This window comes from Lynx rufus, unplaced genomic scaffold, assembly GCF_022079265.1.
Source record: "Lynx rufus isolate CCGP_SWC_20201006 ecotype Redwood Valley unplaced genomic scaffold, mLynRuf1.p SCAF_21, whole genome shotgun sequence".
In the NCBI taxonomy this organism is placed as follows: Eukaryota; Metazoa; Chordata; class Mammalia; order Carnivora; family Felidae; genus Lynx; species Lynx rufus.
In genome coordinates this window covers 26,559,321-26,697,337 of record NW_025814836.1, presented here as the reverse complement: position 1 = coordinate 26,697,337, position 138,017 = coordinate 26,559,321, and the positions used below count along the sequence as shown (strand labels likewise).

The following is a 138,017-nucleotide window of genomic DNA, read 5'->3' as shown; positions in this document are numbered from 1 at the left end:
GGGTGGAGAGAAGGTTCCAGGAGGGGCCCCGACGTTCACAGGCAAGAAGGGCATGACCCTCCTCCTGTTCCCCAAGAAGGACAGGAACCGCCTCTCGTCCCCTTGCTTCTCATGTACCACCTTGGCACGGATGTACCGGCAGGAGAAGCGGGTCTGATTTCCAGAACCGGACCCCATTTCCCTCTCAGGCACGTCTGTCCCCCTGCACCTGGCCTGGCCTTACTCTGCTCCTTGAGCTCAGGAGGTCTGCCCTTCCCCGCCCCTCCCCTTCCCCATCCTCCGCTTGCTCCCTCACAGGCCCTGGGGGATCACCAGAGCCCTCTTTCTGGAAGGTTCTGGCCAGTGTTGGTCAGGGAGGCTGGTGGCTGGCCAATCGGAGCAGCTGACCATATTGGTGGGAATTAAACGCAAGCCTTAGTATCGGACAGACCTTGGTTCAACTCACAGCTCCCTCCCTCAGGAGCTACATGACCTCGAGACAGCTCGGCAATCTTCCCAAGACTGTCCTCATCTGTAAAACGGGGACAGCCGTTCCTTCCCGGAGGAGATTAAATCCTGGGCTGCCTACCAACACGGTACCTGGCGTAGAGTACAGCTAATCGATAGCTCTCCCTGAGCCCTGATTCCCTTTTTTTTTTTTCCTTAATGTTCATTTATTTTGGAGAGAAAGAGAGATAGACCATGAGCGAAGAGGGGTAGAGAGAGAGAGAGGGAGACACAGAATCGGAAGCAGCTCCAGGCTCCGAGCCGTCAGCCCAGAGCCCGACGCGGGGCTCGGACCCACGAACCGCGAGATCACGACCTGAGCTGAGGTCGGACGCTCAGCCGACTGAGCCCCCCAGGCGGCCCCCGACTCCTCCTGATTTGCATTTCTCACAGAAGATGTCATGCCAGGGTCTCAACAGCCAACTTAGCAGCACCCGCTTGGAACAGAAGCGAGCTGGGCTCCATCCGTACCTGCTTTCAAGATGCATTTGTGTTTCCCTTTTAACAAAACCATGGTGGATTCAAAGGTGATGAATTCCATGGGCCTCTCACGCCCTGTCCTTGTACTTGGCCTCCCTCCGGCTACCAGGACCTTTAGTCTGGTCTCCTGCGTTCGCTGATTCATCAGTCAGCAAACATTTACCGAGCAGCAAGGCTCTCTCCGCGCTCTCGAGGCGCTGACGGCCGGCGAGGGTGGCAGATAGCGGCCAGGGGTAGGGGTGAAGGGAAGCCTGTGGTGCTGGGGGGGGGGGGCAGGTGAGCCCGGGGTGAGGCCTGAGAGAGGCCGGGGGTGTGGAGACAGGAACCCGTGGACCCACGAGAACTGCAGGGCGAGGGCGGGAAGAACCGTCAGGGATGCGGGACTGGGAGGGGCCAGGAGGAGCCCCCAGGTCCCGTGTGGGCGATGGGGCGGACGCCACGAGCTGGGAGTGAGCGCCGAGAAGCCTCGCTGGCGACGGGTGGCAAGTTAGACCGCGCGAAACGACCTTGGAGACGTTGGCCGGGCATTAGGTGGAGGTGTCCCGTGAGTGAGAGCAGCGAGCCTACCGTGTGCCCGCCACGCGTGAAACGTCCTTACCGAGTGTCACGACGGCCCTGTGAGCGTAGGGGCCGCAGCGTCCCCACTGTGCAGGCGAATCTGTCAGAAGTCAGAAGGGTTAGGTCACTGAGTGGTCCCAGGCCAGGCAGCTAGCGAGCAGAGCCAGTCCGACCCGAGGGCCCGCGTCCCACCTGTTTGCGTGTGGGCCCGTTCAGATGCCATTTACCGGGCGTCTCCGATGTGGCTGGCGCTTCGGATTTACGGGTCGAGAGCGTCCGCCCTCGCGTGGGTCCTGTTCCACCGCACACACTCTCCAGGCTCGAGGCAGCTGGGTGGGTGGGACGCCGGCTCTGGGTGCGAGTACAGGCGGGCGGGGCCGGGGGTTGATAAGACCCCTCGGAAACCCTCCCCTTGGGTGCGCTCTCAGCCAGCGGTGCGGCCTGGGGGCAGGAGCGAGGCGGCCACTCACTAAGGAGTTAACTGGGGTCATGGTGGTGCGGCACCTGGGAAGGTAGGAGACCTCTCCCTAGTTTTTCAGATGGGGAAACTGAGGCAGCGAGGGGCCATTGCCCAAGGCTTCGCGGTGAACTGGGGACAGAGCAGGCGAGAACACAGCCGGTGTTTGTCTGGCTTCTCCTCGGTCCCGGGTCGCTGACTCTCCACGGGGCGTGCCCTTGGGGAGACCCACCTTGCGGGAAGGCAGGACGCCCAGGCTCCCCGCCCCCAACCACTCATGCGGGTCCCCGTGGCCCGGAGTGGCCTCCCTGGCGCTCACGGCCAGCCCCGGAGCAGCTGGTCGGTAGGCGTGGGCTTCCTGCCGGGTGCCCCCACCGCTGTCTGCCCCTTCCTGCAGCTGCCTGCGCCCCTTCCCTGACGGCTCCGTGTATCCCGGAGAAGAGAGCCGGCCAAGCGCCGGCCAGAAGCAGGGGCTGTCAAAATAAGCCGAACGCCAGGACGGAGGGGCAGGAGGGGGCGGGAACAGCCGTGGACCCTCCTGCACAGCCGGCCAGGTGACCGCTCTGCCCTCCCCGTCCTCTCTGGCCTTTCTGGGTGGCCGCTGCCTCTGCGGTGGGGGCGTGATCCCGACAGCCACCCCCCCCCCCCCCCCCCGCCCCGGATGACTCAGGGCTGAGGCACGTCTGCTCATTTCACTCCGGGCCCCGTGAGCCGGTCGGACCCGACCAGCTGCTCCCTGCGTGGGGCTGTCCCTCACTTCCTGTGCCCCCACCCCCTTCGGGGCCCACCACCCCCGGGACGCGTGCCTGGGGACAGCGGGCAGCTTGGATGACGGAGATGGTCCGGGAGCACAGAGAGGCTGGGCGAGGAGCTCGAGCCAAGAGGGGCCGGGCAGGTCTGGGCGGGAGTAGAGGTGGCCCCGGACCCAGCTGTCCCCGGGGGGCGGGCCACACGCCCAATACTTGTCCGTCTTTAAGCACCAGAAGAACCTCCAAGTCCGCTGGTCTAGAGCGCCCCTAAATACGATTTGTGGAATGCCTTTGAAGTAATAGACGGATAAACTTAAGCAACTTTTGGTAGTGGTCAGTGATTTGATAATCACGTACGGGAGGAGGAAGCTAACGTTTGAAGAGGTAACGTTAGGTAGATATTGTGCTACGTGGCAGTGTAGAAAAACCCAGACAGTGATTCGTAAGAAGGAAAATGGGGACTCTTACCATCACCCCCCTTTGTTCTGGTTTTCTGCGTCCTCCTCTTCCCTCGTCCCCTGGTCACTGTCCAGGAAAGACAGGTGTTTGCGTGTGACATTCCCACGAACGGGCCGTGGTTCGTGGGTCCAGGACTCATTCCAGCCGTCAGCCGTGCCACGGTGACCCTGGCCGTGGCCTGGGACGGGGCAGGCGGCCCATGACGGAGCTGGAAAGTCCTGCCTGAGGCAGATCAAGTCACCAGGTGGCTGGATTAGACCCGGGAAATTGGGACGGGGCAGGCTGGGATCCCGGACCCTCACGCAGAGGCAGCCGACAGCTGGGGAGCCCAGCACGCGTTCCAGGGCGCGCCCCCTCCTGCCTCCCCCATGCAGCTCTGGGGGAGCTCGCCAACGCACCCTGTCCCGCCCAGTCAGGTTGCACCTCCGCGTGACTCCGTCCTCCGTGGGCGTGCCCCCCGCCCCGCCCACTCCGCCCCGAAATTTGTCCTGGAGGGGCGAGGGACAGGTGCTTCCTTGCCCGCCCACATCAGACTGTATCCCCGTACAAACCGTGTGCTTCAGTCCCAGAGAGTTTCTGGAGTTTCCGGCTGGACACCTTCCCCTACGCTCGTACACGCACGCACACAGTGGGCGTGGGCCCCACACTCACGCGCTCACCCAGTCACTCCGCCAGCCAGGAGCTCTCTGCCCTCATGTCCTGGACACGTCACTCGCGTCTTGCAGCAATCTGGATACCCTGAAGCTTTCCCTGCCCATCCCGTCCGGCCTGCCTTTACTTCCCCTGTCACACTCTCGGTGGCATCCCACGTTCTCACGTAACATAACTCGTCATGTCGCTTGTAATCACGCACTTGGGTTATGACCCGAGTTGGTACCCGTTGACGCCCCAGTAGATGGTCAACTTCAAGAGGGTGCGGACCACCGCTGATTTGTTGACTATCGATATTCCCAGCGCCTGGCTTCGTGCTGGACTGTTGAATGAATGAATGGGTAAGCGCGTGCTAGACGTTGGAGGGAGACGAGAACCTCTGAATATTGAGCCAGCTACTTCGTGGGTGTGAGGCCGTGTGCATACCTTCCGACCGTCCCCCCCTCTGTGCCGGTAAACAGAACCATGGTCCTTCCCCGGGCTGTGCTGTTGGCAGAGCCCGGCTCGGGACCATTACTCGTGAGATAATGATAACTGATGACGATAATGGGAATGATGGTTTATGGAGGGCCCACAGGTGCCACATGACTCATAGGCTCTCTCTGATTCAGGGTGTTTTACCTTTTACATCGGCTGAGTAACTTGCCCGACGGCCCATGGGGAGCAAGTGACAGGGCTCAGGGTTTTGGTTTTTTTTCTCCTAACAGCTTGAGATTTAATTTGCATACCGTGAAACCTATTCTTTAACGTGCTCGTCAGCGTATTGACAGAATGCAACCATCATCGCCCCTACTCTGTATTCTCAGATCATGTCGTCCACCCCAGTCGGCAGGCACCCTCTCCCTCCCCCCGGGCCCCGACAGCCACCAATCTGCTTTGTGTCTGCATGGACTTGTTGCGTGGCCTGTGCATTCCATACGACGTCGTGTCGTACAAAAAGCCGCCTTTGGCGTCTGGCTTCTTTCCCGGAGCGTCACGTCTTCCAGCTTCGTCCACGATGTAGCGGGGGCCAAAGCTTTCTTCTTTCTTCATGGCTGAATAATACTCCGTGGTATGGGTCTGCCATTTTGTTTATGCATCCTTCTGTGGATGCACCTCCGGGTTGTTTCTCTTCTGGGCGGTCCTGGATAGTGTTTCTGTGAACGCCCGTGTAGGTTTCCGTTTGCGGAGGTATGTTTTCACTTCCCTTGGGCACGCGCATACTTGGGGGTGGCATTGCTTGCTCGTACGGTAACTCTGTGATGAACCAGCCCAGGAGCCACCATATGGTTTTCCAAAGCCACTGCACCATTTCGCATTCCCAACAGCAGTGCGTGAGGGAGCGCCACGCTTCAGGTTAGCTGCGCCTTGACTGTGGGGTAGGCGACTCTGTGTAGACCCCGCCCTACCCGGGACGCTGTTGTAGGTCACAGGCCTCTGGAGCTGCTGTTCGCGTGCTTGGCCGTCTGGGCCGATGGAACCGATGTGCAAACGGGATGTGTCCAAACTCCTCTTCTTGGAGCGGCAGTGTGCATGGATTCTGAGACCAGCGGTGTTGGCACATGCACCGTGGCGACAACCAACAGGCAAGGTGACATTTAGTGAGCACGTACTATGCTCCAGGCAATGAGCTTCCTGACGCTGGCCTGGCTGGACTTGAGCAGACCGCCGAGTGGGGTCACTGCTGGGTAACAAGCAGCAGCCTGGAGACCAGCTCAGTTCTTTTCGAGAGGGAGAGAGGGACAGAGAGAGCGTGCGCGCGTGCCAGTGGGGGAGGGGCAGAGAGAGAGGGAGAAAGAGAATCCCAAGCCGGCCCCACACCTTCAGCGTGGAGCCCAACACGGGGCTTGAGCTCACGAACCATGAGATCATGACCCGAGCCACAACCAAGAGTCGGACGCTCAACCGACTGAGCCCCCCAGGCGCCCCTCGGCCACAAGTATCAAAGTCTGGTGAGCCCTGCGGTTCTGGGCGCGGACTTGGGGGGCTGCAGGCAGCTCCCCTTTGCTGGCTGTAGATCAGGAGCCCCAAGGGCATTTTGACAAAGGTGCAAAATCCCGGGTCCCATCCCAGACGTACGGAATCAAGATCTCCAGGGAAGGGCTTGAGAGTTCGTGTATTTCAACGCCCTGGGCGTCCCTAGGTGGCTTTGCGGAGCTGTTGGCTAGTGAACTTCAGGCTCCGTGGAAGAGAGGCTATGGATAAAGCCAGTGTGAGCCAGCGGGAGGCTGGCAGGGGTGTCCCGCGGTCACCATGGGGTGCCGATTAGGTCCTTCAGGCCGTGCGCCCCGGGAGCGGGACCCTCGGCGTCAGATAGGTCTTCCCACTCCTGGGCAGCAAGATGCCCTTGACTGGCAGCTGCCATCTGTGGCCGTGGGACGATCCCGGTCACCAGAGGCGGCGGCCAGCAATGCCGCCAAGAAGACAGGTCCTCCCTCCAGGCGCTCGGAGACCCATTCCGAGGCCCCCTCTTCCAGCCTGGCGAAGCCGTGGCCTTGATCGGAGCTGTGCGGTGCGGGGGCGGACGACGGCCCGCCTGGTTCCGGATGCCGACCAGCCTGCCCACCTCGCCTACGGGGGCCGGGGACAGCAGGTGTGGACAGTGCGCTGGGGACGTGCACGCGCTTCCAGGGACTCCCCCGTGGTTTTCGGCGAGGCCGTGATGCCGCGATGCATGGCTGTCGAGCCTGTGCGCCGCCCCCCCCCGCACCGATACCTCCTATAGGACAGGGGGGACCTTAGCCTGGAGGCCACAGGGCTCTGCACATAAACATGGCCGTTCAAACAAGGAAGGGGACGGCCCAGGCAAAACAGAAAGTGAATTATTTACTGGAAAGTCAGAAAAAGAAGGAGAGGAGAGAGGAGAGAGGAGAGAGAAGGGAAGGGAAGGGAAGGGAAGGGAAGGGACAGGACCCCGAGAGAGAGGAGACGTGCAGGACGCTGCATGGTCTGGGCGGGCCGAGGGAGACCCTCTCACTCTGGCCCCCGCCAGCCCACGGTCCGGGAAAGGGCCGAGGAGGGATTTGGGTCCCGGACGGCGCCCGCGGCGGCTCCTGCCTCCCACTCTGACGCCTGGGGTTGGCCCCACACAGCCCGCTCCCCACCTTGTAGTGCATCCGCAGGCCTGTTGTCTCAGGAACAGCCGGTGGCGAAGGCACAGCCTCGTCCCGCCGAGACCTGAGCCCGCGGGGCCGTTGGCTTTGGCCCGCACACGGGCCGCGCCTGGCATTTCTGGGGAGACAGACGGAGTTCGGGGCGCAGCGCCCTGTTCGTGGAGAACCTCTGGCAAGTACCAGCAGGACGGGAAGCGTCCCCGGAGGGAGAACCTCCGAGAGCCCGAGCGGCCTGGAGCCCATGGGAGCAGAGGCCGCGCTGGCCCCCGCTGGAGGCAGGGAAAGGCGGGGTACCTGGCCCAGCAGGTGGGGGCCCGGCCGGCAGCCCCACACGTGTCGGGCGGGGGCTCCGCGGGCTCCGGCAGCTACGCTGGCCCGGAGGGGGCAGGTGCTCACGGCCGGGAAGGGGAGCCTCGGCGGAAGGAAGCTGTGCCCAGAAGCCTTCGAAGGCGGGGCCGGCCCTACGCCGCCGGGGGGGGGGGCAGCCCCCCGAGAAGGGCCCACGTGGACTTGGCAGGGTCACCCCAGCTGTATCAGTTCTGTGCCCCCAGGGCTCTGGCCTCGGCCTCCGCCCGGCCGCTGGGGCCCCTGATGGGTCCGCACCCTCCCCCACGGCCTCGGGGCCTCTTTGAAGCGTGTCGGCGACCCACATCTCTCTCCCCATCTTCCAACCCACCCACGCGACTGCCTCCTGCACACGTACCCGTGGCTGCCACGGCGTCTCAGATGCAGCCGGGAAGTCAGCCAGCTGGGAAATCTGCTCACCATTCCCTTCGCCGGGGCCCCTCCAACCCCGGCCACAGACCCCTGAGTCATCCCGGCCGCCTCCTCCCTACTCACCCCGTCATACGCCCAGCTCTGCCAGGACCTAGGAGACCGTGGGCCAGTCCTGGCTTGAGACATGGGCCGCATGAATGGGGTGGAGGGGAGGATTCCAAAGGACGCAGAGAGTTTCTCTTGATCTGAAAGTCATGTTGGGGTGAGCGGAGTGGGCAACGGGGAGAGGGAGAGAGCAAGAAAACTTATCAGGAAGCAAGGGGGTCGATTAGGGTAACTGGGGGAAGTTCTCAGAAGTAAGGCAGAATGGAAATGTGGAGAAGTAAGCAAAATACATGAATAGGTGCGAGAGGCTTCTGGGCGGGGCGCCGAGTGAGGGAAGACACGGAGGCGGAAACCTCCGGCGATCGCCTGGGAGACCGTGTGTGGCCCACGACTCTGCAGGTTGACCAGCACAACGTGTGGTGAGTTATGGACGGACCACAGTGTCCCGAGCTGTCAAAAGTGGACGGGCCACCGTTGGGGGGAAGGGGCAGCCTGGATGTTTCTGAGCAAGACTGAATGCAGTGGCTATGTGTTCGAGGAAATTCCTTTGGCAAGGTGGGCCGGAGAGAGAGGGTGAGCTCTGTAAGGTCGTCCAGTCAGGGGGTGGGAGAGGGTAAGCCGTGTGAGGGCCGGGGGGCCCGCCAGGCGGGGCTGAAAGTGCAGGGGAAGCTTTGGTGGGAGTTGGCCAAAAGACTGGTTCAAGGAGACAGTGGGTGGGTGACAACTTCCTTATTGGTGTCCCCTTTTCACTCCTCCCAGAAGACGGGTCCTGAGGGTGGAGTGAGGAGGGGCCACCATGTCGTAAGGGACTTTGTGGACCATGTCTGTGCAGGGTGCAGGGGCGGGGAGCCACAGCACGGGACCCCAGCCAGCACCAGCCCGGTTTTCGTCCAGGTGTCTCTGCATGTCAGGGTTCTGGGGTTGTGAGTGACAGAAACCCAACCCCAAGTAACTTCAGCCAAAAGGAGAAGGTGGGGGGCTCTGCAAACCCTCGGTTCACTGGATTTGAAAGACCAGATTGTAAAATGAGTAGTGGGGGGTCTGACCTCAGGGCAACTGGACGCCAGACTCAAAGGTAGTCAAGACTCTCCTTCCCTGACTCTGTTTCCCCTGTCCCTCTCTCTGCATTGGATCTTGTGGACCGACGGGGGACAGGGAAGCTGACAGGACCGCTGCCCTGTTGGAACAGCACCTACTGTCCTCAAACCCCATCTCCGGCCCCAAGTCGGGAAGCCCGGGGGAGGGACTCACTTGTGTGGCTGGGGCAGGCGTTCCGTGGTCGCACCGAGGGGTGCTGACCCACGCGGGAGGCCCCGTCGTGACCGCGTGTGAGTGGGAAGGCCGGGTCTCAGAAGAGAGGAGGTGGGCAGACCATTGGGAGGCCCTCCACAGCAGGGCCAGACAGGGAGAGGGCAGGGTCAAGGAGACAGCGGGGTGGGCTTGTGACCAGCGGACTGATGAATCTCTCTTTGGCTGAGGTTCCTTTTAGAGCTAAGGTAGGTCATTTGTCCGTTGATCTGTTGGCACCTTGATTCTGTTATTCAGGGAACCAGGGAAATGAGAAGGAAAGCAGTGACTAATTCCTCTCGGGAATCTCATACAGGCTCCAGGAAGAGGTAACTTGTAAGTCGTCCTGGATGGGTGGTAGGGTTTCTCAAGGCGGTGATGCTGGAAAAGAACCTTCTAGGCAGAAAGATCAGTGCAAGGAAAAGGAGGTGTATGGGGCTTGGGGTGGGGGGCGGTCTTCTGGTGGCCCGGGGTGGCCTGAACACAGCAGGTAGGGTCAGGATGGAGATTGGCAAGAGGTGAGGTTGGGTAGGCAGGTGGGGGCCACTTGGCAAAGGACCTCACAAGACGTCAAGGGTCTTGGAAGGGCACGAAGCACAAGAGATGAGAGCCAACCTATTTCAGCAGCGGTGTACGGGACGAGTCAGAAGGAGAGAGAGACTGGGGACAGAAGACTGGTCAGGAGGCCACCGTGAATGTCCAGCAAGGCAGTATAGTGGTTGTGCTGGAGCCCACAGCCAGGAGAGGACGAGGAGGTGGACGTTTCTGGTAGAACTTCCATGTGGGTGGACGGGTTCATGAGCAAGAGAGGGAGGGGACCGAGTGTGCTGGGCAAGAGGGGACACTTGTCTGACAGTTCACTGTGATCCAGCCGAGGGACTGTTAGTTTCTGAGAATAGCAAAGCAGCTAGAAAAAAAAAAAAAATGCAGTGGCTTCAGAGTCTGACAGTTTGGACCCTAGAAGAGACGCCTCACTTCCTAAGTATGTGAATCGAGACAACTCACTTAACCTCTGGGATAAGGTGAGGGACGAACCGGGTAGTAAGTGAATAACCCAGTGCCTGGCACATAGAAGGCACTCAATGTGTGTCATTTGAATCAGAACCTGTTGGGAATCAATGGCTACTTTCGATGCTTTGGTTTTGTTTGGTTTTGTTTTGTTTTGTTTTGTTTTTGGAAATTGGAGAGGTCTCAACAGTAACTAAGAGTAGCAATGGTGTTAGTTTGGCCCTGAGGACAGCAGTCTGTTTTCATGGCTTGGGAACCGTCCTGACCCAGTTTGCAAACGTTTCCTCTGGCATATAATCTTCCTTTATACAGAAACATGTTGAAAAAAAAAACAAAACAAGCCCTTTTGTCCCCATTCAAAGAAGGGTTTACCCCTCTGCTGTCATGACCCAACCCACTCAGGGATGTTCTCTCGCCCCTCCCTTTCACCCCGCCATGCCAGGACCCTGGAGAAGAGCCAGGCAAGGTGGCGCTTGTCTTAATTTCAACACCGAAGGGGAAGACCGAGTGCGTGCGGTGCTCAGTGTCTGGAAGCTGTTTATTTGATCTTGGGCATGTCTTTGTTCCAACACGAATCGAATTGCAAACACACGAGAGCAGCTGCTAACGGGTGCCTAAATAGTCGGGTGGCAAAATGCCCCCGACGATCCACCCTCGTGGTGCCATGTTTATGAGCCCTTCATGAGCCCGCCCCGCCCACTCCTGTCCAGCCCTGGCATATGGGGTGAGTCGGGGGCATCACATCCTCTGTCCTTACAGAGTCGTGGCCGTGATAGATGGGATCGTGGCCACATGAGAGAGCCACTGAGGATAGGGTAGAAAGCCACACAGGAAATGCATTGTCTCTGAAAGTTCCAGTGCCCATTTAGGACCTTCAGAGAGAAAGGCTTGGTTACTCCTTTATGGGCTGAAAAACCAAGACTCCTTTGGTCGCAAATAACAGAATCCAAGTTGACTTAAACTTAGCGAGATTTAAAAAAAGTGGATAAAAAGAGCATGGGGTTGGATTTGTTATAAGGACCCAGGGAGTGTCTCCTAGAATCAAAGACAGGTATGAAGCCCGGCCGTAAGAAAGGGCTGGAACCAGCAGAGAAAGAACCAGCTTAGCTTTGGCCAGTTGTACCCACCGGTCCAGTCAGTTGGCCTGGGAGTCCCAAGTCCTACTGAACAACGATGGCCCAAGAAGACCCGTCCTGAGAAAGGGCAGGTCACAGACGGTCTGGAGCACAGACTCAAGCCTTGGCTCATAGCAGACCTTTGGGAAACCTCAGAAGAGGGGCGTCTCTGAAGCCCTGAGAAAGTAATTGACCACGTCAAGTGGTGTGGATCTCATAGCAAGAGGTAGGACTATTGGGGCACCTGGGTGGCTCAGTCGGTTGAGCGTCCGACTCTTGATTTCGGCTCAGGTCATGATCCCAGTGTCATGGGATGGAGCCCTGAGTTGGGCTCAGTGGTGGGTGCAGAGCCTGCTTGGGATTCTCTCTCTCTCTCTCTCTCTCTCTCTCTCTCTCTCTCTTTCTCCCTCTGTTCTTCTTCAACTTGTTCTCTCTCTGTCTCAAAAAATAAAATATGTAGGACTGTTTAGGAAGAGATTGCCACATGGAACATGGATTATAAACCCCAGGATAACTGTAAGGTCAAGCACGGAAATCTGGCCTCTGTGCCCCCCACCCCACTTGCCCAGACTCCAGGATGACGAACGACGTACACCTCAGAGGGCCTGGGTAGATTGAATGACATGAACCTGCCATTTTTTTTGTAGATGAAAATGGCTCAATATTGACAGTTTCATATTTTCAACCCAATACATGATACATGTATGTTGAGTTGAACTGGGACCCAGCTTTGGATTTTCAATATGAGACCCTGGCCAAGCCATGGACTCAGTGGTCCTCAAGGCCCATCCTTGCTCCAAGGTGCTGGAAATACAACACTAGGAGCAAACTCACCGTCGGGGGCCGGAAGAGGCTGGAGTCAGGTAGTGCTGGAATCTGGTCTCAGCCAGGCGCCGTCACGGCCCCTGCAGACCCTCGGGATGCCCGCGGGACCTGCCCCGAGCTGACAGTCCCACCTCCTCCCTTACCCATGGCCGCTCTCTCCCATTTTATGGGGAAAAGCAAGGACTAACTTTTTCCAGCTGAAGCTTCTGGAAGATATCAGGCAACACGGCCAAGTTCGGCTGAATGTGGGCCAGCGTCCCGGGCTGCAGCTCAGCTCGGCAAAGGAGGCCAGAGCCCGAGGCGGGGGCTCTGTGTGCGGCGGGCAACTCCCCTGGCCGTGACCCACACAAGGGCCGCAGCCCCCGGGCACCGGCTGAGGATCCCGGGGACACTTCAGGCACCTGCAGGGTCTCCTCTGGGATCCCCCTTCCGGTACCTTCTGTAGATGGGGGCCCAAGGCTCCTGACTTCTCAGGGCAACAACACTTCGGGGCCATTCCTTGAGCATGCGCTGTCGCCAGCACCTAGGAGTTAGTTGCTGTTCTGCTGATGGTAGGAGGTCACTTTTATAGAGCGCCTACTGCATACTGCTGCTTTCCTAAGCACTTTGTGTACATCATCTTTTAAAATGATCTCATCAGGCAGAAGAAAGGAACAGCCTTATGTGCTGGAGAGAAGTCTTTGCCTGGAACGTTGAAGGGGGTCAGCCTACGAAGTTGAGTGGAAAGAGGAAAGAATTGGAAGAGGGAAAATAAATCCACGAGATAATATCATAAATATGATGAAGCCACTCCTATTATATTTTATTTTTAAAAAAATGTTTACTTATTTGTTTTGAGAGAGAGAGAGCAAGCAGGGCAGAGAGAGAGAGAGATTTTTGTTATTATTCTTTTTCACATTTATTTTTAAGAGACAGGGCAGGAGCGGGGGAGGGGCAGAGAGAGAGGGAGACACAGAATCAGGAACAGGCTCCAGGCTCTGAGCTGTCAGCGCAGAGCCCGACGCGGGGCTCGAACCCACGAACAGATCATGGTCAGCTCGTGACCTGAACCGAAATCAAGAGTCGGACGTGTCCTCAGTTGAGTCACCCAGGGGCCCCGTAGCCGCTCATATTTTAATAACCTATGGAAATGTCCCAGAATCGCAGGGTCGTTTAGTGGCACATGTGAGGTTCAAGTTCACCTCTTCTAAAGTCAAAGCCTGCCCTCACGATGTATGGGAACACTTAGGACACCTACTGACGGGGCCCGCTGCTCGGCCAGTCACTTTGCACATCTGATTACGTCACGGCAGCCGCTTGAGGAAGGCCCCGCCATCACCAGCGTCCTGCAGCCGGGGAAGCTGGAGAACGGAAAGCTACCCGGATTCTCCCCGTGTCACACGAGGGCTAAGTGGCAGGGCTGGCCTTCGACCCCAGGGAACCTGCACCCTGAGCGCAGTTGGGTTCGAGGACAGCGGCGCCCACGGCTTTGTCTGGCTGTGTTCTGATAGCAAAGTTGGGCCTCTTCTGTCCCCTGAACTCTGTCCTGTGTGGCTCCCCAGAGCACAACACGGAAGCAAGTGTGTAGGACGGCACGTTCGTGCGATTGGGGGTACCGCCCCGCCGTTGTAAGAAGTGCACTGTTGATGTGCACAATCACGTGCATGAACCTCAAAAACATGCTGACGGAGGGGCGCCTGGGGGGGCTCAGTCCGTTAAACGTCCACTCCGGCTCAGGTCATGATCTCGCGGTTCGTGGGTCCGAGCCCCGCGTCGGGCTCTGTGCTGACAGCTCGCAGCCTGGAGCCCGCTTCGGATTCTGTGTCTCCCTCTCTCCCTGCCCCTCCCCTGCAACCGCGCTGTCTCTCTCTGTCTCTCAAAAATAAGTAAACGTAAAAAAAAAAACCCCGAAGTGCTGAGTGAGAGAAGCCTCGCGCAAAAGACTGCATTCCGGGCAGTTCCATTTCTACAGAGTTCCAGAACAGGTGACCTGGTGCTGAGAGAACCTGGTTGTGTCTCACAAGAGGGGGGTTGGTGGGGAGGGGCGTGAGGGGACCCTTTTGGATGATGATAACGTCCTGTGCCGGATCGCTCAGGTAGAGACCTTTCTCAAAACTCAGAAAGTGCACGGTTAGGGTTTGTGCGTTTCACGACACGTAGGTTTTACCCACAAAGAGTCTTAAAAATTTAAATGAATGTTGAACTCTAGTTAATACTGAAGTATTTGGGGGGGGCGTATATTGCTGCTTGCAATTTACTTTGAAATGCATCCAAAAAACAAGGCTGCTTTCTGGATGGATGGGTGGGTGGGTGGACGGATGGATGCACCCATCAATGAGAGAGCAAATGTAGTAAAATGTCACCGGTAGCCTCTAGGTCATGAGTACGTTGGTCACCGTGAAACTGTTTCACCTTGGTCTAGTGTGTGAAAATTTTCCTGGGGGTGTTGGGGGAGGGCGGTGGAGAAACAACTGTGTGGAGCCCTGGGGTCCCCTAGTGCTGAAGCAGGGTCCCCAGAAGCTCAGGACCTCCTCCAAGCAGGAGCTGTCATCTTAGCCACCTGTGTCCCAGACCCCGTGGGGGACCTAGTTCTGAGTAAGCACTAAAGTACCGTTGCCCTGGGTCTCCCCTCCCAGTGAGAAAGCAGAGGCCAGACGAGCGTGGCCCAGGGTCTCCCAGGACCCCGGGTTTCTAGGTGCTCCTCCCCGGTGGGTTTACCAGAGCCCGTTTGCTTCCAAAGACCGCAGACTTGTGTTTAGAGCCCAAGGCTGCGAATCACACCTGCCTGCGGGACCGCAGGTACCTGATGGCAGGCCCCGTGGGGCCGTCAGCCCGGCCTCGGCTGGGACCCCACCTCGAGTCGCTTCCTGGAGGTGTGTTTGAAGCAGTAGGGAGCCACGGTGGTTTCTGCAAATAAATAACCCAGGAGAAGACCAGCCCCTCCGCTCGAAGGAGGGCTCTGGCCCAAACCTGAACCAGAATCAGGCGTTCTCTTCTGACCCCGACCCGGCCGGGCAGAGGGAGGAGCGGGGAAAGTCTGGCCGCTGTGCACACACTCCCGTCTCTGCCCTTCCGGGGTTTGTGTGAGCCTGAGAACGGGGCCGGGAGGAAGGCGGTCCGTCTGAACGGCTGCCAGCCCCAGCCCGCCGCCTTCCAGCCCCGCTCCCAGACACGGCAGGTGCCACGAGCCCGCCTCTCGCGTCCGACCCTCGCCCGGCCCAGGCTCTCCCGTAAGCGCTCTGGGCCCCGGCTCCTGGCGGAGCTTTTCGTGGCCTGCGCGTCAGTGGTGGGTGTGGTGGCCCTCCTGGGTCACGGCAGTGGCTCTGCTGGACGAAGGAGGTAGGAGATGCGCGGAAGCCAGCAGGTGTGGCTCGGGAGCAGCGGGGAAAGAGCGCGTCCGAAGGGGTCTTAGGGCACAGGAACGTCTGTGCGCGCGAGAGTCACCGCCTTGGCCCGTCAGCGGCTGCGGCTAGGGCTCCAAACGGCTTACGAGCAACTAACCTTCCTCTTGCCTTCCCCCTGGGATTTGCTTCAGTCGGGATTGGTTCCACGGTAAATGTCCGCAGCACAACCCGCATTGGCTCAAACGTAACAGGACGTTGATGGGCCCACGGAATTGCAAGTTCGGCGTTAGCACTGGCTTCAGGCAGAGCTGGATCTGGGTGTTCAGAGATGGCGGTTCTCCATCTCCAGGCTCCGCCCTCCTCCGTGTACGCCTGGTGCTCAGACAGGCGCTCTCGGTACAAGGCAAAGGTGGTCCCGGCAGCTCCACGCTGACCACCCTCAGTGGGTGACAAGCGGCAGTTCCGTGGGCCCTTTCTTTGTCTCGGGTCGTGTGACCATCCCGAAGCAATCCCGGCAGCAGGCGGGAGGGTGTATTTGTGGGCCAGCCTGGGTCACGTGTCTACATGGGGAGCCAAGGTGGGCGGGTCAGCCCCGCTTGAAGCACACGGCTGGAGGGCACAGGAGAGAGGGCTGCTGGAGGAAGGGACGGGTGCCGCAGGTCTGCGTGGGCTCCAGAACCCACGGCCTGGTTTTGTCCCTTCTGGAATTCTCCTTGTCCTGCCCCGTCCAGTTCTCCCTGTGTCTCACTGCGTTCAAGTGCAGCACGTCCCGCCCTGTGGGTTGTTAAGACTCATTCTTCCATCGGGCAAAACTCAGATTCATCACCTCCTGTTCTAAATTTTTTTAATGTTTTACTATTTATTTTTGAGACAGAGCGAGTGGGGGGGGGAGGGGCACAGAGAGAGGGAGGCACAGAATCCGAAGCAGATTCCAGGCTCTGAGCTGTCAGCACGGAGCCCAACGCGGGGCTCGGACCCACGAACCGCGAGATCGTGACCTGGGCCGAAGTCGGACATTTAACCGACTGAGCCACCTGGGTGCCCCCATCACCTCCTGTTCTAAATTCGTGTCTGGACCTTGCACCTCCTACAAAGGGCTGGTCCCGGGCACGGGAGCATTTTTCTGCCCCCGCAGGTCCTTGTTTCTGGTCTGGAGGAAGGCCCTGGTTTGTACTGTGTGGTGACCAGATCGTCAGTCCAGGCACGGGTCTCGACCGGCGCCTCTGGACGGGCACTGCCTGCCTCAGTCACCCAAGGTGTCAGGGTGTGTGTGCAAGCCAGGTGATGGGGTCCTGCCCCAGACCCACAGCTCCTTCCTTCCTTCTTTCCTCCTTTCCATTCCCTCCTTCCTTCCTTCCTCCCTTCCTTCCTTCCTTCCTTCCTTCCTTCCTTCCTTCCTCCTTTCCATCCTTCCTTCCTTCCTTCCTCCTTTCCATCCCTTCCTTCCTTCTTTCCTTCCTTCCTTCCTTCCTCCTTTCCATCCTTTCCTTCCTTCCTCCCTCCCTCCCTCCCTCCCTTCCTCCTTTTCCTTCCTTCCTTCCTTCCTTCCTTCCTTCCTTCCTTCCTTCCTTCCTTCCTTCCTTCCTTCCTTCCTTCCTTCCTTCCTTCCTTCCTTCCCGTCTGGAAGTAGGTGCTTTGGAGCTAAGCTCCACGGCGCGAAAATGCCTAGAACGCACGGCCCAGAACCGCACGGAACACCGCTCTGTCGGCAGTTTACGTTTTCCGGGGCTCCGCGGTTTCGAGAACACCTTCCCTTCCCCGGCGTGCACTCAGCCGCAAGCCAGCCTCTGCAGACCCTGCCACGTCACCCCCCTTCCCCCTGGGCGCTGGCGTCACGGTGACAGTCGTCCGTGGGGCGCACGTGGTCTGCGTAGGGCGCCTGGCGTGTGGCCCCCGGAGGCTGCGCTGTCAGCGTCGAAGGCCTCGTGCGGAGCGTGAACGGTACGAGACGCGCTGGCTGTTCGTTTAACCCGGGCCCCTCCGCTGCTGGACTTTGAGCTCGAGCTGAACCCGCGACGAGCCCTTTTCCCGAGTTGTCATGCGGTAGGCACTCCCGAAACGCGTGTGGGATTCATTCGACTCTGGCGGTGGAGGCCTCGGCTGCTGCTGGAGGCCCCACCCCGCCCAGCCGGGCCCACCCCGGCGGCAGCGTCTTTATGCAGCACACGTGGGCTCCTTCTGTCCCCCGCTCCTCCCGTCCGCCAGGGCCAAAGTGGCAGGGCCAAGTCCCAACTCCCGCCCCGGGGGTGCTTCAGGATCCGGACCCCGCACCCCTCCCCTCTGCTGCCCCTGACCTCCCGCACCTTCGGTCTCTTTGGCACTGATTTCGTGCTCCTGGAAATAAAGCGGCTTGTGGGAATGAGCCTTCCTGCCCCCTTTCAGGCGGGAGCCCCCCTCGGCGTGGAGGACGGGCCGGCAGGGGCTGTCACGATGCCCTTGGGGGCGGGGGGAGGGGTTCAGCAGGTGCCACTCTGGCGGGACGTGATGAGAAGGTAGGGGCCGTTTTGCAAAGATCTTTCTGGAGCCTCAGAAATAAGTAGGCACACATGATATGACCCGAAGCCAGGAGAAATGCCCAGCCAGCTGCTGATGCTAGAACTTTCGGTTAAAAAACACAATTGATGAAGTGTTTATTGCCCTAGCCGCTCAGCCAGCCGGCGAAGGACACACAGCCAGCCGGGAAGGTGTGCAGCCTGGTGGTCTGACTTGGAAAGCTCCGGGTTCTGACTCAGAGCCCTGGGAGAAGCTTCCCTCTGAGGTCACTGTGCTTTGCGATCAGGCTGTACTGGGCATCGTCTGACCTTTCAGCCGCCCGCCTGGAGGGGCGAGGGGCTCGGACGTCTGGGGGGGGCACGCCGGGGACGAGAGCCTCCCCGCCGCCCCCTGCTCAGGCTCGCCCGGCCCCGAGGGGGGTGGGTAGAGCCACGTGATGAGCTTTGCAGACCAGACAGACGCTCCGATGGGGGGCGGGGAGCAAGGAGGTGCTGGGAGAGGAGCCCCACAGTGGGAGAAGCCATCACCCGGCTGGGCGTGTGTGACAGAGCGCGGGCCCTCCGTCTCAGTTAGCCGGGCGGTTCTCTGTGCTGGGGACCCCCATGTGCCAGCCACCGAGGCACAGTGACAGGCTCTTCTCCCGGGGGAAGGCCCAGCCTGCGAGGGCAGACTTGGAGCTCAGCAGGGCTGACCCGGGGTTGTAGCCGTGACGTCCCAGGGCACTGGCTGCATGGACAGTGACAGGGCTGGCTCGTGGACGCGTGCAGGTGCCCTCGAGGAGTCCCAGACAGACCCGGAGGGAGAGAGGAGCCGTGCAAGGGGCCAGACTTCCCACGTGAGTAAGTGAGCTTGGAGGTGCTGGGCACCTGGTGCCTGGGGACTGGAGGTAGGGACCCGGGGACACTTGGGTCACCTTTTATTGCTTTAATGTTTTGTTTATTTTTTGAAAGAGAGAGAAACAGACAGAGCATGAGCGGGGGAGGGGCAGAGGGAGAGGGAGACACAGAATCCAAAACAGGCTCCAGGCTCCGAGCTGTCGGCACAGAGCCCGACGCGGGGCTCGAACCCATGAACCGTGAGATCATGATGGAAGCCAAAGTCGGACGCTCAACCGACTGAGCCACCCAGGCGCCTCTGGAGGTCCCCTTTTAGAACGTGCAATCCCTCCGTCCCCGCAAGTGCCGGGCTTAGCAGGAGAGGACGGGCCAGGACCCTCACCGCAGCCAGCGCTGCTCTGACCGTAGCAGAGGCACGCCCGCCTTGGACTCTGAGTCTGGGGAGAAGGCACCTGCAGCAGGGACATGACGTCCCCTCTTCCTTCAAGACCCCGGGGGGAGAGAAGCATCCTCAAGAGGGAAGATCATCTCTTTTCCTCCACTGAGGGTATGACTTAAGAGACTTCAAAAGAGAGTTATAATTTTGAAAGTGGTAGCTTGTGTAAACGTCTCCAGTTGCTGCTTTCGGGCTCCCACGCGGTGTTCTCGAGAGCACTGGACAGAGTCCAACGATGCCGCGCGGTCAGATAGCCAAGTCATTTGCTCCTTCGGCAGCCACGCGGCACACACAGGCACCCACCGCCCAGGGGTCGCCGGGCGGCCGCTGTGTGCCCAGCTGCGCTCTGTGGGAAAAGAAAAACGGGCTTACCCTCAAGGAGCCCGCAGCCTGAGTTTCCAGTGGGGACCATTCAGTCAGTCCCAAGCAAGGGGTGAGAGAAGTTTAAAGAAAGGCTGGGTCAGGGGCGCCTGGGTGGCTCCGTCGGTTGGGTGTCCGACTTCGACTCAGGTCATGATCTCGCGGTCCGTGAGTTCGAGCCCCGTGTCGGGCTCTGTGCTGACAGCTCAGAGCCTGGAGCCTGTTTCGGATTCTGTGTCTCCCTCTCTCTGACCCTCCCCTGTTCATGCTCTGTCTCTCTCTCTCAAAAATAAACGTTAAAAAAAAAATTAAAGAAAGGCTGTGTCAGTAAGCTGTGGGTGCTGAGGAAGAAGCATCTGATAAGGACTTGAGGTCGGGGGTGGGGGGGTGGGAGACGGCCTTGGAGTCAAGGTGGCAGAATGTGTGCTAGCCCGCGGGGGCCCGGGAGGGAGTTAGCGGGAAGCCGCCTGGGGAGGGAGACGGGACCCGCTCCCCGAGCACGGGCCTCCTGACATCCCCCCTCCCCGGCCCCGCGTGGAAGCTGCTAGAAGCGCTAACTGAATCCCGGGTGGTGTGGTTAAGCCCTGTCTCGGCTCATCCTTTCGTCTGGCTCCTGTCCTCTCCCGGGCGCTGCGCTCGGCCCCAGTGTGAGGGCCGCCGGGCCTCCCGGAGCAAAGCAGGAGCCGAGCTGTTGCCAGAGCACCTCCTCCGCCTGCCCTGGGGCCCCTGGGGCCGACGGGACCCCCCCACCCACCGCCTGCACCTCCCGCTGAGAGGGCCTACTGGTCCGGGGCCCCGTCCAGGCACAACCTCTGCCCGGGGCCCAGCATGGGGCCCCCCTGTGTCACGTGTGTTCCCTCCCCCACCATAACCACCGCTGAGTGGGGCGGGGGGGACTTCCCTGTGCGGTCCCCCACATCAAGCTTTTGAGAAAGTGTCTCTGGTGTAGTGGTGCCTCTTAACGGATGACCCAGTGTGGCCCATTAACCAGAAGAGGCCCCTAAGGGCCCCACTTGGTACGTGAGGCAGCCCCACGCAGCCGGCGGGAGCCGGGCCCCGAGGGTGGGGACAGACTCCCAGTGGCGGACCATCGTGGCTCAGTCACCGTGGGGTGCATCACTCCACCCCCTCTGGTGGCTTCCCCGACCTCACAGCCGTGGGGCTGAGGCTTAGACCCTTAAGTGAACGGCCAAGTCCGGCTCTTAAGCAGCCGACCTGAGACCCGAATTTGGATCCGTCTGGTGACACAGGCCGAACGGTTAGCGCTCAGCCAACACACTGTCAAACACTCGCGAGGTTCACGGGGGGTCAGATGTGAGCGCACATGAGCCCCGCTGGGAGCGCTCACACACAGATGGCTGGGCCACCCGGAGCTTCTGATTCGGGGCGGGCGGCGGGTGGGGGTGGGGATGGGGGGGTCGAGGCTGCCGCGATCCCCAGATGGGGGGGCCGACGCTCCTGGTCGGGGAACCCGACGCACTCGGTCTGCGAATCCTGGGGCTCTGAACCGGGGCTGACCCACGGGGTTCGGCGGTGACGGGAAGGTTCCGCTCTGCACTTCCACTGGCAGCCAGGGGCTTCCGGGCACTTCACGTGTGCCTGGGAGGGCGGATGATGTGCAGGTTTCGTTTTGCCTGTTTTTTTAAATTACTTTTCTTACTAAAAAAAATTTTTTTAAGTTTATTTTGAGAGACAGTGTGAGCCGGGGTGGGGGTGTGTGGCACAGAGAGAGGGGGAGAGAGAGAGAGAGAGAGAGAGAGAGAGAGAGAGAGAATCCCAAGCAGGCTCTGCACGGTCAGCACAGAGCCCGACGCGGGGCTCGAACTCACGAACCGCGAGATCGTGACCTGAGCCGAAACCGAGAGTCGGATGCCTAACCGACTGGGCCACCCAGGCGGCCCTACCTGATTGTAAATGCAAGTTTGCATAGCCACATGTGCCTAGCGGCCGGGAGTCGGGCAGAGGAGCTGGAAACGAAGAGGAGAGGTAGATCTATCCTTGTAGCTAATGGTTCACTCCAGGGGTTAAGCTGCCGCAAGCCGTTAGGAGCCACTTCTTCGTTAGGAAACATCGTCGTGTCTGCGTCCGGTTTGCTGCGAGGGCCGTGCTCCTTGTTCCGATTTTGGTGCCTGTGGCACATGTGATGGGACCGGGGATCACGGGCGCTGCTTTGGCGGCGTGATGAGGGACTTGGGTTCGGTGGCACGGCAGGACCCCGAGCGCTCGGGGCTGGGGGAGCCTTGGTGCGAATCTCTCTGATCCGTGGAACCCCCTCCCCACCCATCTCTCCTGCTTGGCTCCCCAGAGGGGATTTCCCGCATCAAAGGAGGTGTTTTGTCTGGGGAAGATCATTTAAGAGTCTGGGCGTGTCAAGGGCGTTGGAAAAGGCACGTGTCTACTCCCCAAACTGTGACATAAAGTGATGCCGGGTTGGAACAGGGGCAGGACCGGATGGGCCCCCCTCCCCTCTGTCTCCCTCCCCCCCCCCCCCCCCGGCCAAGGAAGGGACAGGCAGGCGTCCCTTGAGTTACAGTCCTGCAGAAATTCTCCTCTCAGATGCTGGTTCAGATTTCCATTCGCTTCTCCTGAGCAACGCGGGCAACCGTCTCTGGCTCGACGGGCCTCGGTTTGCCCATCTGTGAATGAGGACATCCTGGCGGCTCAGGGCGCGGCCCAGCTCGCGGTCCAGGCTCCCCCGGGAGCCGCTCGGAAGCGCAGACTCACGCCCCACCCCAGACCTGCCGGGTCAGAACCCGTGTTTTAACAAGTCCCCCGTGACTCACGCGCGCACGCACGCACGGGCCGGCCGGAGCGGGTCTCGTGCCGTGTCTGCTCCTACGTGGTGCGAGCCCGACGCGACGTGGCCGGTCGGAAGGACGCGGGAGCCCGGTTTCCGGAGAGGAGGCCGGGCTTTGTGAGGTGGCGGGTCTCCTTGGAACGTTTTCGGTCTTTGCGGCGGTGAGAACCGTCTGGGCGGGTGTGCTTCCTGGGGGAGGGGCTGGTCCTCGAAGCAGCCCCGGGAGACGCTGGTGTGCAGGAGCGAGGGGTCTTGTGAGCGCCTGTCTCTGAGGAGGCCAGGCGGGGCTCCCTGTCCCCGGGGTCCTTCGCACAGCATTCGAGAGAGGGCCCAGGCTGCCGGGGCGGGGGCAGGGGCGGGGGCTCCTCCCGTGTTCACCTGTGGTCCGGAAGGTGCGTGGGCTGCCCTGTCCCCTGCCCCTTCCTTCTCCCTTGGGGGCGGGCGGTGTTGGGCGCTGTGATTTCCGGATCACTGACCCGTAGCGAGAGGCGGAGAGGTGGCTTGAATCCGACCTTTGCTGCTCGTGGGAGGCCCGGCTGGGGGACAGGGGTGCGGTCCTGCGTTACAGGGCATGTCCTTGGGGCCAGACCTGCCAGGTTCAGACCTGACTGTGTCACCGCCTGCTGCCTCCGTAGCCCTCAGAGGACCCCCCACCCCGCCCTGCTCCGACGAGTCGGGGTCTGCCTTTGAGTCAGCTCCCCGGGGGGGTTCGTGTGTGTACGGAGTTTGAGAAGCGCTGACTTTCCCTCCGGCTTCTACGTTCTCGCAGTTTGAGACGAGACCGCAAACCGTTTGATCTTTGGGAGCTAGAAACGCCCTTTCTGGAGGAGGGAGCAGGCTTCGGGCTTTGCTACCTGCTGGCTGCGTGCCTCGGGCAAGTTGCGTGCTCTGTACCTCAGTTTCCCCATCCGTGTCGAGGGCTGACCGTGCCCCCCAGCTACAGAAGAGCAGATCGGTCGACGTGTGGCCGGGGCCTAAAGCGGTGCCCGGAGCCTCGCAAAAGCTACGCTGGCGTTTGCCGGGACTCTTGGTGTCATCGCTGCGGACGGGAGGCCGAAGGCCTGGGAAGATGAGCTCGCTCGGGGACACGGCGTCGTTTGCTGGGGCCACAGACGGGGCAGCTTCGCTGTTCAGAGTTCCGGGGGCTGTAGGTCAGCACGGTTGCTGTCCTCCGAGGCCGCTCTCTTTAGTGTGTCGACAGCCGTCTTCCTCCCGTGTCCGCACCTGCTCTCCCCTCCTTCCGTGTCTGTGATCCTAACACCCTCTTCTTACACGGACACCAGTCATGCCGACTCAGGACCCCCCCGGGGACCTCATTTTACCTTAATCCCCTCTTGAAAGGCTCCCTCTCCAAATGCGGTCGCATTCCGAGGTCCGGAGGGGTGAGACGTCACCACAGGACTCTCGGGGGGGGGGGGGGGCACAGCTCAGCCCAGCTGAGACTCGTGAACACTGTGGGGGCGTAAAAGAGGAAGTCAAAGCACCCACGAGAATCCAGGGGGTGGGGCTGGTTCCAGAGAACCCCCGCCCCGCCTCAGCAGGGACAAGAGTGGCCTGTCTACACGCGTGTCACTGTAAGGGAAGTGTCCAGACCCACGGGGCCCACGTCACCTATTTGCCCTGAGCTCTGCGAGGCGAGGCCAAGAGGGAGCGCCGTGTTCTTCTGGACCCCGGGGCCGTCTCCTTACCTCCCTTTGTGCGGAAGACCCCGGCGCTCACGGTGGTAAGCCGCCGTCTTTAGAGTTAGCCTGTCCCGCTGACCCTCGCGGAAATAACTCCTGCTCGTGGGTAGCAGGAGCCTGTTCGACAATCGGGAAGAGCAAGGCACAGAGAGGTTGAGTGGCTTGTCTGGGGCCACACAGCCGGTGGCAGGTTCTCAGACCCTTCCCCCTGGTTCTAGCACCTGTGCAGCCGTGTGTCCTGATGCCCGGGGCTCGCACAACTGGGGCGGGGGGGCTGGCCACGGGTCAGGCAGGCGCAGGGCTAGGAGCTCGGGCCTGGCAGCGTCTCGATCCCACGGTGACCTTGGCATTTGGGATGCGTCATTTCAGGTTTTACAGACATAAATTCAAAATTTAAAAAAAAAGGGAGCCCCAGGCGGTCAGATGCTTCCCCCGAGGTCAGCTGCGTGGCCGGGACCGAGGACTCCGGACCACGCTGTCCTGCTGGTTGCTGGGCCGAGCCTTGTCCGGGTTCGTGTGGGTTTGACAGGGGGAGACGGCCGAGCCCGGCAGGTCCCATCTCACCCCTGCCGCAGAGCTTCAAGTGACCCTCTCCCGCTGCTCCGGGCCCGCATCCGGTACTCTTGGAGAATTCCGGCTTGCGCGGCCCCACGGGGCGGTGGGTCTCTCGGCCCGTGGGGCCAGGCTGTTCTGGGGGGGGCTGAGCAACTGTCCGGGGGCTTCTCTGGACACTCGAACAACACTCTGCGCCCTGTCTCTGCAGGTGACGAGCGCTGGGCCCCGGGGCCGCTGGGCCCAGGCCTCCTGGAAGAGGAGCCAAGATACAGGCCGCTGGTGCACGAGGCGGCGAGGCCAGGCGGACGGAGGCCACGTCTCTCGTTCCCAGTTAGGTGCCGCTCCTTCTCGACCCCGAGAGGCCGGGGCGGCGGCAGGATGGCAGAAACGCTCCCGTTCTGGAAAACGGAGTAGGATATCGCCGGCTCGGGGCCATCGGGCAGCGGTCGGCCAGCTCTGGCCAGCGGCCCCCTGTGGAAACCCCCAGCGCCATCGGCCAACGCGCTCTCCCCGGGTCTTTGGCAGCTCGGAGCCGGGTCGAGACCGAGTCTGGCCAGCCGGAGAGGCCGAATCTCAGCTCTCGTCGCCAGAAAACTTCTAGTGACCCACGGAGAAAGCTGTCCCCCTTGGTGATTTCCCCAGTGAGATCAGAGAAAGTCTGGGGCTTTGCTTCAACAGAATGCTTCTCGGGGTCTCTGTTCGCGGCCACTGCGGAGAGAGGAAGTGCAGAGGCCCCTCGGACCCCAGCAATGTGGGGTTCCCCTCTCCGGGCACGACGTCTGTGCCTCCGGTGGTCAGACAGAGACACGGCACAGGTCTCCTTAATGTTGGGGAAAAGAGGTTTTGAGCGCGATTCCCCCCCTCCTCCACCGCCAAGTGGAATTGTTTTCACGCCCTTCCAGGAAGCGACTCTGTTTTGTTTCTTTGGTCTTTGAAATGAACTATGATGCGATCAGAAGACGTCAGAGCTACAGCTGGACGCAAACTTCCACTCTGCCCACGGGAAATCCGAGGCCACCGAAGGAGACGCTTTCCTGAGGGGCCCCTGGCAGCTGGGCCAGAAGGGGTGCCCGCACCCAGACTGCCTCCCATACCCGTCACCACCAGCCTTGGTGCCTGTCCCCTCCCTTCACCCGGCCGATGGCCCCAAAGTCCAGGCCCCTTCAGAGGAGCCCACGACGACCTGGGCCTTCTCAACAACAGACGGCACGCTTCCTCTGGGTTTTCTAAACCGATGAAGAGTTGGGACGGGGCTGTGGCCGTCCCCGGAGGGCCATGCAGCCCTCCCATCCCCGGGGCCCCCTCCTTTCTAGCGCAGACACTCCTCCTCTGGGACCATGGGAAAGGCGCCATTCCCAGATGCCGAGATGCGTCCCTCCAGCAGCCGGCTGAGGCACTAGAATGAGCCCGTTGTTCTCGAAGACCAGGCCTGGGCCGGGCCGGGAGGAAACCGCGGGCATTGAATCTCAGAGTATCGGTTTCTCCTCCCCCCACCTCAGCTCCCCGCACGCCTGCGAGGGACGGCCAGGCGGAGGGCAGGGGGCTCCGCCTCGGACCCCCCTGCCTGCCCGACTCCCCGAGCCCCCCCAAAGCGCTTTACCTGGAGCCCACAGGCCAGGGTCGGTCAGACTTTTCCCTGAGCGAGTTCAAGGGGGGGAGCCTGTGTTGGGTGAGCGGGATTCGGGCCCCTCCGTCAGTGAGTGCCTGGGCACAGCCTCCGTCTCGCTCAGGACAGGACCTGGGGCCCCGGGCGGGGAAGCCGGCGCTGGTCGCCCCCCAGGCCCAGTGTGAGCCCTCGGTGTGGGCCGCGTGGGGCCTGAGGACAAGCAAGCATCCTCTAACAGGTGCATTCTGGTCTGCAGGGGGAGTCTGGCATCTTCTTTTTAAAGTTCCTATCTTGAGGCTTTTCTAGACAGAGTCCCATATTCACCGTCCGTATGAGTAAAAAGGGAAAAAATGAAGCAGCTTTAATGAAACGGAAGTTTAACAACATAGAAATTTAATTCTCTCTCCCATAAAAATAAACCCATGGTCTAGGGCTGTCGAGGCCTCCACAGGGGCAGGGCCTAGATGTTCCTCTAGATTTGCTTTGCCACCCTCCGCATGGCTGGCACTATGTAGCCAGAAGGCCCAGCCATCATATCCACCTTCCAGTTAGCAGGAAGGAAGGAGGGAGGAGGGAGGAAGGTCCTCTTATCTTCCCTCAAGGGCATTTCCTGGAATTCGCACACCGCACTGGGGCTGTGTTGGCCAGAACTCCATTCCAAGGCCACGACTAAATGTAAGAGAGTCTGGAAGAGGTCGCCTTTAGACTAGCTGGCCATACACCCAGGTCAGAGTCAGGGGTTCGTTTACCAGGTAAGGAGGGAACCGCCAGGGGACAATTGTCTCTGTCTGCCTCACCTTCCTTCGGGCAGGTACCATACAGAGGGTTTATGACACACGGGCATCGTGGTCAGGGTTTCAGTATCACCAAGACTTGCTTTAGAAGCACGGACTGATAAAAAAAGGAGTGAAGCTTCATTCTGGAGGAGAGGGAGCTCGAGCTCCGAGGATGAAATTCCATCCATCACCGAGTCTCTGAGCTGCAGGACACGGGCGGGACGGTGACAGGGCTCGCGTGCCCTGGTCTGCCCGGCCCCGAGTCGGGGCGGCTGAGGCCTGTGCGCTGGCTGGGGCGCTGTGCTGTGTGTGCAGGTGGCCCCGTGTGTGTGTGTGTGTGTGTGTGTGTGTGTGTGTGTGTGTGCGCGCGCGCGCGTGCACCTGCCGCCTCTCTGACTCCGGCCCGCCCAGCTCCCGGGTCTCACTCGCTCGCTTCGGTTTCAGGGAGCGCGCGGCCAGGATGGGAGCCGCCAGCGGGCAGGACGGCACCTTCCAGGCGATGCTGACACTCAGCTGGCTCACCCTGGCCGCGTCCGCAGGTGAGTGGCCACAAAGCCGTGGGACTGCCGCGCGCCTCGGTGGGAGGCAGCCGCGGGGCGGGGGCGCGGGATGGCTGGGCTCCGGCCGGTCCCTGCTGACCCACCCCTTCCCAGGCGAGTCTCACCCCGGGCCCCGGTTTTGTCGTCCACACAATCAAGGGGCTGAATCGGCCCCAGGGGCTCCAAACCCAGCATCTGCGGGAGCCAGGGACGAGACGCGGAGCAGTGTGGGGGGCCGCGTGGGCACCGTGGCCGCCTGGGCCGTTCACACTCCTCGAGAGGGACCCCCGCATCTCAGATCTGGCCAATCTGCTGTCACGCGTGAAGGTGGGAGCTCGCGGGTTGCTCAGAGAAGCCAGAAGCATAGATATTTCCGTAAAATTCTTCGTGTCAAGCGTCGACGACTAATTCAAACTTGGCAAAGCACCTCGGGGGCCGGAGGAAGACCACACCTCTGGGAGCCAGCTCGCCACCCCTCACCCGAGCTCCTCGTCCCCTTCTCCCTTTGCCATCCCAGGCTCGGGGAAGCTTCGGGCACCTTGCGCCGCTCTACGCAGGGTCACTGCTCTGATCTCGATGTCACCTTGCCGTTTGGATGATTTTCTAAGAACCACCAAAGCTCCAGGCCGGTTTGCAGGGCCGGCAGGAAGCAGCCACCGCGTGAGCCGGACTCGGGGTCGAAGGAGGCAGAAGATGGGAGACAAGGTCGAGCCCGGGGCTGGCGGTCATAGCGCCAACCGTCAGCCGCTCTGGTTTTTAAAATGCTGCTGTCGCTAATAGCCGGGTGCTTTCCTACGAGAAGAATAAAGGAACTTAGGTTATGTTTTGTTTTCCTCAACCCGCGGAGGGAAGGAGGGCCTCTGTATCCATCACGAGCGACATTCCTTCCACGCGGCCCCTCGCGCAGCCTTTCAGACGTTTTCGCTCTCGACGAAACAGTTGTCAGCATTGCTGGAATATCGTTCCTTCCTTCTTCCGTCGTGTTCGCCCCTCGTAAACACCGAGGGGCAGCAGCTCCAGGCCAGGAAGGGGGTTCCGGTTCGCTCGTAGGAGGGCCCGCCTCGGGGCCCTGGGGCGGCCCTACGGGGTGCTGTCCTCCTGCACCCTGGGTGTCTCCTCTCCTCCTCACTCTGGGTGTGGGTCTAAACCCCCGGAAAGGCGGCCGTGCCTCTGGTTGCCCCGGTCCACGCGTCTCCTTCTCCCTGACGTCTTGCCATTCGTGCCCCGAGCGGGTGGGCCTTGCGTTCACATCCCTCCACCCTCCACCCTCCTTCCTGCTCCCGCGGCCCCTCCCGGGGAGGGTGCTTGCTGTGGAGACAGTCCAGCCAAGGCGCCGACCGTTTCCAGCCACTGGTGAGCTCACACAGACGAAAACCCACCGAGACGGCCGTCCCCAGGTGCAAGCATGCAGCTGTAAGGAAAGAGCCCGTCTGGTGACTGCCGAGCTTCCGCTGTGGGGCCGGAGCCGCGGGTGCCCTGGGACCTGCACTCCCCTGAAGGCCCGTGGGCTCAGGCTGACCGCTTCCGGATCCAGACGTGACGCCTGGTGCCACGCGTGTGCCTGCGGAGTAAAGGGGCCGTCGGGCTCGTCCTGGGAGGTGCGGGTGGCGAGGCCCTGAGGCTGTGACCCGTGCGGTCGAAGGGACTCCTCCTCGGCAAGCTCTTGGTGCCAGGCCTCCACCGCGTGGCTCGCCACGGGCCACACGTGTCCTCCGCGCGCTGCGGGGATGCCTCCTTGGAAACGGATACTCCGGGTCCGGAACTGGGTGGAGGGCAGCCCGGGGCCTCTGGCCTCTGCTGGAAGCCAGCCAGGCACGTGACCCAGGCAAAGACAAGCCCAGGCGTGAGCACTGACCCACGGGGGCTCTCGTCTGGGCCCCCGGGGCCCTCGGCTGCTAAATCTGAGGCAGAGCAGTGCCTGCTAGAGGCTCTGGAGACTCCAGCGATGAGCAGGCGTCCTAGTGTTCACTTTGTCGCCGCTGCTGGAGCCCCTGGGGGTTTCCAGCAGCTGGGAGAGGTGCTTTCCAAACAGCGCGGAAATCTGTGCTCGGTGGAGGAGATCCGGAGCCCGGATTCGCGCTGACGACGGAGCGGATGGCGGGCGGAAGGGGGGGTGCTGGCGGGCCGGGGCCGGGCGGGTGGGGACACGGCTCGGCCAGCCCGCATCGGGCTGCCTGGCAGAGGACAGAGGGCCGCTTACTGCCTTCAGATGCACAAAGAGGAGGAGGTGATGTGGGTTCGGGGGTCCGTATCCGGCACCCCCCTCCCAGCTCTCCGGGGACGCGTAAATGCGGGGCAGACACTCTCATCCCAGAGATAACGGGACGGAAGTAAAGCGACACTTTGAACCGACGTGCTGGGGATCCTACTGAATCCCTCCTGGGGTCACGGCCCCCCGTCGTGGACTTCGTTCCCTGCACGCGCTTTGCTCAAGAGACACAACCGTCCTCCTCGGAGCCTGAGCCGGGAGCTCGCGTCCGTCCCTTCCGACCTCCTCCTGGCACCTGCACCCCGCCCTCCTGCCTCTCCAGCCCCCACACCCCCCAACCCTCGTACGTAGCAACCTCTGGGCACGGAGGAGAGGAAGGCATCGGGGCTTTTTCTCGGACGCAAGCCCTTCTCGTTTGGTCTTCCTACCAGTTTCCTTCTGGATTTTTCCCCACTGCGGGGAGATTCTTCCAGATGGCCAGGGGGCTGCTCCCGGTGCTCCCGCTGGGGTGGGGGACACGCGCCTCCCCAGCGCCCCCCACGGGGCCCTCGTTCAGCTAAACATGCCGACCCCGAGGCCGCCACAGGCCGCGCTCGGCGTCAGGTCGCTGAGGAGGGTGCAGGGTGGAAACAGGCCGCCGTCGGCGCGGGCGCGAGGCGTGTGTTTCTCTTGCCCGGGGACGTCCTGGCTGCGTGCCACGTGGCTTTCCAGAAGCCACCCTGTGTGGTTCCCCAGGTGGCAGCTGGGGCCAGGTGTGGGAGCTGCCCTGGCTGGGGGCCTCGGGCCCGCAGAGCCGCTCTCTCTCTCTCTCTCTCTCAACTCTGACAATAACATCTGTTCCACAGAACATACTAGCATGTAAACAACGTGTTGTTAAATATTGGCACTTTTTTTCCAAATTACTCTCTTTTAAAGAGGACCGTGGTGATCCGTCACGACAACTGCATAGACGTGACTTGCTGGGTCCCCGCAGGAGACGTGCCCAGGGGGGACCCTGCAGGGAGACGACTCCGCCAGGGAGAGAGAACAAATTACGCACAGTTCTGACCCATTTAGATGCCACTCACTGATAAGGGGTCGCTTTTGTCCGAAGCAACGTTGCTTGGTGACCCGGTTTACGATATAACACCATCCCCTCTTGGGTTTCCGGGGGAGCAGAGCTAGAAAATTAACTAAAGTCAGAGTCTCGCGCGGAAAGGGAGGGGGCTTCCTTAACTCTCAGAGCGCCGCTTTCCAGAGGGAGGACTCTCTTGGATTGCAAGAACTCTGGGCAGATCGTTACCTAGCTTCGGGTCCGGGAATGTCTTAGAGAATCATCTGCCACGCCCTCCGTTTTGTAAACGGAGAGACTGACCCCGGAGAAAGGAAGTGACCTGTGGACAGATGGGATGGACTGTAGTAAAGACGTGGGGCCGGACCCCAGGGCTCCTGCGCCTACGTGGCTCGGGCCACGAGAGCCGTGAAGGTGGGGGAGGCCCCCGCGTGGCAGAGCCTTTGCTTGGTGAGGGGGGTGGGTGGAAGCAGTGACGCCCCTCTGTCCTTAGCAGTGGCGGCCGAGTGCCCCGACCAGAGCCCTGAGCTGCAGCCCTGGAGCCCTGGCCACGACCCGGGCCACCGCGTGCACATCGGCCGGGGCAGGACACTGCTGCTCACGTCTTCTGCCACGGTGAACTCCATCCACGTCTCAGAGGGAGGTAAGCCGGCCTCCCCCCGACCTCCCTCCCGGCCGCGGCCTCGGAGCCCAGCAGGCGGCCGGGGGTCCGGACGGGCAGAATGACGGTCACGGGCCCTGGGTTCGGGTCAGAGCGTCTGGTGGGTCGTGACGCCATCCGCTCTGGGCGCTTACGAGCAGCCCGTCAGCGGTCCAAGTCTTGGCGGAGGAAGTGTAGAGGGAGGCTCTCGCTGGCGCTCGGAGCGTGCTGGCCGGTCACGCCGCCAGACGCTCGCCCGCTGAGCACGGCGCGCACGGCGGCGGGTGCAAGCCGGCAGGCGGTGTCCCCGCATCGCAGGGTGAGAGGAGAGAGGAGAAGCCGGTAGTGAGCGCGGGAAGGGTAGGAGTCCCGGGACAGACCCGCCTTCTTGCCTGTCTGGCCGAGGCGGGGGCTTCGCGGGTCCGCCCGCGGCTCCCCCTACGGCCTCCCCGCTAACACGCGTCTTCGTCAACCCCACCCCTGCCCGCCTCCTCAGGAAAGCTGGTCATCAAGGACCAAGACGAGGCGATCGTCCTGCGTACCCGGCACATCCTGGTTGACAACGGAGGGGAGCTGCACGCGGGGAGCGCCCTCTGCCCTTACCAGGGCAACTTCAGCATCGTTCTGTACGGCAGGTGGGCGGTCAGCTTCCGCGGGTCGAATGTTCCTCTTGGATCTGACGGGAAGGAGGCCTTCCAAAGGCGGGAGGGAGGCGGGATGGCGGGACGGGGACCATGGTCGCAGCCCGCCGGGCGGAACCACGAGCAACACAGACGTGGGCCTCTGGGCCGAGCTGGAGGCGGTGCTGTGTTTCTTGTGGGTCCACGCCGAGGGGACGCACGTCCCTGCCAGACTTCCGGCTGCCTTTCCATCACGTCGAGGCTCAGGGAGCCTCTGGGGGTGTTTATTCAACGGGTTAGGATGGACACGATAAAGCAAATTTCCACACGGTGCCGGCCTCTGGCCAACTGAGAGTTCTCAGAAGTGGTGGCCAGAAATACACAGAGGTCCGTGTGCACCGTGCAGGGCCTCTGACGTGGACCGGAGTGTAGCACAGTCAGGCCCGGAACGAAGCAGCAACGTACAAACTCACGATAAGGGCTTTGGCGTGGCCTTTCGGCCGCATTTCCATCGGGCTTAGGAAGATCTGGTCGGCGACGCCCTTGCTGCCGGCCTCCCAAGTCCCCGCGTGTGACCGGTTCTCCGGCGGTCAGGGAGGGAGCGGCGAGGTCCCCTCTGGGTTCCGCGTCCCGTGGGGCGTCGGCTGACTTTGGGCAGCTGTTTTCTCTCGCAGGGCCGACGAAGGCATTCAGCCGGACCCCTACTTTGGCCTCAAGTACATCGGGGTCGGCAGAGGAGGCGTCCTTGAGCTACACGGACAGAAGAAGCTCTCCTGGACGTTTCTGAACAAGACCCTTCACCCAGGCGGCATGCAGGAGGGGGGCTACTTTTTCGAAAGGAGCTGGGGTCACCGTGGAGTCATCGTGCACATCATCGACCCCAAATCGGCGACTGTCATCCACTCCGACCGGTAAGGTCTGCCTTCACGTGAACACACAGCCCTTCGTTCCACAGACGTTCACCGAGCTGGGCCGTAGCCACATGCTGGTCCAGGCGCTGAGATACGGCAGGGAGCCAGCCAGCCAGAAGCCCTCACCTCCAGGAGTTTCGTCCCTCCCTCCCCGGGCATCTGCCTACAGAAGAGAATTAGCGGGAACGGGCAGACGCACACGCACGTACACACGACATCGTTCCAGATCGCGATCGTTGGTGATTAGGGAGAAAAGACACAGCAAAGAGGCAGAAAGTGACCGGGGAAGCCCACGTGGCGTCAGCTAGGGAAGGCCAGCCTCAAGGAGCAACATTTGAGCGGAGAACTGCAGGGTGAACATGAGTCGGGGAGAGAGTGTTCGAGACGGCGGCAAGTGCAAAGGGCCAGTGGTGAGGGGGTCGTGATGGAAACCCGGAAGGGCCAGCAGAGAGGCAGGGGGTGCAGAGCAATGGCACTGGGACACAGTAATGTCCGGGTTTGGGGCAGGGGCAGGTGCGGGACCTCGCGGGGCACCGTAAGGAGTCGGGTTTTATTCTAAGTGGGACGTGAAGCCCCTGGAGGGTCTTAAGAAGGGTCTGATCTGATGAAAAGAACGTTCTGGCTGCCGAGTAGAGAATGGATGGGTGGTGGAGACAGAAGGAAAGACAGCAGAGGTGGCCGGGAGGCTTCTGCCTGGCCTGAGAGGGGCAGAAGCTACGGCAGTGCAAATGGAAGCACTCGAGAGATGCCTAAGAGGCGGGGAGGGCAAGTCTTCGCTCCCTCCGCCCCACCCCTTCCCCGCTCGGGTGTGAGCAGAGTCTGCAGAGGCTGTCCCGGGGCACTCGGAGGGGAGGACCCCCCAGGAAGGACTCGGCTGGGGCAGGCGGGCAGACCCCGAGCCGTCCTGCTGCTGGATGTGGGGGGCGCGGGCTCCGCAAGAACCAGGGCGCGAGGAGCAGGGAGCTGGGAGCAGGGGTCACGGGGACACAGGCAGCAGGGGGCCGCGGGGACACAGGGAGCAGGGGTCACGGGGACACAGGGAGGAGGGGGCCGCGGGGACACAGGGCACGTTGGGCAGGAATATGCGGGACGACCCCCCTTGCCCTGCGGTGAACACCAGTGACGTTCATTGGGCTTTGTGCGAAACGGGTTAAGCGCGGTGACCGGCCATCTGTATCGTCAACCCCCCGAGTAGGTTCTGTGATCATCCACGTCGTACAGAGGGAAACACTGAGGCCCCGTGGGCTCCGTGTGCTGCGTCACAAGGCCAGCGAGTGTCGGAGCCGGGATTCAAACCCGGGTCTGCCCAGACCCTTGACCCTGGGCGACTTCCGTGGGTGCCCCGGGGCTGGGCGGTCCGTGGGAAGCCACCCTGGCAGCTGGGGTTCAGGTTCCCAAGACGGAACGGCTGCTCGGCCGAACCTCCTTTGGTTAAAGTATGCGTGTGTGGCTTCGAGAACCCGGCGGCCGGAGGTGTGTGAGTGAAGAGGGTCGCCAACACGACACACGCCCGCACACAGGAGCTACTAGCTGCCCTCTGAGAAGGTTCCGGGAGGGAGAAGAATGTAGGTCCGCCCTTGACAGGCAGTAAGCGCGTGATCAGGCAGGGGGAGGTGAGGAAGGGCGTGTGAAGACGTGCGGTGTGGTTGTGGCACTGAGGTTGGCCCGGCTCAAAGCCGGGGGGGGGGGGGCACAGAATGAGCGGCCCGGGCCCGGACCCGCCAGCTGCGTAGACACTTGCTGTCCAGTCTGAGGGCTCAGGAGCACCTAGCCAGCCGGCCCCACCCCCGTGACCACCACCATTTTTCTTTCCCCAAATCTTGGTCTTCATGCCAGCTCATTTTTCTAGATCCGTTAAAAAAAAAACACCTTTTTTTATGTTTTTATTTATTTTTGAGAGAGAGCGAGCATGGGCCGGGGAGGGGCAGAGAGAGAGGGAGACCCAGAATCGGAAGCAGGCTCCAGGCTCCGAGCTGTCAGCGCAGAGCCCGACGCGGGGCTCGATCCCACGAACCGCGAGATCATGACCTGAGCTGAAGTCGGACGCTCAACCGACTGAGCCCCCCAGGCGCTCCTAGATCCGCTTTAGAGCAGTTTCGCTTGTTAATTCCCAAGACGCATTCTTTGGGCATTTTTGTTGTCATTGCACCAAATCTTTAGAGTTCCATGGGGGTGGTTATGAAATTGTGTCTTTTCCCTGTAAATGCGCACCCCCGGTGGTACAGATGTTTGTTTGAAGTCACGCTTCCTGGGTATCTTCTGTGCGGGACCGGGTGACCTTTGTCGAGGTCGGGAAGATTGGCGTGTGCTGGCACAGAGGCGACTTTCTTGAAAGCTCACAGCCCGCGTGTTGGGCTGGCGTGTTGGTGGTTGTAACACAACCATGAGCTCGGACGTCTCTCTGCAGGGGCTGCTGTCAGGACTATTAACCCCCCACCTCCGACCTTCTTAGGTTTGACACCTACAGATCCAAGAAGGAGAGTGAACGCCTGGTCCAGTACTTGAACGCGGTGCCCGCGGGCAGGATCCTTTCGGTGGCAGTGAACGACGAGGGGTCCCGGAACCTGGATGATGTGGCCAGGAAGGCCATGACGAAGCTGGGCAGCAAACACTTCCTACACCTTGGATTCAGGTACCGCGGTCAGGGCCGTCGCCTCCGCCAGGACACCAGGGCAGCCCCGCAGCTTGCCCTAGCCTCTGTCCCTTCCCCACGGCACGCCGCCCCCCGGTGCCGGCCTGGGGAGTGGCGGGCAATCGCCCGTCTGCACCGGGCAAGTCTGGGCGCCCAGGTTTTCTTGCAAAACTCCTTCCCTTCTTAAAACGCAGCGGTCTTTCCTTGCACGGGCTCGTCCATTTCATTCAGCCACTTACAAAATACGAGCTGGACGTCCGCACAGCTCGCTGCGCCTTCCCTTTCTTTGGCCAAGGGGTCATCGCGTGCCTCGGGGACTGGCAGACATCCGTGTCCCTGCCCGGCCCCCCCCCCCCCGGCCCCTGTGTCTGCCCCCTCCGGGGACTGGCAGACATAAAGTGTCCCTGCCCGGCCGCGCGCCCGGGGAGGAGGGCCCCTGGGTTGTGCTCCAACGTGGTCTGCTTTGTCTCGGTTTATAAGCTTCATGCCTGACGTTGGGGCACACGCATTGGCCCCGAGAGGAAGCCGTTTGCCCCACAGTAGCCACACCTTTTTATCACGTTGGATCCGACCTCAGCGCGGTGGGACGTTGGGGTTGAGGTTATCCATCCTGTGGCTGCTGGAAGATAGGGGGGGGGGCCCTCCCTTCAGCTCTGTAGATCCGGGAGCAGGATCGGGGACAGCAGAGCACTTCCCCCCACCCCCACCCCCACCCCCATCCCCGTTTTATGGGCTGGACAGAGATTCCCGGGCAAGGTAGGGGTGGGGGCTCGGGGGATGCTTCGGGCTCCGGCGTGATTCCCTGACAGCCCAGGGGCTGTTTCTTCTAGAAGGGCCTGGACAGGAGCTCAAGTAGTCCGAGATGACGAGCACACCTTGGTTTCTCGAGGCTCCTTTGTTAGCAGAAGCCGAGGGGGTTCCCATCCCCTTGTTAATAAGCCAGAAGGCCAGTTTCTTGATTTATCACGTGAGAGCTGTCCACCAGGGGACTGGGCTCTTAGGGCCTCGGCAGAAGAAGGTAACAGCTGAGGGCCCACCGTCGGGCCTCTGATTTGGCCTGAATTTGCACCTCCTGGTAGGTGTGGCTGCAGGAAGTGACTCGTTCTTTCTCTGCACGGTTCCTGCATCCGTACAGTGGGATACATTGGGAGCCGTCTCAAAGGACCGTTGGGAGGGATTAGATGTGACAACAGGAGCGAAATATTTGCCATCGCCTCTGGCACAGAATAAGGATTCGAATAACGTGTCTCCTGATGAACAAAGCCACCGGAAGGGGGGATGCTTGGTCACGTTCTGTCACGGCCGATCCCCCGGGCCTGGGACACAGGCAGGCGGGGTTCCGTTCTCCCCCCTCGTTTGCACAGACGCACTGTGAGGGGCAAACTCAAAACCTCTAAAAGCAGTAGAACTGGGACCCGGGGCTGCAGTTCTCGGGCAGATGCCGGCCCGAGGCTCTGGGCCTGACGACGTGTGCTGAGCTCTCGCGGGAAGGCAGGCGTGGAAAGGGAAGTGGCAGGGACGCGTGAGCAAGGGGCTGGGCCGAGCTGCAGGTGAGGGTGAGGACAAGCGGGTTCCCCACGAGAGACTGCAGGTGCAGAGGCCGGGGGCGGGGGGAGCGCACAGGCGGCAGAAGGGGGTGAGGGCGGGAGGGGACAGAGGGGAGGCTGAGGAGGTGGGCAGGGGACGAGCTTTCGCGCTGTGCCAAGGAGTGCGGATTTCACCTGAAGGGCAACGGGGAGCCGTTGAAGGGTCCCGAGCAAGAGAGTGACCCAGTCAGATCCCCGGCGTGAATGAAGGCTCCCTGTCCGAAAGGAAAGCTCAAAACAAAAAGAACGAAAGCTCTCGAGTGCCGTAATCTATCGGCATCTCAGGCTGTAGCAGGCATCGGGGCGGGAGGGAGACAGAAATGGGTAAGAAAACCTTCCTGCCTTACAGCACGCTTCGGGGGAGGAAATCTCTTCCTCCTCCGTCCCCCATGGGGAGCGAGACGCGTCTCCTCCTTCCCCGAAGCCAGTGCGGCTCCCGGGGCAGCCGGGGCACAGGCTCTCCGGGGTCTCCCTCGTGCTGACCTCCTGGGCAGCCTGGAGAGAACCTTTCTCCCTTGGAACCCGTGTCCTTGTTTTCCTGAAGGAACCGGAGTGCTTGCCTCAGGACCTAACTGAGCCTGGCGGGTGGCATGTGGGTCCGCGGGCTTGTTTGTGATTCATACCTGGGCTCCTGCCAGAGCGGGGTTGACGACGCTCGGGGCGAGCCGACAGCGGGCAAGCCAGGTGGTGAGGAAGCCCGGCGCTGGCAGAGAAAGGCCCCTGTTCTCCGGAGCCGGGAAGCCCCGCCAGGGGGCCGATCGCCCCCGAACGGCGGGGAGGGCTGCCCGCTGGTGGCAGTCTGTCTGGGCTGTGCGTCCGCCACAGGTTGAGACGTGCGAAGAACTTGACTTCTGCTTGTTGGTTTTTGCAGACACCCTTGGAGTTTCCTAACTGTGAAAGGAAATCCCTCTTCTTCCGTCGAAGACCACATTGAATATCACGGTAATAAATAGTTGGCAAGAGGCTGCGTCCCCGCCGGCGTCCCTCTGAACACGGGGCCCTTTCCGAACCCCCCTCTTCCCTCCGAGCATCGCGGAGCCCCCTTCAACACCCTTCGTCCCGACCGTGTCACGCCAAAGCGGCAAAAGCCGATCACGGAGATAATATTTAAAGTATTTGCAAAGAGGTGGTCGCTGACTTAATTCGAAACGAGTGACCTAGGGCAGGCGGGAGCTGGGACAACCCAGCAGAGGTAGTCTTTGGAGCTAAAAAGGGTCTATGGATGGGCCTTTACCACCCAGGGGGGCCTCCTCTGCCCGGAGAAGTCTGCGGAAGGCACTGTTCTAATCTTAGACGGGAATTCACGTGAGAAATTACGCGCCTCCGAGATATAGATTTGCCGGAACACCGGAATCAAGCTTTTATTTGTTTTAATGCTTATTTACTTGTGAGCGAGAGCTCACGCGCAAAACGGGCTCAGTGCTGGCAGCAGAGAGCCTAACGCGGGGCTCAAGCTCACGAACCGCGAGGTCATCCCCCGGAGATGAAAACCCTGGGCCGACTGAGCCACCCAGGCGCCCCTCCAAAAGTCGACTCTTAAAACAGAATCACGAGAAGGGACAGTAGACGTAATCCACCGTCTGCTTCCCAAGTAGAAACATTGGCCTGAAACTTTTTTTTTTAAAGAAATAGCTCAGGATCCGTGGGCGTAGGGGGCTTTCTCTGCCTCGGAATCACAGCGCTCAGAATCCGGGGGGGGTCTGGTCTCTCCCGCAGGGCACCGCGGCTCTGCTGCTGCCCGGGTGTTCAAAGTGTTCCAGACGGAGCACGGCGAGCATTTCAACGTTTCTTCATCCAGCGAGTGGGTTCAAGGTGAGGACTTTGGGGCCCCCAGGACAAAACCCAACAGTGGCCGGGACTTCCTGTCTTGGCAAAGCAAGCGTGCTTCTCTTGCGGCCGCAAGGCCACCGGATGGCCGTAAATTAAATTTGCAACGGACGGAAAGCTGTCACTAATGAATCGGTCCGGTGCGGCCGCTAGCCCAGAGGGACGCCCTCCCTCTTGAATTCTCTCTGTGCCAAGCAGCAGCACTGGACGGGAGACAGCCGGGGCGGGACAGGGGTGCAGAGAGCACCCCTCGGTGCCCCAGGTAGTGGGCTGATGGCAGATCCCGTCTTCGTCCTCGGGGCGCCTGGGGCCACGCCGAGCGGGACGTGTCCTCGCCGGCCCTTCCTGCCCGACCCTGCCCTTTGCTTTCTGTCTAGACGTGGAATGGACGGGGTGGTTCGACCACGACAAAGTGCCGCAGACTAAAGGCGGGGAGAAAATTTCAGACCTCCGGGAGGCTCACCCAGGAAAAATCTGCAACCGCCCCATCGATATACAGGTACCGAGCTCAAAATGATGGGACGGTTTTGAAGAGGAGCCCAGCTGACAGACTTTCTTGCCATTTGAGTCGGGGGGTGGGGGGGGGATCCTCAGGGCTGTCCCAGGACACTGGTAAGCCAGAGAGTCCTGTTCCCGTTAGAGAGGCTCCTGTCTGCTTCGGGCCGGCTGGCCGGGGAGCTCCCACGCGAGCACCCCGGATTCTCTCCTGGATTCTAGTCTCCCCTTCCCTGGCCTCCTCCTAAGCCTGCGCCCGTAGCCGTGGCTGAGAGCACCCGGCGTGGGGCTGGGGCCTCTCCTTCAGTCTTCCCGCAGAGTTGACCTCCTTTGGGCCCTGGGGTGCCCCGGATCCGGTGGGATTTGGGGTGCAGGCTGAACCCAGCCCGGGTGGAGAGCACACCCACCGCCCTGTGCCCCACTGAGCTGAATACAAACCCGCGATGGGAGAACGGACAGCGTTTGCTCCGCAGTTTCACTTGGAGTTCCTCCACCCCGAGGGGACCCTGAGCTGCTCCTTCCCCACGGCAGGTGCCCGTCAAGTGACGTAGGGCCCCCGTTTCCTCCCAGGCAACAATGCAGATGATCACTGTTCCCCCGCGCGATCGTTCTGTCGATTTAATGCAACAATATGTGAAGTGCCCGTAAATTTTATTATTTCACAGTTATTTTATTTCGTTATCGTGATAATACTGTTAATTATTTTACAATCGCTAATTATCGGCCTTAGCTTTTTGCAAGGAGCAGGCAAGTCTGCGACTCCTGCTTCTGTGGGGGAGCTGGACGCCCCCCCACCCCGCCCCCCAAGATCATGGGCGTGAGTATGTCACTGGCAGGAAAGGGCGGAGTTAAATGACGCCTGAGCTCACTGCTACGTGGCTCTTTGAAGCCAAGGACGACAGATACCTGCTGTGTTCAAACTAGTGTTTCCTGAAAAGCCCCCCCCCCCGCCCCCGCCACCCTATTATTAAGTAGGCCGACTATACTTCGCCTCCCCTGTTTCCCCAGCCCTGGTCCCTTTGGTCTCTGTGCCAAAGAGGACAACAGCTGTGGCCTTGCTCTAAATTGCCTGCCCCTGATGACGGCCACAGTCCTGATGCAGACACACCCGGGCTCCGGGACGAGCCCCAGCTGGCAGGGATCACGACCTCCTCTGAGCCCGCTCCCTGAACCCTCCACCTGGCCTTGAAGCCGCCCGCCCGTCCGTGCCCATCCCCGAGACCCCACTGTGTGCCAAGCCCTGGGCCGGGAGGCGGGCAGAGCCCTGCTCCTTGCCGTCCCCGGGGTCCGGCGGGAAGAGACGGACGCAGAGCAAGGCACGCAGGGCGGCTCGCCCGAGGGCAGCAGCGGGAGGTGGGGGGAAGCACGGGCTCGGTGTGGGTTCGAATTTCGGCTCCGCTGCTCGCTGGCCTGGCTCGCCCCGGGGAGGTCACACAGCCTCTCTGGGTGTCCGCCTTGGTGCCCGTAAAGCCAGAGCCCTCCTGGCTTGCCCGGGAGGAGGAAGGAGGTCGTGCGCGCCAGATTTTCCCGGGCCCCCCCCTTCCATGATGTGGAACCACGTGGGGCGCCAGGAGTTTGGACAGAGCCCGTCCTCCGGAGCGCACAGCTGCAGGGCTGGCATGCGGGTCGTGAGGGGCTCCGGAAAAAGTGCCGTGTCACCGTGGAGAGGCCGTAACGGCTCAGCCAGCGGCCAGCGGGGCCGTCAGTGGTTTGGACCCCGAGGACCCGAGGACCCCGGGCGGGGCGCCCGTCCATCCTGCGAGTTTGCGCCGTTCTCCCTGTCGCAAGACCGTTTTCTTGCCACCGAAGTGACACTCGGTCCCTGGAAGAAAAGTCTCGGGCCGCAGCAAACAGCATCTGCAGCAGGGGCACTCTGAGGCTTGGGGCAATACGTCTATAGCGTGAATCATCACCCTCCTTCCGTACGAAAAGAAAGATGATTTTGCCCTGTAATTTCCGTGCCGTTTCCAGGCCACTACGCCGGACGGCGCTAACCTCACCGCCGAGGTTGTCCACAAAAAAGGCCAGGATTACAGGTTTGCGTGCTACGACCGGGGCCGCCCCTGCCACGGCTACCGCGTGCGGTTCCTCTGCGGGAAGCCTGGTAAGCAGCTTGCCGGGGACGGGGGTGTGGCTGGGGCGGCCGCCTCTGCGCGTGGCGGTGACACGGGGCCACGGCCGAGCTCGCCGTGGGGAGCGCGTCTGTGACCCGGGAGCCGGGGGACGGTCCTGGGAGCTGGCGGCAGCCGGCAGAGCCCCGCCCTGCCCGAATGCGTTTCAGGAAGGGGAAGGGCCTGGTCCAAGAAAGCCAGGGCGCGGGGGACAGAGCCGACCTCCCTGCGCCCCGCCCCCGCCCCTGCAGTGGCGCGAGCCCGCGGCCTCTGGGTGCTGTTATTTTAAACCCAGATCCCGAGGTGCCTGTTAGGAGGGCCTGGAAATGGTCGGCCGGTCCGTGGAGGCCCTTGGCCCCGTCCAGAAGGCAGTCATTAGGGACGAGAGTTCTCCCGGGGGGTGGGGCGGAGGGCTTACGGCTACTGTAAATACTAGTTGAGGGGAACTATATTTGTGGTGCAGCTTGAGCAGAGTGGGTGTGGTGAGGGACCGCATTTAACTCTAGCAAAGGAGCCGGTGGAAAATTCCCCTGGCAGGGCTAATGAACGGCTCTTTTCTGGTAAGGTTTTGTTGACTTCAGAAACCTGTACCGAGCCTGGGATGGGCTGAGCCTGGCGATTTGGGTTTGGATAGGCAAACCTAGCATTTATTTAGGGAGGGCAAGGGGGGAGGCGGGCGGTCAAAAGTTCGCCAAGGACCGAGGGCCGTTTCTCAGTCCCTCCCGTTTGGGGTTCCAGTGAGACCCAGACTCACCGTCACCATCGACACCAACGTGAACAGCACCATCCTGAACCTGGAGGACGATGTGCGGTCGTGGAAGCCCGGAGACACGCTGGTCGTCGCCAGCACCGATTACTCCATGTACCAGGCAGAAGAGTTCCAGGTGCTCCCCTGCAGAGCCTGTGCCTCCAACCAGGTCAAGGTGGCAGGTAAGACCCTCACTAGCCCCTCCCCGGGCCGAGCGGACCTATTAGGCTTAAAGTTGTCGGGAAGCAGGGAAACTCTGTATCGGTTAGCCACCGCCACGATAATGCTGCGTAACGAAACAGACCCGAACCTCTGTGGCAAGCGCTTGTCTCTTACTCCCGCGTCTGCGGCTTGTCGAGGGTTCAGCTTCCCTGGACCGAGCGTGGCTCCAGGGGGCCAGCGGGGTTCAGGTCGGCTCTCACCTGACTGAGAGTCACCCGCGACTCTCACTCTTCCTAGGACATTGTCTTCCCGCTGGGGAGGGAACAGAAACACAAGGGGACTCAGGGCCTGGGCTCAGGACTGGCATGTTCTCACAGCCACATTCCAGCGGACAAAGCAAGTAACATAGTCAAGCTCAACACGGAAGGGCGGGTCGGCCTGCGTCTCCCGCCAAGGATGAGGGAAGGGGGTGAATATTTGTTAGGCCATGATGCGACCTACCGCAGTTTTAAATCCTTTCCGTCTATAGCTCCTGGGTCTTCCTTATTCTTCTCCTAAACGTAGATTTAGTGGTGCTGCAATTTATATCACGTGAGGTTCCTGGAGTCTGAGACTGTTGGGGTTAAAGGTATAGTCCAGGTCAATCGTTATTAGCGGAGAGAGTTCCGTATCCATCCACGAGGGTGCTTTGGTCACAAGCAACGGAATCCAACTTGACTGTCGCAAGCAAAAAAGGAATTTTCCGGGAGGCCGTTGAGCTTAGACAAGCGAGGGAGGAGCTGGAGAGCCCAGGTGCACAAGGACGAGGGGCAGGGGCCGCTTCGGGGGTCTGGGTAGCGGGAGCGAGCGGGAAGCGTCCTCGGGGCATCGCTGTCCGAAAGCGCCGCGCACGGTCCCTGGACACGGTGCTCAGGTCCCCTTCCGGGGAGAGAGCAGACGGGCTGGGGGCTTGTGTGCCGCCCCCCACGCCCCCGGTGGTGCACCCTCACCGGCGCCCCTCTGGGACTACTGAATGGAGAGCGGCTCCCTCCCTGAAGGAAAGGCCCCCCTGAGCGTTAGGCCCTGGTCTTTGCCGGGCGACTCCTGTGTCCCCAGGGCCAGTACACGTGCACGGGTCCCCTGGGACGTCAGGTGTCCTCCTGGACTGTCGGTGAGAGTGGCACTGAGATGGTTTGAGCTGATGTCAACTGCTCAGTGTGCGGTGACGTGTGGCTCCGGGGTGGCACTTGTGGTTCTGAGAGGGTGAAAAGCCCGTGACGCCCGTGCCTGCACGGAGGTCGACGGAGGAGCGCCCGGCAGAGACCAGCCCACGTCTGCACCCCTGTGTCGCGCACCCCGAGGCTCGGGGGCAGAGGTCCCGATGGGGGAGCTGTGAGCGCCGAGAGGCCCAGAGAGCCGAGGGCCACGCGGTGTCAGGGCACGCGGGCCTCGCCCGACGGTGCGGCTCGGGCACGGGTGCCGGAGAGCGGCCCCGCTGGGCAGCGTTTGGCCAACAGGCCCGGCTGCTTCCTGAGGCTTCTTAGGGCTGGACAGAGAGTGGGATGGGGCTGCCCTGGGCCCCGAGCACCCAGGGAGGACAGGAGAAGAGGCTGGAGCCCCTGGGGACCCTCCTCACTCCGTCGGCGTAGCACGGCCTTGCCTGTATTTCCACCAGGCCCCCACCCCTCCCCCCTTCCCAGCCCCCACCCCCTTAAAGTTATTAGGCTCCCGGTGAACCCTGCACTTGGCTCAGGAGCATTGGGCGCTTACCTGAGGACAGCGCCCCCTGGTGGGCAGCGTCAGAAAAGCCCCAGGTAGTTGGGGCCAGGGGGCGTGTCCGTCCGTCCGTCTGTCTTGCGGAGCCCGTTCTCTGCCTCCCCGTCCCCCACTGGCATGAAGCAAAGGCCCACCCGCCCCGTCTTTTCCGAAACCGTGCCCCCAACAGTGACGTCTCAGGGTCCCCCCAGGGCTGGTTGCAGGGAGGGACACAGCCTTCCTGGGCCCTCTGTCCTCGCTGCCCCCAGATCCCGGGAAACAGGCTTCCGTGCACACGAAGGGCTTTCTGACAGGAAACAGATGGGCATAACGGAGTCACGAGACCGTGACTCATCCGCAAACGCTGTTTCAGTCCTGCCGTCCGCCGCGTGGATGCCCACACCTCCTGACACGGCGGCTGGAAACCTGAGACCTTCTCCGCCTCCGTTCCCATAGCCCGGCTTTTCCTGGCACCCCCTCCCCACCCCGCGCGCGCACCTCTAAAGGGTACCGCTGTCGGCCGGTGTCGCCCCCTCTCGCGTCCCGTGATGGCCGAGCACGCGACGAGAGCCATCTTGTTCACTCCTCGCGGTGACCCCACGAGGTGGCGGCCACCGTCCCTCCAGGACAGAGGAGGACACTCAGGTTCAGGGAACTCAAACGGCCGGCCTCCTGCTTTCCGTCGCAGGCACCAGCCACACGAAGCTCTTCACATCTCGTGAAAATTAAAGTGGAAAATCGTACCGCCCCGTCACCCCAGCCGGATCCCGCCTGTCCGGTAGCCGCGGGCGGCCGGTGGCTGGCGTACTGGATGCGCACAACGGACCATGTCCGTCACCTCGGGGGGCTCCAGCGGGGCGAGCTGGTGTCTGTGCGGGCGGCCGGAGCCGGGACTCGAACCCCGAGCTCTCTGGCTCCAAAGGCTCCCTGTTCTACTCCGTCCCCCTCCTCGGAGGCCCCCGTCCCCGGGGCCTCCACCCGATGACTGGCCCGTAGGAGGGACCTGGGGTCTCCGTGGCTTAGATTCCTCCAGCCCGAGCCCCTCCCCCAGACGCACCCGGCCCTGCTGGGTCTGAGCCTCAAGGGCACCCGCCCGTCTCTCCCACCGGAAGGGCCTCGATGCCTTTCCTCTCTGGACCCCCGAGTGTCCAGGTGGGAGCCCGGCCTGCAGAGAGAGCTCGGGCTGTGGAGCTGGGGCACCTGCAGAGCCCCCCGCCGCTTTCCCCAGCCCCCCCCCCTCACCTGTGCCCGTGGCCCTCCTGGGTTGTTTGGCACAATCTGGCCCAGCCATATCTGCTTTCTCTGGTTGGCCCTCACACATCAGCGGTGGGAGGAGCAAAGGAGGGGTGAGGCCGGGTGGGAGGGTCTGCAGACAGGACAGGGGGGTGGGGGTGGGAAAGCAGGGCCTGGGAGTGGCCTGTGAACACGGCAGCAGGACAGATAAACTGGCTGTGCGGTTCTGTAAAGGCCCTGATGGGCTCCGTAAAGGTCCTGACGGGTCCTGTAAAGGTCCTGACGGGTCCTGCAGAGGTCTTGTAAAGGTCCTGATGATGGGCTCTGTAAAGGTCCTGACAGGTTCCACAAAGGTCCTGATGGGTCCTGTAAAGGTCCTGACAGGTCCTGCAAAGGTCCTGATGGATCCTGTAAAGGTCCTGATGGGTCCTGTAAAGGTCCTGATGGGTTCTGTAAAGGTCTTGTAAAGGTCCTGATGGGCTCTGTAAAGGTCCTGACGGGTTCCACAAAGGTCCTGACGGGTCCTGTAAAGGTCCTGACAGGTCCTGTAAAGGTCCTGATGGATTCTGTAAAGGTCCTGATGGGTCCTGTAAAGGTCCTGACAGGTCCTGCAAAGGGCCCATGGTGCAGAAGGGGCAGCCGAAGTGAAGCGTTCCTGCCCTGTGCCCCCCTGGCCCCCGCTGCAGGTGTTGGAAAGACACAGTCCCTCCGCATCCCTCGAGGCTGTTCCCTCACCCTGCGTTCCCCTCCCCCCCCCCCCCGTGGAACAAAGACAAATGCCCCAGCTGGAGGTGAGGCAGCGGCGGGAGCCCCAGACTCCAGTGTTCCCTGAGGATGACGCGGGCCACAGCCACACGTGCCACTTGGGCCACACCAGCCCCTGCCACTTGCCAGGCACTGTGCTGAGCTCATTCCGTGGACTAACTCACTTAACAAGCACGGTTACCTTTGAGACGCGTGCGGTTCGTATCTTCTGGAAGGAGGGCCCGAGGTCCCGGGAGCGCAAGTGCTGTGCTCGGGGACTCACAGCTATCACCTGAGTCCCCATCTGACACGGGCAGCCTGGCTGCATCACCACCAGCCGTGTCGGAGAGGAGGGCAGATCCCTGGGGAGGCCCTCTGAGCCCCCACCAGAGCGGACGCCCCTGGTCGGCACACACGGGTTCCGCTGGTCCCCGCCCGGAGTTGAGGGGGACACCGGGCCCCCAAATGCACACGCTGTGAGGGGTGGCTGGGCGTCCGGGGACGTGTGTCCGCGGGGGGAGGCCTGGTGTCCCGGCCCGGCCGGCATGGCGGGAACCCCGGGGAGCGAAGTCGCGTGTGGGGGATGGTGGGAGGGCTGGGCAGAGAAGGAGCCGTCGGGGCGGGATCGGGACACGCGGAATCCCCGCGACCGGCTGGCAGGACCCGGCCTGCACGCTCCCTTCGACCTCTCCCGTCACGCGTTCCGCCCCGGGAAGCGAGTGCCACACCGTGCCTCCCGGGACCCGGCCCGTCGGGCGGGCACTCGTGTGCGCAGGTTCCTGGGCGCCTCTGGGCCGCCTCCGGTGCCCCGGCCGGCCAGCCTTCCTTCCGTCCTCCGGGGACAGGCCGAGGTGTGGCCTCGCTTGGTGGGGGGGGCCCGTGAAGCTTCCGCGGGGGCCGCTGGCGAAGCTGCCCACGGGGGTGGCCGCTGGTAAAGGAAAGAAGGTCCGCGTCCCGGGTGCTCAGAGGCACGAGCCAGACAGACCAGGGGCCTTGTCATCAATTCTTGTAGCGGCCGCCGGCCTTCGGGCGTTTAAAGCTGGCGGGCACGTGAGGCCCCTTCCTTGCTGGCCGGGAGCAGCTTCCTGCCCAGCGCCCCCGGCGGGTCACCCAGAACCCCGCGCAAAGCTCTTTGCGCGGGAGACTCTTCCCCGCCACCTGCCCGGAAGGCCCCGCCCCTGCATGCTTGTGAAGGTCGCGGGGCCGACCGGCAGGGGACCGGACCAGCCAGGGACGAAGGAGAGGCTTCCAGTCAGCACAGAGCCCGAAACGGGGCTCGACCCCACGAACTGTGAGGTCACGACCCGAGCCGAAGTCGGATCCGTCATAGCCCCAGCCTTTGCGCGCGGGGGTCAGCCGTGTCGTGGGCTGATACGTGTGCCCGTCGCTCGAGCCGGGGCCGCGGGGACGGCGTGTGCCCTGCGGTGCGGGCCGGGAGTCCCCACGAGAGGTTGTGCCCTGTAACCGTGTCCCCGAATGGAGGAGACACCTGCCGGCCGGGTCAGCCGTCCCAGTGACGAGCCACGTTTAGAGGCAGGCCAAGATGTCTTTATTCCACGGAAGAATGTGGGACTGGGTGGGGGCAGATTTGGGTCCGGAAGACAGTTCCAAGGTTCCGGGGTCCTGTCGCCCGGCACCTTCCTGGGGTGCACCTGCCCCACCCCCGGGGGAGCAGGAGGAGGAGGAGGAGGCTGGAGGGGAGTAAGTGAGTCGGATTGGACCAGTGGAGTGGTGCTGGGAGCTGGCACCCTCGCCCAGGGACTCACGGCGGCATGAGGGGACCGACCTTAGCTACAGGGGCATCCGAGTGGTGCAGAAAGGTCTTTTGATAGTATTTTTAAGGATAGGAGGCCTGGATGAGCTTGGAGACAGAACCTAAGGCACCCACACGAGGCAAGAGAAGAAGTTACTGGAATCCAGGCCCCTGAGACTGTGGGAGGGGTGGGGCTGGGGTCGGCATACAGGGGAGAGAGTACGTGTCCTTCCTTCCTTCCTTCCTTCCTTCCTTCCTTCCTTCCTTCCGGGCCGGCTAGGACACACCCACATTCCGGGCTGGGGGTGGAGCCAGAGCGGGGGTTGGTGGGGGGGCTGGTATGACAGCCGCCCTCAGGGGGGCTGGGACACGTGGGTCTCCCCGGGAGCACATGGGGAGCTACAACCGACAGACCCCAGGAGGGACCGATGCCGGGAGACGAATGCCATCCCTGCATGGCCTTCGTTCTTCCATAAAATGGGCCCGGGTTGGGGGACCACGGGGACCTCCGAGCACACGGGGCGCGGCGATACACGAGTGGCAGCCGTGGGGCCCGGAGACCGGCCTCTGATCCCCCGCCCCCCTCTCCGCCCTAGGGAAGCCCCTGTACCTGCACATCGGGGAGGAGATCGACGGTGTGGATATGCGGGCGGAGGTCGGGCTCCTGAGCCGGAACATCGTGGTGATGGGGGAGATGGAGGACGGGTGTTACCCCTACAGCAACCACATCTGCAGCTTCTTTGACTTCGATACCTTTGGGGGCCACATCAAGGTAAGGGTCCTCGCGGCCGGGAGGATTCGCACGATGCCAGCCTGGCCGGGACCCTGGCCGGGCCGGGGAGCAGAAGGCAGGACCGGGGGGGAGAGACCAGAAGCAGGTGCACCTATGCCCCCGTCGGGTTCTGGGGAGGAAGGGGGCAGGGGTTGCGGGAACGTCCTCAGCCGAGAACTGTTTCCAGCTCCCTGCCACGTGGCCCAAACCAGACCTCGGAGGCATTGCCAACAGAGCCCTCCAGGGTGGCCCTACCAGAGCCGCGTTGCGGGTGACGCCTGCCTTGGGGACAATGGTTGGCGAGTCCTGAAGGTCACCTTACTCTAGTGGCAGAGGGCTGAGCCCCACTGTTGACAGGAGGCGTTTCTGGAGCGTGCTTTCGCGGCCGTGCACGGTGTAGCCAGCCCGTGGGGCACCCCGAGCCCTGCACACGCTCCCGGAGTCATGGGCTGGTGGGGACTTGGGCTCAGCGTCCCCTTCCTCTCATCTGGAGACCGTGGGCCAGGCCACAGGCTCCTTCTGCCCCATGGCCCGCTCTACCCCGGATTCCCATCCTCCTGGGGGGGGAGGACTCATGCCAGCCTCCCCTCCCCCCCGGTTATCTCAGGGATCCCCCTTCCTCGCGACCCTCAGGGACCTAGGAGTGGGGGCGGGGATGGAAGCGCTCTCGCCCAGTCCGTCCACGGGTCCCCGCCCCGGGGAAGTTCACTGCCTGGTAACATCCCTGTGTTCGTCGCGGAGCCTCGACCCCCCGGGGGATGAGAAGGGCCATTTGCAGATCGGATCTTTGATTTGCTTCGTGGCCGAGGCAGGGGTTGGCCCGGCCCTTTGCGTGTCCGGGACGTGGCAGCAGCGAGGAGCCGGGGGCGCCTCCCAGACCGTTCCGACCCTCGGCTCCCCTCTTCCAGTTCGCGCTGGGCTTTAAGGCGGCCCACCTGGAGGGCGTAGAGCTGAAGCACATGGGGCAGCAGCTGGTGGGGCAGTACCCCATTCACTTCCACCTGGCGGGCGACGTGGACGGACGGGGAGGCTACGACCCGCCCACCTACGTCCGGGAGCTCTCCATCCACCACACGTTCTCGCGCTGCGTCACCGTGCACGGCTCCAACGGCCTGCTGGTAAGTACCTCCTTCCCGGGGAAGAGGAAGGTCCGTCCCCTCCCCGCTCTCGAGTCCCCTTCCTCCGGGCCGTCGGCGCTGGAGGGACGTCCGGATCTGGTCGTTTCTCCTGGGGCCCCTGGGGATTGAACCGTCCTTGGCTCAGAGTTGAGCCTGGTGCCAGTTGAGAGCAGGTCTCCAGCCAAAAAGGAAAGAGGGAACAGGGCTGTGCCTTTGCCAAAGGGCGCCGGGCTGCAGCGGGGGCGAGTTGGCAGTGGTCGCGGGGAATCCCGGCCCCTCGGTGCTGCGTCAGAGCGGCGGGCCATCCGAGGACCTTTCCGCGGCACGAAGGGTCTGCCAGGGCCGGCAAGGGGGTCATGCCAAGACTCCACGCTGTCACCTCTGCCCCCCACGCTCGTGGCGGCTGCGACAGGCCTTTCCCCTGTGGCACTGGGTGTCCTTCAGCGCGAGCTCCGCCGGGAGGCACGGCTTCGTGAGCACAGTGTGCATCAGGCTTGTCCCGATTCGCACAGCCGATTTTTACTCTAAGTTGTTCTTCTTTAAATGAACTACACTTGGGGGGCGCCCGGGGCGGGGGGGGGCTCGGCTCAGTCAGAATCGGACTCTTCATTTTGTTCAAGTCACGTTCTAACGGTTTGTGGAATCAAGCCCCCAGTCAGGCTCTGTGCTGAGGGTGGAGCCTGCTTGGGATTCTCTCTCCCTCTGCCTCTCTCTCTGTGCTTCTCAAAAAAACAGAAAGAAAGAGAGAGAGAGAGAGAGAGAGAGAAGAAAGAAAGAAAGAAAGAAAGAAAGAAAGAAAGAAAGAAAGAAAAAAGGAAGGAAGGGAGGAAGAGAAGGAAAGGAAGGAAGGAAGAAAGAGAAGGAAGGAAGGAAGGAAGGAAGGAAGGAAGGAAGGAAGGAAGGAAGGAAGGAAAAAAAAGAAAAAAGAAAAGAAAAAGGAAGGGAGGAAGAGAAGGAAGAGAAGGAAGGAAAGGAAGGAAGGAAGAAAGAGAAGGAAGAAAAGAAAGGAAGGAAGGAAGGGAAAAAAAGAAAAAAGAAAAGAAAAAGGAAGGGAGGAAGAGAAGGAAGAGAAGGAAGGAAAGGAAGGAAGGAAGGAAGGAAGGAAGGAAGAGGAAAAAGGAAGGAAGGAAAGGAAGGAAGGAAGAAAGAGAAGGAAGAAAAGAAAGGAAGGAAGGAAGGGAAAAAAAGAAAAAAGAAAAGAAAAAGGAAGGGAGGAAGAGAAGGAAGAGAAGGAAGGAAAGGAAGGAAGGAAGGAAGAAAGGAAAAAGGAAGGAAGGGAGGAAGAGAAGGAAGGAAAGGAAGGAAGGAAGAAAGAGAAGGAAGAAAAGGAAGGAAGGAAGGAAGGAAGGAAGGAAGGAAGGAAGGAAGGAAAAAGAAAAGAAAAAGGAAGGGAGGAAGAGAAGGAAGGAAAGGAAGGAAGAAAGAGAAGGAAGAAAAGAAAGGAAGGAAGGAAGGAAAAAGAAAAGAAAAAGGAAGGGAGGAAGAGAAGGAAGGAAAGGAAGGAAGAAAGAGAAGGAAGAAAAGAAAGAAAAAGAAAGAAAGAAAGAAAAAGAATGAAAGAAAGAATGAATGAATGAAAGAAAGAAAGAGAAAGAAAGAAATAATGAAAGAATGAAAGAAAGAAGAAAGAATGAAAGAAAAAGAAAGAAAGAAAGAAAGAAAGAAAGAAAGAAAGAAAAAAGGGAAAAAGGAAGGAAGGGAGGAAGAGAAGGAAAGGAAGGAAGGAAGAAAGAGAAGGAAGAAAAGGAAGGAAGGAAGGAAGGAAGGAAGGAAGGAAGGAAGGAAAAAAAAGAAAAAAAAAGGAAGGGAGGAAGAGAAGGAAGGAAAGGAAGGAAGGAAGGAAGGAAGAAAGAGAAAGAAAGAGGAAAAAGGAAGGAAGGGAGGAAGAGAAGGAAGGAAAGGAAGGAAGGAAGAAAGAGAAGGAAGAAAAGAAAGAAAGAAAGAAAAAAAGAAAGAAAGAAAGAAAGAAAGAAAGAAAGAAAGAAAGAAAGAGAAAGAAAGAAAGAAAAGATAAAGAACTCAACTTATATCCTCTAGAAATTCTAAGACCTGGACGTTACAAGCTGGCCTTCTGCAAGCTGAATCCAGATTGTGTTTTGTTTGGCTTAAATAGTGTTTAAAGAAACATTGGGATTAGTTTCCATCATTTAAAAATTAAGAGGTTTCACATAGAAATCTGGATTCTTGGCTTCTCTTGAAAAGTGGTCTTGGGGGGCGCCTGCGTGGCTGGGTCGGTTAAGCGTCCGACGTCGGCTCGGGTCGTGGTCTCGCGGTCCGTGGGTTCGAGCCCCGCGTCGGGCTCTGTGCTGATGGCTCAGAGCCTGGAGCCTGCTTCGGATTCTGTGTCTCCCTCCCTCTCTCTCTCTCTCTCTCTGCCCCTCCCCTGCATGCTTTTGTTTCTCTCTCCAAAAATAAAACGTTCAAAAATTTTTAGTTTCAAAAAGCAGTTGCATTTGAAAAGAGAAAAAAAAAAGTGGTCTGGGTAGGCAGGTGGGACCCACACTCCAGCACGGCACAAGGGCCTGGGGCGGGGCCACAGCGAAGCCGGGCCTGCATCCGAGGGCTCCCCTGTGTCCCCCACTCCCTAGCACATTACAGCAAACGCCCCAGGCCGGTGCCACTCGACCCGTGGCCCGTTGGCCCCCAAAGCCCCCCGAGTTTGCAGCCCTGCTCGAAGCCCGACGTGATGGACCTCCGCACCGGGCAGGGGAGGGGTGAGGCCGTCAGCGTGCTGCTGGTGAAGCCGCTGCCAGGCTGCTCGGTGCGCTCCTATGTTCTAGCGGTGCCTGCTGCCTCAAGTGCTCGGGTTTGAAAACCCGCTGAGAAACGGGGCGACGGCATGGGCCACGGGGCCTGGTCTGGAAGCCGCGGGTTCTAGGGCTTGGTCCCCAGGGTATGAGCCGTGGCACCCCGTTCCCTCCTCAGCCGGGTGGGGAAGTCGCAGCAAACACAGGCACGGGTGCCACAGGGGACCCCCCGGCCGGGGCTCCCGTGGAAGCTGACCGGGGGCCGGGGCTGATCCTCCCCGGCGGGAGGGGAGGGGTTGTGCTGAACGTGAACTTTTTTCCGGCTCAAGACAGTAGGATTCACAAGGGGAAACCGTCAGGGAGGCAGCACGAGGCACCCGACAAGCTCGGGCTCTGGGTTTTCATCGGCTCCTGCCTCTTGCGAGTCGTGCGGCCTGGGCCGGTCACCGTACCTCTCCGTGCCTCTGTTTCCTGCTCTGGAGAACGGGGAGGCGGGCAGGACCCGTCCCACGCGGTGGTTGCAAGGAGGGAGCCAAGGGCGCGGGGCGCGGGGCACACACTCGGCCCCGGAGCGGCGTCTGGTCCGTGCCGTCCGCCCGCGCGGTTTGCCGACCGGACCCCACGCGGGCAGTCGGAGACGGTCCCTCGCGGGCGGTGACTGAGCTCAGAAGCTGTGGGAACCGGGACGGCGCAGAATTAGTTAAGAAGGGTAACAGGCCCGAGTGTGAGGCCCTTTGCTTGATTGGAGCGTTTGTTCTGAAGTTTCGTCCTTAAACTCAGCGTAAATTCACCCCTGCTTCCCGTTCCTGGAGACAAAGGTCCTAAGATTCCCAGAGGCCCTGTAACTACTGATCTGGGCTGAGTGGGAGCTGTTCTCAAGCTCGGGGCAGTCACACGCACACGTGTAGCGTGGACATTTCACACGCACACGCGGAGTGTGGACATTTCACATGCACACGCACACGCCATGTAGCGTGGACGTGCGGCTGTGCAGGGCCTGACAAACACCTCTCGTGGTTTCTCAGTTAGAAGATAAGAACGAAGGGGGCACCTGGTGGCTCAGTTAAGCGTCGGACTCCCGGTTTTGGCTCAGGTCGCGATCTCACGGCTCATGAGTTCAGGCTCTGTGCTGACAGCGCGGAGCCTGCTTGGGACTCTCTCTCTCTCTCTCCCTCTCTCCCTCCCTCCCTCTCTGCCCCTCCCCTGCTCGCTATCTCTCTCTCTCTCTCAAAAAATACATACATAAACACAAACAATTTTTTTAAAAAGACAAGAATGAGAGGACGTGGCCGTCTTGGTCACGGTAGGCTTCCGAGAGCCCGGAGCCCGGGTCTCGGCCGAAACAGGCAGTGGTGGGGGACGCAGGGCCAGCAGCGGTGAGGGGGGCGGAGGCCTCGGCAGGCAGCCGCGGGGCGAGCGGCCGAGCAGGGATGCAGGCGGGGAGCTGCCCCCGCGGCAGAGAAGGCTTTCTGGAGCCAGAGCCGCGGACAGCCCCCCGGAGGCAGGAGACCCTGCGGTCCTGCCCCGCGGCCGTCCTTCCGTCTGCCCCCCGGGGACGCCGGCCACCAGACTGGGAGGCAGCACCCGTCAGCTCCCCGGGTGCCATCCGGAGCCACGGACCCGTGTGGCCCTTCCACGGTGAAACCGAATCGCCGTGGCTCAAACCCGGACGAAGCGCAGGCCTCTGACTCCCTGAGCCCTTCCCGTTCCTCCCCCCGAGGGGGGCTGGGGTTTGGGAGCCGCACCGCGTGGTCGTCGGAAGGGGGCCGGACCCTCTCCGTCGGCATTTTACGTTCGCTCGCTTTGTCTCGGCGTGAGCGGTTTACCGTGTGGGCGAGGCCGATGCTCAGGGGAAGGCTGTCCTGCAAGGTGTCCGCACGCGGGGTACCTGGGGGCCTGCGGGGGCTCCCACCGCGTCCTCGTGTGTGTTTCTGAGCTCCGGGGCAGGACACGGGGGACCCCCCACCTTTGCTTCGTGGAAACAATGAATGTCTTCCAGTAGTTTTGAGGAAGGTAGAAAAGACGTCCATATGGATTCTGTTCGCCCCCCCCCCGCCCCCGACTCCCCTGTTTTTGGGGCGAAGAGTGGGGGTGGGGAAGAAAACGTGTCCTTCCCCACTTCGCCACCTCGTCCCCTGCTCGCAATGTGTCGTCGTTGGTGTAAACACCTCCAGGAGCAGCCGGGACACCCCCGGCTTGGGTCTGCTGGCCGTGCCCCGTGCCGCCCCCCCAAGCCCTCCAGCCTTAGGGACACGCCATCCCGTGTCCTTCTGCCGATGGCCGGGGCACCCCTGGACGCCCCTGGCACGAGCCCCCCGCCCTGTGTCCCCACCTCAGCTCTGGGACTCATGGGCGAGCGTGCGTGTCTCCTGGTTTCCCCTCTCCCCGGTTTCTCGAGTTCATAGTCTCGGTGGCTTCTTGAACTTGGCTGCGCCTGAGCCCACGTGAGGAACCCCTGCTTGCTTCCCCCACGAGTTTCCTGGCCGGGGCTTCTGCTGGCGGGTCGGGGACGAGGGAGGGCCACCCCACCCACCGGTCAGCGCAGGAAGCAACCGGAAACGGGCCACGGCCGCTGTCCTTGCCTCCCGCTCCGGGCCTCGGTCCTTTCCTGGCGAGGCGGACGGAGGGCGACGGGGCTCTGCCTCCTTCCCGGCTTCGTGTTCCGACGTGTTCCGAGCTGGGCACAGCAAATCTGTGGCGGAAACTTGTGCCTTCTACTCCCCACCCAGCACCTGCTTCCCCCGTCCCGTGCTGTCGCCTGGACCCCCCACGCCACCCTCACCGCCCTCCCCCTGCCACCCCGATAAGGAGAAAGAAATGCGACACGGGATGAGGGGGGTTTTTTCTGCTTGGGGGGCTGACAGCTGATGAGCACACAGGTTATAGGATCAAGCAGATGGAGAATCGGGTCTCAGTTCTGTCCCTGAAGGGAAAGTGGCTTTGGGCAACTCTCTGCCTCAGTGTCATTGGGTGAGAGGGAATGATGTTGTCATAAGAATTAAGGGAGATACTGTCTGTAAGATATCGGACACCCAAAAAATAGTCCTTGTTCCTCCTTTCGATGGGGACTTTTCTCTCCGTGGCGCACCTCAAGGGGCTTGGAGGGACTTCTCCCTGGGGCACTGGTCAGAATTAGAATGTCCCCGGTCCACCATTCACTTCCTTCAGAGAAGGGCCACGCAAGATGTGATCAGACGGTGGGGCAGGCGGGGGCTTACGATTTTGGAAGAGCCTCGGGTGGGAGGCAGGAGGCCTGGGTCCAAGCGGGGCTCCAGCCCGAGGTTCATGAGCCCCTGGGAGGCGCCCCACCCCCACCCCTTCCCTGGGCATCCTTGCCCTCCTTGCCAAGTTGAGGCCCGGAACTTGCTCCGAGATGCCTCCCAGCTCCTTGCCTCTTCCTCCCGTCCTTGTCTTTCCAGGCTATTTATAACACGCTTTCAGAGCTCACTGGGAGGAGAGGAAGCAGTCCCACTGGATGACTTTGGTGTTTACAAAATGCTCATTGAGGGACCGAATAGGATTCAAGATCACGCCCTTGCCAGTGGCCAGAGTTTAGGGACGGACTCTTGAGGGAACAGAGCTCGCCTGGAACAGGGCGGTTCCTCCCCTTTGGGGTGAATGGACACAATTAGAAAACTGGGGTTCCAGCCCTGACCTTGAGCACGTGGGTCTTGTGACCTTGGGCAAATCACTTGACTTCCCAGAGCCTCACTTTCCCTACCTCTAAAAACACAACAAAGCAAAGAACCGAAAACAATGATCATAGAAATCGTGCGAGGTTTCAGCAAGATTAAAAGGACACAAAGGGTCCCCGTTCCGGATGCTTCCAGAGCGTGGTTGCCTAAAAATGGGAATAGGCAGCTTTGTCAATGACTTGGGAGGGAGTTGGGGTATTTAGCCTCGATTTGTGCATCCCAGTCAGGCCAGTTTTGTCACACACACACACACACACACACACACACACACACACACACCAGTGCAATATTGGCAATGAGCCTGGAGACATTTAAAAAAAATTTTGTTAATGTTTATTTTTGAGAGAGAGAGAGAAAAACAGAGTGTGAGTAGGGGAGGGGCAGAGAGCGAGGGAGGGAGACACAGAATCCAAAGCAGGCTCCAGGCTCCCAGCTGTCAGCACAGAGCCCGATGCGGGGCTCGAACCCACAGACTGAGAGATCGTGACCCGAGCCGAAGTCGGAGGCTCAACCGACCGGGCCGCCCAGGCGCCCCTGTTGTCACCCTGAGGAGGTGCTGTCGGCATCGGGGGCGGAGGCCAGGGTTGCCGCTAAACATCCGACCAAGTACGGGCCGGCCCCTCGAACTGTGCCCAGTACTGCGGGGGGAGCTGTGTCTGGACGGTGTGTCGATGTTCCGGGCCGGGCCTGGCGGTAGGTACTTAACAGGTGTGAGTGGAACGGTCCTAGGGAGGCAGGGGCGTCCTCGTCGGGTGACGCCACTGGCCGGTCAGGCCCCAGGGTGGGGGCGAGGACGGCAGGTGCCGGTTAAGATGAACGAGGTGCTTCCCGCCGTCCTGGGGGTCCCACCGTGGACAGGCTGCCTCGTGAGGTGGTGAGCGTCCCGTCTCTGGGGCATTCGAGGGGGAGCACAGAGCCCGTCTGCCCGAGATGCTTGTGAGCGACTGGCGCTGGGCAGGGAGCTGGGGCTCAGGCCGACCTGAGGATCTCTTGGTTCCGAGACTGATATGTTAGCGGGGCTCAGGCCCAGAAGGGGCCTCCGAGATGACAGAGCTGGAATGGCTCATCTGCGGCGGGCAAGGGGACCAGGGGCCGGGGGCCCTTGTGACAGATGCCCTGGGACCATCTCGGCTCTCTCGGGGCCTGAGAACGGCCTTCCCGCTCCTCCTCCCCGCTGCGCCCCTCACCCCCCGCTGACTCCGGGATTCCAAGATGGGTTGTGACGAGCTGGGGTTTGCACACTTTTCTGGTTCTTGGCCCTCGAGTCTGCAGATGTCGCGGGCTGTGCCTCCTGGGCTGTGAGGCTGGCTCGGGCCCCCGGGTGAGGGCACGGCCCGGCCTGGCTCTCGTGCTGCCTCCCGGGGACGCTCCCCCTACCTTCCTGCTCCCCCTACCTCGCCTGCCGTCCTTGTGGGCCGGGGGCCCGCCGCGTTCTCACCAGGGCGGGCTCACGTGACCTGTCCCTGCCTCCTCCTGGATGCACTTCTGACACCCTGTCCCCTCCCACCCCGCGGAGCCTCGGCCGCAGCACCTCCAGCGGGAAGGGGCTTCAAAGTCGCCGTTCGTCCCTCCCCCTCCCCACGCCTCCCCTGCTCCTAGCGGGACCGGCCGTACGGCTGACGGCGTCTCACATGTGCCTGATGAGCAGCTGGACGCTGGGCGACGTGTCCCCTCCTGTCTTGGCCCCTGCAGGTCAAGGACGTGGTGGGCTATAACTCCCTGGGCCACTGCTTCTTCACGGAGGACGGGCCGGAGGAACGCAACACCTTTGACCACTGTCTGGGCCTCCTGGTCAAGTCTGGGACCCTCCTCCCCTCCGACCGGGACAGCAAGATGTGCAGGATGATCACGGAAGACTCGTACCCGGGCTACGTCCCCAAGCCCCGGCAGGACTGCAAGTGAGTGGCTTCGTCTCCAGGCCACACGCGCCCCCCTCCCGCCCCGCCCCAGGCGGCCTCTGACCTCTGCACCCTGGGGCTTCTGGGAAGCTTGCACCTGCCAGCCCTTCACCACCTGGTGCCTTCAGCCTCGCGGCCAGAGGGCGCAGGGGGTGCAGAGGGCGCGGGGGTCAGCAGGTGCAGAGGGCAGGGCGTGCTGTACCTCCCCAGGTCGCCTCGCGTCCATCAGAGAACCTCCGTTCTCGTCCTCCGGCTTCTGCCGACGTCACACGGCGCTCCCGAGAGGGCGTGTGGCCGTGGGCACCGGCAGACGGGGGTTCCCGTGTGATCCGCCCGCCGGTGCGGGGTCTCCCCCTTAGTAACGGCCCCTCTCCCGGGCACTTGTGACCTCTGATCTGCCTCCGCCCCACGGGGCCATGGCCCCCTGGAAATTCTGAGCACGTGAGGCGCTTAGATGTACTGCACTCGAACGAGAAAACTGAGTCTCATCGCAAATTAAGGATTCCTCGAGTGTCTGACGACGGGCACAGGAGCTGGCCGCCCATCACGTGACCCCACGCGATCTCTGTCCCCCCCCTGCAGCGCAGTGTCCACCTTCTGGATGGCCAACCCCAACAACAACCTCATCAACTGTGCGGCCGCGGGCTCCGAGGTGAGCGCAAGGGGTCCCGGGCCGGGCAGAAGGGAAGGAGGGGGGCTGGGAGGCGGCGGCGGCCGGGGATGAGCCCGGAGCGTGGGTTCGGGGCCCCAGCTCAGGCTCCGCTGGGGCTGAGATATAAAAACCAGACTGGCGGCGGACGGACTTGCTTTTGACGGATGGCTCTGTCGCTGCATCATATTGGCGATCAAAACGCTTTATCGAAATGACTCCTCGTGGAATCCAATGGGCGCAGCCTGGGCGGTGCCTGGCACACCAGCGCTCCAAGCCGAAGTAGTTTAATTCTCGCGTCAGCCCTCCGAGGCCGGCGCCACCACCCTCCATGTGGCGGGTGGGGAAGCCGAGGCAGGGAGCGCTGCCGTGCCAGGGGCGTGCGTGGGATCCAAACACGGCACTCCGTCTACACGGCCATTCCTCCCTGCGGCTCACCGTCCGGGGGACCCCGAGCGGGCCAGGTGCCGTCTCTGGGCCTCGGCTTCCCCAGCTGCCAGATGAGAGGGGCCAAGCACATCACGGGACGTTCCCCACGGGGACTCTGCAATCCAGCCGCTTGGAGCCCACGGCCGATCGAGCGGGACCCTGTGAAGGGTTGGCACAGCCCGGGTGGGCCCCACGAAATGCATCTGCCAGAGTTTGGACCGTCTCCCGGAGATGTGTTTGGGGGCGGGCGGCGGGGGGCCCGTGGGGGGGCTGGCGCCAGCCCGCGGCCCCGACCAGGGGTGTGCTGGGCTGATTTCGGCGGCTCTCCCCGCCCCGTGCCCTCCTCCCACAGGAAACCGGATTCTGGTTCATTTTTCACCACGTTCCAACGGGCCCGTCGGTGGGAACGTACTCGCCAGGTTACTCCGAGCACATCCCGCTGGGAAGGTTCCACAATAACCGAGCACACTCCAACTACCGCGTAAGTCCTTCCAGACCGCGCACCCCCCCGCCTTCCGCCGGTCCCCCTCCCCCGGCCTGCACATCGCCTGCACATCGCCAGGGCCGGACGGCCGCCGGGCTCCGGCCGGGCACCAGCGGGCACCAGCCGCCATCCTGGCGCGGGTCTGGGAGGAAACAAAGCGGCCTTCTTAGCGACAATGTCCCGTGGCCGCTCCTGCCCCACGACGCGGCCCCCGGTCAGAGCCGGGAGGAGAAGCGGGATGCGCCTTCGCGCAGGCTGACGGCAGGGGGGACACCCGAGCGCGGGCCCGCCGCCCCCCTGGTGGCCGGGCGCGGTGCCGGCTGTGACAGGCTGGCCCGGCCTGGGCGCCGGACGCAGTCAGGACGCGCTCCTGAAGGAACAGAGACGTGGCACGGGCCCCTCTCCTCCGTCCCCTTGGCTTTTGCTCTGGTCCTTCCGCACAGAGCCCAGGGGGTGCGGGGGGCGGGGGGGAGACCAGACGCTGCCGAGTTAGGCGCAAGGAAGGGGTGTGGAGGACGCCCACCCGGGACGGCACGGAGACCAGAGCCATGGGACGCGCAGCTAGGGAGCCAGGCTGGGACCGGGGAGCCGCCCTGGGGACACAGGTGGTGCTGGGGGCGCTGGCACGGTGCGTGGACGGAGCCCCGTGTCCGGATCTTCTGTCCAGTCCCTGAGAGTGCAGATGAGGAAACTGAGGCCCCTGGGGGGGGGGGCGGGGAACGGACACGGCAGGGTTTAAAAAAGAAGGTCAACCGGGGGGAAGACTGTGAGAAGAGAAACCTTCTCACACTCGGCTTGTGCTTACACGGGCGGCGGGGCCAGAGAGGGGCCCGCAGGGGTGCGGGGGGGCACGGGCAGAGGGCACACCCCAGGGAGCTGAGAGGGAAGAGTTGCCGGTCATCGGTGTCCCCCTGACAGAGCGGGCGTTTCTGAGGCTGTCGTGGGCCACGCAGGAGCGGCCAGGGGTGCCGTGTGGGCAGCCGAGAGGACACAGCACGTGTGGGCCGTTTGTCAGGACCTCGTCCTCCAGAAGCCGTCCCCTGAGCTGGGCGGTGGGCCTGGAGAGGTCAGAGCAGGGAGGTCTGTGAGGGACAGTGGTTTCCTACAAGGAAGTAGGCAAGGACTCAGGGGCACAGGAGGAGGGGCGGGCCTTGGGGAAGGTGGCAGGGTGAGGTACCCGCCCCCGGTGAGCCCTGACTTTGTGCCCAGCGGGCGAGGGTCCCTGGGCACAGTGCCCCTCCAGTGAACCCTGACTTTGAGCCCAGTGGGCGAGGGTCCCCGGGCACAGTGCCCCCTCCAGTGAGTGCTGACCCTGCACCCAGCGGGCAAGGGTCCCCAGTCCTGGTGCCCCCTGAGTGAGGCCTGACCCCGTAACCAGTGGGCGAGGGCCCCCAGTCTCGGTGCCCCTCCAGTGAGCCCTGACCCTGTGCCCAGTGGGCGAGGGTCCTGGTATGGGGCATCCACCGGGGCCAGCACCGAGCCTCCCGCCATATTCTCTGAAATCAGTGTTCGTAGCCCGGCTTGTAGAGGCCACAGCTGAGGCTTGCAGGGTGAAGGTCACGGCCCATGAGCGAGCAGCGGGGATCCAGCCCCTCGTGTTCTACTCACGCCACCACTGCCTCGCTGTCAGTCCCTCGAAGAATGTTCTAGCCAGAGTGGCCTCAGCTACTCAAGAAGGGAACCTGGGAACCTGCCTTCGGGCCTTCCCGGGAGGCTGAGAGTGCAGTGGGAGGAACCGAGACCCCTGCCCCGGGGGAGGGGTCTCAAGTGCAGTGTTTCCTTTAAATCACCAGACACGTTTCCCGTAGCCCCTGACGTTGGGCCTGGGCTTGTAACCGCCCAAAGCAAGGTGACTTCTGGTCACGGACTTAGCTCCGTGGCCCTGGACAAGACACTTAGCCCCCAGGCCTCTTGGTTCCTTCGTGAACACCTCAGATTCGCCCTGAGCAGAGCAGAAGCATGGGCTCCTCCCCTCCCTCGCTGCAGACCCCTTGCCTCCACTAATGCGTCCTGAGAGCAGAGCCGGCGTTACTGGAACGTTTAAGAGTGTGCGTGGCGTGACGAGGTGCCTGCCACCTGCCGTGGCCGTGGATGCGTCCCTGACCGTCTCCTCCCCCGCAGGCTGGCATGATCATTGACAACGGGGTCAAAACTACGGAGGCCTCTGCCAAGGACAAGCGGCCCTTCCTGTCCATCATCTCTGCCAGGTAGACGACCCGTGGGGACGCACACTCTCCCTGCTGACCTCTTGACCCAGCCCCGTCCTCTCCACTCATTCGTTCGTCCGTCCGTCCGCTCGCTCACTCACTCATCAGTGTCTGTTGAGCACTTTCTACGTCCTGGACCGTGAGCTAGCTGCTGGGGGTCCGATGCTGAAAGCCCGAGCGGGGCAAAGACTGAATTAGGGTTTATGCTACAGCAGCCGAAGGGAAACAGAAATTTCTAGAGGTTCCCGGATCCCTCAGCAAAGCCAGTACCCGCACGGTCAGTAGGACTGGGTTGGGCCGAGGTCTAAAGGGACGTGCGGGTTGTGCCCACAAAGCAATCCAGAACAATCCAGAGCTCAGCCGAAGGCCAGCGGCTGCTCTCCACGGGTGCCATCGACACCTCAAGGGTATTAGAAACACCAGCGCCCTTTAGAGACCGAGGCGTCGGTCTGCGTCGGAAGTGGGTGGCGCTAGGGTCCGTGATAACGTCCGTGATAACGGGTGGCTTTTGCTGGTCCGGACACACTGAGCAGCTGGGCTCCGTAGGTGGCTGGGCAGCTCACTCTCCTTCCAGGGGCCATACCGCACGCCGGGGTGGGTCCCGGCCAGTTCGCGCTGTGCCTTGACCGCCCCCCCCGGGCGGGGTGGGGGCTCCTCGATGCCCACGGACAAGAGCAGTGGCCTGTCTGTAGCCTGCGTGGGGCTGGGGCCCTGGAGGAAGGACTCCTTGCTTCTGTGTGTGCGCGGAGAGAAGCTCTCGGCCCAGAAGGGGGTCGGCTGAGGCGTCCCCCTGACACGGCCACCTGTGCCCTCCCCGTGGCGTGCTCCAGGTACAGCCCTCACCAGGATGCCGACCCGCTGAAGCCCCGGGAGCCGGCCATCATCAAACACTTCACGGCCTACAAGAACCAGGACCACGGGGCCTGGCTGCGCGGCGGGGACGTGTGGCTGGACAGCTGCCGGTGAGGACCGGGCACGGGGTCCTGACACGAGGACGGGGTGGGGGGTGCCTCCCCCGCATGGGGGAGGGGAGAGCGGGGCAGGGAGGAAACAGGCACACGGACATCGGCCTTCTGGTCAGTCCCCAGCCAGGCAGAGGCAGCGACCCCCCCCCACCCCCGAGCCCCCTGAAAACACGTGCCGGGTGCTGGGGGTCATACCTGCCACGGGGTGAGGCGCTCTCGGGCCACGTAGCCAGTCGTCGGAAGGAGGGAAGGAAGTTCCCAGCATGTCCTGGGCACCTGCTGCGTGCAGAATCCTCGTTTGCCTTCCTTCCTCACTGTGCTTCTCAAAGATGCAAATTATCTCCATTTTTAGAGATGGTCACCTGAGGCTGAGCTCAGTGACTTTCCCGGGAGGTCACACAACTAGGAAGCGGTTGGACGGGGGCTTGAAATTTCAACTCCTGGGACGCCAAAGCAGGGCCACAGCACAATTGTGACACTGGGTCCCGCCCTTCCCGGGCCCCTGGGGCCCCGGGGCCGGCGCCTGCCTGCCTTCCCGGGAGACGTGGCGCCAGCTGTCCGTCTGTCCTGCCCGCTGTGGCTGAAATGGGAGTGGGCGTGGCTAAGGGGAGTGCAACCCGCCCGCACGTACCCCGCCGTCACCCGGGGCCGGCCCCGAGAGTGGCGAGGTCCTTCACGTCCCCCTGATCCAACCTCCCACGAGCCCTGGAGTCAGCAGCATGGGGGCAATGCTGGAGGCCACTGTCCACGAGCAGAGGTCGAGCGGGAGGCGAGCTCGCCGCGCAGGGTGGGAGAGCCCGCAGCCCCTTCCCCACACAGTATCCACATGTGACGCCAGGGACAGGGAAGCGTCCCGCCCTCCGCCACGTCCCTGGCCGTGGCGCGAGGGCAGGCTCTGACCGTCCGCTCTCGCCCCCAGGTTCGCTGATAATGGCATCGGCCTGACCCTGGCCAGGTAAGAGCAGCTGTCCTCGTGCCGAGCCCTGTGCGGGAAGCCGGCTGCGGACGGCTCATTCCAGACGCCTCCTCCCCACAGCGGCGGCACCTTCCCGTATGATGATGGCTCCAAGCAGGAGATCAAGAACAGCCTATTCGTCGGCGAGAGTGGCAACGTGGGGACGGAGATGACGGACAACAGGATCTGGGGCCCCGGTGGCCTGGACCACAGCGGGAGGACCCTCCCTATAGGCCAGTAGGTTTGCAGCCACGGAGGCTTCCTCGTCCTGCGTGCCTTAAGCCGAGTGGCAGCCACAGACGGAACGATGCTCGTGGGAGAGCTCCGCCTGTCGACTGTGAACCCCCGTCAGTTACCAGTCAGAGAAGTCACTGAAACAAGGGAGGCTGGCCGGCGGTGGGGTGAGGTCTAGAGCGGCAGAGAGAAATCAAGCGTTCAGTGTCGAATGGCAGGCGGCAGGGGGACCTGGTGGTCCAGATGCACGGGGTGGTTCCGGGGCTACGGCGTCTGGGGTCAGCAGCCGCGGGTTCCTGATAGCACCCTACTCGGAGCATTGCACCCACTTCTGGGGACGGGGGAGAGAGAGATGGGCCAAAGCACGCTTGGAGGACGGTACCCAGGAAGGTGACAGAGCCCAGCGCTGTGTCACACGCAGACTGGGAACTCCGGCCAGGAGTTCAGGGGTCAGACGAGAGGGACCAGCACGGGAGGCGACGTCACACATGGTCGGGGGCTTCCAGACGCTTGCAAGACGGAACTCATTCCCCATGGGCCCCACGGTTAGAAGGAGTTTAGTGCGGGAAGAACTGATGGCCAGGCCTATTCATCAGCAGAACCGTAGGGCTGTCCTGAGGGGTCCCGGGCTCTCTGTTGCAGAAGGTGTTTCAGGCAAAGCGGGGGGAGGCTGGCCAGGCGGCTGGAGGAGGGGGGACCGGGAGAGCTGGCCAGCTCACGGAGCAGAGGGGCTCGGTCAGTTCCCGGGGGAGCCTCAGCTGGGTCGGTGTGAGGACGTCTGTCCCCCGTCTGACGGTGATTCTGCTCAGACGTGAACCCAAACCCGACGGCCAGGCTCTGAGCCGGGCAGACGCGCGGGGGTCTGCTCCCCGAGGGCCGAGAGCCCTCCTGCCCCCAGAGCGTCCCCCCTGCCTTTCTCCGGAGAAATATAATCCCTGCCTCTGTGGGCAGGACACGGCCCGGAGCTCCCACCCCAGTGGACGTGCGCCTTTGCAAAGATTCTGCGGACAGAACCACGGCCTCCTTTGGCGCAAGTGGTCTGGAAGCCCTGGTCTCTGTCTGGTCGCAGCGATAGACCAGCCCCTTCGGGTGGTGTTTATGAGTAACTTTGGATCTGCGTACTTGGGCGTTTGCTGAGAGTTACCAGCCCTCCGGGGCCGGAATGTTCTGATGACTTTCAGGGCTGAGTTTGTTTATGGAGGCCCGACAGTTCTGCCGAACCGGGCAAGTCCCTCACGCGGCGTTTGTGAGCAGGGACCGTGTCCTCCTGGTCACGAGGGATTCGTCCGCAATGGTCCTGGGCTGGGCTTAGATGAAAAGTAAGCATACGCTTTGTATACACAGCCAGTAAGAGTGGCTGGTTCCCAAGAGGCCTTAACTTGAACAGTGCCCGGAGGCACCCCCTGAGAACCAGGATCCAAGGCGCCAGCGCGAATCGACTGCTTTTAAAGATGCGGAAATGCGGGAAGTCCTTGGTGTCCACTGAAGGCATACACCAAGGCTGGTGTGATCCGGGCTTTCCCGGGGGACCTGCGTGTGGGGAGGGGAGCCCCAGGTAGAGGACGGGGGGCTGCGGTGTATCCTCCCAGGGACAGACCCTTCTCGATGCTTCTTTCCCTCTTTCTGCCCTCCCTCCTTCATGCCAGCTGTGGAAGGAGGGGACCTGGCCCGGAGGCACAGATACCAGCAGAACCATGCACATTGGGCTTCCAGAACAAACCAGCCTAGGTTCAGGGTCACCGAGAAGCCCAGCTGGCCCTTGCCAGGCCCCGCGCAGGAGTCCGAGGGCAGAGGAGAGGAGTCTCTGAGTCCCCGCCCTCTGCTGAGCCAAGTTGCCCGTTCTCCGGTCCTTTCTACCTCCGCCTCCCATCCTCTGCCTGACTCCTGGAGATCGGAGCCTTCTTGGGGCCCTTTGACAGCCCACAGTCTTGCCTTCCCAGTGGGGCCTGCCGCTCCTGTAGGGTTACGTGCCCTGAAAGGTCACGTGCGTTATCTCACTACAGCATCATCACCATCATCACCTTCCGTTCTGTCTTCCCCCTCGCCTGTTTTCCAGACCCAACAGATTCACAATTGAAAGGCTTACTCAGAGGAAACCCATTTGGGTCTTAATCTGATTAAATGGTTATGGCAACTGAGACTAAATAATGACTAATGGCTCTAGTCTCCCAAGAGACACAATACTGGCATTCTACAGAGTATTTATGGTATTTACCCAATGACTCTTAACAGGATGGAAAAACTGGGGCAAGTGTTTGAATAGAGGATGATTCCCCAGCCCCCAAGCCAGCAACTAAACACATATCCATCCATCCATCCATCCCTCCATCTACCCTTCCATACATCCATCCACCCACCCTTCCTTCCTTCCTACCATCCATTCTTCCTTCTCTTTCCTTTCATCCATCCATCCACCCACCTACCCTTCCTTCCATCCACCCACCCATCCATTCTTCCTTCTTTCCTTCCTTCCTTTTCTTTCCTTCCTTCCATCCATCCACCCATCCATCCATCCTTCCTTCTCTTTCCTTTCATCCATCCATCCACCCACCCTTCCTTCCATCCATCCACCCACCCATCCATTCTTCCTTCTTTCCTTCCTTCCTTTCATCCATCCACCCATCCACCCATCCATCCAACCTTCCGTCCTTCCATCCATCCATCCAAGTCATCTAGCAATCATTTATTGACATTTACTGTGTCTATAAATACTTTCTCACGAACTGATGAATGAATCAATAATGCCCTGCAGCGAGGAGTGGCAGGAGGTGGGGATCGGGACAGTTTACCCAGAAAGTCTGTTTCCATCTGCCTTGAAGGGTGCAAACAACTCGGTGGCATAACGTGGCGAACAGGCTGACCTCTCACTTCCTTAACTCTGTAGGAATTTTCCGATCCGAGGAATTCAGTTCTATGACGGCCCCATCAACGTCCAGAACTGCACCTTCCGCAAGTTTGTGGCCCTGGAGGGCCGGCACACCAGTGCCCTGGCCTTCCGGCTGAACAACGCTTGGCAGAGCTGCCCCCATAACAATGTGACCAACATTGCCTTTGAGGATGTCCCGGTGAGTGAGGTGCTGGGGCAGGCGCTGGGCAAATCCAGACTTTGGGCGGTGATTCACAAGTCCCCCGGGGCTGGAGTTTGAGCCGTTGCCACCACCGCAGGGAGCGAACGACTTCCTCCAAGCAGGCTGGGCCGCGCCCCAGCCCGTCTGCATCCAAGCTGGAAAAGTACAAGTGTAGGTTGCCCTACAGATCAGGTCTGGCTGCGTCCCACTTGCCCTCCCCCTGCCCCGAACCCCCCAGAGCCTCAGCACAGCCTCCCTCCGGACGCAAGGTCCTGAGGCTGTTCCTCCACAGGCCTCGGTTTTGACGATGGAGTCTTGTGACAGGGCCACCTGGGTTGGTCAGTTAATCTCCAATCCCGGGGTTTCCAGGGCGCTCATGTCTCTCTGAGAGGGCACCACAAATGGGGTCTTCCCGGGCACAGACAGGTGCCAATGAAGAGCTGGGGGTGAGGAGGGCGGGACGGAGGGTGGCACTTTGAGGCTGGGAGGGACCGGGGATGCTTTGTCCGGGCTCTGGATCCCCCAGAACTTTCTTCCTTCTTCTCCCCTCTGGTCTTGCCCTTTGCCCGTCTGCCTCGCGCCGGAAGGCGGAAGGGAAAGGCATGAGAACTTGTGACTTCATTTCTTTACTCAGGCCACTGAGGCCCGGGAGAGGTCAGTCACAGAGCTCGCCACGGGCTCGTGTCGACAGACCATCCTCCTCAAACAGGGGCACACACCCCCCTCTTAGACACACAGCACACGGTCCTCTCTCACACGTTGCCCCACGTGTGTGTGCTTTCTCACGCACACACCTCTCTCCCCCTCTCACACTTGTGCACGCGCACGCGCACACGCACACACACTCCTGTGCCCCCTCCCCTCTGCAGGCTTTGAGCCCGCACGTCAGAGCACTCTCCAGGGTCACCCACAGCAGCCGGGCCCCGTGTGAGCAGAGGCCAAACGAATGCGTTGGGTCTGGAGCGGAGGCCGGTGAGCGGGCTGCAGTCTCCCTTCACCTCTGGCCCAGCCTCACTTCCCGGGGCTCTGTTTAGATTACTTCCAGAGTGTTCTTCGGAGAGCCGGGGCCCTGGTTCAACCAGCTGGACATGGATGGGGATAAGACGTCCGTGTTCCATGATGTCGACGGCTCTGTGTCCGAGTACCCGGGGTCCTACCTCACCAAGGACGACAACTGGCTGGTCCGGCACCCGGACTGCATCAACGTCCCCGACTGGAGAGGGGCCATCTGCAGCGGGCGCTACGCACAGGTGGGGAAGCAAGGGCACCCCTGGTGTCACCAGCCCCTCAGCAGGAGCGAGCGCCTGCTGTATGCCCTTTCAAAAAATCAAAGTGAAAACCACGTTGTAGGCAGAAAGCAGGATGCCTAGGAGGAGGGCACTGGGAGGTCACTCGGATTCAAGTCAGGCCCCAGTGCCTGGAGTCAGTGCAAAGACGCGGACACATGTGGAACCAGACCCGTGGGTGACTGTTGGAGCCTCAGTGTCCTCATCTGTGAAATCAGGATAACAGTCGAACCTCCTTCTGAGATTGCGGGCCTAAGGTTCATATGACGGACGCAAAGTGCGTCGCCGGCCCCATCCGCCGGAAATGTAACGCAAACCAGCCCCGTGGTCCTAAATTTTCCACAGGCCCTGTGAAAAAGAAAAAAGAAACAGGGGAAATTAATCGTAATCATATATTTTAACTTAGCGTACTCAAAATCCTATCATCTCAACACGCAATCGATTTATAAAAATCGTTAGTGAGGTACTTTTCCTGGATGTAATTTTTCCTCCTCTAAGTCTTCCAAATCCACGACACGGTTTCCACTTCGAGCCCGCTCAGTTTGGATGCAGATTTTCGACGAAGTGAAAGCTAGTCCTACCTCCCCAAAAGGATCAAGTCACGTGCGGTGGGGAAATATTTTACACTGCTTTGGGTCTGAGGTTTAAATTAATCAAAATTTAAAACCCAGGTGGGTCCTCAGCCACACCGGTCACGTTTCCGGGGCTCGGGGGCCACATGTGGCCAATGGCCGTCGTGGGGAACGGCACCTGGGACACGACGGAGCCGAAAATACCAGCTAGCTATTACGATGCTGGCATTAGCTGTTATTTGGCTGATGGTGAATAAACAAGCAAGAGGGAAGATAGCCAGGAAAACGGCAGCATTAAAGGAGGAGGGGAGTCCCGGGGCCGGCAGGGGACGTGTACGAAGACGCTGTCCTCGCGATTACCGTTCAGGCGGACGCTGTGGACGTCAGGACTGGAGGGTGGGTGAGAAAGGAGCCGGGAGGTGGCCTGGGGTCCGGGAGAGGCGGGAGAGCGAGCTGGTGCCAGAGAGGGGAAGGGGCCACAGGGCCAGGTGGGCACAGGGAGGCGAGGGTGCTGGAGGGGTGCTGGAGGGTGCTGGAGGGCCTGGATCTTCCCCCGCACCGTCTCTCCCACACGGGGCTTGTCTTCTGCGCAAAAGCTCTGTCAGCACCTGCCCGGTTCTCCCGATCGGCTACTGCTTAATTATTACTCATAATCTCCCCCCTTCCCTTTACAGCTTTCGCCGTGCTGTAACATACCCTTAAAGCTTTGGTTCTCGGGACGGCCCCGTGCCACGGGCAGCCGAAGCTCCTCTTTCCGTCCCGTAGGCAGTACTGGGGAGACCACCCCTCCCTCCTGCGTGCCCAGTTTTGTGCTGCTGTGCTGACCATGGTGGTGTCACCTGCACAGGGGCCGTGCCACAGGGCAGGACGCCAAGATTTCCACCGAGGCGGGCCCAAAACAACGCGGCTCTCGGGTCCCTGGGACCTGAGAGCTCGTAGTCTTGCTTTCAGGGATTTCTCTGAAGCAGGACAGCACTCCTTCGTGCAGGGCGTAGTGACACGGGGCCTGGCCACGGGGGCCAGACCTCGGGAGGCAGACAGAGAAGGAGCGTGCCCAAAGCTGCCTCCCAGACGCAGGCAGGACGGCAGTGGGGGCGAGGGGGCTGCGCGCACAGGATTAGCCAGTTCGCTCTCCCCCCCCACCCCCACAGTCCCCCATCTGACTGTTAAGCAGACTTCTCCCGTGTTTCCACCGCTGTGTCCCGGACGGAGCCCTTTGTTGAGAAGGCGTCCGCGGGATCGCGCAGAACGGCGATGGCCGCACCCCCAGCCGTCCATTCACGCGTCCTTAAAAGGGCTCCTCGAGAGCGTTCCTTTGAAAGCGGGGCCCGTTGTCAGATGTTAACCAGACGCTCTGGAATAATCCCTTGTGACTGTCCTGTTTCCTTTTTGGGTCCTGAAAGATGTACATTCAGGCCTACAAGACCAGCAACCTACGGATGAAGATCGTCAAGAACGACTTCCCCAGCCGCCCCCTCCACCTGGAGGGGGCCCTGGCCCGGAGCACCCATTACCAGCAGTACCAGCCGGTGGTCGCCCTGCAGAAGGGCTACACCGTGCACTGGGACCAGCCGGCGCCCGCCGAGCTGGCCATCTGGCTCATCAACTTCAACAAGTAAGTGGGCGCAGCCGCTCCGACGGAGCCCCAGGCAGCGGTGGTGACGCCTCGGGACCGCAGGCCGGCCCACGTCACCCCCGCGGAGGGGCCGAGGGCACCCAGTAGTCCAGAAGCCGAGCCCCGGGCGGAGCCCCCCTGCCCCGGGCGCGGCCGGGCTCAGGCAGAAGCCTGGCTCCGCGGGCCTCCCTACGCCCCACGTGGGAGCGGGGGCCAGCGTCCCCTCGAGGTGCAGCACGACAGCATTCCCGCCCGGATCTGGCCTCCGGCGTCGGTGTTCGGGTGCTGTCTGTGCCTGTCACTTGTCACGTGCTCCTGGGACACGGATGCCAAGCAGAGGTGGAAAATGACACCGAAAGAGATGAAATGAGCCCTGAGACCGGGCTGGACCAGGAGGGGCTGAGCTGCAGGGCAGCACCCCGGCCTAGGCCCGGGCGGCGCCCAGGGAGCCCCTCGCCCTGCCAGCCACGCTCCCCGCCCCCAACACTTGGCAGCCGGATGGTTACGCACCCCCCACCCCCCAGCAGAAATGGAGGTGCCGTCTGGGGGAGAATTCTCTGGTCTCTCTCCAGGCGGGCCCCAGACTCTCTGAGGCCCGGACGCCCTTGCTTGTGGCCTGACCCCCCCCCCCCCGCCTCTAGGGGCGACTGGATCCGAGTGGGGTTCTGCTACCCCCGCGGCACGTCCTTCTCCATTCTCTCCGACGTGCACAACCGCCTGCTGAAGCAGACATCCAAGACGGGCACCTTCGTGCGGACCCTCCAGATGGACAAGGTGGAACAGAGCTTTACGGGCAGGGGCCACTACTACTGGGACGAGGACTCAGGGTGAGGACCCCCGCCGCGGCAGGGCGGCTCGGCCCCGGGCCGTGCCCCTGGCCCTCCCAGCAGGCCAACCCCCACCGGGTTACCGGCCGTTGACGGAGAACGCTTTCCCAAGGGCTTCGACTCAGGGGCCAAACTCAGGTTCCATCCGCCAGTGACATTTTCCAAGCTGCTAAGCTGGGAGTAAACATTCCGTGAATATACACGGGGATGGGAGGAAATAGGCCCATTTCAGGCAAAAAGCAAAAGCAGCTTTTCCTTAGAACGGAGGAGACACGGTCCGTTCCCTCGGGTCCTCCCAAGCCAGGGGGAGCAGATGACATCATCCCTCGTCCAGAAGGGAACAAAGAAGGGACAGAGGAAATAGCGGGGTCCTGCCCCGAGGCCACGGCACAACCTTGGCACGGCTCGTTTCGAACCCGGGTCCACCTGTCCCCAGAGCCGTCACTCACCCTTTGCTGGACGGCACTAGGCGCTGCTCAGTGGAGTGATAACAGGGATAGAGTGTCTGTGGAGAATAGGGAACTGTCTGGTCCCCTCCCTGAAAAAGAGAGTAAGTCCAACACCTCCGGAATGCCAACAATGTCCGAGCGGGGAGGCCGCTTAGAGCCATCCCCCTGGGGAGTGACCGTAAAGGATCCCTTGATGGCCGTGTTCCCTCTCTTGATTGCAATCAGCGATAAGGAAATACCTAGCAGGGGCACTCTCTCTCTATCTCTTTCAGACACGGTTTTATCAATTTGATGAGAGAAAAATTAGAATTTGAAAATCAGAGGCATTGGTAAAATGCTAGGTTTGGGGGGAAATAAATAGCACCCGATTTTCACATAAATTCTAAACCATTCGTGGGGCAGACAAGGCCACAGGTGAAGAGGGAACAGAGACTTAGGCTGATGGAACCGTTGGAGGACAGCGCCAACCAACAAAGTCCCCAGGTGTGCCTGCCGGCCCCAGGAGGCACCGCGTAATCGCGGACGCCCCCCAGCCCCCCCCAAGACTCGGTACGGAGGTGCGGACCGGGGAGCCCAGCCTCTGCAGGCCGACCTCCACACCCACCGTCAGTGCCTGGTGGTGATTAGGCCGTGCTTTAATTCGGGGACACCCTTGGGGGCCGCGAGCTGGGTTACAGGACCCAAAGCACTGGGCTTTCCCAATACCTGGGGCCCGTCTGAAGTCTCGATCGGCCCCTCTGCACGTCCAGGTGCTTCCCTGGCACGACCAGCTGTGCGGCGGTGGGTGGAGGTCGTGGCATCATGGCGCGAACCCAGCTCGCCGGGCCGTCTGGGCGCAGGCGGTTCCCAGACAGGGGTCGGCACGGGAACAGCCTTTCGAATGCTGCAGGCGTGGGAGTCAGCCTGGAAGGTCGTTTCTGAGCAGGAGGAACGGTGACAAGTCCTAAATTAGTGCCTCGGTTTCCTCGTCGGCCGACCCCCTGCACCACCCCCGCGGCGTCCTGTCCCGTCCAACAAGCAGGGAAAAGATGGCAGTTTCGAGAAAAGTATAGTGAGGAAGGCTGGCCTCACCAGGCACAGTGACGGGGTGGCCCGGCTCTGTGACCGTCCTCCCGTGTGGTCCCGGGTCAGTCACTCAGCTGCTCAGAGTCCGAGAAAGCAGGGTGGTGACGGCACCTACTGGACGGGACCGTCTGAGGGTTAAGCGAGATGGTGTGTCCACTCATGGCCTGCGTGGAGCGTGGCATAGGGCACACGCCCAGAAAACGGTCCCCGTTGGCGTCGCGAGCTTTGACGCCCAGGTGCTCGTTTCTCTCTCGGACCGCATGTGACCCCATGGCAGACACGGTCTGGTGGCCATCTCGTAAGGCCCGTGGGTCTCACCGGGGGGCTTGGGGGATGACGTGAAGACAGAGGGGGAGGAGGGTGGCGAACGCCTGAGCGAGCCCGGCCGTGGCCCCCGCACGCAGGCTGTTGTTCCTGAAGCTGAGAGCCCAGAACGAGAGGGAGAGGTTCGCCTTCTGCTCCGTGAGAGGCTGCGAGCGAATCAGGATCAAGGCCCGGATCCCCAAGAACGCGGGCGTCAGCGACTGCACGGCCACCGCCTACCCCAGGTTCGCCGAGAGAGCTGTGGTGGACGTGCCGATGCCCAGGAAGCTCCGTGGTGCCCAGCTGGTGAGCGGCCGTCACGTTAGGGCCCTTTCCGGACACCCGCTCGGCGCCCCCCCCCCCCGTCTGATCCTGGGGTGGCCGGGGGTGCGGGGAGGCGGCTGCCCCCCTGTCAGGCCGTGCCCGTGGCGCCCCCAACCCAGCCAGGGCAGCCGGTCTTACTTGCTTTCCAGAAGACAAAGGACCGCTTCCTGGAGGTGAAGATGGAGAGTTCCAGGCAGCGTTTCTTTCACCTCCTGAGCGACGTGGCTTACATTGAAGTGAGTGGTTCCGGCCCCTGCAGGGGCGCTGCTTGGCCGCGGGGGGAGGCGGTGTTATGTCCTGGGGCTGTTGTCACCGATGACCACAGGCCAGGGTTGCCCGCAACAAAAGAAACTTGTTCTCTGGCCATCCTGGAGGACGGAAGCCTCAAATCGGGGGCTCAGCAGGGCCGGGTCCCCCCGGAGGCTCTGAGACCGTCCGCCCGAGGCCTCCGCTGACGTCCCCCGGGTTGTGGACGTGCCCCCCCGCCCCGCCCCCAGCATCTGCCTCTGTCCTCGCACGGCCTTCACCCTGGGTGTCTGGGCCCCACACCCCCTTCCTTCCTCCTACGAGGACACCCATCGCCGGATTTAGGACGGGCCCTAAATCCAGGATGACCTCATCTCAAGATCCTTAACTTAATTGCATCCGCGCAGACCCTCCAGCCAAGTAAGGTCCCTGTCCCAGCGCCCACCCACACAGAGGGCTCCGGAGAGCCGCTCGGAGAGGGTTTTGTGCTCTGAGCGGCTGCACGGACCGCCCCGAGCCCGCTCCCAGCGGTGCTGCTTCGGGCCTGCAGGTGGACGGGACGAGGTACCCCAGCTCCGAGGACGGCATCCAGATGGTGGCGATCGACGGCAGCCGCGGGCACGTGGTGAGCCACACGAGCTTCAGCAGCACCATGCTGCAGGGCGTCCCGTGGCAGCTGTTCGGTCACGTGGCGGCCATCCCCGACAAGTGAGTCTGCGCGCGTCCCCCCACCACCCCACCGCGTCCGGTCTGGGGGCCCCGAGGGCGCGTTCGAGGTCTGCCCGCGCCTCTGACGACCTGACGGGCGCGGGGCGGCGAACGTAGGTCAGGCCGAGGCGGCCGGGCTGCCCGCTTACAAGTGGGAAGCCTGGCCCTGGCCTCGTTCCCCGGCCACGACACGCTTTCCCAGCATGAGCTCACCCCGCCCACGCGTTCGATGCGATCCAAGTGCCGGTGGCTCTTAAGTTCTCCGGCCCACACCTCTCCCGGCACCGCCACGTCTGACAGGCTACGAGTCTCCCGTGGAACCCAACCTCGCCCTTGGCCGTCGCCTCCCAGCCCGGCCCCTCCTCCCGTTCGCCGTGTTTCGGGTTCGTGGGCCTGAACCCTGCAGACGGCCGGACCACGGTCTGGGCGTCCTGCGTGACTCCCCCGTCCCCTCCTCCTCTGTGACCGGGTCCCGGCCCCCCACCTGCCTGCTCGCCCTCCGGCCCGGCCTGTGGCCGCGAAGCAGGCCCTCCGGCTCAACCTCCTGACGGGCCAGGCCTCTGCCGCCCCAGCCTGACCCGGCCTCCCTGCCAGCTGCTGGCTTGAACTCCTCCCAGCACCTCCTGTGCCCTTTCCTAGAAATCCCTGGTAACTCCCGGCACCTTCCCAATCTAACGCGCACCTCTTTGGTGAGGTCTCTTCCAACGCAACCACAAAGTTCTGCCTCTACTAACACACGAGTCTCAGCAGCCCCGGGGATGCGGCCGTTCCCGGGCGAGGGCCCGCGCTTCCTCGCGTCGGGGCCACGTCTAACTCGGTTTTGCGTTTCTCGCTAAATGGGGGGGTAGAACTCACTCTCAGGGGCCACGACCTGGCACGGTGGGAAGTCCGGGTGGCTCGTCGGAGCGGCCTCTGCCCTGCCACCAAACCCCGTGCTGACGAGTGTAGGCGTTCACAGGCCGTGACAGTCCCATACGGGGCAGACAGGGACACCTCTGAGCGTGCAGGCTTCTGGCCCCATCAGGATGCTGTGACGCACGAGGAGCCCCGTCTGCGTCGCGCTCCTGGGAGCTAGCCCAGAGCCCAGTCTAGAGGGTACGACCTTTGTCTGGGTTCCCCCGAGCGGCGAGGCTTAGCTGTGCCAAAGGGACGTGAGCTTTTCCTCTGAACTGGAACGATGACGAAATGGCCTCCTGGGAATGGCGCCCAAGCCCAGTGCTGAGAACAAGTGTGCGATGCTCCCTCTCTCTGCTGGCTTCACCTTGCCGTCCCCTGGGGCCTCGTCCCCAGGCAGCCCCGGCTCCCCTCCCTGTCCCTAGGGCTGACGAGCCCGGTGCATCTGAAGGGTGTTCCTTCTGCTCCCGAAGGGACACAAACGGGGGTGACCGCGGCTTCCAGAACCCTGTCTGGTTTTTCCGCGTCTGGACTGTGGTCTGTGGTTATGGGATTCCTGGGAGATGTGAGCCGGGAGCCCGTTGGGCTGCTGTTCCTGGGGGGAGGTGCTCACCTCGCCTGTCCGTCCCGGCCCCGCGGGGTCTGCCACCTTGAGGCTGTGTTCCCAACATGTGGGCCTGAACACGACCAAGGCCGGGAGCAGAGAGTCTCGCTGGGCCCCCAAGCCGGGCTTCTGCAAGTCGGGGCCCGTCCGGCTGGGCGCACGCCTTGCTCCAGGCCCCTGCGCCCCGCCTCCGAGCACGACTCCCCTTGGGCCTAGTAAACTCGCCCCAATCTCCCATGTGCAAACCGGGCAGAAAGTGACGTGAACGTGGAGGTTAACACTCCCCAAGCACGCGGTGACCCCAGCTTCTGGCTTGCTCTCCCGCCACGTTTCTATCTGGTCCCAACCCAACGGGCTGAGGACATTCGCGTTAATAAACGCCAAGCCGAAGTCCCTCCTCCGTGCACCTACCCCGTCCTCTCTGAGGACAGACACGCGTGCAGGCAGCGAGCGAGCTGAGAGCAGGTGTGGGGAGGTCCCCGGGTGCCGACTGCGGCCAGAGGTGTGGGAGGGAGGCCGGGATGTGGGTCAAGCATGGAAAGAGCCGGTCCGCTCGGCACGAGGGACAGGCGGCCTTTCCCCAAACCTGCAGCCGGGCCTCTGGGCGCTGCTGACTGCCCCCACCCTACCTGCTCTCCCCTCCTGGCCTCTGACACCTCCTCTCGTGCAGCTCCATTGTGCTCGTGGTGTCGAAGGGACGATACACTTCCAGGGGCCTGTGGACCAGAGTGCTGGAAAAGCTCGGCGCAGATAAGAGCCTCAGGTTGAAAGGTAAGCGATCCAGACCAGGGGTCTACACTGACTGTAAGTCCAGATGCCTGGTGTGCGGGCTGCTGCTACCTCTTGCCGAGACCACAGTGCTCCCCACCAGACCCCAGGGTCCTCGACACTAGGTGGCCTTCCGGAACGTGCAGGCCGGATGCCGCCCGTTCACCATCCCTACACGCCAGCAGCCTCCTCCCAACGTGTGACCAGACACGGGAAGCCACTTCCTGAGTTGTTCGCCCGTCCGCTCAGCACAGGCCCCCCCCCTTCTCGTTAAACCAAAGCATCAGCAGGAAAGTGGCTTGATCTGCCCCCGTCCCGTGCTCCCGCTACAGAGACGGGCGGGGCTCTGCCTCGTCCTCCATGTTCTGGGGGGCTGGACACTCATACGCCCACCGTAAGGGACGTAGGGAGGGAGGGAGGGAGGGACGGAGAAACGAAAGCCCGAGGCATCTCCGCGGCTTGTCCGAGGTCCCTCGGTGCTTCTGCAGTGAAGCCCAGCGCAGACCCGACAGGGAAGCCCGCCCAGCATGACCCTCGTCACCGTCACCGCGGAGCCCAGGGGAGGCTGGGAGGGAGGCGGAACAAGCCCGCAGACGCTAACGTCCGCTGGGGTCCACGCGTGGTGCCCGGCTGTGCACCTGCTGAGCTCGCCGCGATTGCCGCGCGTTCACGGGTCACGGTGCCGTTGCTTCCGTCTGGGATGGAACCAGACGCTTAAGTAACTTGCCCAAGATTAGAATTTGGACCCGAACGCTTCTAACCCAGAGCTCAGCTGCCACGCCATCCTGTGAGGAGCATCAAAGCTCGTGGCCCGTCATGTGGGACGTCAATTCCTGGCAGCTCCCACGGGAAAGCCCGGAGGCCCCGAAGGCCCTTCCCTCGAGCCAAAAGAGAGCCCCAAGAACAGAGAAGTATCTTCTCGGGCTCAATCCTGGACTCATCTTGGGGCCTCTGCCTTTTTAACTAAGACCCTGTTGCCAAAAGCTGACGTAGGTGAGGTGATCTAAGTGGCGTCTTCCCAGAGGTGGCACGTGTGCGCCGCCCGCCAGGCCGGGCCGATCCCGAGTGTGGACAGAGAGCCCCACGCCCCTCCCTCGGTTAAGCTCCGAATGCAAGGCAGGGCTCGCCGCGTGGGGCCGGGGGCCTGGACGTCTAGTCTGGCTGCACCACTTACTCTGAACCCTTGGACGGAGTCCTTCCAAAGCCACGACACCCTGGAGCCAGGAGAGGTCCTGTAGCTGAGCGTCATCCCTCGTGTGACTGGCTGACGGGGGACGCTGGGCTTCAGAGAGGCGCAGGGCCTCGCTGGCTGACGGGGGACGCTGGGCTTCAGAGAGGCGCAGGGCCTCGCTGGCTGACGGGGGACGCTGGGCTTCAGAGAGGCGCAGGGACTCGCTGGTGATCAGAGGCTCAGCCCGAAGGCGGCCGGGGCCCTGGGGGGGGGGGGTCCTCCTGTGCAAAGCAGGGCCACCACCCCGCACGGCCGACTGGAGGCTCGGGTGAGACCCTGTGTGCCCCTCGCAAATGACATCATCGGGCGCAAAGCTGCTCCCGGGGGAGCAGAGCCCGGGGCGGCTGGGAGAGGGCGCCTGGAAATGCCTGCAGGGAAGGGCGATGGGAGGCCTGGCGGGAGCCACTCTCTTGGGGTTTCTGTTCATGTGACTCACCCCTGCTTTCCAGAGAAAATGGCGTTCGTTGGCTTCAAAGGGAGCTTCCGGCCCACCTGGGTGACTCTGGACACCGAGGACCACGGTGCCAAAATCTTCCAAGTGGTGCCCATCCCCGTGGTGAGGAAGAAGAAACTGTGAGGACGACAGCCACCTCGTGTCGCTCCGCAGTGGACGGTGGACTCTTGGCCGTGGGCCAGGCGGGACGGCTGGCTCCCCCTGGGAAGGGCCGGGGGCAGCCCTGACGGGTGGGGGGGAGGGTATCAGAGACCCTGGCGCGGCCACCCGCCCCCACTCCAGCGTCTCCCTGCGGCCCCCGGGGGGGCAGCCGACCGTGCTGGAAACCTTCCTTCCTGCAGCCCCTTGGGTGCTTCTCTCCTACCTGTGCCTCTTCAGTGGGGGGGCGCGGGGGCCACGCAAGGAGACCCGAGCCGCACTGGCGGCAGGAGCCCTGACCCAGCCGTTCACAGACCCCGCGCTCTCCAGCGCGCACGGCAGGCTGGTCGACACGGGGGAAAGGGAGCCGTGAGCAGACACCAACCTTCAAGGGGTCGGGAGCTGGCATGTAGATGCAGCCGGCCAGGACGGGACCAGCTCCCCTCGGGGGACGGGCGAGCCCTGCCTCTGGAGGGTTCGCCCGACCGTTCAGGAGGCCTCGGGTCCCGGGATGGGGGGGGTGACGAGGTGACTTTTAGAGGCCCTCTGCGTTCTGAGACCACACTGCACGCGGAAGCCAGCGGCAGACGCGAGGGTGCCGTGTGGCTGGGTGCCCTGGGCCGTGAGGGCGGGGCTGCGGGAGGTCCGGCCTGGGGTCCGGGCTCGCAGGCTGCAGGACGGGCGGGCTCAGAAGACGACCGAGCCAGGATCCCGCGTGCTCGGGTGGGTCAGGACGCGGCCTGCAGGAGGAGGAAGGGGCGGGCACCTTGCAGGGCGGGCTCGGGCAGCCCCCCCCCCCCCCACCCAGTAGCTCGGAGGTGCTCCCACCTGCTGAAGCTGCTGACCGCTGGGTCACCCTGTGCCTGCAGCTTGCTGGCCCACCCAGCGAGGCCACACGTGCGGGGGGGGGGGGGGGGGGGGGGGGGGAGGGCCGGGCCGAGGTGCCCAGAGCACTGAGCACCTTCTGGCCCCAGGGAGGGCTGGACCAAGTCGAGGGAAGTGAGCTCCTACCTGGGGCCTCATTTGTTCTTTATCCCGAGACCCGGGAGCGTGCTCTCACCTCAGGAGCCCGAGGTTTCAGAGTCGGAGAGGACCTTAGGGTACGTCCAGTCCAAGACCCTCCTTTCACGGAGGGGGCGTGTGAGACCCCGAGATGGGGAAGAACCACGCGGCCAGGCCGGGGCAGGGCCGAGAGGCCCCGCCCAGCACCGGCCGCCACACCACATTGCCTCAACCACCGGCCCCGGGCGCTCCCGCCGGAGCTCCCCGAACAGGGACGAGTCCCCTGAAAAAGTCATCAGAATAGAGAGAATTGGCCGATGGCTGTTTCCCTCCAGGCCCACTGCCTGCCCCGCGGGTTGGGGCGGCCCTGCGGCCCCCGCTTGTCCTGGTGGCCACGGCCGTCCCGCTGGTGCTACCTGAGTGCAGGTGCACAGGTGCGGCCCAGGGCACAGTGGCGGGCTTGCGTCAACGCTTTGGGTGAGCCGGCTAGGCTGCTGGGGTCGGGGGCTCGCAGCTACCCGCTGACCCCTGAGCTGTCTGCCTCGCCCACCCTCCGCCCTGCAGGGAGCTCAGAGAGCTCCTGAGGGAGGGGACCCCTTCTGGGGTTCATACTCTCCCGGGGAGCCCCAGGGTCACACCGAGCTGCATCTCCCCCTTTCCTGCGCCAACCACACACTCTTCGCAACTCTTCTTTCGAAGACGGCCTTCTCTGCCCCCTCTGCAGCCGCGGCCCTCGGGAGGGGTCCCCTTGCCAGGCTGAGCCGACTGCCAGAGCGGTTTCCCGGAGCACGGTCCGTCCAGCTGCTGGGAGGCGAAGGTGGGACACGGCAGGGGCCGTGTTCCCGGGAGAAACCTCTTCCACGCAGATTCCCGGCGACGGGTGGGGAGGGGAGTCGTGACCTCATGTCCCCGTCTGCAGTTCTGTTGAGTTTTTCAAACTCTGTCGACGCGAGGGTCTCACACTGTGAACCAGCTAGGGTGGGGTCGCTTCCGGTGGCCGGGAGTGTGGACAGTCTTTGGTTCGGTTGGTTTCAGAGAGCGTATCTGTTTGAAAATGCTCAGAGTTGTACACACGCCCAGCAGCTCAGGGTCCGTGCGCGCACTCTCCCTCCGATGCCGGCCAGCAAGAGCCAGGGGCCCGGCGTGCTCTTGGTGGCACACGTTTTCTCACCACCTGGAAAATCGCTCCCACGGTTCTGTCTGTCAGCGTCCAAATGAGTTAGGCCCTCTGGGGCGAGCCACACTCCCCTGAAATGCTGGTCTCTTTCCTGTTGCCGAAACGGCTGGTCCTTTTTCGGGAATTAGATGTTTTGTTCGTAAACATTTCTCATAGGTGTTGCCACGAACAAAGATGTGTTTTCTATTTATTTATTATGTACGCACTTGGAGAAGTCGTCATCGGAGAAATGGATCGTCCTAAATGTCACGTTCGGGGATGTCCTTTGGACCACGTACCCGGAACCTTCTGCTGGTGGCAGAGGGCACTGGCTGTGGTTTGGAAAACCTTGTACCATAGTAAACATACAAAGGATCTCAGCCTCCCGCCTGCTGCTTTTGTTTTCCATTAAAAGGGGCCTCGTCTTAAGCCAGATATTTAAGCAAAAATGAGACCGATGAAATCCCACCCGCCCCCCCCAGTCTGCCTCTCTGTCACTTCCAAGAATTATTCATATGTTAATGTCCTACCTTGTCCTGCTCTCCGGGGCGCCCACAAGAGCCGGTGCAGCTGGTCCTGTGGGAGAAGAGGCATTCGTTCATGTGACCGGCCATGCCCAGGATGCGCCCTGCCCTCCTCACTCCCAAGCCATCCGTAAGCCCTCAGGGCAGCACTGTCCCCCGGGGGAAAGCCAGGAGGGGCCAACAGGGCCTTGGCTGGAAGCAGGACTGTCTCCTCCTTCTGGAGGCCACGCACAGTGTCTGAGAACAGCGTAGGAGTGGGGTGGGGAGGTAGGTCCAAACCAAGCTGTCAGGCAAGAGTGGCAGAGGCAGGCTAGAGCGGTCCCCTCGGCCACGCTGGGAGGGGCCCACAGGATCAGGGGGGGAGAAGGTGAGATGCAGAGCCTAGAACGGGGAGACCAGGGAGTGTTCTAGAACTGCACTGCCCGGCTGGCAGCCACTAGCCATGCGTGGCTAAATTCGAGTTAATTACAAGTTAAATACAATCAAAAGTTCAGTTCCTCCAGCCCACGTGACTAGTGGTGGCCGTCCCGGATGGGGCAGGTCTAGCACACGCTCCCATCAGCGGGCGCCTGGCGGCTTAGGCGGTGAGCGTCAGACTCTTGACTCCTGATTTCAGCTCAGGTCACGATCTCACGGGTCGCGGGTTCGAGCCCCGCGTTGAACTCCGTGATACAGCGCGGAGCCTGCTTGGGATCTTCTCTCCCCCTCTCTGCCCCTCCCCATTTGTTCTCTCTCTGTGTCTCTCAGAATAAATTAAAACGTAAAAAATAAATAAAACATTTCCATCACCACAGGGAACACTTCTCTTGGTGGCTTCTAGAGGGCTCTCAGGGCTCAGTGTGTGCGTGCGTGCGCGCTCAGTCCACCGAAACGGGTTGGCATCAGGCCGTGGTATCGAGGTGCCAGTGAACGAGTCCGGTGGACCAGCTCGGACACCCGTGTCGGTGGGCCGGGGACAAATCCGACACCCCGCCCTGGAGGAACGTCGCCTGGAGGCATCACATTTGAAATTCATCCAGTAAATGTCTGAGCACCTGCTGGGTGCCAGGCACGGCACACAGGGGACACAAAAGACCCCCATGGAGGACAGGTGTCAGGGCTCCGGGGACAGGGACGAACTGTCCTCACCTGCAGTGGTCGGGGATCAGTACGGGCTGGAGGTGCCCGGAAGTCAGGGGCGGGTGAGGCACGGCCCGGCACAAGGGAAGTGAGCAGAGGTGCGGACTTGAGGGTGGAACAGCGTGCGGGGGGCAACGCAGGGCAGCCGGTTCACCACTTGGACGCCCGCACACATGCTACTTCGGCGATGCGGGGATGGCCCCAGTGGGAGGGCTGGGACGGAGACCCTGGGTGGCTAAGGAGCGGGAGTGAGGACTCCGGGACCCTTCAACAGTCACTGATGCCCATAGGGAAGTCCCCATACGAGAGCTTGGGCCCCAAGCCCCGTGCCTGCTGACAGGCCAGCCTGGAGGGGAGAGGCGGGAGGGGCTTCTGCGGAAGGAGCAGGAAGTAACGAGGAAGGGCAGGAGGGCGGTCCTGATGAGGGAACAGTGCTTGCGGGGCCTGGCGGAGGAGACACCGTAGGAAGTGGTGGGGGCGGGCTGTTCCACAGACTGGAGGGAAGAAGGGACGGGTGTCCACGCAGAGATACCCAGTGGTGGCCTCGAGGGGTCAGAGTTCATAGCGTCTGCTCCAAACGCAGGGGCATGGAGTCTGAAGCAACAGTCCCTGTATCCACGTGACAGACGCGGCTGGGTGTGCAGGCTGACCCCCACCTAGGGTCCTGTCTGCATCTCTGGCCCCGTCACCCACTGCTGCCTCCCGGGCCCCAGGCACACAGGAATCTCATCACGTCTCGCCCACCCAAAGCACTTAGTGTCCCCGCGGTGTGACATGTGACCCGTTCCCTGTACCAGGCACACCCTTCCCTCCTCCTCCTCCTCCACTCGCCGTGTGCCTGCCCTACTCTCTCCAAGGCTGAGTTCCACGCGAAGGTGTCTCTGACCCACCCCTGGCCCCGCGGACCTTCCTTCTTCCTCCCCCGGGGCCCAGGGCCCCGAGCCACCACAGCCCACACCCTGCCACCCGAGGCCACTCGCCCCTTCCGCCAGCCTCCCTCGGGGCGGGCCATCTGACTTCCCACGTGGGGCAGAGTTGTGCTCTATAAACGTTTCATCGAGGGGCGCCTGGTGGCTCAGTTGGTTGAGCATCTGACTCTTGGTTTTGGCTCAGGTCATGATCTCACGTTTGTGAGATCGAGTCCCAGGTGGGGCTCTGCACGGAGTATGGAACCTGCCTGTGATTTTCTTTCTCTCTCCACCCCCCTCCCCTGCTCACACTCTTGCTCTCTCGAAAAAAAAAAAAAAAAAAATTGGGGGCGCCTGAGTGGCTCAGTCGGTTAAGCATCCCACTCTTCCTTTCGGCTCAGGTCACGATCTCACGGTTCATGAATTCTAGCCCCACGTCGGGCTCTGGGCTGACAGCATGGAGCCCGCTTGGGATTTTCTGTCTCCCTCTCTCTGCCCCTCCCCCGCTCGCTCGCTCTCTCTTTCTCTCTCTCAAAAATAAATAACCTTTAACAACAACAAAAAAATGTTTTATAAACGCATCATTGAAGGTCGAATGATGGCACGGGCAGACCCCTCTCCTCCCTCTGTCCAGGGGGCCAGGACCCAGCTGCCCTCCGACCCCGCTCTGAGCTCCCCTGCCCCAGGGGCAGGAAAGGAGTGGGAAGTGAGGGGGGAGGACGACCCCCCCGGGAAGGGCAAGCACAGGGGCTCGCCTCAGAGATGTGCGGCCACCCACACAGAGGACAGGGCGCATCAAATGAGCTTTGATTTCCAGCGCAGACTAAGGTTATATTTATACCGGACCATAGTCTATTAATATGCAATAGCATCGTGTCGAAAAAGGCCAATTGCACACACCCTAACTTTAAACTACTTTACAGCTAAAAAATGCTGGCGATCGTTCAGGGTTTCAGGGAGTCGTAAGCACCGATCACAGATCACCACAACGCAGACAGTAATGGTGAGCCAGTCTGAAATATTGCGACAACCACCCACACGTGACGCAGACGCACGAAGTGAGCCACGGCTGTTGCGACAATGGAGCCACGGACTTGCTCAACCCTGGGTCACCGCAAACCTTCCGTTTATGAAAACGTGCAATATCTCTGAAGTGCGACAAAACAGGCCGGTAACGGTGCTAAGAATCAAAGACCTCCAGAACCCATTAAGAAAATGAAATCAGGGGGAAAAAAATGAAATTAGGGTCACCTGGGTGCTTCCGTAGGCTGAGCGTCCGACTTCGGCCCAGGTCACGATCTCGCGGTTCGTGGGTCCGGGCCCCGCGTCGGGCTCTGTGCTGACGGCTCGGAGCCTGGGGCCTGCTTCGGATTCTGTGTCTCCTTCTCTCTCTGCTCCTCCTCTGCTCACGTTCTTTCTCAAAAATAAACAATAAAAAAAAGGTTTAAAAATTAAAGAAAACAAAATAATTTGCGGACCACGGGTTTACATCATTAACGTCGGCGGCCTAGGTGTCCTCAGTGTTGGGGGGTCACCTCTTCTCTTAGTAGTTACATGAACCTGCTGAAGGTCCCCTGATTGGGAGAAACTCAGTGACGCCCCTCACTGCCAAGTCCTGCGCACACACACCCACGAGCCTCCACTGCTCCCGTGCCCGGCTGCCTCCGCTTTGGACCTCCCTGTCTCCCCTGACAGAGCTGCGCCCTTTCTCCACTATGCGATGACCTCAGTGGGGAACACGGCCTCTTTCCTTCTGGATCTCCCCAAATTACATGGACACAGGGAGGTCACTTGTAGCAGAATTTTGCTGAGGGCTTGGGAATATGGCAGAGCAGCCATCTAAAATAGAAAGTGAGTCATCGTGATGGAACGGTAGGCACGGGGGTCTCTTCCGAGGACCAGTCTGCGGGGCGGGGCCTGTCGGGGGAAACAGGTGACAGACAGTTACCCACGTTCTGCAGAAGGGCTCGCGAGAGAGGGGCCCCGTCACCTCCCTCCAGACCGGGGGACAGAAGGCAAGAGACGCTGCCGGGGCGGGGTTCCCTGGTGGGTATCGCGAGAGTGGACGGTGCTGGGCACTTTCTCCTCTCTCAAGGGGTGCACCCCCCGAGCCAGGGGAGGGGTGCCAAGAGAACCCCTCGTGGGGAGGCGGGGATATTTGCGGGAAAGACAAGACCGGCATTTCCCTTCTCAGCTGCACACTCGCTGAGCCCCAAGCTGACCGGCCACCCGGCTGGGGCGGAGCGGGAAGAGTGTCCTCTGGAGTGTCCCGTCACTCGGGAGGGAAGGCAGAGGCTGAAGATGCCTGTCCCCTCACTGGGGTATCTGGAGGTGGACGCAGCGAGGCCACCGTTCCCGGGTGAACGGAGGGCGGCCTCTGGATACACGCATTCACTTCCACCTCTGAGCCGGGAAGGACGCACGAGGCTTCCCGTGAGCCACGCACACGCCACGGACCTTACCCGCAAGCGTCGTGAGCTAGCTCGAAGGGACCCCGGCCCAAAGGGCCACCTGCTCAGAGGGCGGGATCTTTCCAGGAAGAGGTGATGGGCTGCCCCCAGAGGCAGGAGCTGAAGGAGAAAGTGGTCTCACCAGTATTCGACTGGAAAATGCACTGCTCAGATCAGAGTCGAAAGGACAGTATCTGGGAATAACCCGGAACACGTCTCAAGCCAAAGACCGTGAGGGAGGGCGCCCAAGGACAGTGTGCAATGACACAGGGTGGGGAAGCCTTGTGGCCCCCCCCCAGCCCCCCACTCTGGGCCCCACCCTGGGCCCCACCCTGCAGGAGCCAGGGGGTCGGGGCTGGGGAGGGCTCAGGATGCGGAGCAGGAAGACAAGAGGGAGAGCCGATGGCCCCCATTCCCTCCTGCAGGGGCTCAAAGAGAAGGCAGAGGCGGGGGACAGCAGCGGGGTGCAGGGGACCTGGCTCTGGGGGCAAGAGGAGAAATCCCTGGTTTGTAGCATTTGCTGAAGCCCATGGTGTGAATGTCCCGACGCGGCCAACGTGGCCGATGCCAAGCTGCGGAGGCCCGGGTCCCCGCCGGTCTGAGCACCGGAGCCCTGGGTCCCCGCCGGTCTGAGCACTGGTTCTCACAAGCCGACACTAGCTGGCTCGGCTCACCGAGGCAGAAGGCCGAGTCGGCAGGGCGCCTTGAAGGCAGCGCGGAGAGAAACAGGAAAGTCCCCGCCAGTCCGGGCCCTTCAGCACATCAATCACAGAGAGGAAGGCGGAGGACAAGGATTAGACTCCCCTGGAAGGTACCAGGTCATCTCCTGCCCCGCTGACTTCCAGCGGGTTGGGCAGGCTGGAGGCACCCTCAGGAGATGGGAGGGAGGCTCGGGGAATTAATGTCACTGCTTCCCTCTTTGCCGGGGCCCTGCGGGCGGGTGCTATCCTCCTAAGGAACACGGGGCTTGGGTCGGCACACTTTACCACCATCTGGCCGAAGCCCAGTAACCGCCTCCCTCCCTCCCGGCACCCCCAGGCCCAGGGCTGCTGACCCGCTCCTTGCTGGGGCCCTAAACTTTATTCACGTGACTTGCAAACGGCCCCTTCGTGAAGTGATCCTTACTAAGGCTTCCCGCTGGACTCTACTGATAACTTTATATACGAGATGCCCTTCCGACGTTTAAGTAGGGAGAAAAGGAAAATACCAGGAGAAAAACAGGAAGGGACCACTCACAAAGGAAAACAGACAAATGGCGCATAACTACATTTAAAAATCCAACCTCACTGGCAATTGTAAGATGCAAACTCAAACAACGGTGAGATGCTACTAATCACCCATCAAACTGAAAATATGAAAAAGGATGCTAAGGGCCAGAAGGAATGGACACTCTTCGATGGTGACCAGAGAATTCGGTACGAGTTTTCCATAAAGCAATTTACCGTTATGTAAAGGTGGTCTGACGATGTCTGCAAAGTTGGGCTCCAAAACTCTATCCTAAGAAAGGGCTACTGGGGTGCATGAGGATCTGTGACAAGGACATTTGCTGCCGCATTTTGCACAATATAGAAATTCTGAAACAACTGTATAGTCAGTAATCAGAAATTGGCTAAACTGAGGTTCCCCTTCCCAAAGCAAAGATTAAAAGTGACTGTTGAAGGGGGCACTGGGGGGGGGGGGGCTCAGTCAGTTAAGCATCAGACTTCGGCCCAGGTCATGATCTCACGGCTCGTGGGTTCGAGCCCCGCGTCGGGCTCTGTGCTGACAGCTGGGAGCCTGGCGCCTGCTTCGGATTCTGTGTTTCCCTCTCTCTCTGCCCCTCCCCTGCTCACACTCTGTTTCTCTCTCTCTCAAAAATAAATAAACATTAAAAACACTTTTTTTTTTTAAGAAGTAACGGTAGTTTAGGAAGTATTTAGCATTGTGCATCAAGACCCTTGGAAACAGTCCTTGTCTGTGACCCACTAATTACTTGTGGGGAACTTACCCTAAGCCAACAGAGTTTCAGTGTAAAGACGTTCATGACGGCATTGTTTGTAATCTAGTCACCCGACAGGGTCAGAGCCCCAACGTTCGGCTACGTGGGAATGGCTACAGCCATTACAGCCTCATGATGAACTACTAGTCCTCGTGGAGAAACTACTTCCATAGTGTGTGAGGACACCCCGCTCACCGGCAGAGTCAGCTGCAGAATCCCCGTGGGTCTGGAAGTCACACAGTATTACAGGCCGAAGAGCTGAGAGCTCAACTGGCCGACTTTCCCCACATTTGACGTGTTCACACTCACATGCACACGCACGCACACATACCCACGCACACACTCACATACACACACGCACACACGCACAGACACACACGCACACACGCACTCAATACACACACATACACACATGTGTGCATGCACACACACTCTTGCACACACGCTCACACACACACGTGTAGTCACATACACATGCACGCACATGCATGTGCGCCCTCTGGCTCTGCTCCCCCCCTTACCCAGGGCCACACTCCCACAGCCACAGCCCCTGTCTCCATCCTGGCCCTGCCCCCTCATGCCCCTGGGCCTTTGCATCTCCTCCTCCCTTACCTCTTCCCTCCCTCCTGGTTCTGCATCTCAAAAGCCCAAAGAACAATCTGGCAAAGCCCAAAAACAAAAAGGCAAACTCCTCCCCAGGGGGCTGTTCTGGCCCAAGTGTGACGCAGAGAAGTGACAGGTACGTTCTGGCCCACCACATGCACTGATTGAAAATTAGAAGTGGGCGCCCAAAGGCAGAAAACACCACCCTCCCCCTCAAGAGGTTCCAATGGAGGAGCGAAGGCCTCAGGAGTGTGTGAGGAAGGTTCTGCGTCAGGGGTCTAGGGACTTGCTTTGCACTGGAACTGAGTCCCTCTTGTCCTGCTTCCTCCAGACCCTGGGATGTAAATCTGAGGCCAGGCCGAAGTCCTCACCTCTGTCTAGAGAAGGGGTGAGGGACGTCAGATACGGCACTCAGGGCCACCACGTCGGGGCGGAGGCGGGAGGCAGGGACCAAAGAGGCCCCGTGTCTCCAGGCCCGCACCGAAGCCGCCCCCCGGAGGAGGAGTGCCTGCCGGCTGGCCGGGAAAAGCAGGTGCACAGCCGAGCAGACGTCCCCTGAAATTCCCGACACTCCGGACGGCAGCCCTCCTGGCCCGGAGTGTTCTGGACTCTGGACTCGTGGGCTCGGACGCTGCATCTTGGAAACTCCGGCCGACCTCTCTGGAGGGAACATTGCTGGTCTGGGTTGGCCGGGCACGGCGCTCCAAGACTGGAACCCGGTGCAGGCTGGATGCTCAGGTCCAGAGCGGCAGGCTTGCGCGTGGACAGGGGTCAGTTCAACGACGCCTGCGGGGAGCTCACCAAGTGGCCTTGGCTGCAGCTCACGGGTCCCCAGACGCTGGACCAAGCGGAGAAGGCCTGTGACACTTGGTGGGACCTCCTGAAATCGGCCCACGGGAAGTCCCCTCGTCCAGCAAACCCTGGATCTGCGGCCCACCCAGGACCCAGGCAGCTGTGGCCCGGGTCCGTCCCCCTTTTCAGGGCGGAGCCCCTGCCGGAGGCCCCGGGGCCCCACGAAGATCTGGGAGCGCTACACCAAGTCGGCGGGAGAGTGGCCGCTCCCGCCGCCGGAAAGCCAAAACGGACGCAGACCGCTGCGCTCCTGGGTGCAGTGTGCCGGGTGGATGTCTGCACTCCTTCCAGAACAGTCTCTGTGGCCCAGGCGGTCTCCCATCCCCCCCTTCCCCTCAGGGGGCCGTGCCACGGCGGAAAGGAGCCCGGCGTCCAGGGGAGGCCCCGGGGGCAAGGCCATCCGGCCTCATCCCAGCTGTGCTTCGGCGGTGGGAATGGTTTGCACGTGGAGAAGGCGGCGCTACGGCCCCGCGGGCCCCGCGAGCGAACCGAGCGAGGGGCGCTGGGGCACGAGTGAGATCGAGGGCGCGAAGAGCCCGCCTGCGCCGGGGTCTCCGAAAGCGGGGGACCCCGCCGAGCACCTCTTCCCGTCTCTGGCAACCCCTCGCGGCGTGCCTTGGGAGAAATACTTACCTTCTCTGGGCCTCGGTTTCCTTGCGTGTAAAACGGGGGCGGTAACACAGCACCGGCCGCCCGGGGTCGCCGTGGGGACGAAGTGCGCTCGTGCGCGTTCCACGGCACGGCGGGGAGGCCGTCGGGGTCCGGGAGCAAGTCGCGGCGGAGGCGCGTTCAGGCGCTGCGGGACCCGGCTCGGCAGGTGCGGACTCCGGGAGCCGCTCTTCAGAACCGGAGGGGCGGGGTCGGAGCGCGGGCGGACGCCGGTCTCTGCCGCCCCCTAGTGGACACGCCCCTCACTGTTAAAGGCCCTCGTGGCTTTAGGCGGCCCGGCCACGTGACTGCAGGAGCGGGGGTCCTGGCTCTAGGGGCGCGGGGTGCAGCCGTCCCACCTCGCCGACGGGGTCCTGTGAAGGCAGCGGCGCCCCTCTCCGCTGGCCCTGCCACAGCGGGCTCCAGGGCGAGGCAGGGCGAGGCTGGGAAGGGAAGTCCCAGCCGTGGTTCCGGTCGCCGTCATCACCCTCCTCCTCGGGCCCCCAGGCCCCGAATGAACTTGAGCGTCCCACTCAGCGACTGCCCTCTTCGGGGCCTCTCCCTGCAGACCCGCAGTCCCAGGACCCTCCCCCCCCCCCCCCCCCCCGGGGAAAAGCCTGACCTGTGCCCACCCCAGAGGCCCCAGGGCGCCGGGCGCTGGCCTCACCACGGGCAGACACTCCTTCACCGGGTTTCGAGGCCAAAGGGTTACTGCTACCTTCAGCAAAGGACACACACATTACCCACGTCAGAGACGGCAGACCCCTGTCCTTGACCTCCCTGGAGCCAGACTCCTCCAGAGGCTTCATCTCAAACGGGCCCTCGGCGCCCAGTGTTAGCGGAGGATCCAGCTAAGTGGGTCCAGCAGCTTCTTGGGAGCCCTGCCATCCGAGTCCTGGGCCTGCCTTCGGCCAGAATCCAGTTTGGGAAGAACACCCGGTCCCCCATCAGGCTCCTCTCGAATTTTTCCCATCCAGCGACCCCTCACTCAGCCCGGGTCAGCACATGATTTTTAACAGAATCCACCAGTAAATGAAGAGGTGAAAGATAACAAATCAATTCTGGGGCGCCCGGGGGGCTCAGGCAGTTGAGCACCGGCCCTTGATTTCGGCTCAGGTCACGATCCCAGTGTCACGGGATCGAGCCCGGCATCGGGCTCTGTGCTGAGCATACAGCCTGCTTGGGATTCCCTCTCTCTCTCTCTCAAACTAAAAACAAAATAAAATAATCCCTATTAAAAAAAATCATTTTGGGGGCCCCTGGCTCAGTCAGTTGAGCGTCCGACTTCAGCTCAGGTCATGATCTCACTGTTCGTGGGTTCCAGCCCCGCATCGGGCTCTGTGCTGACAGCTCAGAGCCTGGAGCCTGCTTCGGATTCTGCCTCTCCCTCTCTCTCTGCCCCTCCCTCACTTGCACTCGGTCTCTCTCTCTCTCAAAAATAAATAAACATTAAAAAAAATTTTTTTTAAACATTTTCACAGGAGGGAGTGACTTTTACTAAGTGCAGAGAACACAAAAACTCCTTAGTAATCAGAGGCATACAAATTAAATTACTGTTTTCTCTCTATTGAACTCTGGCTGGCATGTAGGTCATCAGTTGAGTATTTTTTGAACAAATAAATGCATTGATGAATACAGCTACCAAATCGTTCAGCGTCCGGCTGAGAGAGGATCCGACTCGCCACCCTGGTGCGTGGGGCCCACCTCTGGCGCGGATGGCCGTGGCCACGCCGGGGTGGGAACGGGGTAGGGTCACTCGTGCGAGCACGGTGGGCTTCGGTGGAAGCAGACGGTCCCCGAAGGGGATGCGGACAGGGAGACAAAGCTGGGCACCACGGTCTGGCCCGACTCGCTCCACGCCGGCAGTCTGTAAAGTCGGCTTAAGGCACGGCAGAAGCATGGGACGTCGCGCAGCCGCTAAATGTCAAACACGGAGTCCGTGCGCCACCAAGGAAACTTGATTACAGTATGACGCCAAGTGGGAAAGGCTGAGAACAAAATTCTCTTCCCGCTGTGACGACGGCCGTGTGAACACAAAGTGCACAGATAATGTTCTGGAAGGAAGCGTGGTCGAATGAAAATAGCTTCAAGAGCTGGGTGGCGTGTGGGTAGCTGAGTTCTTCCTTTTATAGGGATCTTTTAACGTCGCCGTCATATTATCTCAGTAAAAACAAGGATTTCAGTTCTTGGTCTGGGAGCAAGAACCCAGGAAGTCAGGGAAAATATGACCTTTTAAAACAGAGGACGTGCTGACGTAGGTCTGCTGGACCCCGTGCTGGTGTGGCGTGGCCTCACTCTTCACCTTGATCCCCACTCTCCGATTCTGCCTTTAACGCTGTCAACTTTTGTCAGCTTTTTCGCATTTACTTAATTTTTTAAATACAGTGTTAAAACAGTATTTGCATTGGGTGCCGCGCCTTGTGACATCTGTACCTCATGTGCTTGCAACACGCCCCCCCCCCTTGCCCGCTGGTGCCCTAGTCCCGCCTTGGCCAAGAGCAGCTTCCCTGTGGCCCTTCCTCCTGCGGACACGGGAGGCAACATGGTTTTCAGAGTGGAGCAGAACGGGACGCCCCAGCCTGACCCTCCCTCTCTGAGAGGAGCTAACAGCCCAAGGTCCACGGCTAATTTGAGAAACTCTCCGGAGACCTGACAAGTGGCCTCCCAGGAGCAGTGGTGACCCCTCCCGCTGCCACCGTGCGAGGAGAGCCCCGGTCCAGGGCACGGGTAAACCCACAGCAGGGCAGAGCCCGCCTGTCGAGCCAGACCACACGGCCCTGCCCGGGCCCCTGGCCTCCCTGCTCAGCTATAGGAAAGCTGGGGGACAGCCGGCCCCTGGGTCCCAGCTCCAACGGATAAAACAACGCTCAGACAAGGATGGAGGAAACTCAGAATTCACCTAAAATAGATGCTGTAGGCCAAGGCCTGGGAAAAGCTGTCTGCTGAGCATGAACAGGAGGGGAAAAACAACGATGTGGCAGCTGAACATTTTGCAATAAAAAAAAACCAGAAAAATATACTTACAAATACAGATCAATATTCTATTCTGGGGCGGGGGGGGGGGGGGAAGAACCCAAGGTGGGGATTCTCCATCTGGACTTTCTGAGTTCATAAAATTTAATAAAACCTTGAATTTTAATAAAACCAACTCACTGAGATTAAAAGCAGAATGATTTTAAAGAAAAAAATCTCATTTCAGAACTAAGAAAAAAACTGGGTGCCCAAAACCCAACACAGAGGTAAATGTTTCCAAAATGGTAAGAAAAAAAAAATCCCTGAATCTGCAACTGAAAATAACACACTATGTTCTATGAGAATTAAAGAAAGAAAGAAAGAAAGAAAGAAAGAAAGAAAGAAAGAAAGAAAAAGAAAGAAAGGAAGAAAGAAAGAGGAAGGAAGGAAGGAAGGAAGGAAGGAAAATCCATAATAAGACTTCTTAGCAAAATTACTGAATATTAGCAATGAGGAAGGATCTCCAGGAATCTGACAGAAAAAAATCATTAAGGAGAAAGACAGTTGGCCTTGGACCACTACAAGTAAGACACTGATGAGAATCAGGGAGAGAGGAGAAAGTCTGTGAATTCCCCACCTTGGTTATGGGTTAACGCATGCTGGTGAAGTTGGTTTAATTAAAAAAACAGGGGCGCCTGGGCGGCTCAGTCGGTTACGCAACTCGATCTCGGCTCAGGGCATGATCTCGAGGTTCGTGTGTTCAAGCCCCGAGGCGGGCTCTGCGATGGCAGCACGGAGCCTGCTTTGAATTCTCTCTCTCATATATATCTATATATATCTCATATGTATCTATATATATATCTATATATATCTCTCTCTCATATAGATCTATATATATCTATATATATCTCATATATATATATAGATATAGATATACAGATATATATATCTCTGTATATAAAGGAAACCACCAGAAGCACTAAAAACAGCGTGACCATCAAAAACCAGAGGGCATGAGGACCAAGGGGCCAAGGACGTCTCCCTAATGACGTGCTGGTGTTTCGCAGCTGATCGTTAAAGCTACCACGCGAATGTATTGGATCAGGACATTAAAAGCAACGTGAACGAGCACAGGTAAACTTGCGTCCGTAGGTGGGTGTCTGTGTATACACTCCCCCCACCTCCCTTAAACACACTTCCCTTGCTCGTGAATCTGCAGGCTGGCGGGCCAGGTGGTGACAGCCATCTCCAGGAGGCCTTGGAGGCTGCGGCCGGAAGCATTTGAAGGCGCCCAAGCTCACACACGTGCACGTGGGCTGGACACGGCGGGGGCTGGGCAGGCACGGACGCCACCCGCCACCGGCATCTCTGTCTCCACGGGGCCTCTCCAGCGTGGTGGCCTCGGGGTAGCCAACAAAGCTTTTGCATCTAGTGGACCGGCCAAGTGCAACGCCCGGTACCAGCGAGGATCTGAGATCTACTGTTGGCAAAGGGACAAGGTAACGGAACCACCTGGGACAGCAGGTCGGCAGTATGTGCCAAGATGTCACCTTTTGTTTGTTCCGGCAAGTCCACTGCTGGGAAGCTGCCCTTGAGATATAAACAAAAGTTTACCAAAATATTTGGGCAGCCGTATGTAGGAACGAAACGCCAAAAACTGCAAACTCAAGGGTCTACCGGTAGGCACGGCGCGGGTCAGCTGTGGGGCGGAGGTCACCCCCACCCTGCTAATCTGGGCCACCCGCAGCCGTGGCCCGCGACCAAAACACCCTCCCAGCTGGCCCCGCACACCCCCTGGGGGCCCCTCGCCATCAGTTTTTCAGCGCAGCCTGGTCCAAACTGGATCGTGTCCCACACTCGGCCTACCACAGCTTAAAACGCCTCAGGGCACCCCAAATTCCCGCAAGACCCCACGCACCTCCTTCCCTCTTCAGGCGGGTGCTGCACTGTGCCCCCAGCCCCCCTCTGCTCCTTCTAACCACAGGGCCCTGACACAGACCGTTCCTCTGCTCCTGCCCCAGAGACAGCCTTGCCGACATCCCAAGGCTCCCCCCACCTCCACCCCACCTCGAGGCACGTGTACGTCTTCCAACAGTTGCCACTTTGTGCATGATGCGTCTTTGTCTTCTCCCACCAGGTCCCGAAGTTTCAGGACGCCTGGGCCCACGTCCGGGCCGTCCCTGGCTCCCAGCAATGCCTCACATGTAAGAGACGCTCCGAGCACTGGGGGACGTGGCTGCACCCTGCGCAGGAAGCGGTGGGATTAGGACTTCCCCATGCGGAAGGCTGCTAACTGGAAACACAAGGCCCGGGACCGTGTGAAGGGCGCCATGCCCGTCCCATCAGGACACCTGCTCCATCCTGACTAGAGAGGACAGAGAGCCGACATGCTCAAGGGACAGCGCTTGCCCCACCGTGGCTGCGTGCAAGGGTGTAGACGGCCCTCCCCAGGACAGGGCAGGGGCTCAGACGGCCCTCCCCAGGACAGGGCAGGCGCTCAGGGTGCCCTCCTCAGGACGGGCAGGGGGCACAGACGGCCCTCCCCAGGACAGGGCAGGGGCTAAGCTCCAGCCACACAGGAGGGGGTGCACTTCGTGCACGGGGTGAGGCCGCAACAAACACACGGCTGCAGGCCGGGAAGTGAATTTTTTTTTTTTTGGAAACAGATTAACAGGAGGTTGCACTGAGACAAGGCCGTGGCAGGGGTAGGCACAGATTTTTCACTCTGGACCCTCCTGCAGCAGTGACGTTTCCTAACCACGTCCGTGTGCTCTTTTCAATCTGTTAAAATTGTGAGGGAAGTTCTGTACAAACAATGTGAGTCCTTAAAAATGACACCTGCATATAAATTCTGTAACTCGGACGCAGGGCAGGTCTGACACATGAACATTACAGGGCGCGTTAGTACCATACAAAACACCACAGATTTAGGCACTTTGTCAAAAAAAACCGTTTAGAAACGATGAGGTTACGGAGTCTTCCGTCACACGCCGCCGGCTCCCGATTCACACCCTGACGGTCGTCACATTAAATGGCACGTTTGAGCCCTCGCCGCCCGCACGGCCGCCCCAAGCAGGACACAGGCACAACTCCCGGCCTCTACAGACCGCGCGAAACCGGACGGCTGTCGGGAGGTGTCCCTGACGGCGGGGATTCCAGTCAAATTCAAAGTCGGGACGGTGCATGTCCACGTGACCGCGCGCGTGCGGGGTGCCGCATCCCGCGTCCCGACGCGCGGCGCGGACGGGCACCGAGCCCTGCGCCAGGGCGGAAGTTCGCGGTCACGGAGGCGGGGTCTGCGGCCCGCGGGGCCCGGTCCCACGGACGGCGTCTGTCCGGCCGACTGGGACCTGGCGGCCGTCCGGTTAGCGGAAACGAGGGGGGCAGGGACACGGCGGCCCCCGGGGCGGAGCCAGGGCAGGGAGGGGGCGGGGTGCCTCCGGAGCCAGTGCCGCCCCGGACACGAAGGGCCACCGTTTCCACTTACAGTGATTTTACAGGAACCGCGAACGCGTCAGAGTCCAACGTTAACACCGAGGCCGCCGTCTTCTCGCTCGAAGCCTCTTAAACGGGAACTCCGGCGTGGACCGCCCACCGGTCGCGGGGCGCAGGATTCCCCGGGGAGTGGCTCCCGCCCCTGCCCGAGCCCGGGGCGCCCCCGAGGCGGCCGGGGAGGCCCCGTTACAGCTCCGCCCTCTTACTCCCGGCTCGGTTGTCTTCCTTCGCCCGAGACTTGGGCTCCCCCTCCTTCCTCTTCTTGCCCTTCTCCTGCTTGGTTTTATTCTTCTCCCCGCCGCCTCCCCGGCCGGGGTACACCTGCCCCTCCAGCGTCACATCGGCGCACCTGTCCTGACTGACCAAGAAGTCCTTGATCTCCCAGGCGTAGCTTCCGTCCCGAAGCATGAAGATGGCACGGTCGGACCCCACGATGAACCTTGACAGAAACACGCGGTCAGGACACGCGGGTGAAGCGCAAACGGGCACAGCTGCCCTGTGCCACGTCGCCAAGAGGAGCAACTCCTTTCAACTTCGACACAGAACAAAACGCTACGCTCCTCGAGGCCCGGTAGCTACGGACGGTGACGAGCACGACCCGACCCGAGCCGAGTGAACCATGCAACCCCTCGGCTCCAGCCTCGGAGGCAGAGCCCCGGGAACGATCTGGATCCGCCTCGCGTGTCAACACTCAACAGGCCCCAAGGGGCAGAGCAGAGGGGATGAGCCCCGGGGTGGAGCCCCGGCGTGGCCGGCGGGCACGGAGCTTCCGCTCCTGGGGGGCCGCGCCCAGCCCACCCCGCAGAGAGGGGCACACTGACCGGTCCCCTCGGCCTGCGCGCAGGCCGACGACAGCACCGAGCGTCGTGCTCGGTACCCCTTCATGTCTGTCTGTCACTGCTATCTCCTAAACTAAGACGCGTGAAGACCCTGAATTGAGGAGGAACGAGAAACTTCTCAAAAACTGCATCTCAGGATCGTACTGGGCTATGAAAACCGGACCCCCGACCTCGGATCAGTTACCTGTCAGCAGTCTGGTCCGAGCGTGTGAACACGGCCACACACGGAAGGATCTCCGGGGTGAGAAACCTCTCCTGGGGGGGGGGGGGGGGCGCGCCCCGTCCTGCTGTGACTAGTCTGCCCCCAGAGGCCAACCACCTGCCCAGTCTTCCTCAGATGAAACAGAAGTTATGCAGCCCGGCACAAGACATAAGGTCACTGACACTGTACTAGTGTTGTGTGGGGACAGGGGGGTGGGGGGGGGGGGGAGTGACAGGTGTAAGGAGCAGAGCACACGGAGCTGACAAACCCTACGTTGTTCGCCCAAAACTAATAGACCGTTTGTCAGCTGCACTCAGAAAAAAAATAGCTGAAGGTATAAAGATATATAAAATTTTACGATCAAATGAGATAGTGTAAAAAAAAAAAAAAAAAAAAGCAAAAAAACTTACGGGCCTTGACCAATAATAAACGTTTTTCTTTAAAAAGAAAACAAAGGCGGGGATAAACAGAGGAGTCAAAGAGGAAACCCGAGGCAGGAAAGGTCCTGGGCCCGAGGGAGGCACCGCCAGAAAGGGCTCCCGCCCCAGGCTGGGGAAAAGTCCCAGCACCGCCTACGATTTTCTCAGCGGGCCGCCGCCTCACCTCTGCACGTCGTAGTTGGCGTTGAAAAGGCTGCCCTGCCAGAGGCTGGTGATCTCCTCCGTCTCCTTCTCGGTGGGGCTTCCGGACACAGTGACAAACATCATGAGCGTCTTCCCCTTCCTCGTCATCTTCAGGATGCTCTCGGGCCTGCCCGGGTCTATCTGGGAGAAGTCGATAGGGGCCGAGGGTCTTTTGTGCTCCGGGAGGTCCCCCTCTTCGATGTCGTCATCCTTCTACGAGGACACAAAACACAGCGTCACGCATCATCAGAAACGTGCTTGTCAAGCGGGGCAGGCGAGAAGGGCGGCGCGTGCCCGCAGGTGCGGTGACCCACGTCAGCACAGGAAAAGGAGACCCGGGAGCTGTCCTCCTCTACCTGACCTTCAGGTGAAGCCCGAGTCTCAGGCAGGACTTACCACCCGTCGTCATTCCGGGTCACCGATACCCGAGGCCCCTGTGTGATGGCTTCAAAGAATCTACCCGATACGGTGGCCTGTAAATACGGCCACATTCTGGTTTGGTCCCACCATAAACCACAACACAGCGATGAAGAAGAAAACACTGACGGTGTGCCCCAAACCTCAAAAGGACCATACTGAGTGACAGAAGCCAGGCACAAAATCAGAAACACTATAAACTTATTTAAAGTTCGAGATGAGACACAATTAAGAAATTAGGAACAGCGGTAGCCTCTGGGTGGGGGATGAGGTGGGTTTGACTAGGACGGGGCCCAAGGGAACTTCTGAGATGACAGAAATGGTCTCTACTTTGACAGGGGGTGCGGACAACAGATACTCACCGGTCAAACTCCTGCACGCTATACTTAAAATCTGCATTTCATGTGTATCAACGTCAACTAAAAAATAAGAACTGTCTGGGGCGCCCGGGGGGCTCAGTCGGTTAAGCCTCCGGCTTCAGCTCAGGTCAGGATCTCACGGCTCGTGGGTTCAAGCCCCGCGTCGGGCTCTGTGCTGACGGCTGAGACTGGAGCCTGCTTCGGATTCTGTGTCTCCCTCTCTCTCTGCCCCTCCCCTGCCCGTGCTCTGTCTCTCTCGCTCTCTCAAAAATAGACATTAAAAATAATTTTTAATAAAACAACCTGAACTACTCACTCAACTCTAGTTAGCAGGCTTCGTTTTCTGCAGTCGTGTGAACAAGCAATTGTGACGCTACCATCTGCGACTTCCAGGCTGGAGCCAAGGAGGAAATACGTTAGGGACAATGACACCCGGTTCTTCACTTAGGGGCAGAACTACAGGAGGAAGACGATGCCCTGTGGTGGCCGAAGGACCACGTGATTCTTCACAGGTAGGCAGGCAGAGCGATAAATACAAATATTTAAGAATCAGAGTTCCTCGGAGAAAAGCCTAATAATTCCAGCCACAAAAAGAAACGACGTACCGAGAGAAGTCACCAAACGGGCGGTCCTTGGAAACACTATGGCAAGTGAAAGAAGCCGCACGCAAAAGACCCCGACGTGCGAGACGGCTGGCATGAAGCGTCCAGAACAGAACAGAGATTAGTGGCTGCCGGCCACAGGCTGGAGGGTCAGGGGAAGTGGGGGAGGGCGACCGAGACGAGAGTCTCCTTCTGGGATGACGAACATGTTCTAAAATTGACAGTGGTGACGGCGGCACGCCCCTCTGAAAACACCACGGAAACGTACACTTTGAATGGGTGAACTGTCGGGCGTGTGAATTCTCTCAATAAAGCGGTTATCAAACACCCCGATAAACGACTAACCTAAAATGACACGAAGAGCCCGTATCTCTCTCTTACTCGGTCCTCTTGACAAACTGGCGAGGACGTCGACAGTCTATTAAAACGCGCCTAATGAAAGGCGAGCACAGGAACTCGTACAGCGGTGCCTGAAGGTGCCCCACGTTTGCATCAGACCTGGGACCTTGCGTGAGCCCCACCTAACTAGCCGGCTGACCGCGGCCGCCGGGACTCCCTCCTCCCCTGGGCCTGTTTCCTCATCTTTAAACAGAAAAGCAGGGGCGCCTGGGTGGCGCAGTCGGTTAAGCGTCCGACTTCAGCCAGGTCACGATCTCGCGGTCCGTGAGTTCGAGCCCCGCGTCGGGCTCTGGGCTGATGGCTCAGAGCCTGGAGCCTGTTTCCGATTCTGTGTCTCCCTCTCTCTCTGCCCCTCCCCCGTTCATGCTCTGTCTCTCTCTGTCCCAAAAATAAAAAAAAATAAACGTTGAAAAAAAAAAAAAATTTAAACAGAAAAGCAGAACCAGCTGGCCCCACGGCCCCAACAGTGACTACACACGATGCATAGAGCTTCTCATCTCTGCCACTCTCTCTACCGACCCGTTTCTTCCTCATTTTGCTTTAAGAGTCCATGGCGACCGGCACACAGAGGCACGTGCTGTGCAGTCAGAGGGTCTTGGGCAGGTTGGAAAACCACCTATAACGGGGTAGGGGGGGACAGCATCTCCCTCCTAGGGTCTGGGGGGCTCAGTGACATAAAGGCAGGCCATAAACACCGAATGATCAGACCCGCAACCAGCTGTGGAGATGACGTAGGACCTCCTGGTCGCCGAATTCACAGGCTGTCTCCATCTCCGTTTTATTCCTCCCTAACATGTGCTATCGCTTCTTAAAACACCTTCAGACTTCGAGCTGGCTCAATAACCTAGAATATTTGTATTTTTCACACTGACTTCACTAATGGTCACGAAGTTAACTCCGTAGGTCACACATAGCATCTCTTTTCAATGAAAACATAATTGCTCAGAAGTCTAGTGCAAACAGCAAGGGTAAGGATTGTTTCAAACAACTTGAATTCCACCTTCTAGGTTTTTGTGTGCGTATCAGTTACCAAAAAGGGGGGAGGGGAGGGGGAGGAACAGTACCCCACGTGGCCGACAGTCGGGTTCTACTTACTTCCTCCCATGCCCCTCGGCTTCTCCCCTGGGCAATCTGATATGTTCTCATCACTTTCTCTAGCCTGCAGCAATCAAGCCTCTACCCCTGGGCGGGGGTGGGACTGTCACAGGTCAGGCATTCCTCAGACACAGCCCGACCCTGCCTCCAGGCATTTTCAACCAGCTTCCCGGCTTCTTCCCTGCTTCTCCTTGGCTGCTGGTCACATTCAACAGTTACAAAGCCGGACTCTTTCTGCAGACCCTTTTCTTCCTCCCTCCTGTGCTCCTTGATGCTAACACTGGCTGCCATGCGCCCAACCTTCAGGACAGCCCTGCGAGGCCCCCACTGAATAGATGAGGGGGATGAGCCTCGGAGAAGAAAATAACTTACTCGAGGTCACATGCTAGCAGGGGTGACACCAACACTAGAGAGCGAACCCACATTTCTGGCTCTGGGACCCGCCCCCCACCTGCCCCTTGCCGGCGTGTAGAATGAAAGACTGCCTTCGGTTTTCCTACACCACCTGGGACTCAGCATGAAACCTAACACAGAGGAAAGGGTTCCCGTTCTGCCCCACTTGACCCGGGAGGCTCAATGGAAGAATGATTCTCACACCAGTGGGAAGGAGGTAGGGCGGGGGGGATTTAGGGATCGCCCCCTGGGGGAGGAAGTACTGTTTCTCACAAAAAAGCTCTCCCACAGAAAAAATCACTGCTACCGGGGAAGGGCACTCACATTTGTGGACGGTGTGCAAATGTTAGCTCACCTGGTCTGCACGGCACCCTGCAAAGGGGGAGGTTGTCCGGCTTCATGGTTAAGGAAGATGAGGGTCACACTTACAAGCAGTAAGGTGGGGTTCAAAACCCCTGTGCCTTCGGCACATCATGCAGTCTCCTGCCTGGTCACACAACCGCCAGCTACCAAGTTGAGCACACTCTCTCACATTCCCCCCTCCACTCTGATCCAGGAGACTCCAGCTCATGCAGGCCCTCCCATCACCTTGCACTCGTACTTCGGCTCACCAGGGTGCACGGCCAGGCAGTAAAATGGTGAAAAGAATAGGCTTGAGAGTCAAATGACGAAATTCGGAATTCAGCTTATATGCTGTATGACGTGGGGCAAGTTACTCAACCTCTCTGGGCTTCAAAAGTCATCATCTAGAAAGCAGGGTGAGAGCATTAAAGGAGTGTTCATGCCCAGGGCAGTCCTGTTACAAAACAAAAACTGAGTAAGTATTAACTACGAAGTTGTTTCTGCCTTCGGAGTCTCTCTCTGCCCACCCATCCTAAATTTTGCTGACCAATTTTTCTAATCATGATAGCTCACGATTCAAGAACCCCCACCACAGCTGGAACCTCACTCCGGGGCACGCTCTGAACCCTCTCAAAGCGTTACGAAGGCCGTGCAGTAACCTGGGGAAATGCTTAATATGTCTAATGAGAAAACCAACAGCGGGAAATGACCCTGATGCCGGGCTCTGAGCTGTAAAAACCATCTGCACGCGGAGGGGACACGAGCGAGGGAACACGCGTGTCAGTCCCAAGGTATGAACGATCACACGGAAGCGTTCCATTATGGCAGTATTTGGGTCACACAGCTTTTCAAACTCATCAGGGCCCGTGTATTGTCTTCTAAATTAAGCGAAGACCCCAGAACACTGGAGGCCCAGCGCAGCCTGGTTCGCATCAACCTTCCCACCCGGACCGCTCACTACCTTGCTTCAAACGCGGCCTTCTCCAGCTAACCGAACTATTCCTACCAGCACGGCTTGCCATCAGAGTGGCGCTATCCCAGGTTCTTCCCAGGTTTCCTCAGCTAATCCTCAAACTACTCTGAGGTGGGCATTGCGAACGCCTCTGTTTTGTGGGTAAGGAGACTTTCACCATCAAAGTCACAAGTGGTTTGAACCCAGCCAGTCTAGCTGCCAAGCCTGGCCTTGCACCGCCCCCCCCCACCCCGACCCAGCTCCTGCTGCCCTTCTCCACATCGCCCCTGCCTCTAGCCAGATGCCCTGTGCTCCCTGGAACCCTCTGAAAGTCCCACCGCACCTTCTTCCCACAGTACTCCGCAATTCTTACTTTGTATTATGGTTGTTTGTACCGTCACTGCTGTTCCTGATGGTCGGATCCCTTGTTCATCTCCGTTTCTAACTTAGTACTTCAAGGTATTATTTCCTCAAGAGACAGCGCTCTTACTTTAGGGAATCAGACACTTCAATAGCTAGACCATAAACAGATGGGCGATTACAAGGAAGACAGTAAACAGGGAAGGAGCTGCTGCGAGACGTTCCCTCTTCATTAGCAGTGTGCACATTCATATCTACCCCGTGCACACTCATAGCTACCCCCATCTTGCCATCAGCTGCGGATACGCATGGAAGTACAAGTCTGCTTTCTCCTAGTCAAATTCATCAGATGGTATTTTAAACTCCCGTCTGAAAGTCTCTATCAAGTGAGGCACGCACACGGAGGTAACCACAAAGTAAGAAGACACCAGCCTGGGAAGGCATCATCGGGTAAAACCTCATTTTGCAGATAAGGAACCTGAAGCCCAGAGCGGAAACGGGAATTGCCCAAGGTTACACGGCCAGCAGAACCCAAGTTTCTCGGGGCGCCTGGGTGGCTTAGTCGGTTAAGCGGCTGACTCTTGAACTCCGCTGAGGTCACGATCTCAGGGCTCCTTGAGGTCCAGCCTCGCCTCATGCTCTGCACTGCTGGGATTCTCTCTCCCCCTCTTTCTGCTCCTAACCCACTCATGCTCTCTTTTCTCTCTCTCAAAATACACAAACTTTAAAAAAGAACCCAAGTTTCGGACTCCACTCCACCAGCTCTGCAAATGAGCCAGGACCATTCAACCACTTTTGCAAGGGAAAAAAGGCACGAGTTTTCCTTCAGTGAACCTCATCTAAAAACCTTATCACACACTCCAGAGCACTCAGGTAACAAACCAAAAAACCTACTCTCACAAAAACAAGTCTCTGCTCCTTTAAACGAAATGTGAGCACCAGCTTTTGACCTCCCCCACCCCCACTCCCCAAATTACAAAACCCTCAGCAAGGAATATACTGGAACGAGGAGTCTGGACGCTTCTGGTCCAGAAGACGGGAGAACCAGTATAAAGGGGAGATGACCCTCGCTGTGTACCCCTCACCCGCCCGCTCAGCCCAGCCTCGAGGAGCAGCGTGCAAAAGGTCCCCCTCCCCACGAGCCGGGCTCACTGACCACCAGGGCGCCGAGAAAGTAGGGCGAGGCCCCGGAAGGGAGCAAGGGGGCACTGGGGTGAGGCTGGGGCGGGCAGAGAGGGCGACACCGAGACGGGGTGTGGAGGGCGCCCGTGCAGAGGGGCCGGAGGTCAGCGGGAGCGGGGCCCGGGACCGAGAGCAGCCGGCGGGTGCGCGCGCGCGGACCTCCCACTGCTCCAGCAGACGCGCCATGTCCGCATCGTTGTAGTCGCGAATATCCTTCTTCTTCTTCCGCGGAGGCGGGCTGGCCTCCCCGGGCGTCCCGGCCGCGCCCTCGGCAGCGCAGGCCCTCGGCGGCAGCGGCGGCAGCAGCAGGTCAGAGGCGCAGAGAAGGACCAGGGCCGCGCGCACCCAACCGGAGGCCGCCATCTTCGCCGCGCCACCGCGGAGATCACGCTTGCGCGCGCCGCGGACCCCGCCCCCGGGTTCTCCTTCCGACCCCGCCTCCCGGCCCGCGCCGACCTACCACGCCCCACTCCAGCCCCAACCCCCTCCGGCCCCGCCTCCCGGGCCGCGCCGGCCCACCACGCCCCGCCTCGTGCCCGCCTCCGGGCCCGCGTCAGCCCCACCGTAGACCCCGCCCCCGAGCCCGCCCCCGCCGCCCTCACGGCCTTACCACGCCCCGCCCCCGGGCTATCGTTCCGACCCCACCCCCCCTGCCCCGCCCCCGCGTCACGCAGACCTACCAGTCCCCGCCTCGTACCCGCTTCCGGGCTCGCGTCGGCCCGGCCATAGGCCACACCCCTTGGCCCGCCTCCCGGCCCGCGCCAGTTACCACGCCCCGCCCCCGGGCTCTCCTTCCGGCCCCGCCCCTGCCCCGCGCGGCCCTACCAGGTCCCGCCTCGTACCCGCCTCCCGTCCCGCGTCGGCCGGGCCACAGGCCACGCCCCTGGGTCCGCCTCCTGGCCCGCGCCGGCCTACCAGGCCCCACCTCGTACTCTCCTCCAGAGGCCCCGCCCCTGCGCCATCTTGGCTCCGCCCCGCCCCCTCCCGCGGTCCAGATAAGGCTCTCCGCCCCCGGCCTGGTCGCCGCCGCCGCGCCCGCTGGTTTGCTGGCGGAAGTCTCATCCATCCACAAGACCCCTCGGGGCCTCCAGGAGCCCCCAGACAGCGCCTCGAGGGGCCTCCGTTTCTGGCCTGCGGAAGGAACTGGAGGGGAAGTTCTGGGAGCTGCCTGGGCTCCGGGAAAACCATCGTAGCCTGTCGGGCGCTTCTTCTCCCTTCCTGCAGCCGCTTACCAAGTAGTGAGTGGCAGGTGGCTCTGCCTTTTCAGGTCACGGATGGACGGGGCCCGCTGCTCTGCTCTTGGGCACAGGATTCGGCGCCACCAGCTTTCAGGATCCCTGTCATCTCTGGAACGCGAATAAGACTTAAACGCATCGCTTTTCATTTTTAAGACAGCTTCAGTATTTTGTCTGATTTTAACCTAATACTGTAGGCTCTGGCTAATGCATTTTAAAGCTGGATCTTTTTGTTTGTTTGTTTCTTACTTAAAAAGAGCGTGGACAGAGATGCTTTCGAATCACACGAGTTTTAAATGGCGCGACCTGCTGATGTTTCTTTTAAATTGTTAATTATGTAAAAACATGAAAAAAGACACTGTACTTGTAAGATAGTCACACGTTGTACAACGTTCCAAACGTTCTGCTCCACCCCACAACTGGCCTCCAATCAAGCCGTTTGTCACATATTGTATACATTTTCCTGTACATTTTTAAACATGAAAATGTCTCTTGAAATGTGTTTCATATAAATCTTGTTATATGTAGGTCTATGGCAACAGAGTGTACATATTGGTAAACATTTTGACTCCTTAAGTGTTTTCACTTAGCAATATAACGCGAACTTGCTTTATGCTTCGGCATAGCATATTTGCGATAGTTTATTTCTCTATTACCCTACTGATGGACACTTCTTCCCAATTTTTCTATTACCAAAAGAAAAAAAATAGCCACAGTAAACCTCTTTATTCATGCCTTACGTTATGGGCTGAATTGTATCTCCCCCAGATTTCATATGTTGAAATCCTAATCCCAGTACCTCAAAATGTGACTGTATTTGGAGATAGGGGTGCTATCGAGGTAATTAAGTTAACAAGAGGTTGCAAAGATTGGTCCCAGTATGCCGTCTTTTTTAAGAAGAGGAAATTTGGGGGTCGTCTGGGTGGCTCAGTCGGTTAAGTGTCTCCCTTCGGCCCAGGTCATGATCTCGTGGTCCATGATCTCGTGATCCCCTTGTGGGGCTCTGTGCTGAGAGTTCAGAGCCTGGAGCCTGCTTCAGATTCTGTGTCTCCCTCTCACTCCTCCCCTACTCACACTCTGTGTTTCTTTTTCTCAAAAATAAACAAACACTAAAAAAATTGGAAAACAAAAAGAAAAAGAAAGGAAATTTGATCATAATCCTACAGGGTAGAGATCATGTGAAGACACAGGAAGAAGGTGGCGCTCTACAAGCCAAGGAGAGAGGTCTCAGAAGAAACCAATCCTGCCAACACCTCCACCGGGGACTTCTGGCCTCCAGAGCAGTGAGAAAAAAAAGTCCTGTTGTTTAAGCCACCTGATCCGCTCTACTCTGGTACAGCGGCCCTGGCAAACTAGCATATCCCGCTTGGATAGGATTGGATCCGTGGTAGGCTGCATATAACAGAAAACTGAGTTTCTCGTAAAGTGGCTGAAACAAGACAGAGGGCTTTGTTGTTAACTGTTTCATTGTTCTTTCGCAGAAGCGTCTAGGGCTGGTAGTGTACCTCGGTCATCGGGCACCCAGCCTCTTTCTTACCCTGCTCCGTGATACTGGCTGCTGGTTTCTACCCTCAAGTTCACGGCAAGTGCTGGGATGGCCCCTGGAGCACCTGCGTTAGGATGACTTTCATCCAGGGGAAGGGGGAAGGAAGGAGGGTCAAAGGGGCACACTTTTCTAGGGAGCTAGCTTCCTTTAAGCAGCCTGCGTGGATAGCCACACGTGTCTGCTCACATCTCATTGGCTGGAACCTAGCCCCCCGAAGGATGCTGGGAGACTGTCTTCTAGCTGTATATGTTGTCACCCCAAATAAAAGCGGGATTCTGTTATCAAGGGACGAGAGGAGGCAGCTGCTGAGTAGACAGCTACCTAACAATGCAGGCAGCACCTTCCCTCCCAGGACCGTTGTTGTGTAAATTCTCTCCCCCAGCAGAGGCACGCATGCATGCATCCATATGTATACAGTCTATGACATTTTCTGTTGACATGGAGCAGAAACTCACAAGAAAAAGAGGGTTTTTTTTTCCTTTTCTTCTCTGAAATCATAGGGGAAATGTCATAAGCTTTCTCCCCAGGGCTCCACCCAGTGGCTCTCAGCCCTGTCCCGGTGCAGTCATGCTAAAAAACATGAACAGCTGTGGTCGATCATGTGCTCCGCTGGGAGGGGTCACCCTGCTCATTTATTTTGCCAGCTGCCAAGCTAAGGTGCGAAAGTGCTGAGATTCCTGGTCCACGGTGTCTGGTTATACAGAAAGAAAAAAAAAAAAGTCATTTACTGTTTCACAGATACTAGTGGGATTGTGTGAAAAATTCCGGGGCTACTGACTTTCATCGAAGGCACAAATCAATTCAGTCTATAACCCACTGACTTTTGTGAAAACATCTGCATTGACTGCTGTCATCGTTTTGGTGTTTGGAACTTGAGTCAGTTCAACTCTGCGAGCATTTATTTTCTAAGGGCCTACTGTCAACCAAAAACCAGATGAGGCATTGATGGCAAGATCCCTGCGCTAAAGAGATGGCCATATAGCAGAGGAGATAAACAATACACAGTCAGTATAATGCAGATTACCGGGGGTCACGGCCCAAAGGTAATCACTGAGACACTCACATAGTTAAACGGGAAGCCATGGGCAAGAGCCACTGAAAAGGAGTCTGGAGGAGGAATGCTCAGATGGGGTGAGACAGGAGTCTGACCAGGTCTGAGGCAGTGCTGCGGGGCAGGAGAGGAGGGAACAGAAGTGAAAGAGATTTGCATGGTTAGGGGCTTAGTGAAGCCACGAACTTCTCATTGCTTTCGGGTTTCATACCCACCTCTCCTTTCAGCGGTTCAGTGACTGCAGATTGTACAATCGAGTCTCAGATCTAACCGGTGTCCTCATCTGGGTTTATCCTGGCTTGTGTCCTCAACAGCAGAGGAGGGATGCCTCAACCGGAGGCTGCGACAAGAGTTTCTGACAGTGTTGGGAATCTGGGCGGGCATCCGGGCAGGGGGAAGGGGTTAGTGATGTTCAGAATGTTGAAAAACTGAAATAGAGTACTGACTAACAGAACTGAGGCCTGTAACCTGAAAGGTACCTGTGGTTTGGGTGGTTTGGGAGGCTCTGGTGTGCCAAACATTAACCCTTTAAAGACTGAATCATGGGGGGGGGGGGGTAAGGGAGGAGGGTCCTGGGGGTGGGGCTAAGTTGGAGATGGGGAACAATGGTTATTTACCATTCCTGACTTTTGCCACTTCCTAGCCCAATGCAAGAAAAGGCGAAACATATCTCACGGGCTTTACCTGCCCCTAAATTTATTCACAGACAGCAACTACTTGATTCTCTTTTGGTAGCACTCCCAGATTTCCAGAGGAGAACGTGATAGGCCCAGGCTAGGGTGAGAGTCCATTCCTGGCCACCACCACTCTGGGTGAACAGGAGAGGGGGACTCCCATCTAAGTAGAACAGTTAAACCGTGTGTTTGCCAAGCCCCAGGAAAATAAGTTCAAAGGCAAAAAGTAAATTAGACTCCAACAGAGCATGGACAAAAATATCTTACAACTCAGTAAGAAAAAAGATGAACACCCCAACTGAAAAATGGGAAAGGACATGAGCAATACTGTTCTCTACTCAGAATCAATAAATGGCCAATTTATACACGAACGAAAAGTGCTGAATCTCACCAGGATACATACAAGATATGATTTTTTACCTATCCTATGGGCCAGGATGAAACTATAGCATACCCTGTTGACCATGCTTACGACATAAGCAGTCTCATTTGCTTACGGGGGTGGGGGGGTGGGGGCAGTTTTTCTACAAGAAAATTAGGTGAACGCTATCAAAACCCTACAAAACTGTACGTGATCTCTGCTTAGCGATTCTGCTTCCAAGAACTGACTCCGAGGAAACGGACGGTGAAAACACTAGAGTTGATCATAGCATGGAGCATTTACCATATGGCAGTAATTCTTCCGAGTGCTTTACATGTATTTCTTCATGTACCTGTTGTAATAATCCCATGTAACTCTTTTCTTTTTTTTTAAATTTTTTAACGTTTCTTTTTTGAGAGACAGAGAGAGACAGAGCATCAGCGGGGGAGGCGCAGAGAGAGAGAGAGAGAGAGACACAGAATCCGAAGCAGGCCCCAGGCTCCGAGCGGTCAGCACAGAGCCCGACGCGGGGCTCGAACTCGCGAACCGTGAGATCATGACCTGAGACGAAACCAAGAGTCAGAGGCTTAACCCACTGAGCCATCCAGGTGCCCCTGCGACTCTTTCCATAAGAGGGGAAAACAGGAGGGGTGTCTGGGTGGCTCAGTCGGTTGAGCGTCCCAACTTTGGCTCAGGCCATGATCTCACGGTTTGTGAGTTCGAGCTCCGCGTCGGGCCCTGTGCTGACAGCTCAGAGCCTGGAGCCTGTTTCAGATTCTGTATCTCCCTCTCTCTCTGCCCCTCCCCCGCTGGTGCTCTGTCTCTCTCTCTCTCTCTGTCAAAAATAAATAAACATAAAAATTTTTTTTTTTTTAAAGAGGGGAAAACAGGAGAACCTTGGATGTTCGACAAGAGCGGACTGTAAAATCTACACTCACAGATTGCAAAACTGTCATCCACTTGTCCAATGGGGAACATTACAATCATCACGTATGATTCCTAGATGTATATTTGTTGATATTAAAACCGGTCATCTTATTTATTAAATAAAATGTTATAAAATGCTATTAAAATCATATGTATCTATGAATGCATAAAAATAGCTATAAATATGTGGATAATGGTTATCTCTGAGCAGTGGGATGTCAAGTCAGTTGTATTCTAAAAGGGGTGAGACACACATAAACACACTGATGCCCCTAAAATATTGATTAATACTGTTCTCTCTACCAGCATATAAGGGAAAAAAGTCTAATTTTGACTGAAATTCCCAGCATAATACACCTAATTCGAATAATCCATGGTACTGCAACTGCCTTGAAAATTTGAGGATCAGATCTGAATCTTCTAAGAGGAGAAGGGACGACTTTTATCGGTGTCGCCTGAAACATCAGCTGTGCTCTACAGCACGGATACGTCTAGTGAACTCACAGTCTCTGATTCCAAAGAATCGCCTCCCTGGGCTGCCTACAAGAAGCTGTAAGAAAAAATGGGGTGCACGCTCTCGCTAAGCAAATAGGCCTCTGGCCTCTGCTTCAACCCCGGAGCCGGGAGCCGTACGTCATGACCACACGCAGGCCATGCCCTTGCTGTGGGTTTGTGAACGTCCAGGACTTTCACGGCTAAGTAAAAGCTGTGGCCAGCAGGATTTTGGCTCGGTGAAAGGACGCCCTCCTTGCAGAGTATTGCAAATAGGTGGGGGGAAGAGAGGAACACATCAAGTCCTTGTGCTTAAAGACGTGACAGGGTTGTCCCCAACAGCTACAAATACACTGTGCTCACGGCCGCACTGTAGCTGTGCACAATGGATGCTCGGGGGGGGGGGGGGCAGAGATGCCCTGGTCTGTGGGGGGGGTCGGAGAGGCTCCATCTGAAGGCCATAAAGCTAGTCAGTCTGCGGTTACTGACTTATTATGTGCTAGGCACCATGAGAGATATCAAAAATGGTTCGGCAGGACTGGTGTTGGGAACTCAGGGAACCTGGATCTTGGCATTTATCTTTCCTCCCCTACAGAGTTCTGGAAAATGGAAAATAACCCCCAAGATGATTCACCAGTCAGGAAATGGGGTAGAGAATTTACCCGTGAAAGCAATCTTCACCTCTATGCAGGGCTTTCTGGAAACCAGACTGGAGAGAATTCCAGATCTCCCAGCTCTTGGGACCTGAGTGCTCACGTGTGCCTGCCGTGGTATAACCAGCCTTGCACACCGCCTCCCTCCCCCGTTCAGCTTCAGATGAGGGCACAGAGGGAGGGAGGAGGCGGGGGGGGGGGAGGATGGGGAGGATGTGGGAGTAATGCATGTGATCCTCCCCAGGAGTTCTTAAGGGCTGGGAACAAGATACACCAGAGCGCAAGACGGCGTGCTGGGGGGGGGGGGGGGTGGACCTGTCACAACGTGATCCCGCCCCTGATGAACCACAGCCCTAGGGCTGTCACACACTCGTTCATCACCAGTGGGGCTGAGTGAATCAGGGAAAAGGAGGGGGTAGGGGTAAGTTTCCAGATATAAATTCCCGTCCCGTAGAGGAGGATCGAAAAGGAAGATGATACAGAGTGGTGTTTGGCTCCGTGTAAGAAAAGACCGCCTGAGTCGGAAGGGGCTCATCTGGGAGACACAACAAGACCCAGGGAGAGCTGCTTCAAGGGGAAGATGCATCAGGGCAGAGAACGCCCCTCACTGACCACCAGGTGGCACAGCAGACCAGACACAGCTTGGTTGTCGGTCTTTAAGCCCCGGGGAGCGCCTGACCCTTGGGCATCAAAACCCAGCCTATACCCCTGCAATGGAATGTTATTCAGTCTTCAAAGGGAAGGAAGTTCGGACACCTGCTACAATACCCGTGACCCACGAAGACGTTATTCTAGGTGAAATAAGCCAGACACAGAAGGAAAACTAGGGTATGTGTGATTCCACTTACATAAGGAACGCAGAGCAGAAATCTATAGAGGCAGAAAACGGAACAGTGGGTGGCAGGGGCTGGGGGGAGGGACATGAGGCGTGAACGGTGAGTGGAACAGAACTTCCATTTGGGAAGACGAGAAGTATCCATCCGAAGGCGAGCGGGGCGGGCGGTTGCACAACACCGCGAACGTGCATAACGCCACTGAACTGCGGCCAAGTTCACAGAAACGGCTAAACGGAAAGTTTTATGTTGTGAACGTTTGGCTACAATTGAAAAGAACCCAAAAAACCCGGGGCACCTGGGTGGCTCAGTCGGTTAAGCCTCCCACTCTTGATTTCAGCTCAGGTCGTGATGTCACGGTTGGTGAGTTCGAGCCCCGAGTCGGGCTCTGTGCTGACCGAGGGGAGCCTATTTGGGATTCTTTCTCTCTCTGGCCCTCCCCCACGCTCTCTCTCTCAAAAAGAAAAAAACATTAAAATGAACCCAAACAGAGCGTTCATACTGTCGAAGGTGTCATCCCTGCCCAAAGTCCAGGTGGCCGACACCCCTTCTAGAATAGGCGAGGAAGGAGAGAAAGCACGTCTCCCCAGTCCTGCCTGGTCCGATCCCAATCAGCTCCACCTCCCCTCCCCAAACCCTCAGGCAGCTCTCTACTCGCATCTTGCTCGTTCATGTATTTATTAAATGCCCACGAAGTGTCGGCCTTGAGCCAGGCACTGAGAACACGTTCTCCAGGGGCCGTGCTATTTTCCTCCCGGCCCCAGCTTCCCCTTGAGGGCTCCACTCACCTTCCCCCAGCCAACCCTTCAGCCCGTGTATTTGCAGCTTTCTTCTCTGACCCAATTTCCATTTTAGTGGAAAATGCTTTGCATAGTGCCTTTGGTTCATTATTATATTTCAAGAGAGGATTCGAAGGGATGATGAGCGGAGGTGTTTTTTTTTTTTTTTTTAATATTTATTTACGTTGGGAGAGCGCAAGCCGGGCAGAGAGGAAGGGGACAGAGAATCCGAAGCGGGCTCTGCGCAGACAGCAGCGAGCCCAATGTGGGCCTCAAACTCACAAACTGTGAGATCGTGACCTGAACCGAAGTCGGGGTCCCCCAGGCGCCCCAATGAGTGGAGTTTTCTCAAGAGAAAGTCCCTACTCCGGTGACTCCGAGGGGCACATTCAGCCCGCCTTCTACCAATCAAGTTAGGCTACAATAGGCTACAGCACCGGGCTTGACACGGGTGTCTGTCCTGCTCACGTGTCTCCCCCCCCCCCCCCCCCCCCCCCCCCGCCTAATTGCAACTGAACATCGGTGAGCAGCAGTATCCCTGGTACTTTCTGTCCTCCGTGCTGTCACCATTCCGATGACGACTCCCTTGTGTCACTTTGTTGCCCTCTCTGGGCTCTGCTCCTCCGAAGGAAGAGCCCTTCTGTTACTTATTATGTAACTTTCGTGCCCGGCATGGGTCCTGGCACGTGCTGGGTGTTCAGTGTTCGTGGGGTGAATGAATGATGGCAGAAGGTAAGGTGACCCAAAAGGCAGGCGCAGATAGTATGGGGAAGGGTCAGTGTAGGAGCTGCCGCACCTGAAAAATGAAGCAGGAAGGCCCAGAAGATAATCCGATCTGCTTTTAAAGCTAAAGCAAAAATGGCGGGGACATTCTATGTGTAAGAGAGCTCGCGGAGGAGGCAGAAGGCTTCCAGCAAAACCAAGAGAGTGCATACGTAGAAGGAAAACATCACCCCGAAGAGCCAAGGAGCTTTGGGAGAAAATCCCGATCCTAGAACAAGTTTCATGAATAAACCAGGAATGGCGGGAAGGGTTTGACTTCTAGTAAGTTTCCGGAGCTACGGAAGAACAGGGTACTTTCCTGGATTGCCAGGGAAAGAGCTCGATTCGTCCAACTGGTTTTTGCTCAGAGAGAAACAAAAGGGATTTTAACCCTATAGATTTGCCCCGTGTTTAGAAAATCACCAGTTTCGTTGGCCTTGGTTTGCAAAACAAGTGGGTCCGGCTAGATTCTAGAAGATATCTAAGGACACTTTGTGTTATAAGTTGGGTGACTATACCCATTCAGGTTCGTATCCGTTGTTCCTGGTTAATTTTTAAAGTAATGTATTTCACAATTCACTCTCAGAGAAGCCTCAGTTTGGATAAGTTGCAAGGTCATCTTAGTTACAAGTAACCTTAACTGGCTGGCTGAAAAAAAAAAAGGTGACCCCGAGGTCCCAGGAAGGGACAGAGGAACAAACATTTCCGTTGGCGGACACACCCAGCGTGCGAGGGGCTGGGCATCTGGGGGGCCCTTGGCTGGGAGGGAGCCCAGATGCCTGAACCGCTTCCTGACCAGCCAGGTCTGGGTAAGATGAAAACAGGTTGGGGTGGGCTCCTCGCCCGGCCACTGGCTGTCCTCCTGTCCTTAGGGAGGCTCTTGAGCCATCAGACCATCGGTTGCTTATCTGTAAAACGGGACGGCAACGTTCCCCCCGAAAGGCTGTTCGTCTTCCTTCACAGGGGCCACTACGACCCCATCACGGAGCGGAAGGCGTCCTCGTTAGGAGAGGGTCTAGCCGCTACTGCTGGCGAGCCAGGCCCTCCAGCAGTCGGTGCACGCCATCTGATCTCGAGACGAGACCACGGCCACTTGGGGGGAGAGCTCGCACTGGGTCACACAACTCCTACACGGCCCGAGAGAGAGTGCCCGCAGGAAGTCCGGCGCAAAGACCGCGATCCAACCACACAGCCAACCCCCCACCCCCACCCCCACCCCCACCCCCACTCCGGCTCCTCTCCGACTCCCCGGCCGGCGCCCTCGGCGCCCCGGGGGAGGAGGGGCACGCACAACAAAGGGCAGGGCGACGTCTGGCCCAGCCGGCCCGGGGCCCGCGGAGCGCGCAGCCAGGCCCCCGGCGCGTCTCCAGGGGACGCCCTCCTCCCTGCGGCGCACAAACAGTCCCCTTCGAGACTCGCCCACTCGGCGGGCGGGAAGCGTGCAGCCCCGGGGCCGGCCCAGGGCGCCCGTCAGGCCGCCGGCGGCCGCGCCCCGCGTCCCCGCCCGGGCCGTGCGCCCGGACGACCCACCCCCGCCCCCCACCCCCGCGGGACCCCCGGCCCGCCCCCACCCCCACCCCCGCGGGATCCCCGGCCCCGCGCCCGCGGCGGGCGCGCTGGGCGGCGGCGTCCCCCCGCAGCCACCCAGCTTCCCGGGGGAGGAGCAGCGCATCGCGCGAGCATCCGGGAGCGGCGGAGGGGGCGGGAGGAAGGGCGAGAGGAGGAAGCGGGATTTAAACGAAAGGCGGTGACGCCACACAAAAGATTTCTATAGGCTCCGGGGAGGTGACGGCCGGGCGGCGGCGGCGAGCCCGGGGGCGAGGCGCGGACGCGGAGGGGAGCAGGCTCGGGCGGCCCCGGCAGGGCGGCGGCGCTCGCACGGCCCGCGCGGGCACGGGAGGCGGCCCCCGCCCTTTTCCTTTCGGTTTCTCCCGGCTCGCTCGGAAGTTGGCGGCTGACGGAAATGGCAGGAGCCGGGGCCCGGGCGGGCGGCCGCGGCGCCGCGGGGACCTTCTGAGTTGGCGCGGCCGCCGGGGAGACGCGCGCCGGGCGTCCGATGCGCAGGGCCCGGGGGCTCGGGAGAGCGCAGCCGCCGCGGGCCCCAGGCGACCAGGCGACCGGGATGGACTCGCGCCCGCGGCCGGCGGCCGGCCTCGGGGCGCGCGGTCGGGGAGGGCGTGCCGCCTCGGCGCCGGGCCGCGCGCTGTGAGCCGGCGAGGCGGGAAGGGGCGGCCGCGGCGGCCGGCGCGCCCGGGCGTGGCGGGCGGGCGAGCGCGCGAGCGGGGCGGCCGCTGTGCGCAATCAGTGCAGGCTCCCGCCCGACTCTGACTCCAGCTCCGGCCACACCCTCGGCCCTGCCGCCGCCGCCGCCGCCGCCGCCGGCGCCGCGTCCCGAGACCGGGCGGCGGGAGATGCGCGCCCCACCGCGCCGGCCCCGGCCGCCGTCGCGGGCAAGTGCCGCCCGGCGGGGTCGGGGCGCCTGAAGCCCACGTGCGCCGCCGAGCCCGAGGAGGCTGACAGCAGAGCCCGCCCGAGCCGCCGCCCGCGCTCCTCCCCGAGGAAGAGATTTTGATTTCAAAGAAAGGAAGGAAGGAAGGAAGGACACCTCCCAGCTCCCCCCCCCCCTCCCGCCCTCCCGCTCCGGCGGCCGGGCCGGGCCATGCCCAGGAAGGCGGCGGCAGCGGCGGCCCAGCAGAAGGGACTTTCCTGGCAGCCCGGCGACGAGGAGCGCGCTCCGTGAGTCTGGCCGTGCCCCGGTTCATGGTTCCCGCAAGCCCTCCAGGAGGCCGAACGCCGCAGCCCCTCCCCGCGCCCCGGAGAGCCTCCTGCGTCCTCTGGCCCTCGGGCCCGCCCCGCGCCGCCCGGGCCCCGGCCGCCGCAGCCCAGCGCCCTCCGCCCGGCGCGGTGGATGGCATGATGGTGCGGGGAAGGCGCCGCGGTCCTGGCCAGCCGAGTCGCGACGGCCGCGGGGGCGGCGGCAGTGGCAGCGGCGGCGGGTAGCGGGCTCCCCAGCGGCATGCCAGTGCCCCCCGGGCGCGATGGCTAGCGGCAGCGCCGGGAAGCCCGCTGGCGAGGCCGCTTCTCCGGCTCCTGCGAGCGCCGTCGGGGGGGCCTGCTCGCAGCCGCGGAAGAGGCTGGTGTCCGTCTGCGACCACTGCAAGGGCAAGATGCAGCTGGTGGCCGACCTGCTGCTGCTGTCGAGCGAGGCGCGGCCCGTGCTCTTCGAGGGCCCCGCCTCCTCCTGCGCCGGCGCCGCCGAGTCCTTCGAGCAGTGCCGGGACACGATCATCGCGCGCACCAAGGGGCTCTCCATCCTCACCCACGACGTGCAGAGCCAGCTCAACATGGGCCGCTTCGGGGAGGCGGGGGACAGCCTGGTGGAGCTGGGCGACCTGGTGGTGTCGCTGACCGAGTGCTCCGCCCACGCGGCCTACCTGGCGGCCGTGGCCACGCCGGGCGCGCAGCCCGCGCAGCCGGGCCTGGTGGACCGCTACCGCGTGACGCGCTGCCGCCACGAGGTGGAGCAGGGCTGCGCCGTGCTGCGCGCCACCCCGCTGGCCGACATGACGCCGCAGCTGCTGCTGGAGGTGTCCCAGGGCCTGTCGCGCAACCTCAAGTTCCTGACGGACGCGTGCGCCCTGGCCAGCGACAAGTCCCGGGACCGCTTCTCCCGCGAGCAGTTCAAGCTGGGCGTCAAGTGCATGAGCACCAGCGCGTCGGCGCTGCTGGCCTGCGTGCGCGAGGTGAAGGCGGCGCCCAGCGAGCTGGCCCGCAGCCGCTGCGCGCTCTTCAGCGGGCCGCTGGTGCAGGCCGTGAGCGCCCTGGTGGGCTTCGCCACCGAGCCGCAGTTCCTGGGTCGCGCGGCGGCCGTGAGCGCCGAGGGCAAGGCGGTGCAGACCGCCATCCTGGGCGGCGCCATGAGCGTGGTGTCGGCCTGCGTGCTCCTGACCCAGTGCCTCAGGGATCTGGCGCAGCACCCCGACGGGGGCGCCAAGATGTCGGACCACAGGGAGAGGCTGAGGAACTCGGCCTGCGCCGTGTCTGAAGGCTGCACCCTGCTATCTCAGGCTTTACGGGAGAGGTCTTCGCCCAGGACTTTACCGCCAGTGAATTCCAATTCTGTGAATTAGCACCCCCGCCCCGCGCCCCTTCGCCCTCCCCCCCCCCCCACTAGAGGAAGATACTCACTCTCCGCCCCTCTCCATTTATACCAAAGAAATCCCAGGGGAAGCCCCTCCCCCACGGCAGACGCTCGGAAAGAACCTTCCAGAGAGCTGGGGGCCCCTCCCGCCGCAGCGCCCACCTGCGCGCACGCAGCAGGGACCGCGAGGTGGCGCGCCCGCACCCGCCCCCGGCTCCTGTTCCGGAGCTCCGCCCCTCAATTTTCTAACCAATCGGGCAGGAAGGAGGTCATGGGTTCGTTTCTTTTTTGGCCCCTTTTTTTTTTCCGTTTTGTTTTGATTTTTCCTAATTAAAAGAAAGGTTACCTCAGTTTCACTCCTTAGACATGGATGTAGCTATCTTTTTTTTTTTTTTGTATGCTGTTATTTTTTTAAGCAAATCGTGTTGGATTAGGCGTATACTTGGTGTGGAAAGAGTATGACATTGCCATGTGATTTGCAAATGGGGGGGAAAGCTACTGTGAGTGTGTGTTTTATTTTTTAATTTACACTATAGAGTGATTTCCCCCCTCCTTCCCCCCTCCCCCCAATGTCAAGTTTTTACCGTGCATGTACTGGAGTATTTATTTCATCTATTAAAATGTTATGTTTCTCAGATGGCCTTTGGCACTTACTGTTGATGTTCGATCGCTGTGACGTTGCACTCTGCACGCGCTCTCTGGAAGGGCGCCCCGGAGCCTGTGCTTCGGGAGCAGTGCCTCCGGTCCTCAGCCCTGTCTCCTTTTTCCTGGAGAGTCACCGCTTTGAGCAACCTGGAATTCAAGAAGAGAGCACGGTGTGACACTGTCGATGTAAAGCATGTGTCACGGGCGTGGGTGCGGGGGCTGGGCTGTCGGTGGGGTTTTGTCTTGCCTCTGGTTTCTCCTGGAACGTAAGTCAGCCCCCTTTGTCTCCCCCCCCTTTGTGCCCTGATGAACACTGGTTCAGGCTGACCCTGGTCTGAGGGGTATTCTGCCCGTCTCTTTCAGATTAAGGGTCTCCCTAATCCCGCGTGGTACCCCACCCTCCTCGGGTCGGAGGGTCCGTGCAGTGCAGCTGTCGAAGTAGACCCAAGTTCTTTCCAGGAGAGCGTGGAGCCTCATTTACGTAGGCGGGTCTATTCGGACAAGATCCGGTGATGTCAGGAGAAAGTACAGAGGAATCTGGACTGTAATAGAGGGAGAGGTGTTGGGGGGGGGGTGGTGGGAAGCGTGGAGAACTTTCTAGAGCCGCAGCGTAGTTGCAGGCCAAGGGCTGATTTTGGTGACCTTGTCTCAAGATCTGCCCTTGTTGATTCTGCGTTGGAAGAATCTCCGTCAGTTGAAGTTTGGAGTTATTTTGAGGTGGTTTGTCCTCTCTGCAGGCACGCTAAGAAAACATTGGGGAGGGAGGGGTGTTACAGTTTTGCTGAACCTAGTTAAATTTTGGACATTCCCCCACGGAAAGTGTAACATGTTTATTTGCAGCGCCTGTCCTGGAGAGCCACGCGGAGGAGAAGTCATACATGCTTTAAATTTGCTCCGTTTACACTTTTCTTGGGATTTGTTGTGCCTAAACCTTTGTAGTTCCCGCGGATCTGAGAAGAAGGACTTTCTCACCGTAATATGTTAGAAAGTCCTTTCGATGATTGTTTTACTTGAATAGCTGTGTTTGTTACTGGAACATCATGCTCGGCGTGTAAACCCGTGTTGGGTAAGACTAGGATCGTGTAACTGCTCTGAATCCGATGTTTGGAAAAGTCTTAAAATGGTAGTACACATACACGTTTCTTAAAAAACCGTCAAGGGAGCTCTTGGCTTTCTCCTGGGTCCTGGTAGATTTAGACGTTTAAAGTGTGTAAAAAATGAAAATGACCTTGGGAATGTTTTTTCCTGTCCCCCTGCCCTTCTTTAAGTCTGGGTCAGCCAGGTTCCGGAAGTATTTGCGGGGAGGAATCTTAACCCGTGTGCCAACGACCATCCTGCTTGCATATAGGAATGGCTACTTTTATTTATGTACAGAAGTTATTGTAGAGTCTCTAATTATCTGCTTCCTTTAGCCTATGCAGGTCACAGAGAGCAAACTGAAAAGAACAAGGTAAAACAAAACTAGGGCCAGGAACCCGTTAAGTTTGGTGTTTGATTCAGACAAAGATAATCGCCAGTTGTTGCTTGGGCTCATTCCGTACAGAAGCAATTTTCAGGACACCGCGTGCCAAAAAAACCCTCGCTTTCTCTATCTACTTGGATGAAGTTAACTAGCCTGCCAGCAAATCCATTTTAAAGCTTCTTTTTGTCATAGCCACCTGGTGGTGTCCCTTTACATTTCTGTATATGAAAGGTGTCCTGTAGTATTCAAAATCTCTGTCCTCTGAAGTGGTTAAAAGTTTCACTGTGTCTTAACGTCCTCCCTTCCCCTCCTTCTGCCTCTAAGATAAGTTTGGGATTTTTCTTCCAGCAGGTGGCTCGAAATGAATTCTTGTATTTTGTTCAGCAGGTTCTCGGGAAACCAGAACAAGAAACACAGTGCATCTCTGTGTCTGTGCTGCTTCTGTAGGCGAGGGCCTCTTGTCATCTCAGCTTTCAGTGCACCAGCTTGCTAAACTTGTTTTTAAAATAGCCCTGCTTTTTAAAAAAGGAACATCTCAGACCTAGTTCATTGGGTTTAACGAGGTCAGCAGAGATCACTGGTGTTCCAGGACTAAAATCAGAGCGGCCTGGTTTTGTTTTGTTTTGTTTTAATTAAACCACATTAGAGTTCACTTAAGACCTCATCCTTGGGCTGTTTTGACATCCAAGGGCACGTTTTCTTACCCAGGATTAATGGGGCCATCCATCCTGACCGGGGATGTTGAAAACCTTCCTTTGGATCTTCGGGAGAGAAGGAAATCATTATGCCTAAAGTCTTAGAACAAAAGCCATTATTTATGACAGTCAAGGCAAATAAGTGGGACAAAAGGCTTTCAAACACAAGACTTAACCCGAAAAAAAAGCTGTCTTTCCTTGGCTGGTTTAAGCATGGCCTCGTCCTGTTATTCGTTCCGGGTCGACGTGAGGAACTAGAGAAATTGTGTGTGTGGTGTGTGTGTTCTCCCCAACTTCAGTTTCTTTCCTCCCACCCCCCCTTTCTCCTAATTTAGGGGAGATGTTTCTCAGGAAGATCTAAAGACTATGATTCCGGAAGCATCGGTGACCTCTGATTGGTTATCCCGTGAACGCTTTTTTTTTTAAAGCTGGCATCTAGGGATCTAGAACACCGAACAGTTTGAAACAGCTAATTTTAACAGAAACACCTGTTTTTCGGAAGGTTGGTGGCTATGGTAACGTGCAGATCAGGCAAAGGATTTGAAGAGCGCCAGCCGCAGCCCCTTCTGTGCAGAGCTCGGAGTTAGGGAGTTAATCCGCAACGCCGCCCCCCCCCCCCACCCCTGCACTTCGTCCTGCGGGGCTGCATCTTGGGTCCGGCACCATCTCTGGGTTTCCGAGGGGGACGCAGATATTTGTGTGCTCTCCCAGCAAATTCTTGTCTTGATGAAAGATTTCGTTTTTGCCCGAGCATGCGTGAAATGAATTGACCTGTCTTACCCGAGTAGGGTCCTTCTTTTTGGGGTCCTCCGGCCCGGTGAGTTGTGTGTGCGTTTCCGCTTTAGCGGGAGAAGGCTCAGAGGCCGACCGTCTGGAGAGTGTCTGGGAAAAGTGATACTAGTGTCTGTGATTGGGATGGATTTCGTTTACAGGTCCCCGTTTACGGGTCACGGGCTGTCATGCCTGGGACAACGTGTAACTGGCTTTCAAAGTGCAAGTGTGTATAGGCGAGCAGGAAAATGTTTCTGGAAGTGAAAGTTAGAACAGGCATTGGTTCGGCAAATACTTGTTGGGGGCGAGCGGTGCGTGCCGGGCCCTGTGCTGGGCGCCGGGGTGCGGCTGTATGGGAGACGTGGTGCCTCCCCCTTGCATAGACTCTGTGCTGCGGGCCATGTCTGGGGACCCCGGCAGTGGCCTTCTCAGCACCTTTCTGCGCCCTCCCTCCGGCCCGATCGATCGGAAACCCTGGGGGTGGAGCGTCTGAGTTTTGTCCAGCGAGCTGATTCTGATGCACACGCAGCCTGGACGACCACCGGTCTGCAGACCCTGCTGGTGTCTTTTTATTCCCAGCCAGACTCCGTGAGACCGGAGTGCTTCTGTATCAGGAGGGAGCTGCATTTCTGCAAGTTTCTTGTTTGCTCAGGTGTTTTTTCTTTTTTTTCCCCCTCCTGGATATTTTGAGCCCGATTCTTCCGATAGAGAAGATAATTTAGTCCAAATTTAGTTCCGAACTGGCAGGGTTTTCTTTTGCTGTGTGTGTCGGGGCGTGTTTACGAGGACAGAGTTCTTCCCTTCCTCCGACCCCCCTTGGAGAGGAGCTGAAGTCTAGGATAGCACACTGGCAAATCAGCTTTCTGGGTTTTTGCATGTTGCCGACTCTCGTCCTAGAAAACTAGAGCCTGGCAGACACTGTAATTAAAAATCAACCCTTGAGCTCTTGGGCCGCCCGAGAAAGGACACTTTGCTACTGAGTTTAAAGTACTCTGTTCAGAACCAAACGAAGCATGCCGACTTTCTCCAAAGCCCACGGTAGGGACGCTCACGCCTGTAGGGCACTCAGGAATGTGTCCTACCAGAGAACCGGGGTGACCTCTCAGAGCCTCGCTCCTCACGAGGGTGGTCCCGGGGGGCTGGCATTGCCTTGCCCAGGAACTGGGTGGGGAGCAGGATCTCCCCACCCCCACCCCCACCCCCGACCTACCCGATGAGAAATCTACTCTTTGGCAAGGACTCCGGGGTGATCTGTGGACACGGTAACTTTGAGAAGCATTGTTCTAGGAGACGCACGTAGTGACCGTGACCGGACTACGGCCTTATTTGCTGTGGGAGCTGAGGCAGTCACTGTGTTTTACTTCTTTTCAACTTACAAGTTTGCGTATGCTATGTCGCTGGGTCCTTCCGGCGGTCTTGGGAGGTAGGCAGGTGTTTGCTGGGCATGTCATCTAAACATTTGTGCTTCTGTTTTCCCATTGTAAAAGTTAAATATTTCTGATGAATTGCCGTGAAGTGTCGGCGTGTGATGAGCTCCGTGGACCTTACTCTGTTTCCATCGGGTCATTGGGAGTATCATCTAAAACATTTATGTGCAAGTCCGTTTCCCTTAGTATTCTTTCCTTCACCCTTCACTTAATTTGACACAGCTGCTATGTTGTGCTATGCTCAAGGACATCCCAGATAGGGAGCATAGCCCTGCCTCTTCGTCCGTCTGCCCACGCCTGCCCAGGCACCTTGAAACATTGCTTGTCTTTATTTAAATTTTTAAATTGTTTTAATGTTTATTTTTGAGACAGACACACAGACAGACAGAGGGTGAATGGGGAAGGGATAGAGAAAGAGGGAGACAGAATCTGAAGTAGGCTGCAGGCTCCGAGCTGTCGGCACAGAGCCTGATGCGGGGCTTGAACCCACGAACCGCGAGATGGGGACCGGAGCCGAAGTCGGACGCTTAACTGACTGAGCCGCCCAGGCGCCCCTGGTCTTAAGTTCTTCAAACCGCAGTGTCAGTCAGACATTTCAGACTTCACGGAGGAGGTTGAATGCTAATTGAGATTTGCTAGCCTAATTTAAAAATGAATCCACTTGCTTGTATTAATAACTACATGTATCCAGGTTATGCAGAAGTGGGGCACACAGAGAACTTTCAAAATCCTGTGTTTCAGGAAGAGAAACGGGTGGGCTGTGCGTTCAAGGTTACCGAGCATCGTGCCCTGAAACACTTCAGAAATCTCAGGGCCTCAACTAAGAGTTCATAGCTTCTGACTCTGTCCCATTTTGCCTGTATTTCAGATGGCACTCAAGATACCAATCGAATGAGAAATCACTGGTTAATCGCCTTGGCTATATTATCAGCCACTTTTTTAAAGAGCTTTTTATTGGTGGGGCGCCTGGGGGGCTCAGTCGGTTGAGCGTCCGGCTTCGGCTCAGGTCACGATCTCACGGTCCGTGAGTTCGAGCCCCGCGTCGGGCTCTGTGCCGACAGCTCGGAGCCTGGAGCCTGCTTCGGATTCTGGGTCTCCCTCTCTGCCCCTCCCTTTCTCGTGCTCTGTCTCTGTCTTTCTGTCAAAAATAAATAAACGTTGAAAAAAAAATTTTAAGAGCTTTTTATCGTAAGTAAACTCTACACCCAACATGGGGCTCGAACTCAGGAGCCCGAGATCAAGTCGCAGACTCTGCCAAGCTAACCAGCCAGACACTCCTACTCGGCAGCTTCTCGGGAGACCCAGATGGATGTCAAACCTCCAGAAATTCCAGAACCGCTGCAGGGAACCTCGTCCATCCAGTGCTTACTGGTGCCTTTCCGGCTTCAACTTCACTTTTTGTTTGATGGCCATCCGCTTCCTGTTCTAAAATTAATCGGCGCGTCATTCGAGCACCACCCCTTAGGTAGGATTTTGGCACGATTGCCCTAAAAGCTTCCTTGGAGGCTAGATTTTACTTGGACATTCTTTCCCTTACAAGTTCCCTGATAAAGGTGTTTCTGAAAGTGTAAGCGTAGTTCTGGTTTTGCCACTCGGAATTTCATTTCTAAGGTGTGTGGGCATTTTGCGTTAGTGACGGTAGGACGGTCATCTGTTGAAATGACAAGAGAGGGCATCATCTGGTAGTTCACCCGTCTTGATTTTCCATGAGAGCATCTCTCAGTGGAGTCGTGCCATGGGCATCAGACAGACGTGCTAGTGACCAGGGGGAGTCCCAGAAGATGGCTTTAAATCCAGTGGTCTAGAACAGCGTCAGGTTTAGCAGGTCTGATGGTCGCCATGTTCCTTATATCAGCTTGTTTGAGAAGAATGACGAAGCCGCACGGCTATTCTTAGCAACAATCCCAGAAGCCCCCTCCTTCGTCGCCCTCAAACTCGACTCGAGATGCTTTGTCTTCCGATGGAGATGTCTTCTGGGCACGCCATCCTTTAGCGTTACACCCAATTAACTGCAAAAACTGCAGGTCTCGCTTCTTCCCTTTTAGATACCATAAGTGGTTTTAGTAGCACGGGGGCCGATTCCTTCTTGGGACGTACGAGGATTATTCACTTGAAGTGCCACAGGAAAAGGGCTTAAATATATATTACAAGTGAGAGTCTGTTTGATCTTTCCCGTGTAGGTGTATCCGGGAAATTCCATATGGCATCAGCTTGTATGGATCTGAGGCCTGAGAGACTAGATGTCTCTACCCTCTTGATGGGTGGAGAAGTGAATTCTACAGTGTCTGTTGTGAGTTCATTTAGACTTTTGGAAGGACTTCCTAATTACCTAAACTAAATGGTTCCTCCTACCTTGTTCGGGCTCATTTTTTTCCTTCTGGCTGAGATGAGAATGGGTCACAAACACCACGCAGAGGGCAGGACGTCACTTGACGCCTCCTGGGGATGTCGAGATAGCGGGAGCCTCACCCTGGATTTTCCAGCGGTCTCCGGTCAGGCTGATTCTGACATGCTTCGGGTGTCGTGCAGATGATAGGAGGGAGAGCACGGGACGAGAGACGAGAATGGACGCCGTAGAGTTCACGAGGACCTTCGAGCCTGGGTCTTTGGCTACTCGGGAACTTGGAGGTCCCTGGATTTGATCAGATTGATGCTGTTTTGGTGACCGGGGAAGGATGTCGGTATCAGAGCCGGTCTTTCCTACCTTTGGTGCCAGGTGACTGCATGGCATTTAAGGGAGACTTTCACTGAACTTATTTTTTTGTAGCTGGAGGGGAGTTTTCAGTTAGGGGTTGTAGGTGCCTTAAAGAGTGGGCTTTACTCCAAGGCCTGGGGATCATTTTCTTTTCACTCATTGATTTTGAGTAGTGTCGACGCAGAGTGTAGGGCGGTTACTGGGCAGGGTCTGCCCTACAGGAAGCAGAACAGGTCCCCGCCTCCCCCAGGTTGCTGGCCTGGCCTTGGATCGGAACCCTCTCGGTGGGGCCGGTGAGGCCAGTTTACCTGCAGACGGGACCTGGGCCGGGCCGCCTGGCATCCCGTGGGGTCACCCGGAGCGGAGCTGGGGCACCCGAAGAAGCGTGCGGCAGGGGTGTGGGCTGCCTGATAGACTGGGAGCCTTCCGAGGCAAGAACCGTTTTTGGTGTTTTGCTTTTTTTAATTATTCTTTTTTTTTCACTGTTGTCATCCCGAGCAGGTGGCCAGCGTGCTCAGTAAATGTTTAATGGGAGAAAAGCAACAGCTGACATTTTGGGGGCTCCTACTACGTATGGTAGACGGGTTACGTTGTGTCCGAGTCCTTAGGGCCACCGCTCAAGGTATGAAGAGTTGTTCTCATCTTCTAGAGGAGGGCGCGGAACGGAAAGCGTGCGCCCTGGGTCACAAAGCCGGCGAGCGGTGGGGAGCAGACGAGGATCAAGGTCTCGGTGAAGGAGCCCAGCGTCCTTAGTCACCTGACCACCGTGAACGAAGGAATGAGTTTCTGGGATGGAGTTCTTCTGCCCTCCGAGGCTGAAATGCTCCCCACGCCTGCTATTTTTTAACCTTACCCACGGCCGTTTTTGTGGGTTTCCTTCCGAGCCTCCCATGAGCCATCGGACGGAGCCCCTCCTGGACCCTCTGCGGAGGGAGGGCCCAGGGTGCCCTCCCTTCCCTCGTAAAGTCTCCCGCAGAGCTGATCGCGTGGACCAGTGGCTTTCTACCTGCTGCGTGGTCCTCGTCTCCTGAGGATGCTTGAGGAAGATCGACCCCGGCTTTGTCCCATAACCTGCATGTGGATTTCTAGCGTGCAGACTTCTCTCTTACCTGCCCGGTTAGCGACCTCCGTGGCGGCTCCGCTGACTGTAGGGTGGGAGGCCAACTCCCGATGGAGATGTTTCCAACCAGCCCGGTGTCTCACAGCTCCCGGCCAACTCCCTGCGAAGTAACGCTGGTGACTTCCCTCCCCGGCCGCGCTCTCATTTGACCTCTGAGCTCTTGCCCGGATGTCGCTTGGGCCGTTCGTCCCGCAAGCTGCTTCTCCCCTCTGCCCCCTACTCATACGCTCTGTTTACCCACCACGCCCCCAGCCCGTGTCATGAGTCAGGTGATGGAGTGATCTTTTCATCCGCAGTGACCAGCGCAGTTGCCTTGGGGCCCCAGTAAACATTTCTGCACGAACATCCTGTACCCTGGACTGCACTGCCCAGACCCTCGCCCGGCTCCTCGCTGGCCTTCGCCGGGACAGCGGTCCAGAGTGAGGCACCCTGGCTGCAGCCTGGGTCACTGGCCCAGGTCAGGCCTGCTCTCACCTTCCCCCTGCCTTGCCTCGAGTGCAGCAAAGTTAGACCCTCACTGCCCCTTCGCACAGTCGGTATTTCGATACGTTAATGGAGTCCGGACGGCACGCCTCTGGACTGGGCACACGGCCCCGATCCGGCTGTGGCCTTCACCTCCCACTGCCCCCTGCGCGGCGGACCTCCCGGCTCTGCACTTGGCTTTTGTTGGCCTCTACGTGAATGTCCTTCCCATCCGTCCAAACAGCCGCTAACCCCTGGAGCCCAGACAGCTCCCCGGGTCCCAAGACTGGGGCTCTCGGTGCTGCGGGACGGAGCTGCTCTGACACGTCTGGTCCTTTGAAGACCTTCCAGAGCTTTGGGTGGGTTCCAGGGGGGTGTTTGAGAGGCCCTGGACGGACCAAACTTTCTTGTCTCAGCCGGTCGGGGTTCGTTGGGGCCTCGGCTGTGGGACTGGAGGGCAGCTTGGTAGTCGTTCTCCTTGGCCTCCTCGGGGTGGTGCTGGGCCCGGCGGGGATGTGGAAACCGCTCGCTACCCCGGGAAGGGACGCTTTTTCCCACAAGCTGACTTAGAGCCACATTCCCCGGGGAGCCCTTGAAGCCGGCGTGAGAATTGACCGAGGGGGTGAGTCCTGGCTTTCCATCCCATAATTGTTGTCAGCGCAAAAATGACTCACGACTTTCCATTGTCAGGTTTGGGTTGTAACAGCGTGCTCGAGCCGGGCTCTGGGCTGAGCCCGGGCTCCTGTGAGCGGAGGGAAGAAGCCGAAGCCTCGGGGAAGAAGGCGGGGCGCTCTGCCCGAACCCCCGGCAGCGGGCAGAGCGAGAGGCCTCTGAAGGCGTCCCGCGAACTGGCACTTGGGCCTCCGGGCTTCACTTCCATTTCATCCCTGCAGCTGGAGAAGTTCATCCAACCCGTTTTTCTTTCTTTTCTCTTGCCTGTGGTTGTGGACACTACCTAAAAATAAAAGACGATGCTTATCGCATCGAATTAAAGGGATTGTTTTAAACGAAAGCATTCTATCTACTTAATCATTTAACTTTCCTTCCAGTGCCGACCTTCCGGTTTATTTCAGGGGAGTAACAGGCAGATAGAGTTACCATGGCCACGGTGCGTTGCCATAACCCTCTCCCTAAAAGCCACAATGAGTTATTCGCGTTCCCTTCCGCTGAGGTGACAGGGGCCCGAAGAGCGTCGGCCGGCCGGGGGCACCGGGGCGGGGCCGGGCCCCTTGCGTGGGCCACGGCCTGATGGTCTCCAAGCGGCCCTGCTGCTGCACCCTGTGCTTTTCAACTTCGAAGGAAATGCCAGATGACGACAGTGACGATTTCAGCGGCACCTCTCAGCACACGCGAAAGCTTGCCGTGGGGCTTGGGAGCCCGGTCTGAGGTCGCGTTCCCCTGGCACCGGGAGGAATCCCCACCCACGGGGTCCAAGGGCAGGTGTGAGAGGCGCGGTCTGGCATCTTGTCTTTGCGCCTCCCTGCCCTCGCCCCAAATACTCCCCGAAGTACTTCCTGTCCGAGGATGCCTGCATCCGAACCCTTAAGAGATTAGCTCATAGCAGCTGGAGGCAGTTCACCGACCTTCTCAGAACAACCCCGCCTTTAATGTCCCCCAGGGGAGCGCTTTCCCCCGCTCACTGCCTGGCTTCCTATCACACAGCAGACTTCCTATCAAGTGCATCCCCCAGAAGTGCCCGGAGCCACGCCCCTGCTCCCGTAGGCCTGCTCGGCCGCCGGGCATCCGTGAAACGCAAGTGAGGCCCGCTCTCGATGCTCTAAGAATGACTCTGCTCTTAGAACACGCTTGATTTCGGCAGGCCCGTCCCGCAAGGCTCCGGGGAATACATGTGAGGCGGCGTTTTCTGGGGCAAAACATACTGGACAGAAATCCGGACTCAGATTGCTTAACTGGCATCGCTCTGGCCTTTGTACTAATAACCTCGCCCGGGAGCACTGATTTCAGGCCCCGCCCTCCCCCAGAGGGAGGATGTCCTAGCTGGTTCCAGGCAAGCCGCCAACTCATAACTGAATGTGACAAAAAATTACGGAGATTGTACTTGGTCACTTGTCTCTTAGGAGAGAAGCTTTGAGTGGTGTTGGGGGAGGGTTGTACTGAGGGAAGGGTGTGTCAGGCTGGGCAGGACTTGTGTCTTTGTAAGTGGGGCTTACAGACGGACATTCTTTTCTTTTTAATGTTTATTTTTGAGAGAGAGAGAGAGAGAGAGAGAGAGAGGGGTGGAGCACACAAGCTGGGGAAGGGCAGAGAGAGAGACAGAGACACAGAATCGGAAGCAGGCTCCAGGCTCCGAGCTGTCAGCACAGAGCCCGACGCGGGGCTCGAACTCACGAACCGTGAGATCGTGACCTGAGCCGAAGCCGGACGTGTCACCGACTGAGCCCCCCAGGTGCCCTGGTACTCCTTTTTTTTTTTTTTTTTTTTAAGTAAGTTCTACACCCAGCGTGGGGCTCGAATTCATGACCCTGAGATCAAGAGTCGCATGCTCTAATGACTGAGCCCCCCAGGCGCCCCTTGTGTACGGACATTCTTAACAACATGCTCTGGCCTGTCATTGTGTTGAGGACAGAAGATTGGGGAAATACGTGAATGGCGCTGTAGACATGCAGAAGCCAAGCCTCTGGAGAGGTGGGATGATTGGTGAGTTGTGACAACTTGGTCCTGAAGATCACAGCAGTGCTTAGAAGGGTCCACTTCTGGAGCCTCTGGGGAGGCTTTGGAAATTACGTAATGTCCTGGGGAATAGAGAGCTGGCCCTAATTGTCCCCTACATCAGTGGCTCCAGGAGGCTGGCTGAGGACCAGAGCCTGTCGGTGACGGAGATCTCACCCGTCTGAGCAAAAGGGAAAAAGGAGACAGTGAAATGGAAGGGTGGCGAATGGAAGGGCCCGTGAAGCATTTTGAGTCCGATGGCTTTTTTTTGCCACGAGCCTGAGTTAATGCAGTCGCTTTTGGAAACGACTATGTCAAAATTCTTTCAAAGGTGAATCCAGGCAAAGAGGCATTTCTGAGGAGCTGGGACCTGTCTTTTTATAATCTTATTAATAAGTCTGCCTTCAGTTAAGCACTTGAGTTAAAGGGCGCCTGGGTGGCTCAGTCGGTTGAGCGTCCGACGTCGGCTCAGGTCGTGATCTCGCGGTTCGTGGGTTCGAGCCCCGCGTCGGGCTCTGTGCTGACAGCTCAGGGCCTGGAGCCTGCTTCGGATTCCGTGTCTCCCCCTCTCTCTGTCCCTCCCATGCTCATGCTCTGTCTCTCTCTGTCTCTCAATAATAAATAAACGATAAAAAAAATTAAAAAAAAAAAAAGCACTTGAGTTAATATGAGTGTATTACTCAAGGCCAAGAGAACCAGGCCAGTGGTTTCAATGATTCATTCAGCCTAGAAGTGACGTCCAGTGCTCTGTGTCATAGGTGATTGGTCAGAAGTAATCACGTGCCCTACTTGTAGGAGAGCTGGGGATATAGGGGCATGTAGCACTCGGGAAGCAGACTTCCCTGGTACCCTGAGTTCTAGGGACCCAAGCACGTACTCTTCTAAAAATAAGCTTCTCGGGGCGCCTGGGTGGCTCAGTCGGTTAAGCGTCCGACTTCGGCTCAGGTCACGATCTCGCGGTCCGGGAGTTCGAGCCCCGCGTCGGGCTCTGTGCTGACAGCTCAGAGCCTGGAGCCTGCTTCGGATTCTGTGTCTCCCTCTCTCTGACCCTCCCCTGTTCATGCTCTGTCTCTCCCTGTCTCAAAAATAAATAAACGTTAAAAAAAAAATAAGCTTCTCAATTGTTACTTTATAGTGATTTTTTTTCTGTCATAAAATGCTTACCCACTGTAGACAATTTAGAAAACACCAAAGGTTCTAAGGAAAAGAAATTCCCCGATACCCACGCCCTAAGGGTAACCACTCTTTAATTTCTGGTGTGCATCTCTCCAAGTTTTTTTCCTACGCATGTTCTTTAACAAAGCTCATTGTCTAAAAAAATTATTCTGTAACCTGCTTTTTAAAATTAACATTCCTGGGGCACCTGGGTGGCTCAGTCGGTTAGGCGTCCAACTTTGGCTCAGGTCATGATCTCACGGTTCGTGAGTTGGAGCCCCGCGTCGGGCTCTGTGCTGACAGCTCAGAGCCTGGAGCCTGCTTCAGACTCTGTGTTTCCCTCTCTCTCTGCCCCTCCCCTGCTCGTGCTCTGTGTCTCTCTATCTCTCAGGAATAAATAAACACTAAAAAAATATTTCATAAAATCAACATTCCCCCATTTTGTAGAAATTAAGTGAATTAAAATGTCATTAAAATACAATTCAATATTATTATATAAGTATACTACAGTATAATGGGTCATTCATCACAGACATTTTAGTTGTTTTCTGTCAATAGTTTACTTTTACAAGTAGTATTTGCATGGGCATCTTTATGAATGAGTTTTTCCCCTCCACATTTGTGATCACTTCCTAGGATGGATTTGTAGAAACCGTGTGAACAGCTCGAGTTTGAGCTCTCTCTCATTGTACAGAAAGTGTCTCTAGGCTTAGCAACACACATTTAGTGAGTACAGGGCATTGGTGAAGAAATTATTGAAATTGGTTCCTGCCCTTAGAGTCTAGTCGGGGAGTATGGTAGGAGTGCAAATAGGACTGACCCCGAAGAGAAAGACCTACGGTCATCTCTGTACACGCTTTCCAACATGCCTTCCTGTGTTTGGGGCCCGAACTCCCAGGAGGAGAACTGAGCGCTCCCCGGGACTCAGGGCTGAAGGATTCTGACCCGAGCCTGCCTTCACCCTCCTCTGTGACCTTGGACAAGTTGTCCTCGTGTGGCCTTGGTCTTCTCATCTTTAAATGAGGTCATTGGATTAGGTCGTTTTGAATGGTGCCATTCTGTGCCCCTTAAATAGTTGGAGGTTGTGGGTGAGCATGAGTGCATACTTTCCTTTTTTAAATGTCTAATTACGTCCAGCAATCTGGGACAGTTTCTGTGGGACTCGCCGGGAGGCAGCGAGGTAGCCCCATTTATTTCTGCCCTAGGACCCCAAGACGACACCTTCGTACAAACCAAATTATTTTTTTTTTTTTAATTTTTTTTTCAACGTTTATTTATTTTTGGGACAGAGAGAGACAGAGCATGAACGGGGGAGGGGCAGAGAGAGAGGGAGACACAGAATCGGAAACAGGCTCCAGGCTCCGAGCCATGAGCCCAGAGCCTGACGCGGGGCTCGAACTCACGGACCGCGAGATCGTGACCTGGCTGAAGTCGGACGCTTAACCGACTGCGCCACCCAGGCGCCCCACAAACCAAATTATTGATGAAGGAACAGGGTCCAGGCTTGGAGCAAAGAGGAGCTGAGAAATGAAAAGCTTCTGGAAAGAGGCACCTTGCAATGAGGAGATTTGTTTGGCTCGGAAAGAAATGCTAATGGGAACCGTGTGACTGACCAGCTACATGCGGGCCGGATCTCCGAACTCGGCGCGTACTTGACTTCATTTAAACCTTCTCAAGCCCTGGGAGGTCTGGGTTTTTATCCCCTTTGTACAGATGAGGAACCGGAAGTTCAAAGAGGGGACAAGGGCTGCGGCAGGGTGTTGTCCCAGGGAAAGGAAAGTGAGGTCATCGCCAGAATGCACAGAAGAGCAAAATAAGCTAATTCTTGTCTTTTGAGTCTGAAGGCTGAGGTCAAGGTCTGATAAGGGCATTTGGTGAGATTTCTCTAGAAAGACAATTGCGACCAGAGGAGCTTCTCGTCTTGGGCGCCACTTGGGTGCCATGTTTGTGGGGAGACAGCTTGCTCTCACCCATCTTAACCCCAGGGCGCTTCTGCCTGGACAAACCGGTGTCTTCTCCAGGCTGCAGGTCCCCGTGTTCACACACACGGTGCTCCAGGATGAGCCAGGTGAGGCCTGGACCCACAAAACCGTTGGTAAGACCTGGTGGTTTGGAGCCTAGGTGCATTTCGCCGAAGAAAATGTGCCAACTCTGCTGCCTGGCGTCCTCAGCGGCCCCCACACTCCCGTTCCCCCAGACGGGGTGGACGGGCCTTTCCCTGTGTCGGCGGCAAAGGACTATGGGATGGCCCGGATGTGGGGAGGAACAGTGGCTCTGGCCGGGCCTTGAGTTTGGAAATGGCGGCCATGTGTCCTTGACATCATCTTCCTGGTAATTCGGGATCCGGGCCCCAGGTTCTAACTTCTTAATAATAACCAACACGTGTGCATAGGATACTTCCTGTGTTCCAGGCGCGGTTCCAAGCACGTACACACAACTGACTTCGTGTTCCTCATATAACCTCAGGATCACCATCCCCATTTTATAGGTGAGGAAACCGAGGCCCGAAGAGGTGCAGAAGCTTTCCCAAGGTCACGGCCGCTAAATGATGAAATACAGGATTTGGGCCTGGGCAGGGGGGTTCCAGAATCCGTGCTCTGAACAACGCCGCTCCCCAGAGCCTCTGCGTGGGGCGGGGTGGCGGGACCAGGGGGCCCGGGCCTAACCCTCGGAGTGCTCTGTGCTCCTGAATTAACCGCATCCCCCACCGCCCAGTCAGAGCCCCGAGTCCCTCGCAGGAGCAGAGTGCTAATTCATCGCTAGTATGGGAATGACTAAAACACACGCTTCCTCTGCACGGAAGGGCTTCTCTTTGGAAAGAGGATGCTGGACGCCCAGGATATTGGTAGAATCCCGATCGTGAGGGCGTGCGAAGGGACAGAGCCCCTAAGGTACGCCCCCATCTCATACGACACCGCCAGGAAGCACGCATATTGTCACCGAGCCTCCAGACGGGCAGGGGCGTCGCAGAGGCTTCAGGCATCTGGTCCGAGGCCACGCGGCGCGCGGTGTCACCGCAATCCCGGGATCGCCGGGACCGCCTGCGTGTGCATTCCTAGCAGCTCCGTTGGCTTTTCCCTGGCCTGCCGATGACGGCCGTGCCGATGTTCCCAGGGGGATCGTCTGGGCTGGGTCAGAAATCCAGTTTGGACTCTAGTCTTTGGCCGCGGAAGACTGACAGGCCGCCTCTGCCCCGCTTCCTCTCCACTGCGGCCCGCGGGGCTTTGCCGGCCCCCGCGGCAGCTGCCCGGCCAGGATTGCCTCACTCTGTCCCCGGCCCTCCTGCGGCCTGACCCCGGGGAAGGGCCGAGAAGTACCCGGCCCAGCCCGGCAGGCCAGGAACTGCCTGGGCCGTGACTCCAGCTTTGATTCTCTGCAAAAGCGGGGTTTTCTCAGGGAGGTTCCCCCGAGAGGAAGGACGAATCCGGCAGCGGACTTTCAGCCGACCTCCAAGCCCTGTGATGTTAGTCCCTGGCATTCAGTGGTGGGTGAATTACTCGGCCTCTCCATTGTGCAGCCGGAGGAAACGCTCACGCTCTGTCATCGTTGGTAGCCTGTGGGCAGCGTTCTCCCCGCTGAGCCGACTTTCTGCGGATTGTGAAGTTTCGGGACCGGCTCGGGTATGGGGGGAGAGGAAAAAATTCAGGAAGTTTTCTCTCCCGCTTTTTGCAAGGGGCGCACCCTGCGTGCTTTGGGCAAGTGAGCAGGGACGGCCGGCGCCAGGCGGTGAGGCTAAGGCCGACTTTTGCCCCGGGAAGGCTGAGGAAATCCCTCCTTCTGGGAGGAAGGAGCCAGAGAGAGGGGGCCCAGGCTTTCTCTTTGCTTAGGGTGCCAGGGCCGAGGAGGGAGGTCACGAGGGAAGCAGCAGTGAGGACGGCCAGGTTGGAAGGGGTTGGCTGGGGGAGACAGGAGGCAGGGAGCCTAGCGAGGCAGCGACCTCACCACGGGGCTCAGGGCCTGAGAGCCTGGCGGGGACGTGGGGAGGGAGGGGACAGTCGCCGGTGGCTTAGGGGCCCCGCAAAGCCAGGCTGTGGTGGAGGCTGGTGTGGGAGGGGGTCTAGGGCACCTTCCGGCGTGCTCCTCTGAAGTCATTCAAAGAAAGAAGGTTTTGATTTAGAGGGGACTGTTAGGCCTCCCTGTTTTAGTCAGCTTCTCAAGTGTCACACATCCATGACAAGCACGCAAACGGTGAGGATACCTACCCCTTGATGACTCCTTGCACGGTGAACACAGGCGTAACCGGCACCCCCATGGGGAGACTGAGCCCAGCCGGCGCCCCAGGCCCCCTTCCCCGGGGGCCCCCTTCCCCCTCCCCCCTTGTGCCAAGGATGCCGCCATTCTGACTCCCAAAACCCCAGATGACTTTTGTCTTCCATTCCGCGGGCTGTGAAATCCCCGCGAATTGTTGGTCCGCTTCGCGCGCTCCCCACGTTCTGCTGTACAAAAACAGCACGGTTCCCTCGCCTCCTCCGTTACTGGCGGACACCGAGGGGCTCCCGGTGCAGACCCCGCGGCATCAGGGCCTCCACGGGCGGCCTTGGCCGCGTCTCCGAGGCCCACGCGAGCACACGAGTCCTGGGGGTTGCACCCGGGACCGGACGCAAGGGTCCCCGGGGAGGCGGGTGCTGCGGCACACGAGCTTCCGGTTTGGTAGGTTGGGTTTCGTGAACGAGGCCCGCGGGTGTGCGTCAAGCTGCGGCTGTTGATGGATCACACGCGGAGCTCACAGTCCCGTGAGAAAAGGCCTCGGCGGCGTCTGACTTGCTTGCGAGACATGGCTCCTGGCGACTTTGTCCTGGAGCGTGCCTTGGCCCTCGTCCTGGAATGTGCCTTTGTCCTTGGGGGGGGCACATTCGTCCTGGAACGCGCCTTTGTCCTGGGGCGCGCACTCGCGCATTCGTCCTGGAGCGCGCCTTTGCATTTGTCCTGGAGCGCACCTTCACCCTCCTCCTGGAGCCGTCTTTGCATTTGTCCTGGAGCGCGCCCTTGTCCTGAAGCGCGCCTTCGCCCTGGTCCTGGAGCGCACCTCAGTCCTGGAGCGCACCTCCGGTCCCGGAGCGCATTTGGGGCTGTCTTCAAGGCCAAGCACCGCCGCCACGCTCTTTGGGTTGCCCAGACTCTGGGCTAGAAGGATCCCTACGCCAGTTTTCTCTGCCCTTCCTCCCCCTGGATTGACGACGCGGGCTCCATTGTACTAATCCATGTCTCCAGCTCCATCTGTCAAAGCAATTAGCATAATTACTGTAATTTTAATATTTTGGACAGCGAGCTCTGGGGTAGGGACGCAGGGAGGTGGGGGCTGATGGCCGGCCGGCGGTGGTGCTCTCGGCTCCCAGGGCGTGGGGGGATGCTGAACGGGCCGGTGAAGAACAAGGTCTGGAAGAAGCAGGGTCCCGCAGACCAAAAAAGGAATTGCAAACTCCTTTGCATGTTAGAAAAAAGGAAGTTGTGTTCTGTAAAACTAAATACTTATGTAGCCCAGATGTTAGCTGGAGGCCTCCCTACCCCACAAGAGCTGTGCAAAATTAGCTCAAACCTTTCCCGATTCCATGGGCTGGGAAAGTCAGAGTCCTTCCCCAAGATTGCTCCTACTTCCCAAGGGCCCTTGAGAATTCTCAACGTAAGCCCTCAAGGCCATGTTGCCTTCCGCAGTTTTGCTCTCCAAAGTGGGTCCACCGACATCACCTGGGAACTTGCTAGAAATGTGGAGTCTCAGTTCCAACCCTCAAGTCTAGACCTATGAATCAGAAACTGTGGTCCACAGGGTCCCCGGGGAGCTGTGTGCACGGTATAGTCAGAAGCACAGCGACGGGACAGAAGGGGTTCTAGAGTCTAGCAGAGCTGGGTTCAAATCCTTCCTCTACTGTTCACTAGCTGGCGACCTTGAGCCTCAGTTTCCTCCTCTGTAAAATGACGATCGCCGTCCCAATGCCACGGCGCACGTAAGCCCACAGATTGTCGATTGAGGAAATGCACCAAGCCTGGTACGTGTAGATTCTTCAAAAACACACATTCCCGGGGCGCCTGGGTGGCTCAGTCGGTTAAGCGGCCGACTTCGGCTCAGATCACGATCTCGCGGTCCGTGAGTTCGAGCCCCGCGTCGGGCTCTGTGCTGACAGCTCAGAGCCTGGAGCCTGTTTCTGATTCTGTGTCTCCCTCTCTCTCTGCCCCTCCCCTGTTCATGCTCTGTCTCTCTCTGTCTCAAAAATAAATAAATGTTAAAAAACAAACCAAAACAAAAAAACACACATTCCCTTTCTTTCCGGACTCAGCCAGCCCCAGGACCAGTGGGTTGCACCCGTCCTCCCGTATGGCAAATCTTCTAGTGGACAGGCCTTGGCATGTGATCTCAGAGATGCCCTCTTGCCTGACTTCAGCAGGGCGCGAGTTCAGGTCATCCTGGAGATGGTGACAGATGTTCAGGGCTGCTTACTGCCTCCTGTGTCCCCCGTTAGCTTGCCTGGGTGCATCAGGCTGGAGAAGGTAAGGCCTTAGAGAATGACTTTGGTCTCTTGGTCCCACCTCAACAGAAACCTAGCTTGAGCTACTTGGCACCGAAGGGGGTTGGCTCACGGTTGAGAATGAGTTGAGTCAAAAAGCAGAGGGGATAGTAGGCCTCCGGAACGATTGAATGTTGGAGCCTTGAACGCATGGGGAATGTGCTGTCCGTGTTCCCACCCGCGGCCTTTGGTGTGCTGGCTTTGCTCTCACTGACACCGGCTTTTCCCAAGAGGAGAGAAGCCTTATAACCGCTTACGGTGCGCGTGGCTGGAGCATAGATCCCAAACCCGTGCATGAATAAATGAATACATATGCCTACATCTCTATCTATAGCTATGTGGAGCGACGGCGATATAAAAAGTTCCTTAAAAAGAGTGAAACGAGCCTGGTATATCAGCAGGTGCAAGGAATAGCCTTCCTTTGCGTGAAATCAGTCTGCATTTCGCCTTTTCATCCGGGATTTGTTCCCAAGTGGCCTGTGGCCCAGATGCCTCTCTCCAGGCCATTGAGGATGTAACCAAGCCCACGAAAGGTGAAGAATGGCCTGTAAACTTGGAGGTTGTGACCGCTCAGGACGGATAAGGGCAACGGTGCGGAGATAAGAAGTCCCCGGGCTGGAAGGGGGAGGCTCGGGGTGTGGGCGGTAAGAACGTCGAGAATTCGAAGTGACCAAATCAGATGCCCTGACCTCGTCTTCTTCAGGCGAAGGCGGGGGGTGGCGAGGCGGGTGGTTTGTGATCCTGGACCGCCAACGGGAATTGATACAGAAAAAGAGCTTGGCGGGGCTGAGGGTGCCGGGGGACCCTGCACCAAAGCCCTTCTGATATCTGTGCTCTCCTGAAATAAAATACTAAATTCAGAGGCTACCAATAACATTTAGCACACCTCCCATCCACGACGGTAAACGTCACGTAAGTAATTCTCGTTTATTATTCCTTACTCGGTAAAGGCTTTG

At 59.5% G+C, this 138,017-nt stretch overlaps 3 protein-coding genes and 2 long non-coding RNA genes across 33 annotated transcripts; 3 read left to right on the top strand and 2 right to left on the bottom strand.

The window, feature by feature from the left end:
- Positions 1-27,298: 27,298 nt before the first annotated feature.
- On the top strand, positions 27,299-78,545 carry CEMIP (cell migration inducing hyaluronidase 1). Its single transcript, XM_047086497.1, has 28 exons — positions 27,299-27,392; positions 31,146-31,295; positions 31,789-31,927; positions 32,587-32,823; positions 35,276-35,455; positions 37,913-37,983; positions 38,758-38,853; positions 39,246-39,367; positions 41,335-41,467; positions 42,213-42,404; positions 48,445-48,620; positions 49,529-49,738; positions 57,873-58,078; positions 58,661-58,730; positions 59,509-59,637; positions 61,762-61,847; positions 62,678-62,809; positions 63,732-63,767; positions 63,849-64,004; positions 66,886-67,066; positions 68,104-68,319; positions 70,331-70,542; positions 71,184-71,369; positions 73,288-73,492; positions 73,660-73,746; positions 74,307-74,464; positions 76,633-76,733; positions 78,411-78,545. Exons 1-28 carry the CDS (start codon positions 27,314-27,316, stop codon positions 78,536-78,538), a joined length of 4,074 nt encoding a protein of 1,357 aa, XP_046942453.1. The 5' UTR covers positions 27,299-27,313; the 3' UTR covers positions 78,539-78,545.
- Positions 66,670-84,554, bottom strand: LOC124517216 (uncharacterized). Of its 29 annotated transcripts, none has more exons than XR_006963366.1 (11): positions 84,514-84,550; positions 81,242-81,287; positions 77,905-81,020; positions 73,649-77,425; positions 72,890-73,489; positions 72,524-72,735; positions 71,819-71,907; positions 71,453-71,543; positions 69,624-70,857; positions 69,288-69,512; positions 66,670-68,703 (listed from the first exon to the last, which is right to left on the bottom strand). It is a non-coding gene; the product is annotated as an uncharacterized LOC124517216 (long non-coding RNA). The 29 variants fall into 29 exon arrangements; XR_006963370.1 differs by having other exon boundaries at positions 69,288-69,509; XR_006963368.1 differs by having other exon boundaries at positions 69,288-70,857; positions 72,890-73,303; positions 73,427-73,489.
- A 10,818-nt stretch (positions 84,555-95,372) lies between these two features.
- Positions 95,373-104,383, bottom strand: MESD (mesoderm development LRP chaperone). Its single transcript, XM_047086565.1, has 3 exons — positions 104,165-104,383; positions 97,885-98,117; positions 95,373-96,679 (listed from the first exon to the last, which is right to left on the bottom strand). The coding sequence occupies exons 1-3, from the start codon at positions 104,366-104,368 to the stop codon at positions 96,427-96,429; spliced, it is 690 nt and encodes a 229-aa protein (XP_046942521.1). The 5' UTR covers positions 104,369-104,383; the 3' UTR covers positions 95,373-96,426.
- Positions 104,384-116,356: 11,973 nt separating this feature from the next.
- Positions 116,357-118,094, top strand: TLNRD1 (talin rod domain containing 1). Its single transcript, XM_047086690.1, has one exon. It carries the CDS (start codon positions 116,357-116,359, stop codon positions 117,446-117,448), a length of 1,092 nt encoding a protein of 363 aa, XP_046942646.1. The 3' UTR covers positions 117,449-118,094.
- Positions 118,095-123,618: 5,524 nt separating this feature from the next.
- LOC124517362 (uncharacterized) lies at positions 123,619-127,751 on the top strand. Its single transcript, XR_006963427.1, has 2 exons — positions 123,619-127,095; positions 127,427-127,751. It is a non-coding gene; the product is annotated as an uncharacterized LOC124517362 (long non-coding RNA).
- Positions 127,752-138,017: the final 10,266 nt, after the last annotated feature.

Coding starts and splice junctions, on each gene's coding strand:
- CEMIP (XM_047086497.1), top strand. CDS start 27,314: ATGGGAGCCGCCAGCGGGCAGGACGGCACCTTCCAGGCGATGCTGACA. Junction 61,848..62,677: donor CTGTCCATCATCTCTGCCAG/GTAGACGACCCG, acceptor GGCGTGCTCCAG/GTACAGCCCTCACCAGGATG. Junction 71,370..73,287: donor TACTGGGACGAGGACTCAGG/GTGAGGACCCCC, acceptor CCCCGCACGCAG/GCTGTTGTTCCTGAAGCTGA.
- MESD (XM_047086565.1), bottom strand. CDS start 104,368: ATGGCGGCCTCCGGTTGGGTGCGCGCGGCCCTGGTCCTTCTCTGCGCC. Junction 98,118..104,164: donor GTCTGCTGGAGCAGTGGGAG/GTCCGCGCGCGC, acceptor GTGTCCTCGTAG/AAGGATGACGACATCGAAGA. Junction 96,680..97,884: donor GCCAACTACGACGTGCAGAG/GTGAGGCGGCGG, acceptor GTTTCTGTCAAG/GTTCATCGTGGGGTCCGACC.
- TLNRD1 (XM_047086690.1), top strand. CDS start 116,357: ATGGCTAGCGGCAGCGCCGGGAAGCCCGCTGGCGAGGCCGCTTCTCCG.